Here is a 137,177-nt window from a genome sequence, read left to right as displayed (position 1 = left end):
AATTTCAGCCTCTCCTCTAGATGGCACTATAAACTACTTACTTCACCTTTAAAGAGATTTCCTATACAACTAAAAAATGTCATATTATGAATATTATCGGCCATACGGTTGTAAGCAATGTGTTCCAAACCCCAGGCCTAAATTCATTGTGTCCTTACTTTCACCCTTTGAAAATTATCATTTTTATATATAGCAAGTATGTGAACTATCTTCATAGTCTCCTGCTGAATTAAACTTTCTAATTCCTTTGAAAACCTTACCACAACATGACATCTGTGTCCTTAAACTCAACAAAACCCAGACGTTTTCACTTGAATCATTGTAAGTTCTTTGCTTACCCCATGGAGCCTGATGAGTGGTGAAGTAACTGAATGCTGTTCAAAGATAATGGAAATGGATTAGAAGAAGAAAAAAAGGCCACGACCCAGTTCAGGATTTCATATTGTAATTAAAAAAAAACAAAGTTATATAATAAATTAAATGTGAGACACAATATGCCAAAGCAGCAAAGAAAACAACGGGATCTCTTTTTAAACTCTGTGTACATGTGAGACTCCAAGGTCACTGAAGCCAGTCCATCCAACGTGATGTTAATCCACTTCGGATTTTGTGGGCCACTGATTTCCATCTCCCTTGGTTGTTACCGATAAGCAGATCCTGTTCCATGCATCATAAAGCAAGTCAAGATGGTGCCAGAAAACTCAAGTGTGCATCTAAACTTTGTATACGACTGTGAGGGGACAAAACAAACAAACTACTGGCTTCATTCTCCTTGAACTCCCAAGAGTTCGGTGAATTTCCCCAGAAAACAATCAGCAGCAGCAAAGTCATGACTGTTACATTTCATCCTGTGCCTGCACACATATCAAAACATACATGCACACAAACCACAATCTGTAAACTGAGGAGGTTTTTGCCCACTTGGCAGGGATCTATATTCCCCACTGGTGACCTATATACTGTGTCTGCACACAAGCCAAAAGATCACATGCAGAGAGAGGCTCGGCAACATTGCATCTGCTTGTCCACATAAGAGCATCAAATATATCAAGAGATCATGTTATTTTAAAAGGTGGTTCGGACTTCCGGGCGGAAGGGGAACCACGGGACAGAGTTGACACAGTGGCTAATCTGAGACAATCCACAGACGGTGTCAGGCTTCACAGAGGACAACTGGGAAATCTACATGGATGCACGGATGGTCCAACTTTATAATTCCCTGGAGGGACACAAAGGGGATGGAAAAATTAGGTTACATTAAAAACAAACAATACAGCGAAACTGGTGCAGTCAAGATGTATGATTTACTCACCTGAGGTGTTAGATTCTTGAGAACCCTTTTCAGCTTGGCCTTTTTACGTCCATTTTTTGTCACAATTGTCTCTTCATAAAACTCGTGGGCCAAGTCACCGTCTTCATCAAAGTACAAAGAGCTGCAGCAGAGAGAGACAAACACTTAGCCATTATAATAAATAATCTTCGGATACTGTTAATATATTGATCACTGTTCATTATGTTCACAATATGTGGACTAAAACCTAGATTCTTATCTTATAACTTTATCGTAGGTTCTTTAAAACCATGAAAAAATGGTGTGATTTCAGCTTCACAAATGGGAATATGTTCTGGTGTCAGCAATTGACATTGTTCACCATTTTCAGTCATTTTATGGACTAAACGTATCAACAACTTAATAAATGATGAAAAAACATAGCCCTTGTTCTAAGGCACAATAAGAACATTGCATTATATCACTGTTACAGTGCTGGGAAATTGTTTATTAGAGATTATATGACCCTGGGGTTATCGTTTACCTTCGTCTCGTGAACACAAAAGGGGTTGCACCAGGGAAACTCCGAACTCTTGAAAGCGACTGCTCGTTTCCATCTTTGGTTGGATCGTCCACACTACCTGAGCCAGAAAAAGGCCAAAATCCTTTGGATTTGGAGCCACTACCACCCATCTTCAGCTGCAGCACATTATTTTCTTGGGTCACGTGGCTGCCAGCGGTGCTACAGTGTCACTGTACCAGATGAAATGTCTCCTTAAGAAAAGGAACACATGAAGGCAATATAGTTATTGTTTTCCCCCATTATACATATCACACTGACAAAGTGATAGTTTTCAATTTATATGAAAAAAATTAAAGAATAATATAACAAAAGCACTGTTGTGCAATTAGGCATGAGGCAACTGTCATCATTATCCTGGTCGTAATAAGTATTCAGAAAATTAGCACAAATATCGAGCATCTTAATTAATAGGAAACAGAAGTACTGATTTTACTTAAGGTATAAGAAACAAAATATGTTTTTAAAAAGCAGTGTAATGTTTCAAAAACATTAGTGAAGTAAACATTTTTTTTTAAAAAGGTCCAGGTTGTAAGAATTGGTGACATCTAATGAGACAAACTCCTCCCTTTTCCCCATTCGCGTCAGGGGACTACGGTGGCCTGCGAGGATGCAAACGCAATTTTACAACTCTCTTTCCTCCTCCACTCTCATTCTCTCTTTGTGTCTCTCGTTTCCTCCTTCATCAATGGTTCATGTGGGCAGAACCTTTCTGTAAGTGCATTATAAGCGTGATTATACATTTATGCAAACGTACTTTTGTATAGTATAAAGTGGACATTTGCCAATCAGGGGTCCTGAAATGACTGAACAGACAAGGTTTTCTTCTAATAATAAATTCCAGCAGAGACTGAGAGGTCTTTCATATCAATGTTACAACACCTCCACGCCTTTGATGCTGTGATTCTATTCCTGTAATTGTTTTTCTAATTATACCTTACCTTTGATGACTCAACAGACAAAAAAACTGTGACTTATTGCGGTCCAGTTGGTTTATAATTCAGGAAGACTGCATCCCATGTTCTGTGAATACGGCAATTCAGTGACATGACAACTGTACATGACCACAGCCCTGACACAGTGTGTCCACCCTGCTGTGTCACGCTGTCCAAGGGGTAAAAACTGACGTGAGACGTTTCCAAAACATCCCCGAACAACAGCACTCGAGTCTAGAATGTTCCATAACACCTGAAGGGGGGACGGCTAACTTGGCTCGCTGACCGTTATCGTGTCGCGTGTACATTAGCTCTTGCCATTAGAGAAACACATTTAACCTCTTATTAGCATTAGCCGGGTCAACATGTTTCCACCGGGATTAGAAAATAACGTCCACCGTTCGTTGCAGGATGCTAACACAAGCCGACGTGGAAAAGCAGCATCGACACAGTTGGACACGTACCTGAAAAAGATGTTCGCTCGACGGTGACACTTTGTCTTTGATGAATTTTAAATGTACTGATGAGTCGCTCGATCTGGACGAGACACTACATTACACACACACACACACACACAATCACGGCTGTGCTAGCTGTGTTTATGCTAACACAACGTAACACGTCGCGACTCTACGCTTTTTTTCTTGTCTCTGTTAACGACCACAGGGCGAGCTGTCGCCACCACGTGGACGGGAGGCTAAAGTGGGACTACGGCGAAAAGGCATGATGGGAGTACGCTAATGACGTACGCCAGCGGATTTCATGAATACAGATTTGTCAATAGTGAATACAGTAAGCAGAAAAGTAAAAAGATTGAAATGATCAGTTCAATGGTTTATTTAATTGACCATGGCTATTGATATAAATCAAATCAAATGTCCATTGACTGATATACTGTGTGCTAATAATCAAAAATGTTGTAAAATACAAAATTGTCTCAGTGTTAAACTGTGCACAAACCTATTAAAATACACCATGAGTACAGTGTGGAACATGTTTACATTTTATTGGGTGTTTATTTGACCTCAAACATATAGGTAACAGGTAAACATGTTTAATACTTCTCCAACAGTTTCATTGACAATTTTAACAAGATATTTATGTTTTTTTTAATGGCTTTTAGTGATGTTTTTCAAATATGAAACTCCATGAAATAAAAATATAGAATATAAAGATCAATAAAAGCCTGTGTCCATGTCTCGAGGTGTCACTTTTACACGCGCCTCTTTTACTATTGTGGTCAATGGGAAAATGAGTATCTTATGTTGCAGTACCCAGAGTGGCCACCATCACAAAATTGTCTTCAAGGAGCTCAGAGAGAGCAGTGAGAATGACGTGATGTGACGGGCACGCGCACAGCTGAAGCGGAAACCATCGGACATCGATGACGTCATACTTTTATGATTATGATTTAATTAGCCAGAAAGTTTGTTTCACATGTTAAATTAATTCTCATATGCAAAAAGATGTCCAAATATAACATAAACACCACCATTTTATTCTAAAGGCTCGACAAAATAAAATAAATAAGGGGTGCATTTTTGGGCAGAGGCGGTTTTACAGCTGTCAAAATTTGGATCCTTATTTTCTTTCGTGAGGAAGTTTTTTAGACATTTGAAATCAATTTTCATATGCAAGAAGACACCCAAATATAACATTTATAGCACTTGTGTTTTTATTAGGGCCAGAGCACTCACACAGGGGTGCGAGGACCTATTGTTCTTCTAGGAATTATTTTATTATTATTATTATTATTATTATTATTATTATTATTATTATTATTATCATTATTATTATTATTAAATTAAAAACAAAGGGCACGTCACATAAAAAAGACTGTTGCCTGTTGAAATCACATGATAAATGTCTGTAAAGAGTCAATACGCCAAATAAAATTCAGTTATTCACTTGCCAAAAAGTGACTGTAGCTCCAAACTAGTGAGTAAAAAGGTTGTTTCTTCCCCAGAACGACTCGATTTACTGACTTGGTTCTTTCTACCAGATTAAAGAACCAATACAATTATTAATGGTTCATGTACAACTTCTATGATGAGATTAATGAGACACACAGCAATTGCATACAAATGTACTATAAAGGCCTTAAATACTTTTTTTTTACTACAGATTTGACCAAAAATAGTAATCAATCTAAAAGAAATCCCTGAACTATTATCACCATTTAATAGATTATTAGAATACAAACACTGTTTCACATTTTAACTTCCTCCAGATCCATTACATAGGATTATTAAAGTGCCCACAATTAAAGAGTCTTAAAAAGATAAATGAAACTAACCGTAACATAAAACCACCGCTATAAAATGACCTAACAGAGCAGCATCGTGTTTTTCTTCTTCTTCATAACAGTGATTAAACATGCACAAAAAGTGCCGGTGCATGTAGGTGCTTCTCATTAAATGTAATCCCTGCTTGTTAAATAACCTTTTATCGTGTCGCGTGCAGCGTTCAGAGATCAGGCCGGAGTCGTCATCCTCGCCACGGCCTGCTTCATCCTCTCTCGAGCCAGAGCGTAACGCTTCACAATCTGCCGCACATGCTCTTCTTCCTCGCGCTTTAGGATTCGCAGGAAGTTGCACAGCTCGGGAAAACTAAACGCATCCCACTGCAGAGGAGAGAGCAAGTGTGGATTTAAAAAAAAAAAAAAAAAATCACAGAAATACACTTATACAACAGCTTATCATATAAAAATCTGGCAACTCACGTTGATTTCCCCCGTCTCGTTTTCCTTCAAAACCAGACTCAGGACTTTTTCACTGGGTCCAGCACACAAGCGTAAGTAGAGCGGACATTCGTCGCCAGACATTTTACGCATGTACACTATGGAAAAAAAAAAATACAAATGAAATACTTGTCTTGTTTTGCTGCAGATACACAGTATTCAGACTGTTACCTTGACTTTGTCTCTCAGTGCGTTCAAACAGTGCAAATTTGGCTGGACTGTCCACCACAGTGAACTTGTTGAGCAACGCCTCGATGACGTCCAGTACCCGTGTTTGGGAGCTTATGTGCAGGTGTTTTGCAGCGTCTTTGGGGAGGTAGAAAGACGTCCGCCGCTTTGTCCGTCCCGCCTGGTGATCGCCGTCTTGTGTCGAGCACAAGCTCTGAGCAGACGGGAGGGAGACGGGGCGGACCAACTGGAAATGGACCTTGATGAAGCCTGTGTAGAGCCCGTCTTTACTCTGCAAGGTAGACGGTAGAGTTACGTCATTTACACGTGAAGTGAGAGGATTTCATGCAGAAGCAACAAAGCTTGTAAACTGTTACACTTAGTTATAGTAGACATATTATACCTTATTTCTCCAAGTGAACCAAGTTCCCTGGTGTCCTAATGAACATGTCTGTGACAAAATATCTTAAGGATGAAGCACCACATCAGTTCAATCACTCTGCCAAAACAGCCCTGTTCAGAACGCTCTGTGTTTGAGTGCCTGTCTCTTTAAATATGCAAATGAGACACAGGAAACTACGTCAGCGTCACTGGGGCTAACGGCAGCTAACAGCAGTTAGCATTTGGAAAAGCCATCATTATTGCCGTTATATATAAAATGTAAATCCTCTGAGGCTGGAAGTTTGTGTAGAACTCTGTGCTGCACTGTGCAGACAAGAATACAACACTTTGCGACTTCCGCTCTTCTGTATACTATTGCCCTCGCCTGCACTCTCGCGTTTTTTTTAGGGACAAAGTGGAGCTCCACGAGACAACAATTCCAGGAATGTCTCATTGTGACGTAGCAATGAGTGTGTAACCCAACATCACGTGTTTTATCTCCTGTACTTAGACTGAGGCGGACCACAAAAGCCATCTTTTTTCACTCTTTGGCGAATCATAGGGCCTCCAGAGTCCCAAATACACGTATTAACATGATGATTAAAAAGTTAATTTTGCATAATATGTCCCCTTTAAGTTAACTTTATTTTAATGCTGTCAAACGTTGACGGCGGTTAACATCGTCAACGTGAACGCACGTGAACGCACGACACGTTTCCATGACGACTGGCCAGAAAAAGACGCACGTGACGTCATGTTTACGTGACTCCAGATTGTTAAAGTGAGTCTCTAAAGTAACACTAAACTTAAAAACAGAGGCACAGATACACAGTACACAGGTACGCTGGTTATTTGTAGCTCTGCTCTTTTCGTTTAATAAACAGTCCGCTCCAGTTCCACTGTAGGCGCTAACGGGGCTAAAAGGAGCTAACGCAGCTAACGGAGCTAACTGGTAAAACGGTGCCTGGACTCCGGTGTCGCGGCACAAAAACATGACGTCACACGCGTCTTTTCCCGGTCAGTCATCATGGAAACGTGTTGCACAGCAACTACTTTATTTATTTACTATTGAAATGAACACAATGTGTGCTTTAGAGAAATAAAAATGTATAGAGAAACACAAACTCACCACCATCATGTGGAGATTATTGTTGAGCTGAGCATTATACTCCTTTATCTTCTGCTCAATCGCCCCAACACTGAGCTCCCGTTTAGTGAAATCAGTCCATTCATCCTAAAAAAATGAAAGAAAAGGTTCAGTGAAGGGATGGAGAGAAAGTGAAATAAAGCAAAAAAAAAAAAAAACCTGTTAAAAGGAGGCATGCAGGTTAAATATGAAATACTAATGTGCCACAAGACTCACAGTCGACTCTTTGACCTTGTGAGAGAAAGATGAACATGCAGTAAAACAGACTTCTGTCTCTGAGCCTCTGTCCAGACTGCAGACTGAGTCAACGTAAAAAGTTTCAGGTGAGCAGGTTTTTCTTAGGTTTTCTCTTCCAGTCACTTTCTCAGAACAGGGTCCAAGATCTGCGCGTGTCCCTCATTAATTCCACAGCTTTTTTCCCTCTGAGAAAACTTGACCCTACAAACGCCTCTTTAACCACAGAGTAGCTCCACCCTGACAATAAAACTCCACCCTGACATCTCAAGGTCCAGCCTCCTCCCTCTGAACCGCTTACAGACAGACATTTGTCAGCTTTTACATCTTCAGGATGTATTTGTCAGGGTCCTTAGTGAAGCTTTGCCTTTAGCTCTTTGCAAAATACTAAATAAATGTATATATTTTGAATTGTTTGTTGAGTTGTGGTATAAACAGTGGGCCTCCGTCCGTGTCTGTTATTTTGTAATTTCTCTGTAATAAGGACATCTGCTTGATTGTGAAGTTGTTAAATTGTCCTCTCCCCACAGCTTTCTCCCAGATTACTCTCTGTATAGACACTTTGACAATGAGGAGGTAATAAAAGTCCTATCTTTGAGGACATATGGCACACTGACGCCCAGTGGACAGCAGTGGACAATCTGGTCGCCAGGGTCCATCTGCTTTGACCGGACCGCCCTTCACAATAAGAGTTCCTTCCTTCGTAAATAAATAGCCTGTAAAATGTGTTTGTTTTTTTTTCTTCTTTAAAGGAAGGAAACGGCCAAATGTTGATAAAATCCGGAGCTTTGTTCCTCACCACGTTTGTGTCTGTCTCGACAGCATCGGCAGGGAGATCGTCCAGGTCTGGTGACAAACCTCCATCTGTGCTGCAGTCCAGCTGGATGAACGGTCGGCAGCGGTGGTGGCACGTGTAAGTGCATTCTGGGAGAAAAAAGAGTTATGATTTAAAAAAAAAAAAAGGCTTTGGCCACATAGAAAACACCAGCTTTAAAGGTGCATTATGTAATAAATCATAAAATCCTCCTAATATGTGACAGAGACTCAGGAATAATGTTCATATAAAAAACTGAACTCACCAACAACAACAGTACAGACTAAATATTTGCATTTAAAACAAATATTTTGCAGACTGCAAATCATGTTTATGTTTTGAAATCATGTTTTGGCATGTGGCGCCACCTACCACCGTCTACCAATCATTGCAGTCAGTAGAGTCTCAGCTGCCGAGCAACCACGGGTTGCCAGTTACGTCAGAAATTGAAACCTAAAAGACCTCGGTATTTTGAATTTGAATGTAGTAACTGTTTTTGGCCACATTCTTACATATGGCACCTTTAATATTTTATATTGGTGGTTTTAATTTTTTTCTTTCTTCCGAAAGACAGAATTTTTTAGGAACTAAATGCTGGTGAAATTGGAACACAAATCAGAACTGCTGAAACATGTTAGAAAATAAGGGAAAATGCATAAAAGTTGCGCAAAATGTCTCAGTACTGCCCCCAAAGGAGAAACCAGGTAGGACAAAGCCGAAACTAAGTTGCATCAAATTTCATGAAACCTGGTGGAAACATGCAACAGCCCAAGACGAATAAAAAAGTCTATAGGGACCATGGCCTCAACTCAACAGGAAGTCGACCATTTTGAATTTTTGGCATCTATTGTGGTGATTTTGTTTCGTTACGTTTCGTAAATGAAGAAACTTTTCTGATCGCGTTAATCGTACCAACAGAAAAAAATCACGCCAATTAGTACGTAACGCATCAAATATGAATGGTTTGTAAGTGGTCTCGCAGATTCAAAGGAGCGTGGCCCACAGCAAACATCGGACATTATGGCGAATTTCCACCATTCGCCACCAAACAGGAAGTGAAACTGTAACTTTGCCAAACATTGACCGATCTGTCTGTAACTTCACAAGAGACACAAGAGACCAACCCTGAACACGTCTATATGAATATGACAAATATAACCATATATACGAATATGAACGTCACGAGACAGTGACTCAACCATTTTGAATTAAGCCGCCATTTTGCCACCAAACAGGAAGTGGAACTGTAACTTTGCCATACATTGACCGATCTGTCTGTAACTTCAGGCATGACACAAGAGACCGACCTTGAATAGGTCTACGAAAATGAAAGTCACCCAACAGAGTCAGCCATTTTGAATTTAGCGGCCGTTTTGCCACGAAACAGGAAGTGAAACTTCAACTTTGTCGTACATGGATCGATTTGCTCGAAACTTTACAGGTGAGATCTGAGATCCGATCAGAAATCATCAGCACATGAAAACTAAGCCAAGGACATAGCGCCACCTGCTGGCAGCATGGCGGCTGCGAGGGCACCAACTACTAATAATGTACTCACTGCTGCAGCGTAAACTCTGCTTATAAAGCCCCCAGATGAAATCTCCGCACAGGTCGCACCAGGTGGGATGAGCGTGACTGTAGGGCTGAAAGTCATGACGAGCCACTCCAGTCTCTACCGTCTGAGAGTCAGGCCTCTCGATGCTGACGCTGTCACCAACCAGGCGGACGACGTTCCCGGGAGGAGGAGGAGGCTGCGGCGGCGGCTGGGCGGTGCGAGCTGCAGGAGCAGTCAGCTCGATGGAATCACTCAGACTGAGGTCTTTCAGCTCAATTAGCTCGCATTTAGACATCCTGTCCTTGTTACAGACACTGACATGTCAGGACGAGCACGGATGCGATCGATCGAGCGTTTAGGCGAGAAAGCGCAGCATCTTTTCAATCTGTTCCACTTCCAGTGTTGGCTGTTGTGCAGAGGAAATGGGAGCCACCAAATCTTTAGGAGCTGCAAGAAAGATTGGGATTGAATACAACGTTATGTTTATTACACATATTACACATACACAGGGAACATGCAATATTAATACAAATCTATATTCATGGGCTTAAAACTAACCTCTGTTATTTGATTCAATGATTCACGTGATTATGTTCATATATAGGACAGAAGATAAGAATATAATCCTGAGCAATCCTTGGACAATCCATCCTGATTTTTCTGCACCTGACTTTTTTTTTTTTCTCAACACAAATACCTTATCAGCCAATCACATGACAGCAGCTCAACGCATGACCTGCTTATGTTCAGAAAGTTGGCCTAAATTTAAATTAATGAGAAAATAAAAAATAAAGCACCAGAAACAGGTGAATTTGTGCTTATTAAGATCCCAGAGTGAGTGACCTTTGACCCATGTTGACTGATACATTATGTATTTACATATATATTTTGTCATTACTTTCATTTGTAAAGGTTTGCCTTTAATTCAAAACAATGCATGAGAGTTGTGTCCTTGTCCTTTAGAAAGAATAGAAGTAACCCTAACCCTAACCCATTTTTTTTTTTTTTACTTTAACTTGGGTACTTTTTTAGACTAGAACTTTTACTCATACTTAACCTTTTAAGGTACTAATCAACCATTTGGTCGACCACACTTAAAGTCACTATATCTCATTGAAAAATGCATCAAGTTGAACTCACTAACACTTAATGTGACTTGTTCTGAATGTTGTACTTTATGAATTATGCAATTGACAGTTTGTTAGAGGCCTGTATCTGAAATAGTGTAGGGTCTATTATATATATATATATATATATATATATAGATTGTCGTTATTGTTATCATAAGTAAATAAAATAAAATAATAAAAAAATTTGCAAATAAATAATTTTTCCTTTTTTCTTGCATACCTTAAATCAAGGCTATTCTACTTAAGGCCCTTAAGATCCGGCCCTTGAAGCAATTTGGACCGGCCCGCGGCCCATTAACCCATAAATAATGAATGTATTAAAAAGCCCAAAAAATGTAGCGTTGCCTTTTTCTGGCACTTTGCGATACTTTGCGTCCCTTTTTGGCAAATACTAGTACAGCTGTAATTGTACACAGCCCATGTTTGTACCAGAATATTTTGCACTATGAGCCAACTGCAGCAGTTTCACCTGAATATTATTGGTACTGTTACTTATATTTCTGCAAAAATAGCCTTTTGTGGCCATTGCACCTTAATGTTGTTTATTATTATTATTTTGTAAGAGCCAATTGTGACTGTTCTACCCAAATGTTGTTGGTACTGTAACTGTAACCTTTTTGCACTATACGCAAATTGTCTTGTACCTGAATGTTGGTGGTTTTGTTACTTACCTTTTTAGCGCAAAACTAGCAAATATTTCAATAAATATGTGCTAATTAATGGATATTTTGTATCTATTTGTATCTGTCTACTGTATATGCAACACAAAATAGTAATACAGGGGTGGACTAGCCCTGCTTTAAAGGGACACTGTGTAGTATTTATGGGTTTATATAACCCAAAATCCACTTTTTTTTATACATATTATGTGCTCCTGCATTGTCTAGTCGCTGTATAATAGTTTTTGTTTCATTTTCGTAGTGTTTCAAAAAGTCATGTAAAATAACATGGTCGCGGTCCGTGGTTGCATAGCCACTGTTAGCAGAGAGACGCCATGTTTCTACGGGAGCCTGTAAGGACAAACGCGAGAGAACAAATCAAGCGTCTACGGCCGCGGTAGCTCCGCCCTCTCCCTCGCCTCACGAACCTCATCTGCTGACACGGAGAAAGACGACGAGGACGACATTTGACCCTCTGAGGACACCGTAGCGCGCAGGGAAGGGAGGGGGTGAGCAGAGGAGCAGTTTTTTGTTGTAAATTTCAGCCTCTCCTCTAGATGGCACTATAAACTACTTACTTCACCATTAAGGGTTAAGTAAAATTTCATCAAAACAGTGGTACTTTTACTCAAGTACAATGTTTCAGTACTCTTTCAGTACTACGTTCCACCACCTCTGCAGTACATTAAATACAGTGCAATAGTTTGAACTATTATGAAGTACATGAAACAGGTAATCAAAAATATTTGAAATAATCAAATGAAAACATAAAGTGTCTATACCTCGGCTTTTTAAAAATAGTTTCCCCTCAACTACTAATACTATTATATGGACAGAAAGTCACAGAGAATGTGTCATAACAAAGACGCAGCATCATCATTCAGAATGAACAATTCAGTGCAAAATGAAACTTTTGAGCATGTGAAGCTGCAGCGACACTTGTTAACATGTAAACGCTCTGTGTGAAGACTTGAATGAGAAGTGGGTCACTGAGCACCATGATCACTGAGCACCAGGATCACTGAGCACCATGATCACTGAGCACCATGATCACCATGATAACCACACGGTGCAAACACTGTGTTCCCATCCGCTCATGTTCGAGCAGGGTTTTTTTTTTGTCATTTCCATGAACGCTGACATGGTTTTGGACTTTGCCTCCAGAAAAATAAAAAAAATAAAAAAAGTTAAACTAGTTCCTCTGTAACAGACGACAGCTCCTGTCTCTGTCTCTGTCTGTAACGGGACAGCTCGGGTACAACGAGGTCTGAAACGGGTCGACTTTTAAACAGTGACAGAGACAAACTAATCCGTGGCTCAGATCAGACAAACACACACACACACACACACACACACACACACACACACACACACACACACACACACACACACATCATCTTACCTCCAGTTCATCCGCGACACAAACACTCGTGATGGACTGATGAAGAAGAAGAAGAAGAAGAAGCGACGCTCACGGGACAAGAACACGAAGGATTAATCTAATCCCGTCATGTTATTAAGGCATCCGGACAATCACACGCACACACACACACACACACACAGACAGACACACACACACACACACACAGATGGAGGCACCGCGGGAACAATAATGACGAGAAAAACTACGTCACGTGCACATGGACCGCTTATATTAACTGTATATTACATAAACATGTAGGCTTCACTACGGTGGCCCCTGAGGTGCAAATGACCAACAGAAACACACAACAATTAAAGGCGCCATATGTAAGAATGTGGCCAAAAACAGTTACTACATTCAAATTCAAAATACCGAGGTCTTTTAGGTTTCATTTTTTTCTGACGTAACTGGCAACCCTTGGTTGCTCGGCAGCTGAGACTCTACTGACTGCAATGATTGGTAGACGGCGGTAGGTGGCGCCACATGCCAAAACATGATTTCAAAACATAAACATGATTTGCAGTCTGCAAAATATTTTTTAATGCAAATATTTTGGCTTTATTAAATAATGCACCTTTAATATACCTGTTCTAAATGTTGTACTTTACGGATTATGCAAATTATGCAGGTTTATTATGAACAGACGTCTCAACCGTTTGGTAGAGGCCTGTATCTGAAATACTGTAGGGTCTATTTAAAAAAAAAAAAAAAAATATGTATATATATATATATATATATATATATATATATGTATATGTATATATATATACATATACATATATATATATATTGTCTTATTATATAATATATATATATATATATATACATATATATATATATTGATTGTCGTTATTGTTATCATAAGTAAATAAAATAATTAAAAATGCAGAAATAATTTTCCTTTGCTTTATCTTGGTGCGTATCTTAAAGGGTTAACATCTAATTATGGTTAGAAACGTCAAAAGCGTCCGGGAAAATTAAGTTTTAGCTTAAATAAAGTGGGAAACAATAAGTACTCTATTTTATTACTACTCTACTATATTAGGAGGATTTTATGACCAGTTGCTTTAGATTTATTACATAATGCACCTTTAAGCTCATGCTGTATATTCTGGTTACTTAATCTGTACATTTGAGTCGATTTTTTTATAATCTGAACATAATCTCTCTATATATTTCCCTAATCTATATTCATAGATGTGCATGTTTGTTTTTAATACCCTGACCAACTTATCTGCTGTGACACTGTAAACCAGGGGTCTCAAACTGGCGGCCCGGGGGCCACATGCGGCCCACCAATCGATTACATGTGCCCCCCCCCCCCCCACCACTTAATATCATGTAAAATGACAACATGACCCACAACCTCACCATCTTTTAAACACAGTTGAGGCACAGCTGCCAGCGAGGTGATAGAATATATGTTTGCTAGCAATGTTTATTATAACAGTAATAATAAGACATTTGGTCATAATTATCCCGTTCTTACATGTAGCATATACAATTACATATATAAATACACTTGTTATGGCCCGAGCCACGAATGGAAGCGGCCAAAACGGCGCCTGGCACAAATTTAAATCATAGTTGTCCACATTATTATTTATGTAATTTAGAATAAATGTCTGTTTTTGATATAAATACATTCATTTTGCATCATAAATAGTGTTATTAAGTATACGTGTGATATCATGATGTTCTCTAGACCGCCCCCTCTTGACCACGATAGATGCACATTGGCCCCCAGGTCATTTGAGTTTAAGACCCCTGCTGTAAACTGTGTATACACTCATATTAAATGCCATTTAATTGATACACAAAAGTGTATACTGTAGCTGTTTAAAAACGCCTACAAAGTCGTTACAATATACATATTTGCATAGGACATACTTGTATATACATACAGTTGTACATACACATGAGTACACATGAGTCGCCTCACACACAAATCCCTGTCAGTCGTTGGCCTATATTATGTCACATTCTAGTTCTGCTCACCAGCGTTCACTGTGCACTGCAAAATGGCTGCTGCTTCTGCTTCTGCTCAGTCCACTTCTTTTCAGCATCAATCTGGTGATGAGTGACCTTTGACCTTTACGCTTCACGCGGTCACACCTCGGTCCAGATGCCAGGATAAAGTTCTCATCCCCGCGTCCTGGAGAAGACACGAAACACAGGAAGTTGTGCTGTTATCAGGACATTCCACATACACAATGGTGCAAGTGTATTGTGATCATGTGAAAAAGCTTATCTAAGTGTATGTATTACTTTAAATTTATACATATAATGTCTTTTCTCACCTTGCCAGGACGAGTAATCCCGGTAAAGTAACCCTAACCCTTACCCACATATAAATATATATAATATATATTGTGTTTTATGTTGACACTTAATCAGCGTGGGCTGGTTTAATATTAATTATTGAGTATTTTAAGACATTAAATCAGCTTGTCTGCATTAACATATGGTACGAAAATATTAATATTTGAAGTACACTATTGTTTTTTTTGTATAAATATAAACCTGCAACGTTTAAAAACTGGCTCCTCCCGGAATCTGAATTTTAATTTGGATTACTTTAGGAAATTAATTATTTGTAGTAGTACTACAGCCATGGAATGTGTTTTTAAACCATCCACGTCACGTTGGAGTACAAGAGTCAAGTTGACCGCAAACAAAAAGTGGCTTCCGATAATTTAGGTTTCAAAATAAAGCCAGGAAGAAGTGTGGTTGTGCTCTGGAGTGGGAGTAGATTTGGTAAATGTACGTTTTATTCTGAAAATCCTAACCGGAAGTTTAGTTTTTTAGCCAGGGGGCGAATCAACAATACTGGGTTCGGAAGAGCGGTTATCGTGTGTATATATACATATGTGTATATAAGTATGTGACAGTCGTGTTGCGCACTAAAGTACGAGTTCACTCGCTGTTTTACAACCTGCAGTGTGTTTTTTTAATGAATCGGGGCTTCGAGGAGCGGAAGTCAGTCCTTTTCACCCCACCATCACTTCCGCTTTCGTTTGACTCAGCTGCGAGTTCATTTTTCGGTGACATTCCTCTTTTAAGGATGGTTCAAAACAAGAAAGAGTCCGAGGCTGATGATCAGCGGTTCTACGGCTACACCCGCACAGCCTCCGCTCTGCTCACGCACGTTATCTGCGTCGTCTTCACTGTATTCATCTCACTTCTGTCTCGACCGGGCACCAGTGAGTAACCGCTTGCACGCGCATACACATACACACACACACATTCACGGTTCAATTCTAGGTCATTTCACACTCTGTCACTTGGGCATCAATTATCATAATAATGCCGATAAAATACAGCTTTATGTTTCCGTGTCAGTCCTGATTAATGATGATTTTAACTGTACGAACAAATCATCCTACCTATCGAGACGTCCTGTCGCGTCTTAGTGCGCATGCGTTTGTTCATTTGTTTAGATGACACGCCCATAATTCTTCCCTCCTCTCAATCCAAATACAGGATTGCTTACTCTATTTTTTTTTTTTTTTTTAAAAGACCCTACAGTATTTCAGATACAGGCCTCTACCAAACGGTTGAGACGTCTGTTCATAATAAACCTGCATAATTTGCATAATCCGTAAAGTACAACATTTAGAACAATTGACATTAAAGGTGCATTATGTAATAAATGATAAAATCCTCCTAATATGTCACAGAGACTCAGGAATAATGTTCATATAACAAACTGAACTCACCAACAACAACAGTACAGACAAAATATTTGCATTAAAAACAAATATTTTGCAGACTGCAAATCATGTTTATGTTTTGAAATCAAGTTTTGGCATGTGGCGCCACCTACCGCCGTCTATCAACCATTGCAGTCAGTAGAGTCTCAGCTGCCGAGCAACCACGGGTTGCCAGTTACGTCAGAAAACGAAAACTAAAAGACCTCTGTATTTTGAATTTGCACGTTTTTGGCCACATTCTTACATATGGCACCTTTAAAGTGTAGTCGACCAAATGGTTGAGTAGTACCTTAAAGTTAAGAGTTATAGTTTGGAGTTATTAAACCTTTAACCCCCTCGTCCATCCATCCATATAACAAATTAGAAACATATCAAAGATAGGATTTTATCATTTTAAGAATTTCTCCATTTTATTGCGTGAAAAGCACTTTGTGCTTCAATGTTCAGCTTTATAAATCACGTCCTGATTGATTGACTGATGCTGGTCATGACTCGGTCAGGGTTTATGCCACAAAAGGTCATAATGTATAAAGTATGCTCCTAAACACACTTTAATACACACCTAAACACACATTCACTCCTAAACACACATTAATACACACCTAAACACACATTCACACCCACACACATTCATACACACACAGACACCTAAACACACATTCATATGCATGTACATACACACAGTCATGTCCTCTTTGGTTTTTATTCTAGGTTTGTTTTCCTGGCATCCTTTCTTCATGACACTGGCTGTAAGTTTGAACGTCGTAACCCGTTAATCTTTTACACAATTCTCCCTCGATGAACGAATACGATCAATAATTGACCCATTTGATCATCTTCCCTCCAGTTCTCCTTCTTTATGACCGAAGCCATACTCGTCTTCTCCCCGCACGGCTCGCTCGTCAAAAGTCTTCCACACAAGGTCAAAGGGCGTATTCACTGGGTGCTGCAGTGCCTGTGTGCGTCCTGTGCAGTGCTGGGCCTGGCGTCCATCTTCCTCAACAAGCAACTGAACGGCAAACACCACTTCACGTCGTGGCACGGCCTGCTGGGTCTGCTCACCATGTGCGTGGTCGGGCTACAGTCTCTGGCAGCGCTGCCGCTCATGTACCATTCCCTGGTCAAAGGCTGGTCGCTGGCCAAACTCAAGCGTTACCACGCGGCGTCGGGCCTCGTCACTTACCTGCTCGGCAGCGTCACCGTGCTCCTCGGCCTCTGCTCGGCGTGGTTCACCGCCTCGGTGGGAGGGTACGCCTGGTACCTGTCGGTGCTCTGCCCGGTCGTCAGCGCCGTCATCGTCATGAACCAAGTCACCAGTGCTTACGTGGCAAAGAAGCAGTTTCAGTCCTGACGGAAGTCGCTTTATTGAGACTTGAGAAAAGACAAAAAAAAACAAAAACCTGTGAGGTTTGCCAAAGAGATTTCATTGTTACTATTATTTACTTAAAGAGATACTTCACCGATTTGAATGTGGCTTTGTTTTGCTAGAATAGCAGTAGTATTTTTTAGAAAGTGTGCTTCCCTCCCTCAGTTTTTCACTGAGTTGTAAAAAAATCTGTTTTCTATTTTAAAAATTTGCCCTACTGTGATGCAAAACGTGTCATTTGACTCACAGTAGGGCACATTTGGATAAGGGAAAACAAGTTTTTTACACGCATTTTCTAAAAAATACTACTGATATTCTAGAAATACAAAGCCACATTCAAATCGGTGAAGTATCCCTTTAAATGTCAAACAAGGAGATTCTCTGCAGCTATCACATAATTCCAATAGTCTTTTTTTCTCCTTTGTGCAATAACACATTAACAAGTAAATTGGCAGCTTTTTCCATCCAAAATTCATTTTTGTAAAACTATGTAAAGGGACAAACTGTAAAGTTAGGATGAATTCCAGCTTTCTGACATGATTATTATGACCAATTATGATTCTCAAGCATTTTCATGTGATGGTTGTTGCACTGATGTAGCCACTGAGGCTACTATCTCAGATGTTATGTATGTCGCGTTGCCTGAAGCATTTAAATTAAAATCCATTCGTAAACGGTTCACATCGCAATTTGTGTTTTATTGTTAAAATAACATTGATAACACACAGTCATGTTTGCTTTGCTCTAGGCTGCATGTACGAAATTCTTACTGGATCAGATGTCAATGAGTCAAAGTGAACACATGTCTAAAAAAAAGTAAGAATTACAAAAGAAACCATATATTTTACACAAATAAATACATTTCAGACTTACACTGAAATTAGGGACATAACTGTCAGGTGAGCGAACACCAACGAGGAGTTATAAAAACCATACAAAAAATTAAATATTCCCATTAAACATGAACAATGTATGTAACAGAAAAGGATGGAAAACAGGATTTCGTTCAAGTCCCAAACTGAAATGTCACGCGTTTCCAACGGATGGAGAGACACCGAGTCGGTGTCCTTTAAAAGCATGATTCTCTGTCAACCTTCAAATCTGAAACAAACTGAATCGCAGGTTTCTAAGGCTAAAAAACAAAAAAAAAACTGGAGACGTCTGTGGTGATAAAACTGAAGCATCTAAAACCAGTAACAAATGAAACAAAGTGAACAGTACTCAGACTGTGGGGGCAAACATTTTGTACAAAAATGTGCCTCATATGAAATGACTGGAATGATCCGTCGTCTCCGGTGTTTTTCTAAAAGGCTAACGACTGCTGCATTTAGCCTTTTTTTTTTTTTTTTTTAAATCAACAGAGGAAAACAACCGTTCTAAAACCTACCATCTAAATACCTTGAGGTGTCATCACAACAGGAAAACACAAGGCTACAGAGAACAGCAAAGACCTCGACTCCCTACGTCACACTACAGCATCTACCTACAGTACACTGCACTGCATGTGGGTGAAAAGCTACGGTGTAATGGCACAGTCAGTTTGGTAAGGCCACCACACCACCACACCACCACACCACCACACCACCACCGTCACCGGCACAGTTCGCCCAACGTCACTGGTGGTCGTGGTCCGATTGGATGGTCGATGGGATACGTTGACTGCACAAATGGCAATGGTTTCTACAGTTTAGGTACCACTTGGTTCTTGGAAGTTTCTGAGAATGATCCCGAAGGAAAAAAAAACAACAAAAAACTTAACAGAGCACATGGTTGGAACTCGATAAAGACGCACTACCGTTCAAAAGTTTGGGCTCACTTAGAAATGTCCTTATGCACTTTTTTCAATGAATCTAACATTAAATGAATCATAAATACACTCTATACATTAATGTGGTAAACGACTATTCTAGCTGCAAACATCTGGTTTTTAATGGAATATGTACATAGGTGTATAGAGGCACATTTACACTGTTCTAATGGTACATTGTGTTTGATAATGGTGTTAGAAGACTATTGGATGATTAGAAAACCCTTGAAAACCCTTGTGCAATGATGTTAGCACAGCTGAAAACAGTTTTACTGGTTCTAAAACTCATTTTTTCTAATCTTGTCAATGTCTTGACTATATTTTCTATTCATTTTGCAACTCTTTTGATGAATAAAAGTGTGACTTTTAATGGAAAACACAACACAAATTGTATAGGTGAGCCCAAACTTTTGAACGGTAGCGTATGTCAACAGGTGGTGAGGACACTTTTGTGGATGCCTTGGTAAAAGTTGTTAAGTTTGTGCTCCTTTTAGACATTTCACACACGGTGCTTCTTTTTTTTTTTTTTTTTTTGTCAAAATGCTGAATCTGCCCTAGACTTGTGTTTTGAGTTTGACGTCGACCGTCTTGGGTTAAATGCTCAGTAGTTCTTCGTCGATGGACTTGTAATGAGAAAAGACCTCTTTGTGATATTAAGGCTAAAAAAATGAAGAACACAGTCTGAATCCATGTCCCGGCCTCTGTTATCAAAGGCTAACATGAAAGTACATTCACTTTTGTTTTCTGTTTTTAAAAAAAAAAATTATATAAACTCGAACATAAATTGGTTTGCCCCACCCCCATCCCCCCTCACGTTTGTTACGGAGGGGCGTTTGTTATCGTCATGAGCGTCGCTGCGATATGAAACTTTCTCCCTAGGACCAAAATCTACACACTGCACAGTTTTGACTTGCAATATAAACAATGATTATGACTACTATTTACAAAAATATGGACAGTTATAGTATCACACGTAGTAACATTTCAACAGGGGGATGCCACAATGTCTACCAAATTGCTAAAGACTAAAGTACGTTCTGAAAGCCTAGAATTTCTGTTGTTAAGGATTAGTCTTGGAGGATTTTCTCCAAATATATCGAGTGGCAGATATTAAAAACCTTGTTCTGAAGCCTCTCACTGTGGTTTGTAGCTTTTCAGTTGCGATTCCTACAAAAAAGCGTCTTGTAAAATGAGTCAATTTGTGTAAACGACTGACGACACTCGGTCAAATTTGAATACACTTAAAACGATCATATATCCGGAGAAAATCCAACAATAGCAGTTTCAATTAAGTTATTCCATCTGAATTCTAAAGAGAAAGAAAAATAACTGCACAGTGAGGCCTCGCTTGGAAAAGGAAAAGCCTCTCAGAACTTTAACTGGTCCCCGTTTGACAAAACTCTGGTCTGTTTCTGCTGCTCTTGACGCTCAAGGTGAAGTCCGGAATATTCAGCATTCGGATTTTGTTCCTCTCTGACTTTGTTGTCGAGTCATTACACTAAAACACTCTTACTTGTAGGTAAGAGTTACTCTGTGTGTGTGTGACTTTCAAAGAACTCTTAGTATATTTGTTTGGGATGAATCATGGAGCAATTTTACAGCGTTTGCCAAATTTGATTTGATAAGAGTTTACAAGAGTGACTTGTTTCATTTTTCATCTGGTCAACATTAATCCGTTTACGGCTAACCGTATTAACTGAGTCATGTCAATGTGTAACCATTTCCATCCCTGATGTACTTGTTAAACATGACGACCAGATTGTGTGTGTGTGTGTGTATGTGTGTGTGTGAAGCTGCCTCTCCGTGATCTCTCCAGTCACTACTGTCCCGTCACCTCGATAACATCGTCATCCGAGCTACTTCCGCCGTTCTCGTTACCCTGTTGGATAAGAGCCGCCCCCAATAGGCTGGAGGTGGGATTGTTGTAATGAGAGAGGAAGCCGGGTGTCGTGGAGGTGGAGTTCGGTACAGGAAATCCCCCTGACCCGGACAGGAGAGGGGTGTTGAACATCCTCGGCTCGTTCAGCAGCGACTGACCGTAACTGAGAGGAAAGCCTGACGTGAGCAGCCCCGCCATGTTGGGGTTCATCAAGTACGGAGGCAGAGACCCTGGTGTCAGCGAGGAGGAGGTCGCTGCAGTCGGCGCGGACGACATGGAAACGGGCGTGGAGGCAGAGTGGACGGTGGACAGAGAGGATGAGGAAGAAGCGGGAAGGTGTCCGTTCCCCGTGGTCGACTGTCTCAGAAGGTCCGAGCCCGCGGAGGGGAACATAGTCTGGAGGTCAGCCAGGGTTTGTCCTGGCGTCTGGAGGAATGACGAACCACTGCTGCCGCCCATCAGAAGAGGGTGAGTCATGTGGCCGAGGTTGCTCATGAGGGAGGGAGAGTTCAAACCCACAGGAGGATAACTGAGGCCACCGGCGCCCATGGACAGTCCGGAGTAGCGCGCCCCACTGGAGGAGCGCTTGGCTGCGTTACCCTGGCTTTCCGTCCCTTTGCGCTTGGCGCCGTGCATCTCGAACGCCGAGCTGAGGAGGCCGTCGCCGAGCTGCCCGCCGAGATCGCCGGTCTGACTGTTGTGCGGGCTGCTGCCGTCCTCCCCAGACGGCAGAGCCGACACGACCGGCGGCGATGGCAGTTCGTTCCCCAGGTTAGCGACGGCGGCGGCGGCGTCGGCCGCGGATGAAGCGTAGCGGCCGAATTCTCTGAGTATCTCGGAGCTCAGAGGAGAAGAGGGGCGGTGCTCCGTGTCGGGGGAGCGCTGGTGTTGGTCCACAGGGGAGGAGCAGCCATTACTGACTGGATGGATGAGGGAACCTCGAGTGTCTGTGAAAGGAAAGAATACAGTCGTGGAATTACAGGAGGAACTCCTCTAAGTTTGATTTATGTATGGTTTGAATACAACATCTACAGGAGGAAGCAGGAATACTTAATAGGGGTGGGGAAAAAGAATTGCGATTCTAATCATCCACAATACTGAAGCGATTCATAAACTTTGAAAATAGATTTTTTTTTTTTTTTAAGTTTCAATTTTGAAAAACCACACAAAACCCCAGTTTGTGTTATTTTGTGTACACTTTATTTTGTAACTTCTGGGAGAAAAAGGCAGCTAGCCTAAGCTTTTATTTATGCAAGTTATTTTTTTGTACAGTAAGTACATTTTTATTCATTTTGAATGAATAAATGTTAAAGTCTTAAATTTGCCGTTGTGTGATCAAATCATTGGAATCTTATACACACTGTATTGTTTTGATGGCATAATTTGCCTTAACACACTATGCATTCTATCAGTTTTTGAATCGAGAATTAAGAATCAAATCGTGACCCTAAGAATCGAAATCAAATCGAATCATGAGACACCCACAGATTCACATCCCTAATACTTAATATTAATTCGTACCTCTTGAAGAAGCAGAGCCCCCAACCACTGGTCTACTAATTTTTCCTGATCGAATGGCAAATATTCTTCCATCATTTGTCCTGATGTAGGTGCCTGTGTAGGGGGGAAAAAACATCCAAGTTTTACTAAAATACTCAAAATACTCATTTATAGCGCTGCATTATACCGTCGTTGTCGTCTAATACCTTTGGATCCTCTGATAACATGGATGCTCTCTCCTGCACTAATCCGAGCTTGAACATCTGTTGTGCTGTTGGCTCCTGGGATTACAATATCTGCAGAAACAAAAGAAAACAAAAAAAAATAGCTTTTAATTTCGTCAAAAATAACAAAATAGGGGGTTATTATTGGGGGGGGGGGGTTATACATTACCAGTGGAGGTGACAATCCTCTGCACAGAGACTCCAGCTTTCTGCAGGAAGTTGACGGGCAGACTGCTGACCGAGCTGGAGCCAGCCATGCCCATGCCAACCTGCCGCGGCATCATGGGGATCGGGGTTGACAGAATGGGCCTCACACTCGCCACGGGCTTGTCATCCGGCCTTGCCATGGGACGCCTGCAAATATGAGGATCACACGCATGCCAGACTAATTGGATTGGATTTTGTTTTCAGTCATCAAGCACATTTTTAAGGGATTTCGTGATTTCTGAAAACAAAGGACTGAGTATTTTGTGATAAATTACACACAGTATCTCCGACGAATGTCACCATACTACACTTGGGGAGGAACATTTTAATAGATTACACTAACTTTACACTTTTTTTCCACACACACCAGTTGATAGTGAATTTGACCTCTATATTTAACCATCCTTATTGACCATCCTTATAGCAACCCTCCGGTTTCAAGTCCAATTCCTTTTGGCCATAGGCTGCCTCTAGATATAGTCAGCTATAGCTATAATATTCAATAATTAATAGTAGTGCTGGGCACTTTAACGGCGTCAACGTTAACACGCATGATTACGTGACACCGATTGTTAAAATGAGTCTCTGAAGTAACGTTACGCTTTAAAAACAGAGGCACACATACGCAGTACACAGGTACGGTGGTTATTTGTAGCTCTGCTCTTTTTGTTTAATAAACAGACAGTTCAGTTCGACTGTAAGCGCGCTAATGGCGCTAAACGAGCTAATGGAGCTAACTGGTAAAACGGTGCTTGGACTCCAGTGTCGCGGCACGTAAACATGACGTCACGCGTCTTTTTTCCGGTCAGTTGTCATGGAAATGCGCCATGCGCTAACCTAGTGCCCAACACTAATTAATAGTAATGAAGTAAAGGGTATACGAGATAAAAACAATCAAACATGCAGAGTGAGACCCACCAGCCCCGTTGGTTGAACGCTGGTATGTTTGCGAGCATCTGATCACTGGTTGGATAATAGGGCGCATACGACGGCCGAGAGTACGGCACAGAGGCTCGTTTCTCATCCTCGTAGCTCTTCTTGGCAGCTTTTTTCTCTGCTTTGGTCAGTTTCGACTCCTTCCGGTCCACTAGCAGAGACTCGTGATGGAAAGGTAGCTATTGGAGACAAGGAAAAAGAGATATTTGATGAGACTTTCTGGTCTATTCTCCGTGTTTTTAGTTTAAAAGCTACTTCTGGACGTCCTGGATGCAAAGTGAAAACATAAACGGTAGCAAACTACTTAAAATTGGGTTAGTAACTGAGATATTTTCAGAATATGTCAGAGTAATACCGATAACACAACAGTACCTTGGTGATGAGGTAAGGGTAAAGCTGACAGGCTTGATATATCACGGCCTCAAATTCCTTCAAAGGTCCCAGAGAGACTTTTTCATTGCCGTGCTCCTCCTCCACAAAGTGCAGCAGTGACTCCACTTCCTTACGAGTAAAGTTCAGCACTGGGTTCAAGTCGTCGACGACGCGATCTTTAAACACACACAGTTAAGACGTTATAAATTCATGTAGGTCTTTTCTAAATAGCAAAATTGTTCTGATACATTTATAATCATTACTACGCCGTTGTGCAGGTTTAAAATGCAGCTTAGTCACTTTATCAGTTAATAAAATGCTGGTTATATTCATTAATTAAGGCTTGTTTTTACAGTTGTGAACATTCTGTGGTTCAGAACGGTGTAAAACTTTTATTTATACCTTCCTTTCTCAGACAAATTGCCAAGAAATACATCTTAAATTAAACTCAAAACACAAAAAAATTGTATAGGTGACCCCAAACTTTTGAACGGTAGTGTATATCAAAATAAAAAAAGAATGTTACATATTAAAAAAAAACATCTTACCTGACATGCCCTGTTTGGAGACTTGTCTATCATAGATTTTCTTCTCCAGGGTAAAATCACAGACAAGACGGTAAATGTAGCACGGCTTCTTTTGACCGTAGCGGTAAACTCGACACACGGCCTGGGCGTCGTGACAGGGGTTCCACGAGGCGTCGAAAACGACGACGCGGTTGGCGCCGATTAAATTTACACCCAGGCAGCCCGCTCTGAAAGACACACGGGTAAAAATGAATGACAGCAAAGTGGAGGGGGAAACCATTAAACAGAGAGAGCAAAGATACAGACCTGGTGGAAAGTAGGAAGAGCCACGTGTTGTCGTTCTCCGGGTCGTTAAACTGATTGATTAGTCGTTCTCTTTCTGTGGCCGATGTACTCCCATCCAATCCTGCACACACGCAGACATACATCATCTCTACAAACCAAAAGCTTCTGAATACACTTAAGACGGCAAGATTTAGTACAGGGAGTCATCAAAGGTAAGATAAACTGGAAGATTTATAAGCTTTAAGTGCAATATTTATATTATGTAAGACAATACATAGCTCTTAATAAGTAGGATTTTTTTGGAAAGCACATAGAATATAGACTCAGTAGAGTCAGAGCTTTGCACTTTCTGCTGATTTGCACGGACAGCACAGACTGAAGAACTCACTGTAGTAGTTGAGGTTGCGAACCCAGTTCTGGTTTTGGGAGGCAGACGAAGCGACTTCAGCTGGCATGGGTCTCTTTGACAAGAAGTCCTCAATGACAGACAGCGTGGACAAGCTTTGACTAGTGAGTGAAGCACAAGTGGATAATAGGGTAAGTGAGTTTGTTTTGCTGAGAGGGGCATGTTAAAATCTATTATTCGTGTGTGTTTTTAGTAGTCACAGTACAGTGTGGCTAGCTGAATTTCTGTTAACAAAGAGTAAATAAGTAATAAGACATAGGAGGATTAAAAAATAAAATCCTCAACAGGCTGATTAATCAGCCAAATGACCAAGTCGGTTTTTCCAAGTGCTTCTTTAAGCTGCTTAACGGTGGATTTGTGTTTAATGCAACAGATGATGAACGGGGCTGCTTACCTAAACACCAACATCTTGTCTCTTCTTCTCACACTCTCATCAATTAAATGAAAGAGCAGAACCATCTTAGCGGAATTCTGGAGAAGTCCCGTGTGGTAGTTAGACATTATGTCTTTTGCCTGAGATGAAATACAAACAGTAGTTAGATGTTAAGACATGAAAATCAAACAGGTCTTAAACAAGAATTAATGGACTGCGGTCGTTGCATACCCATTCATATGTAATGACTTGATTGGCTCTTTCTTGCGATGGATTGATCGGCGGCAAGGCGATGTTAACTTTGCTGTTGCTGGAGTCGGCTACTTTGGACTTGAGGCCAGGTGCGGCACAGCGGGGGTTACTTGTGATGTCATCCAGGTCCAGATCCTGCTCATTGGCCTGATTCTCCTTCTGCAGTGCTTCATAAAGGACGTCTGGGTGATTCCAGATCTAAACAAATAAGCAACAGCATAAAAGTTAATAAACAAAGCAAAAAAAAAAAGGCGGTGTTCAAATAGAGTGCTAAAGGTTGACGACGGGAAAGTAGTCACACCTTGCAGCACACACAGAAGGCTTTGAGTGGGTTCAGACCGAGCCAGCCACTGTTTCCCGCTTCCCTGAAGCGCGTCATAAATTCTGTGTACAGCGCTCTCTGAACGGGAGAAAGCCGCACTAAGATGACATGCTCGTCTTTGGTGGGAAGCTGGTCCCGCAGCACATCATGACCTCGCCTGTAACCCAGAAAAAAAACATAGAAAGAAGAGTAAAAATCCAATAGTATGCCTTTGAAAGAATTCTTCTCATTTCTGAAGGACAGCTAACCTCTGGACAAAACCCTCCAGCAGGCTGTGCAGAACGTGGCTGCGGTAGCGCATGAGGCGGACATCTTGAGGCGTACTGTCCACACACTGCCCATTCAGAATAGGCCGCTCAAACATGTTGCTGAACTCCTGCCGTGTGCCCAAAAAGTCAGGCCGAACAAAGTCCACCATGCACCAGTACTCGATGAGGTTGTTCTGAAGCGGGTAACCAGTCAGAACCACTCTTCGCCGAGAGCGGATGTTCTTCAAGGCCTGTGACGTGCTGGCGTGGTAGTTCTTGATGCGATGGCCCTCGTCGCAGATCACCACGTCTGGGCCGGGCCGGGCGATGGCCTTTTCGATACCTGAAAATGACAAAGTGACACGGTAGGAGTGAGTAAAAGAGTCTGTGAACGTAAATTACACACTAAATTTGGGTTACATTCAATACAAGGTCAAATGAGTTCACATAATGCTGATTAAGCCGATGAGCGCTGCAACATTGCGCTAGTAAAGCAGGGCGACTACTAACAGGTTGGAGTATGATTGAAAACAAAAGTTTGATGGGATAAATGCTTCTTCCCTTTGCCTGTTCTGCTGGTGTATAAATACAAATGCTCCCTCAGTCAGGTCTGATAGTATTGCTTGACAGAGCCTCTTTTCAGATGAATGCACCAAATAATGTTCCATTGTTTTTGTTCACAAAGACGGGATAATAACATCAAACATTTACTATATATATATACTGCACTGCAGCTTTAAAGGTATCATTTCGGTGACCTTTCATGAGTTCCTGCTGTCGGTCTTCTTCGTCCAGGTCAATGATGATTGGTCCTACAGGCTTCTTCGATTTCCTTTTCTTGCCCATGACGAAGCTCTTCTTCATGGACAGCAGACGGTACATCTCATAGCCCATGAGTAACACGCCTCCATCTCTGGACCAGTCCTCCACGACCTTAGCTCTGGCCAGTGTTGTTCTGCAGGGCACACCGTGAGTAGGATTAGGACTTTAGATGTATACAACATTAAATACACACACACACAGACACCCTTGTAGACTTCATACTTGTGCTCATCGTTGAGGATATGAACTTTAAAGAAGCGGCCAGTGAGGAGCATAGGGTCGGTGTGCGGGGAGAGGGATTCTTGAGGTGGGAGCCAGAGGTTAAATTCTGTCAGCCAGTTTTGAAGCGTGTTCACCTTGTATGAAACAAAGATTTCAGAGGTTAATTTAAACCCCAACGACTACAATCTATATGCTTGTATTTTAAAACACATTATTACACTGTTCAATTACTCACTGGAACAATGCACAGCACAGTGTGGGCCTCAGTATTCTGTAGAAGAATGTCAATGAAGGAAATGACCTGCAGTGTTTTTCCCAACCCCATGCTGTGTGCAAGGATGCAGCCAAAGCCACTGCTGGTTTTATAACGCTCCAGAGACTCGATGAGGTTATCGTAGAGAAACCGGATTCCCCCGACCTGCAAGACGAAGCGTGCTTGTGAGACGGCAAGCTACACAGTCTGTGTACTTTCTGAGTTCCAGACACAGAATGTGATGCTGCGTTTACCTGGTGGGGTTTGACGGCCCTGGCCAGCTGTGGAGCAAGATAAATGTCTTTTTCCTCGGCGGGGTGATTGATATTAACCAGCAGTTGACCCTGGGCATCGGGCAGGTTCAGAGCGTCGTTGATGTGCGCCCCGCTGCTCTCCTCTGTGTCGTCAGCGTCGTCGTCGGCCGACTCGCTGCTTATCTGCAGGGTGCCCTCGTCCCCAGAACTCAGCTCAATTATGTCTGGGTCAAGAGTGGAGAAACAAACACTGTGTGAGAACTTATTCATTTAATTTTTGAACTTTAATATTTACTGTCCAGGGTGTACCCCGCCTATCGCCCAATGTCTGCTGAGATAGGCACAGCACCCCCAGCGACCCTCTGGTGGAGGATAAAGCGGTAGATAATGGATGGATGGATGGAACTTTAATATTTGTGAATAACTTGGAATTAAAAGTTGCACAACACTATCACCTATCATTTTAAAAAAGTGGAATTGAATTGACTCAAGAGTTGGGTAGCAGAGTGGCGGGGACAGTGAAGTGGATGGAGGATGACGATTTAAGGGTAAGAGAGGGAGTGGCATGATGGATGGGAAAGGTAGCGAATGGCCTTGAATGCAAACAGAAGGATTATGAATTCCAAGGGAGCTTCTGCAGGACGGAAGTGATGTGATGGATGGAGAAGGTGATGATGCGGGCAGCTGAATTCTAGACCAACTTAATTGATTCATTAATTAATATGAATTAATTGTTCAAGACAATGTTTTTAACGAAAATTGATTTCTGTTTAACTTCCGCCAAGGGCTCCACTTAGGCCTTCTTTTATAGATAGTGGTGCAGCACTGCCCCCAGCACTTCCTCAGAGAGACTAACAAAACGGCAGCAAACAGTGAAGAGTTTGTTCCTAAAAAAGGCGCAGTCTCATCGATTGCATGAAACTTTATTTAAATGCAAATGCAACTAAAGGCAAGGCAGGTAAGAAAACACCATAATGCCATAACGCCCAGCCTTACCGTCTCTAATGTCAAGCTCGGGCAATTTGGGCTCCTCTTTTTCATCTTCATCTTCTCCGCTGCTGTCCAAACAGATCACATCCTGCTTACTCAGAAGAGCAGGGACCAAGTGAGATACTTCTCCCAAAATGGAAGCAGTTTCCACTGTTGGAAAGATGGAAAGGGAGAGGGTAAATGTACAAAAAAAAAAAGAAATCAGATTACTGAGAGATAGAACTGAATGCAAAGCTGTTGATTCACAGAGAGAGAAAAATAGTCACCTAATTGAGAGTCTGGGACAGCTGGGGCTAATGTGGGAAAGTCCTTTCTCTGCTGCTCCAGGCGTTTGAGCCTCTCCATCTCTTCCTGTTGAGCGGTCTTCGTCCCAGCCTCCAGCTGGTCCTCTTTCAGCAGCTTTCTGAAAGCACAGGACAAAAAAAAAGTCAGTCAGTCTTCAGTGTAGTGTGTTATTCGATTGACATGTAAACATTTGATTTCATTTCATTTGCTGAATACTTGTACCGCACATTGTCATTGTCGGGATATGCTGCAACCAGAACTCAGACACCGACCGACTATCTGAGAACATGTCTCTGAAAACTGTCGAAGTCTGGGTGATGCTTGACGGAAGCTGCTGTTCCTTCCCATGCCCACCGTTTCTCACTAGAAAATGTTCGCCATGCATATTTTTTTTTTATCTCGGACTATATCAATTGTAGAATTTTCACATCACGTGTAGTACAACAATGTGAATTTATGGCAGAAAATGTAGTTGGGAGGGAATTTCATCTGCCTTTGATATCAAAACAGACAGCGCTCAGATCATAGGGTTGCTTGCAAGAGCAAACCACATAGAGATCAAAGACAGATTATTGCCATTCATTTTCAACTGGGAAATGGTAGAGAAATTAAATATTTCAAAACCCTGCCACGATCGGGTCCTAATTATCAGATGAGAAGCATCGAAAAGCAAATTGACGTACCTGATATTTTTCCTCATGTGTAAAGGCTTAGATGGCTTAGAAGGTTTAGACCCTTTCGAGGACTTGGAGGATTTGGTTAATTTAGAGCCTTTTTGTTTCTTGGGTTTGCTGGATGGTGGTTTGCTCTGGCTCTGTGGGCTGTTTGGAGGCTGAGAGCGAGAGGGCGGTCTGGAGGGCGCGTCGGAGGACGGCCGGGATGCAGGCCGAGACGGAGGCTGAGAGGAGGGTTCTCCAGAGGTAGCTGAGGTGGAGTCCCTGCCATCCTGGGCACTGGTGGGACGATCTTAAGACAAGAGACAGCATTTCAAGCAATTACTTCTGATACATACTTTACATTCACATGTATCGCTGAAGGTAAATGGACTGAGTAAAGACACTCACCAACACTGTCATCTTCATCATCTCCGTCGTTTTCATCCTCGTCGTCCTCCATGTCCTCATTATCCTCTTCCTTTTCCTCCTCATCATCATCGAAATACTCCTCCTCACTGTTAAGGCTGGGCTCGCGGTCACTTTCTGAAAGTGCCTCTTCAGACATGGTGTCTTCCAGGGCTCTCAAAGTATTACCTACACATCTTCATCAGGAGCCCTAACAAACACATCACATATTTTAAATAAAATGGTATCATTTGTTGACAATTTGTTTCACTAGCAATGTGTTTTTGCTAGATTGTTATGACAATTTTCAGAGACCGACTGATTAAGTTAAAGTTTAGTTGAGGAAAGCAATGTCATGAAGAAGCAAAGGAACATGACAAGACAAGGGAGGACAACGCTTTTCAAACCCCAACTGATCATCCCTGCAATGGTTAAATACAACTTGAATGTATGCCAAATTCAATCCTAATCTCACTCAGGAAGGGCTGCACCAATAAAACCCTCTCTCTTTCCAATAGAACATCTGCCCTTTAATCATTAAAACCGTTCAACTGTCCAACTGTTCGCTTGATAGGCTTCAAAATTGGCAGGTGACTTACTAAGAGGGCTAGTGTGTGCGCAGCGCCAACTCTGGCGATTTTTGGATGAAGCAACAAATATACTGCCGTCACATACCTTTGATCTGTATGTAGTAAATTGCACATTTGAATGGACTTTGTTAAAAGAACCACCCCTGTGCAAGGGGTACAGGTGCTGTTTCACTAATAATGTAGAGAAAACTACCTGCTATGTCAACACAGACAAGGCTACGGTGTCATGCTCATATTTACATACTGTGCATCATGTCATTGCTTGATGATTGGACAGTGTAACGTGTGAACAGTTAAAGTAGTTAACCGTTGGTTATAAGCCTTTGAGTAAATATTCTTACAATGAAAGGAACATGGCTTTGTGGGCCTTTGAGGTTATCAAAACCTCTATTTTATTAGATAACAGGTACCTTTGCTAGCTATAACAGAGTGATAGGTAGGTGTACTGGAAAATATCTGGCACCGTTCCTATGTTAAATCTATAAATCTTCATTCACAACATGGAACATCAAGGGAATATTTCTATGTACTGAGAGGCTTGGATATATGGATGGCAATGTAACCTGGAAGTGGAAATAAACGTGCAAACCTTTATGACTCTTCCTTGCCTTGGTGATTGAGGAATTGAAACAAGTCAAGCCTTTGAGTGGCTTTGGAATCTAAGTTTACACTTGCCACTACAACTGTAAATAATGATTACTTTGATCATTGGTTAATCTGTTGATGATTGTCTCCAATAAACCAATTATTAATGGTTTAATTGAGAATCAATTGTTGTTTTTCACTTTGTTTTTTGATTGTTCAGTGTCAGTGGTTGAATGTCATCTCGGTCCTTGATGAAGGATATAAACACTGAGCAGCACTAAACCCAAATTATTGTTAAAAATATTGATTTTTGTGTTTGTCATGTGGTGACACGAAGTGCTCTATTTTCCCCAATGGCCGAGGATGGAGGCAGTTAGCTAGCAGCCCAAAGCTACCTCTGCAGCCAATAGGTTACGTTATTGTTGTCGTTAGTAAACACGAACGACACACAGCTGAAATTACATATTATCTCCTTTTGCTGCCCTATTAAATGCACATGAACACTACCATCTCTAAAGCGGGGTCAACACGCCAACAACATGCTAGCTAATAGCTACTTACACAATGAACGCAATTTCAAACGACGAAACCACGTAATCTTCCCTGTTCATCTGTGGCAGTAAAATATGATGACTGGTTGTAAGTAGAGCTGGAAGAATGACACCAGTTCCCCTGACGAGCCGACTGTTTTTTGACAACCGTCGTAGAAAGATAACAATCTAATTTGTGTGTGAGTGCAACGCTCCACTGCTAATGCTACTGTAAAATACGGCTAGCTAAAACGCGTAATGTAAACCCAAACAAACAGTCGGAGCTCACCTTGAATACTGCGCGCTGTGCCCCTCAATTAACCCGCACTTAACGCGTGCAATGGTCACTCAATTAACAGCTACAGTACGTTTATGTAAATGAACCGATAAACGTTCTAATTTCCAATTTTTTTTTCCAGTGTGACCATGAATTCCTTCCCCCAAGATTTTTCATCTAAGGTTCCGGGATTGAAAAACCTGTCAACCAAGAACACTTCAGCAAGTAATGAAAGGCAATAACAAATAAAATGACTGCTAAAGTAAAATTATTACTGACCAAATTAAATGTTTACAATATATGTTTACATTTATTTAATACATTTCCAATCCACTAGAGTTTTTGAATGAACTACTGCTTCCTATCCAGTATTCCCTTTATTCCAGTTTATTCTCACACTGACATAAGGACCATAAGGATGATAAGGTGATTTTGCAGCATATCGATGGGGGGAAAAGCGTAGAGCTCGTTTGGATTAAAAAGTGAGAAAATGATGAATGATGAAAGACCACCTTTTTTATGTAGTTTAATTTAATATGACATTTTGTTTTATTGGTTGTTCCTGGTCTTATTGTATTATCTCAATATATAAACTCCATATGTGTGTGTGTTGGTTTGTGCTTCATTTACATAATTAATTTTGGTTTTATGACATTTTGCCTGCTCACATTTATGTAACACTGCCAATTATCACACAGGCTAATTATACGGATGTTGTTAAACCCAATTTGAAATATTTCTTCTGTTTGTTGATTGATTAATTAGTTTTTTTTTTTAAGGTTTGTTTACAGGAAGTTACCACTTGGACCCGGACCGTAGGAGCGGCGACACTCGTCGCAGCGTGATGACGCGTTGGTCCGCGCCCACAGTTGTGTCTATTGTGTTTATGTTGAACTCCTCTCAGTTGTCCGTCCCGTGAATGGACGCAGCTTTACCGTCAAACTTTGTTACCTCACTTCGCGACATGGACATGAAAACATCATAAATACCGCTCGTCTGCGCACACATGCAAACATGAACAAAGGCTGGTTGGAGCTCGAGAGCGATCCAGGTGAGTAATGTCGTCAGACAACACACAGCTAACAAACGCTAGCCTGAGTTTAGCATCAGGGGCAGATTTGACTCATTAAAATCAGAACATTGGCGCAATAGTAGATTAAAAACATGGTTCAACAACATGTTTATGTGTAATGTTTTCATGGGATTAACCAAAGAGAAGAGAATAAGTAACCCAGGCTGTCTATTGTTTTTCTAATGGATGTTATGGCTACTTTAACTAGGGCTGCAACTAACAATTATTTTCATAATCGATTAATCTTTCGATTATTATCTTGATTAATTGAGTCGTTTGGTCCATAAATTGATTCTGTTTTAATGATTTATTTGTTATATGGAGCAAAGAAACTGGAAACTATTCACATTTAAGAAGCTGAAAAATCAGAAAACTTGTTTTAATTCTCATAATAATCATTTTATGATTATTATAGACTCCATAAATAATAAAAAGCTTTATAATTTCAGGGCTGTTCACTCTACTCGTGGAAGATTTTGGTGAGTGCCTTTATATGAAGTAACCAAACCTTTGAGTCTTTTGATAAGTAAGATAAATCTAATGTCTCTTTTTGTGTGTTTATTATTATTTTATAGGTGTGAAAGGTGTCCAGGTCGAGGAAATCTATGATCTTCAAAGCAAGTGTCAAAGGTATGCAACTCGCTGTCTGTCAGTTCATGTTCACGTCTGTCGCCACCTCTTGCCGTTCTTTACTTTACGTGGAAAACGTTGATTTTCCAGCCCCGTCTATGGCTTCATCTTCCTGTTCAAGTGGATCGAGGAACGTCGATCCAGGAGGAAAGTTAACACTCTGGTGGACGAGACGTCTGTCATTGATGAGGAAATCGTCAATGATATGTTTTTCGCTCATCAAGTAAGTATATATGTATACGATCACTTTCAAAAATGGCTCCTCTAACTTGTGACGTCTTTGGAATTTCTTGTGTCATTTTAGTTGATACCGAATTCATGCGCCACTCACGCCCTGTTGAGTGTGCTTCTGAACTGCAGCGGTGTTGAGCTCGGCACCACCATTAGTCGCATGAAGGCGTTCACAAAAGGTTTTAGTCCAGAGGTAAGATATTTGTTATAGGCATTCATTCTAGATAAATCCTCACATGCATTGTATTCCATACATTAGTCACAAATTCCTGTAGGAATTGCCTTTTGTTTCTGTGGTTGTAACATATTCATATATAGTGCCTCTACAACAGTCACATCTCTCTTTTGCTTCCTCTCTTCCTCCTCACTCACTGTAATGTTTGCTTTTCAGAGTAAAGGTTACGCAATAGGAAATGCCCCAGAGCTTGCCAGAGCACACAACAGCCATGCCAGGTAAGTCACAGTCACTTCCCTGTTTTTAAAAGTACAGGTTGTCTGGTTATGTGAGCATGTGTTTTGGTCTTCAGGCTTTATGTATGAATTCATCAGGTTTTTAAGCTCTCTTTTTATATTCCTCTGTAGGCCGGAACCAAGGCACCTGCCAGAGAAACAGAACGGAATCAGTGCAGTGCGGACCATGGAAGCGTTCCACTTTGTTAGCTATGTGCCCATCAAAGACCGCCTCTTTGAACTTGATGGACTTAAAGCTTACCCTATTGACCATGGTAAGACTTGGGGCCAATTCCAATTCCTATCTTAACCCTCAAGCTCAACCCTTAATCTTAACTGGCCCTCAAAACCAAGTGTTGAGGGTTATTTTGTCACTTAGAAATGGGACAGCCCTTAAATGCAGATACGTCTTCAGACTGTAGGGGGCAGAATAACGCCAAAGCTGCGTCCAGTCTGTCAACTCCAAAAAAGAAGAAGAAGAAGAACACATTTACGTCACAATTATTTATTAATTATTTTATTTCAGTCAAGTTATTAGGTTGTCAGTAAGTTATAAGATGATACTCATACAAATAATAAAAAGTGTTTGTTATGACTGCATTTTAGGACCTTGGGGGGAGGAGGAGGAATGGACTGACAAAGCTCGGCGAGTTATCATGGAGAGGATTGGACTGGCCACAGCTGGGTGAGTCCTGAAACAGTCTCCGCTCAGGCTCCTGCATGACTGACGTCTTCATGATGCTGATCCGCTCTCTCTCACAGCGAGCCGTACCACGATATCCGCTTCAACCTGATGGCGGTGGTGCCAGACCGCAGGGTGAAGTACGAGTCCAAACTTGAAGTTCTGAAGAGGAATCGACAGACTGTTCTCGAGGGTCTGCAGAAGGTCAGGAACTGCCGGAGGGGTCGACGCGGACAAATCACTATTTCACAGTTATTGCTGATAACGCCAAATACTGATGCTGGCTTTAGTCCACAGCTGTTGTTGAACCTCACTCACACAGTACAGTGTAGGAGCAACGATCGAAGAAAAATCGCCTCGATTGTTTTACGTTGGGACAGCCCAAAATCATACAATGTAGGATGTAAAGCAAGTCTTTTTAGTCATGTCTGTTGATAGTGGAAATAATAATGCTGTAGAATCAGGCTTGAAGCGTTATATTTTTCGTTGATGTTGAATATTTTGTCATGGCGTATATATCAGATGATCCGGCTCACACAGCCAGAACTCGTCCATGACAAGAAGCAGCAGGAGTCCTCGTCTCCCGATGACAACGCCGCAGCGATCAAGAAAGAGACAGACGCAGAGCCGGTCACATCTCAGTCGGCCGATCAGGCTTCTTCAGGTATTTCAGTTGCATTTATTCCTATTGTCTTTCTTTGAATTTTATCCTATAAGTTGTAAGTTGACACATGTAGAAACAATTCTTCTTGTTTTAGATTCAGTGGATGAGTCAGGGGGTCGATCCAAGGACGCTCCTAACCCTTCAGGAAACACCAAGGTCATGGGCAAACCAGCAGCCCCCTCTGGTGGAGGTCCACAGTCGGCCGGCGGTTCCAACACCGCCGGCCAGCGCCTGCCGGCTTTCCTGGACAACCACAACTATGCCAAGTCTCCGATGCAGGTGAGCACTTGAAGGGAAGAATGGAGTACGGTGTATGAATATGAATTTATGTAAAAGTTAACACACAACTGTTTGCGTTACTATAACGTTTGACAGTTACCGAGGAAACACATTTGATTACTTTTTTGCCAGTATGGATTTGAAATGGGTCTTAAATTGTATTCATTATGGTCTTAAAAAAGTCTTAAAAAGTCTTAAATTTGACTTGTTGAAACCTGCAGAGACCCTGTACTAGCAGCTCGCATTAGTGAAATGCACCCGAGCAAGCACACTCTGCATTCTAGTTGAATATTACTAACCCTGGACCCTCTAATTGACAGGAAGAGGAGGATCTCGCTGCTGGAGTTGCTCGTTCTCGCACGCCGGCAACCCCCCAACCGCCGTACTCGGACGATGAAGAGGACTATGAAGACGAGGAGGAAGAAGTAACTGGTTCTGCCAGCACGTCAAGCAGGTTAGTGATATGGTATCGGGGCGTAACTACCTCTGTCAAAGAGGGAATGTTGTCAGTGTCTCAGTATCTGATGAATGAATTTCTCAAGGAATAATGCAGAGAAAATATCTGTTATCAAGTAAAACTCATGTCATATCATTATCTGAATCTGATATAGGAGTGACCTTAACAACTGTAATTGTTTAATTGTTGTTTTTCTGTCAAGATTCAGACGGAAAGCGAGTCTGCGCTCGCGACCGGGTCGAACTGTGACCGGAATGGAAAGCCAGATCGCCCTGAGCGTGTTGGCCGAGAAACTGAAGAAAGAGGCCCAGAGGAAAGACGCCCTAAACACGCCCCTCTCTGTGCGCACCGAGGGCCGCACGGGCGGCATCTGCATCACATCTGCCTCGCAGCCCTCCCCCACGCCCAGCAACGAGAGCACCGACACGGCCTCGGAGATCGGCAGCGCCTTCAACTCGCCGCTGCGCTCGCCCGCGCGATCCCAGGCCGCCACGCGCCCGTCCAGCCCGGTCGCGTCCCACCTGTCTCGCGTGCTGTTCGGTGAAGACGAGATGCTCCGGCTCGACTCCAGACACAACCGCGCCGTACGAGAACTGGGTCCCTCTGTCAGCATAGCCATGTTGCACTTAAAGGAGGACGGAGTCATCTATGCTCTCCCTCCGCCTGGTGAGTGGACATGATCGCTAATGTCGCGCTTGTTAGCGCGCCTGCTGAAGTCAGCGTTTCAGTTTGGAAAATGTTGATCATGTGAAACTGAACATAATGAGGATACAGTAAGGTACGGTGTCTCGCTAATTTTGCTGTTTATTGATTGCGTTATGTATTTTTTTTTTTTTAGCAGATTTGGCCACCGATGGCACAAAGCTGCCGCCGTGTACTCCGGAGAAGATAAAAGAGGAAGAGCAAGCGAGACTGGTGGCAGCAGAGAAGGAAGGAGGAAATGAGGGAGACGCGGGGCCATCTGTGAAGGTTAAGGAAGAGGAGAGCAAAGATGGAGTGGAGGTGAAACCCAGCAAGGAAAAACTCAACGCTACAGAAACGGCTGCAGGCAACAAGCCCCCCGGGGATAAGTACTCCCCAAAAGTAAGTCTAGAAAATCCTCTTCATTATACCCTGGTTTGGTTTCTTTTTACTTTACTCTACCTTCACTATTTTTTTTTTGTCTGTGCTGCCAATTAGGGACACGTTGTATACTGGAATTATACTCTATAATAAGCACCACTTCACCCTTTTCTCTCTCTCTCGCTCTCTCTTGCAGGAACTGCTTGCGCTGCTCAAGTGTGTAGAGGCTGACATCGCCAATTATGAAGTCTATCTAAAGGAAGAAGTGGAAAAGAGAAAGAAATACAAAGTAGGTTTCCGTTGACCCGGAACCTATTAAATGTCCTCCTCGGTGTGATGTGAACGGTATTTTGTGTTTTGATACTCACCCGTTTCTTTTTTTGTACAGATTGACGATCAGAGGAGGACCCATAATTACGACGAGTTCATCTGCACCTTTATTTCAATGCTGGCTCAAGAAGGTAAATGTCAAGTCAACGCTTTTTACATTTTAGCTTTTAAGAGTAGTTCATACATGAGGTTGTTTCAACATGAGTAAACCTCTCTATCCTGAAACAATGTCCATACATTTCAACAATTGGTGAATTGCATGTTTCTGTGTGTGTTTTTTTTTCTGCAGGGATGTTGGCCAGCCTGGTGGAGCAAAACATCTCTGTGCGCCGTCGTCAGGGAGTTAGCATCGGCCGCCTGCACAAACAGAGGAAACCGGACCGCAGGAAACGCTCCCGACCTTACAAAGCCAAACGTCAGTAACGACAAACAATCACAACAACGTCTGCGAGGGACGGAGGGGGGGGAAGACAAAAGCTGCTGCACTCCTCACACAAAGACAGTTGCCTCATCAAATCAACCATATGTGATTTTAAACCCTTTCATGTATATATATATGTACCCTCTATTTTAGATTCCATTTTGTGCCAGTGCCACGTTATTATCGTTTTGTAAATATGCAAAAAAAAAAAGAAAAGTCCTCGACGATGCACCGGAATACTTTTGCTGAAAAGATCTTCTTGAGTCTTGTGGTCAGTACAGTCATTAGAGTCATTTGTGGGAACATGAATTTATCTCTGGTAACGTTTTCTTCTGCCCTCTCCCTCCCTTTTTCATGTTTTCACAGCGCTGATTTGAAGTAGTTTTTGTCGTCCACAACATTTCAGCTGCAGGATATTCAGTGTAGTGTAATTAACTGTACAATATAATAATCCCATTCTTCATAGTTGCTTTGAATGTCAAGAGTTTAGAAGATCTTTTTCACTGAGTCTCTGCTCTGTGTGTGTGTGTGTGTGTTTGTCTCGAGGTCCTGCGAATGGAAAAACAAGCTCTTGTGTTATTTTTGTACCAGATATGGATCTCGGGATGAATGAATATTTACATTGGATGAGTGCAGTTTGTGTGTTTTGTACATATGTATCTGTTCGCTGGGCTCACTTGTACGATGAGCTCAGTTCTTTGTGCTTACCAATTCATGCTAAAAAAAAAGAGAAAAGAAATAAAGTCAGTGAAAGTACCTTTTTCTTACTTTTCTTTTGTGTTTGTTTAAATAAAAACAAAATACACATTAAAAATGTACACATGTACAAAACTAGGAGTTAGATTAGGATGTATAATGTAGAATGAATAAGTGGAATTGAATTCTCGTGCTGACTTCCTCCCTCTATCCAGATTGAGTTAGCATGATTGACAGACTACTGTCAGTGTAGTTTGTCTCTATATGTCAGGGCCTGTGAGATCCACACCTCCCATCCACCGTCAGATGGGATCGGCTCTCGTTACCTGGACGACCCTCAAAGGACAAGCAGTTGAGAATGGATAGATGGGTGAACGTGTTATTGTAGTTGCAGTTAGTGTACACTGAGGAGAGCACTCTTTCAAAGAGGATGTCCTCTCAGCTTTATCTCTAAGAGACTCTTCTGGGGGAGATGACACACACACAGTAGAAAGGAACTTTAACCCTTAGAACACAGAGGTTCCAGCTGCTCTTTTTCCCCATTACTATATTTAAACATACAGTATATACAGAGGCTTTAACAATGTGCAACATAGAGTGTCTTATATCCTTTTTTCAGCAACTATATAAAAAATAGTCCAAATGTTTAAAATCGGATTGAATTTGTGAAATTCGTCGAATACGCCACAGTTCAAAGTTCACTTGGCTCGTTTTTATGAACGAAAAGAAAAGAAAAACACGTTTATTTTGTGACTTCTGCACATTTATCGCTAATTTATATCACTACAAAAAATGTGATATCAAAAAACCCAACACATTTTTTTTAAAAGCCTGATTGTATGACCTATAAACACAGACCCCCAGGATGTCCATATAAGGAGTTGTGTATTATTCCCACAGCAAATTACCATGGGTGCACCTGCGGCACAGATCTGTGCCGCGTGAGCACTAAGGGTTAAGAAATCTAGGATTTCATCTTAGACACTTAAAAAATGTATTTGTGTTTTTATAATAATGCCAAGTTTTCTCCTTTGTAACATGTTACACAATTTATTTAGATAACCATCACTCTTTACGTGTATTTTTGACAAAACATTTCTTAAAAAAATAAAATAATGAAGATCAAAACTTTGTTTTCATGAAAATCACATCAATGTATCAGCTCGGGTGAAAACACCATTTGCCACCCGGCAATGGTGTTCTAGGGTTAAGAACAAACAGTGGAGAACCGGGGAGCTCCCAGTCGTCCCCACTGCGCTCAGAGGGATCTGCGTCTGCTGTTGACTCCAAATAACCCGAGCGCCGCGTGGACGCGCACGCACCACAAACCACTACCAGCTCCCACCCCATTGCGTCAGCGCGTTCCCCTCGCCCTCTCCGTCGTCAGTGCGCGTGCTCCGTGCAGGATGCTGAACTGTAGGTGATGATGGCGGAAGGAGAGCCGCGCTGAGTTTCATCCGAGTTTGTGTAGCACAGCTGTAGAACCGACCGACAACATCGCTCCTCGCCGTCGACACCTTTCGCGATGGGGAACGAGGCGAGCATGGAGGGGGAGGGACAGCCGGGACTGTCCGGCCCCGCCGTCCCCGCAGCGGCAGCGGCGGCGACTCCGGCTTCCATTTCAGCACCACCGGACTCTGGACAGCTCATCAAGCCGAGCAATGGAGCGCCCGCCGGAGGAAGCGCTGGTGCTGAACCCGGCCCCGGGATTAACAGGTAGCCGCACAGCGACGACGCTTCCCCCCGCTAAACGTAGAGAGGAGGGGGGGAAATCAGGGCGGTTACACGGCAGCGTGGCTCGTACCGGACATCTGTGCGATATGGAGCGGTGATATAAGCGTGAAGCGAGTGCGTGGAGAGAGACGGGCTTGAATGGGCGCTTAATTATTTATTTCAATATCCTTGTCAACACCATATACCACCACCACCACCACCCGCGTTTAAAACCCCATATGTATTCTCTCTTTCTCTGGCAGCACCAACATCATAGTCAACGTGAGTTTGGGTCTAATGTAGTCAAATGTAATATATACGCTCACTTTCGTCGTATAGCGCCACGTACAGGCGGTGTGTGGTTCAGTCGGTTCATGGGGGGTGGGGGGGGGGATTTCTACGCCCGTTTTCACGGCGTCTCTCCCGAGTATCATGAATGAAAGAGCGACATTTTTTCTTTTTTTGTTGTTGTTGCTGCTCCATAGTGAGGAACAGCCCGTACTCACACACACAGGAATATTAATGCTTTCCATAGCGTGTGGTGCTGATGATGATTACATTAGAACATGTAGGTGATGCACGAGCTCCTCGTTCAGTCGATTCCATTACAGGCTGATCATTTCCTCAACATGCCTCGACATGAATGCCTGGAAAAGGGGGAAAAAAAGGAAGCCAGTCATTTTTTGAGAAATTACATCATTTTCCCATCATTGCTCATTGGTGAGGAGGAGGCGTCTGTATGACAGCATTGTATAGAATGACTAATACACACACACCTATATATATATATATAATGTATACCAGAGCTGTGTCATCTCTCTGATCACTGTTCAAATCAATATGCTGTCACTGTAGAGTGGGAAATGGTGTTTTTTTCCACCGACTGCACATAAAAACCGGCCGTGACAAATCCATCCTCAGCTCAGACACATTAACACAGTGATAGGAATGAAAATGTGCATTATTTGGACACAATAGGCTGATACAACCAGCCCCTGATTGTGTGTGTGTGTGTGTGTGTGCAATCACATGTAGTAAGTAAGTAGCCTGCAGGTCTACGGTTGCTGTGTGTGTGTGTGTGTGTGTGTGTGTGTGTGTGTGTGTGGGGGCGTGTGAAAGGGGATTACCCTTCCAACAAGATCTGATATTGCCTCAATTACACAGTTCAGCAGTTGTAGACCTGAATGGTTACACACAGAGACACAGCTGCATCTTGATTCTTTTAAAAAATTTTTTTGATGCACCTGTTCACAGTGTCTCTGCCTGTCTTAAGTTTTCACCCCCTCCCTATCGTATCACGATGATGCAGAGTTCTTCAAAGCTAAAACAATTGTAGATGTGTAGGAGCCATATTCCTTTAAAACATCCATTTTCTACCACGTTATCGTCCCTGTGCCGATACCAGCTGACATTGTTGTACACCCTGGACAGATCGGCAGTCCATCGCAGGGACACATAGAGACAAACAACCATCTACTCTCACGCTCTATACCACGGGTGTCAAACTCATATTCACTGAGGGTCACGGGTGATTTCGTCAGCCACAATAAAGCTAGCTTTCACTGCAGCATCGTTTTTGGTTGTGGCTTTTGTGAACACATTCAGCTACGATCGCAGTTTGCCTTTTAATTCTTTGACAATTTGTTGTTTTTCTTGAAGGCTAACTTTGGCAGACTTGGCTCCTTGTTTGGTGTCAAAATGTCGACGTAGATCGTACTCTTTGACGACCGACACCACCTCGTAACACAAAAGACGTACCGGTTTTTCTCCTTGAAGCACAAACATGTATTCGCCTTCCCATCTTTCTTCAAACTGCATCAATCTTTCTCTTCCTGGATATTTTGGGATCATTTGTGGATATTTCATTCGTCGCATGATGCATATAAAATGATACACTGAAAACCAGTGGCGGGATGCCGTCACTTCACGGGTAACACAATCGCCATGCGTTGTGGGAAATGTTGTTTATGGTCAACACACGCCTTAAAGCAGCATAGTCCTCGTGGGCCACATAAAACGATGTGGGGGGCCACATTTGGCCCCCGGGCCTTGAGTTTGAAACATGTGCTCTAGAGTGTCCAATTTAACTAATCCACATATAGCATGTTTTTGGATTGCGGGAGGAAGCCGGAGAACCCACACACACACATGGGGAGAACATGCAACGGGGCTGCAAAGGCAAGAGTGCTAACCGCTAACCGCTAACCACTTCACCAACCGTTTTGCCTTTAAACAAATGAACATTAAACCTAATGTATGACAACAAGGTGACAATAATGGGCCATAAAACGTTATACACATTAAATATCAACCGACAAAGTCTATGACAGAAGTGTTGCTTCCCTGTCTGGTGGAAAAGTATCCACATCGATATGTCTGTCGCCGTCAGTCTGTCCTCGGCTTCCACTCTGCTTTCAGACGTCTATATTTTAATGCATCTCCGCTGCAGATCCCCTGTGTTTGTTCACCTCTGATTGAAAAACATTTGTGAGAGGGGTGCTGAGGCTTTTTAGGTCTGGTAGCGTTCAATATCTGCGCTGCTAAAACGCCAAAACACGACCACGCGGTGCCTGTGGCCCACAAATAGTTTCGTGAATCGCTCCATTGTTATTAGTATCAGTCTCCAATGACGTCATCATTTGGTCTCAATATAAGAATACATTTCTTACACCGTCTTTAACAACGTTTAGCGTTTGTCTGCGTCTTTATTTGAAGAAGAAAAAAACAGCACTTTATCTCTTTATTCTGTATTTTCACAGTGGGGCAGGGTTTGATGCCATGCACCTCATTATTCTTTTATATCTGGATTTCTCTCGGGTATCTGCCCTGAGGTGTCTCATAAAGTGACGTTAGGCCTGAGTGTGTTAACAGACAGACACAGAGAGAGGGAGTGATGGTGAGAAATGAGAGTGTGAGAGAGTATATTTATGATATGGCTGATTGAAATGTTTTCTCTTAAGATTCAGTCTGGCTCTTTCCTTCAAAAACAAACAAAAAACAGAGTGTAAGAAACAATTGGAAGTGTAGCTGGGAGACTTTCATCTTCATTTAATTGAGCTGCAGCATTTTATTTTGTGACTTTGCCTGTTAATATGAATCGGGCATAATATACCGTATATATACACAGTATGTAACTTTATTCATAAGTGGATTCCACGGCTATTTTAGACTCTTATTATATTTTATTCATTGCTGTCAAGTTGGTAAATATGAGCCCTTGAAGACGTGGATGACACAAAATAAGAGCGTCACCTCAGAGTTTTAGTCATTTGCCTGAAATATTTGGGTAACAGTTACAGATTTAAAACAAGATAAAACAAAAATATTCACTACTAAGGTTGAGAACTCAATGATATGTAGGCCTAAAATATAGAACGGTCAAAAATAGAAATAAATTGAAAATAAATTGCAGCCTTTGCAGCCGAGTTGCTAATCTCGCAAATTGCACTTTCGATTTGAAAACGTTTAACCCGCAATAGCTGTTTTCTTCCGTAATCATAAGAGCTTTGAACACTCAGGTTTGTATGGAGCCCCAGACTAAAAAGAAAACCCCTCTAATTTGTAGACACGAAATAAGTACAGCGAGCGCATCATACGTCATGTATGGAGCGCCGTCGTTTGTTGTGTTAAAAACCTGATATAAGAAAAGATATTGCGGTAAATGCAGTATGTTCTATAAGAGCTGCTGTAGCTCAGGGTCTAGAGATTTGACCTCTGACCCTCGCCATAAACAGTCGTGTGGGTGATGATGTGCTGTGGTGATCCCTCATGGGAGCATCAGGACAATGCCACAACACAACACTTTGTTGTTTATCGATCCCTGTTTAGCAAATGAGATCGCGTGTACATATTTGACCAAATGCCAAAAAGAGCGATTCTTTATTCGACGTCTGACGCTGATGTTCGCTTAAGTATAAGGTCCTGTCCCATTTCTCACCCTTAAAATTTACACTTGGTTTGAAGTGCCCTCAACTGTACATTCCCCTCGTTGAGGGAAGTAGCTTCCCTAGGGAATTGGGACACCACTATATGCAAATTAGCGTAGTGAAAGTAACAAACGTGCTAACCTACGTCACATTTTGACAATTCTACCGGTGGAGCATGACACTACTCTCTCAAAGCACTCGGCAAATAGTTGCTAGCTAGCTCGTTAGGGGGTCGTACCTATGTTCCCCGGGTCCTATGTTCCCCGATCGGGGAACATCAGACCTTTTTTTTTAAAAAAAGGGTCCTATGTTCCCCACTTTGTGGAAGCCTGGGGGTTCCAGGGTAAAGGGTAAGGGTTAGGGTTATGGTCCTATGTTCTCCGGGTCCTTTTGGGTGAACAGCCGCGAACATAGGACCCTTTTTTAGAGAAAGGGTTCTATGTTCCCCGGTCACATACAAAGCGGGGAACATAGGACCCGGGGAACATAGATACGGTCCCGCTAGTTAGCTAGTTAACTATCTGCTTTCATAAATTGTCAGTGATATTAGGGTTCAAACGGCCCTCTAGATGTTTATCAAACCAACATTCCAACACATTGAGACATTGTAACGTGTTTATTTGCGAAAATATACTTAACACCAAAAAAGGTTCCTCTGCAGATGTGGCCACCGTCTTTGTTGAAAAAAACCAGCCGGCTCACTGAATTTGCAAAGCATCATGGGTAATTTCATCTTCCACTTCGTCGTAAGCCCACATCAGAGCTCACTACATTTTCAGGGTCAATTATAAGGGCAAAATCAGACTCCCCCTTGCTCCCCCCCTACACTAGAACACGCAAAATCAAAATCAAAATGTGTGTAAATCAAAATCAAAATACGACAAATGCACCCAAACAAACCTACAAGTCCATTAAAAACCCCCGCAGAAATAATGGATGCAGTTATAGGTTCAGACTCGGTGTACAAACAGTACACGTCTTCATTATTAATTTACCTTCAGTTATGAAAGCACTACATACGTTTACTGAAGCCTGTACAAATAATGCAAAAGCTGCTCTCAGTATTTATAACTCCGTGACGGACAATGTTGAATTTTTCGGAGAGAAACTGGCAGTTTAAGCATTGTTGTCTCGGTGTTCAAAAGCTTGTATTGAATGTTCGGTGTACGTGGGCGAGGGCGAGGGGGAGGCTGACTGAAGAGGAGGCTTTGAAAAAAAAAGGATGTAAATTGTGAAAATCTTCGTACGTTTGAGAACGAGACGCGCTGAAGCTGAAATGTGTCCAGTGTGTGTTTCTCTGTGTGTGTGTTTTTGGCACAACGGACACATTGGATGGTGTGTGTGCGTCTCATCTATTACCATCACATTCATATTAACCCTTAGAACACAGAGCTTTTATCCCTTTAAACACACAGTATATACAGAGGTTATAAGAATGGGCAACTGAGCTGCCTTGGCGGAGGTCTGTGCTCTCTGAGTGCTTTTATAGTTTATCGATGCATTTTTTAAAGCCTGAATATGTGACCTGTGAACACACACTTCCAGGATGTCCATATAAGGAGTTGTGTTTTATTCCCACATTATTCGGCAGATTACCATGGGTGCACCTGCGGCACAGATGTGAATACTAAGGGTTAATAAAGGATAATCTTATCTTATCGGAAGCAAGTTGCAGATCTAAGCCTTTAACAAAAACTTAAAGAGTATTTTAATCATCTGGATGAAATCTTTCTCTCAGTAAAAAGACAAAAACAATCGCCTCGTCTCTTTCGGCAAAACGCTAACAACAAAAAATATCAACACGTTATCATAGTTTGTATGAAAACACAGCAGCAGAGGAGGAAGCGTCAGTATAACTCATAAAACGTGTTTATGATGTTAAAATATTCCCTTTGCTCTGTGGAAGATGGAGACTTCAGTTTGACGAGTATTTGAAGCTTTAGACGCGTTACAACAGTCTTCTGGGTTTCTCAAAATTCCTTGGGTATATATTTATATGAAAGTATACGCTCTCTGCTCTCGCTTATTCATGTCTCTAAAGCTAAATGTTGGATATTTCTCAATATATTTTGCCGAGTTTGATGCACGAATGCATGAAAATAACAAAAACAAGGTGCGTGGCATATTCGTCAGACACCGTCACATTCAAATTGAAAAATGTGTTAATTAGCTCTGTATGGTTTCTTTTCAATTTGTGTGAGCGCAGTGCAGAGAAGCTGTTTGTCGCTTGGTTCCTGAAAGCGAGCAAACAAAAATACATTTGTCATTGTTTTTGACTGAAATTACAAAAACATATATCATATTCGGGACTGGGCTTATGTGAAGCACATGAACGCACCAAACCTCTCGTTTCGCTGTTGAGTATCCAGCTGTGACAACATGACAAAATAAATCTGTCCCTCCTGTTGAATAATTAAAGGTTTTTTTCTTCCTGGAAAAAGAACAAAAACAAACTTCAACAAACAACCAAATGCGTTATTTGAACATGTGTGATACATCTGCTCCCTTCAGCTTTGACCTATAAATATGACTAAATGGACAATATCCTATAGATTTGGCTGCAGAGCATCAGTTACACAGTTTCATTTCCACTGAACACATCCATAAATCAATAAGACACATATAGGATTATAAAGGATGCTTATACACAGAGACTGTAGCTACAATTAATACAGGTCTATGTACCAAGGCACATTAACCCTTTAGAGTTCTGTTTTTTATTGTCAAGCCATTTTATTTGTGTTGAATGAATGTAGCTCAAATTTCCCAGAGGATGTTCATTTTTGGTCAGATTTAGAACTAATATTTTATATTTTTATAGCCGTTTTGGGGTAAGGGCACATTTTTTGCCACTAGGAACAAATTTGTCAGTTTTTTAAAAGTCTGACACTGGCAAAAAAACAAACAAAAAAAATTCATCAAAATCAATGTTTCTGCCAATCGTTGACTCATCTCAGGGCCGAATAATGATTACATTATTATTGTTATTTAAAAAAACAAACAAAAAAAAACAGTGGAGTTGTGTAAATATACTGGCCTTTAATGGGTTAAAATCTCAAAATATATAATTCATATTTGATAAGTATACTTCAGGCTGGAGTAGTTTTAAAAGACTTACTCATTTAAAGTGAGGAAAAAATATAGATAATATATTTACAACCGTTTTGTGGAAGGTGACATTTTCTGCCTCGAGGAACAAATTTGGAAGTTTTTTTTTTTAAAAGTCTGACACTGGCAAGAAAACAAAAACAATGCATCAAAATTAATGTTTCTGCCAATCATTGACTCATCTCAGGGCCAAATAATGATTACATTATTATTGTCATTTTTTTATTTAAAACCCCCCCAAAAACAGTGGAATTGTGTAAATATACTGGTCTTTGATGGGTTAAAATCTTGTGTGTTTCAGGTTGAAGTAGTTTTAAAAGACTGACTCATTTAAAGTGGGGTAAAATATTTTTACAGCAGTTTTGATGAAGTTGACATTTTCTGCCTCTAGGAACAAATTAGTCAGTTTTCTTTTTTTTAAAGTCTGACACTGCAAAAACAAACAAACAAACAAACAAAAACAATGCATCAAATCAATATTTCTGCCTATCATTGACGCATCTCAGGGCCTAATAATGATAGCAATCAAATTCTCTTTGAAATGTATTCTCTGGAAATGATGGTGATTTTTGGTCAAGTTGTGTAAACATACTGGTCTTTAATGGGTTAAAATCTCAAAAAATATATTGCATATGTATATTTCAGGCTGAACTAATTTTAAAAGACTGACTCGTTTAAAGTGGGGAACAAATATATAGAATACTTTTTATTATACAGCAGTTTTTGGGAAGGTGACATTTTTCTGCCTCTAGGAACAAATGAGTCAGGATATTAAAGGAACTCTTAATGTTTCTCTGTTCAATTACGTCCAACACTCCTAAAACATACAATATTGGGATTAAGTCAATTGACCAAGAGAGTGAATGGTTGTTTGTCTTTGAGATTGGCCATGAGACTCTCATGTGGAGGATAAAGAGGTGGAAGATGGATGGATGATACTTGTGTTGTGTTATTGTCTCATGAGGACAATGGACAGATTTTGAACATTTACCGTCTTCTACCCGCTGCGTCAACGACCTGTAGCTTTAGTATCGTCCTCAAAAGCCCAGTAAAGTTGCCACCACGTCGCTATAGCTTTTGAATAATGATCTTGGAGTGCACTGTACTGATGGCTTTGGCTCGGTGACCACAGGTGGTTAGTGCATCAGCAGTGACTCACAAATTCCCACAATCTGATTCTCTCTTTCTTCACCTTTCTCTGCTGCTGAGATCATCTCTGCACATGACAGACATGACATCAAGGTCTAAATTGTTATCACAGAGGAAACAAGTCCATTTCCTCCTCTAAAGTATAACATCTGAGAGCGAACAAAGAAAAAACTTTACAACACACTTTTGTTTTCCTCTAAACACACAACGGAAAAGGCTTCAAAGTGAAAACAAAGGAGCACTTCAGAGAAAGTGATAGAGGTGATATAAAATATTCATAAATCTGCCTCTCTGTTGGGCCAACGTTTGGAGTAGTCTGATATTTCCTATCATGAGCTATGATGAGACGTTTTAATGGCTCTAAGAAATGATTTCAAGATATAAACGACTCAACCTTTTGGTCGGTGAGTCTAAGCGACTGATAGACAAAAACTGTGTCAGAGAGCATTAAACGAGGCATTTAAAACAAAAACGCAAAAAGTTAAAGGCACCATATGTAAGAATGTGGTCAAAAACAGTTACTACACTCAAATGAAAAATCCTGAGGTCTTTTAGGTTTGGTTTTCTGATGTAACTGGCAACCCGTAGTTGCTCGGCAGCTGAGGCTTTACTGTTGTTGTTGGTGAATTCAGTTTGTCATATGAACATTACTCCTGAGTCTCTGTGACATATTAGGAGGATTTTATCATTTATTACATAATGCACCTTTAAATGTGACAAGGTCTGCAAACTGGGTCGCTTTAAGAAGAACAGGCAAAGATCCTAAATCCACTGATGTGTCTGTGACATATTTACTGACTCACTGTTCCTCTCGATCATCTGCTCCGTTTGTAATTTGCAGCGTCGTAGAGTAAACGTCACTTAACTTGTCTTATATGGACTCATAGAGGGAGGATCTGCAACAATCTCCAAAGAATGGAACAGTTTGCAAAGATGTCAGTGAAATGTGTCCGTGATTAAGGAACCGCCGTGTCATAATACAGACTTATATTTAGCATTAAAGGTGCATTATGTAATTAATCATAAAATCCTCCTAATATGTCACAGAGACTTCTTACATATGGCGCCTTTATATTTCAGTCCTCAACTTAGAAATAGTAATTAAAAAATAACACGTTTTATGATGAATTAACTTGTAATTTGATCTCCAGTGGGCCGTACCACTAAAATAATAGCATCATAACCAATAAAAAACAAGAATCCCATTCGTTTCCCTTTGTTTTACATTTAATTTAATGTTTTTTACAAAACAAATTATGAACAACACCTGAAATTCGTGAGTAAACGAGTGCAATTTGAACACAATTATGGCAAAGTTTACCATTGACACGTGCACAGATCTCAGTGGATCAATCCAACTTTATTTATAAAGCACAAACAACAATAGCTGAAGCCGAAGAACCTTACATGGTTCTACTTAGAACTTTTATTTCTAAGAGTGTATATGGACATCCTGGGGGTGTGTGGTTATATGTCACATATTCAGGCTTTAAGCTAAATTATGAAGACAAATTCAGTCCAATTTGAAACATTTTGTGTCCTTTTTGCTCAGGTGTGTTTATATAGTTGGTGAAAATTACATTTTTTTCATCACATTGCCAAGGATCTATAATATTTTATTTAATATATTGACCTCTGTGTGTGTTCTCTTTGTCCTCTGTGTTAGACCACCACTGCCAGACCCTGGACCTAAAACAGGAGCCCAGAGTGGTCACGGGACAGGAGACAGGTTAGCCTCCCACGACACGCCACAGCACGCCACACCACAGGGTGGAGAGCAGGGCCAGGGTCACGTGTCCAGGCGGAGCCTGCAGGTGGACGTGGGAAGCAGCAGGACTGGGCGGTCGCCTTCTGTGTCCCCCGACCGAGGCAGTGTCCCCACCTCGCCGTACTCTGTGCCTCAGATTGCGCCCATGCCCAGCAGCAAACTCTGCCCCGTGTGCAAAACCACCGACCTGACGGGCACCGGGGACGACAAGCCCAGCTTCAACACCTGCACACAGTGTCGCTTCATGGTGTGCAACCAGTGTGGATTCAACCCCAACCCTCACCTCACTGAGGTAAGCAGCGCCGCTCGTCCAATATTCACCCGGGAAATGTGCATTTTTCCATTCACTACTGTTCAAAAGTTTGGGGTCACTTAGAAATGTCCTTATTTTTGAAGGAAAATTACTTTTTTTTTCAAAAAATATCACATGAAATGAATCAGAAATACACTCTATACATTGTTAATGTGGTAAACGACTATTCTAGCTGCAAACGTCTGGTTTTTAATGTAATATGTACATAGGTGTATAGAGGCACATTTACACTGTTCTAATGGTACATTGTGTTTGCTAATTGCGTTAGAAGACTATTAATGATTAGAAAACCCTTGAAAAAAATGATTATTTGGAATAAAAATCATTATTTCTAATCTTGTCAATGTCTTGACTATATTTTCTGTTCATTTTGCAACTCTTTTGATGAATAAAAGTGTGACTTTTAATGGAAAACACCATCAAATTATATAGGTGAGCCCAAACTTTTGAACGGTAGTGTATATGGACATAAGGCTTTAAGGCTTTAAAAAAATGCATGTTTTTTTCCGTCTTCTTATGTGTTGTTGATTCAAAGTTATGATTCATTAAATATCACATTTTTTGTTGTGATATAAAGTAGTAATAATTGTGCAGAAGTCACAAAATTAGACGTGTTTTTCTTTCGTTTTTGTTCATAAAAATTAGCCAAGTGAACTTTGAACTGTGACGTATTTCCAAATTTCACAAATTCAATCCCGATTTGAAACATTTTGAGTACTTTTTGCTGAAAATATGTGAAAAAAGTTGATGAGATTGCCTCGGTTGTGTTGAAAAAAAGGATATAAGACCTAACATAACCTCTGTATATACTAATCAAATACCTGCATATCTGCAACATGAGCACATGTAAATATTGATATGATGAGCATCACCTATGTTGTTCAACCCTGGCTTATAAACAGTTCACAGCATCTGCATTCACATGGGAGACAATAACATCCATGCTGCTATAATGGTGAAGGAAAAAAAAAAAAAAAAAAAATCTATTTCCTGTTCAGACATGTTTTTACAAACCGCTCAGAGCCTAAAGGGAAAAGGGAACAATGCACTGAGCAGCTGTGTGATCAACCACATGTTTGTCTTAATTAAACTCATAATAAAATATGGTCAAATAATAAATAATAATTTAACCATTCAAAGTGATTGTGACGCTGATCAGAGTGACAGGAGAAGAGATCTTTAATCCTTCAGGCTCTGTTTCATGTAATTCCCCACAGTGTGGAGCTATATATATATATACATTCAAATACAGTATATACAGTATATACAGTGTGTGTATGTGTGAAGTGTTTGCGACACCGTACAGATGATGTTGCCTCCGACAGCTCGTCAATTTTTCCATTTGCCTCCGTTGTACGACTGTAACACGTCGTCCGCAGAAGGCATTTATTTTGTAGGAGAAAATGATGTGAGTGAATACATTAGTTTACATCTGCAGTGTCTTAATAAAAGATGAAGTACAGGCTCACGCACACTTTTGCATTTTGATGGAAGAGTGTGATTTAGGTGATACACGTTTTGTTTCATTTGTACGGGAGGTAATTACTTTTTAATGTCATTTGTTTTTTTGTTTAGTCTGGGTATTAATGAGTGTTTGCTGTGACTGTGGTTCACAGACTTCACCGTGTAGCGTTTAGCGTGATTTATTGGCAGTAAGTCATTTACTCAATGTTTGTCTATAATTGCTTTAAAATCAAAATTGGATTTTGGTCTTCGCTGCCCAAACTAAATAAGCCGTTCGTGACGCGTTTCTCGTCTCTCTGCTAACAGTGGCTATGCAACCGCGGCCCGCGACCATGTTATTTTACATGACTTTTTGAAACACTACGAAAATGAAACAAAAACTATTATACAGCGACTAGACAATGCAGGAGCACATAATATGTATAAAAAAGTGGATTTTGGGTTATATAAACCCATAAATACTACACAGTGTCCCTTTAAACAAAAATACATCCTTCCATTCTGACAGGAACTCTGTCAAAATCACACCTAGAGCATCAACCCAACAACAACCACATCATCTACACACTCATCACTGTTCACAGGTAGCTGAAAAGGCCTGTTGCCTTCATCGTGAAATGAAAATCGCTCGCCTAATTTGAATTAAGCCACGCTTCACGTTGTTCCCGTGAGTCAAACGCGGCTGTGTCATCCGTCAGGAAGCTTCACATCACCTTCATGTGAGTCATGTTGCAGAATATAGCCGCGATGGCGCGACCCAGCGCAGGTTACCAGAGTCACGACGTGACGAGCAGATAAAAGGTTAAGTTTTTCATCTACGCGGACACACACACACACACACACACACACACACACACACACACACACACACACACACACACACACACACACACACACACACACACACACACACACACACACACACACACACACACACACACACACACACACACACACACACACACACACACACACACACACACCTAAGCAGATTAATGTACATGTGAGTAAAAGTGAACGCTGGAGAGAATGAAGCTGGGGGGGTTGAGAGAAATGTGTTGGATTTGAGTGGAAGCAGGACAATAAAGAACAGATCGTGTCGGGAGCGACTGGACAAGAGGCTCTGAAGGGAAGAGCAGAGGTGAATGGTATGGTGAGCTTGTCAGATGTTGACAGAAAGAGAGAGAGGAAGGGAATGAGAGAGAGAGAGAGAGAGAGAGAGAGAGAGAGAGATGGAGACACAGAGTGAAAACACCTGAAGATTTAACCCTCTAACCTACTTATCATGGATCAGGCCTTTGCCTCCTCGACGCAGCGTATCTAAACGCAGCCACGTCGTCCTCTCTGAAAGTGATGACTGTCATGTTGTTGTTGCACAGTGAGATGATGATAACGCTGAAGACTGCAGTGATGACTGGAATCATAATTACAGCCACGACGAGGACGGACCTCGAGGAAGAGATAGAGATCGTAAAAAAGGGTGGAAGTAAATAGTCCTTTGTAAGCAGGAGGAGGAGAAAGTGTTATATATACACTCTCTTAGAAATAAAAGTGCTAAGTAGAACCATATAAGGTTCTTCGGCTTGTCCTCATAGGAGAACCCTTTTGGAGGGTTCCACCAAGAACCCTTTTAAAACCCTTTATTCAGGAAAGGGGTTTTAAAGGGTTCTCTGGATCAAAACGGTTCTTACTGGAACCATTAGTGTTACCAAGAACCCATGAAAAACCCTTTATTCAGAAGCAGGTAGAACCTCAGCCCTTGTAGAAGAACCCTTATTTGTCAGAGTGTAGTGAGAAAAATGTTAATTAAACTAGAGCTGAAACGATTCATGGATTATTCATCAATGACTAAATTAATCGTCAACTATTTTGATCATCGATAATCGGTTTGAAGCTTTTTTCATGATTAAAACAAGATTTCTGATTGTTTTAGCTTCTTAAATGTGAATATTTTTTTCATTTCTTTGCTCCACATAACAAAGAAATCATTAAAAAGTGAATATTTTTGGTTTATGGACAAAACGAGACGTTGGAGAAAATCGACATTTCCAGGTTCTAGGTTTTCAACATTTTATTCGGACATTTTATGGACCAAACAATTCATCGATTAATCGAGAAAATAATGGACGGATTAATCAATGACGAAGATGATTGTTAGTTGCAACTCTAAATGAAACCACATAACCAATTTATAACAATCGTAAACCACACGTTTGCGCACTTTGCTTCAACGCAGTTACGCGGCGGTTTGTGCTATCGGAAAAATTCCAGCGGTTTCTGAAAGTTGAGAAGTTGCACGTCGCGGTAATTTCACTGGCTCTGTTTCTGGAAACAGAGCCAGTGAAATTACTTAAACAAATGTTCTTTTAAATGTGTTTGATACAGTTCAAATGTCAAATTTAACATGCAAAATCTGGTTTTCGTGGACAACTACAGTGTTTATCTTCATTTTAAACTGTTAATACCCCATTTTAACATGCACTCAATTGTAAATTACTGCCAGATATTGAAATTTATTCTGGAAAAATTCACAAAAAGGACATTTTCTGGCCATTTTATGGTTAAAACAAGTCTAAAAGTCCAGACAGACATTTTGAGCCATAGGTGTTAAAGGGTTAAAAGCTGGTGTTTTATCAAGATACAACTCCTAAAAGAGAATTTTAACATTTTTTATAATAAAATGGGATTTTCTTGCCTTTGTTTAAGTCAAACAATTACATTCATTTATCTCACAGCAAAATCACCTGAAGGTCATTTGTCATTCGTTGCAGCTTCAGTGTCAGGATCTGTTTACAAATCATTCACATGCACGGATTCTCTGTCCCAGATTACAGGGATAATGTGCTAAACATCTCTTCATGAAGGAGGATTTCCCCTCAAATTAGACAAACATGGCGATTAAAGTGTTGATAATCTCTCCGTTTAAAAAAAAAAAAAAAACGATTAAAAGTGGGATCTGCAGCCGGAATGAAAAGCATTGTTTATATTCATTATTTCTCATAAAGACAATCATCGCACGAGTGGAACAAGTTTTTTTTTTTTTTTATTATCGTAACACACTTTAGAGCGACGTTAAACAACCAGACGACGAGGACGGGATGTAAATACTGAGCAACACGTGGGGTTTTATGTGCCACAGTCACTGTCATTCAAGAAGACGGGGCGTATTTGGAGATGTAGGCCCGAGATCTGAGATGTGCAACTAAACACTTTAGCGCTTATATAAACACACACTGTATACATGTGCCATCGTGCCGTCGCGTATGTTAAACCAAGATAAAAGGAGTGACTGCTTGAGTTCAAATGAACAAAAGGAGGCGTTTCATTAAAAACTGTGTGATAAAAGAGGGGAGGAGACAGTCGGAGAAGACGCAAAACAAAAGAAGAGTTTAGAGAGATAAAGCACCACCGATGACGCCACCACCTCCACCCCGACGCCGCTCTGCCACCATCATACATCGGAGCATCTGCTTTATAATTGGTCCAATTTCTATTTATAGATCGTACCCTCCTTCTGTCTGCAATGATGGCCCAGTCCTGAGAAGGAAAGAGAGAGGGAAGGATACAGAGAACGGTGTGTGTTTGGGAAACAGAAGCTTAGAGAGAGAAAAGCTTCACAATCATAAATTAACCATATGAGAGTTTGTACTCATACGCGATGCAACACTGCACTCATGTAGAGCTGCAACACTGAAGAACAGATCATAGAAACGTATCAGAAAAATGATAAAACCTTGCTGTATCAATCCACAGAGGCGGTTCTAGAGTCTGTAGGGGCCCTAAGCAAAAATACCCAGGGGGCCCTTCCTTCCAACCAGTGTTCATCACCATTATGTTATAAATAATCTGACACCAATGAAAAATGTTCTAAATATTTTTTTTTCAAATTTCAAATTTTGTAATTAAAAAGTATGTGAAAATATAAAGAACAATAAAATACTGTAAATAGCTTTTAGAAAACTATATAAGTAAAAAAATACATTAAACTGTAAATAACCAACATTATAAAACAATATAAATATACAATAAAATACTGTAAATAATTGAAAAAAATATATATAAACTGAGTAAAAAAGATTACACTGTAAATAATCCTCTTCATTTTCCAACTTGCAGAATGATAACTTCACACAGGTTAAAGTGAGGTGGGGCCTCTTTAGGGAGGTTTACTACTGACATGTCATTGTTGTTTAAGGGGGACGGAGGCGGCTGCTCACTGCACTTTTCAGTAAAAACAGCCCTCAGGCTGCGAGTGTTGGGGGGGCCCCTATCTGCTCGGGGCCCCAAGCAGTTGCCTGCCTTGCCTGTTCACAAACTGCGCCTCTGTCAATCCATGAAATTCAGCTTCCTTTTCTATGGATATAGCGCTTTAGACCAAAAGAAACACTTTGTCAACCCACAGCTCACTTATGCCGTCTGTGGGTTATCGTGCAGAAGAACCTCGGAGCACATCACCAGCGGGCGTATAGTTCAACATTACTCGTCAAACAGCGCGGCAAACGCCAGAAATACATTAAAACAAGCAAACTATCTGTCTTACAGACTGGTTCACAGCTTGGTGCTCCTGTCAGCGCCTGAGCCGCTGTGTGAGATGCATCAGTTTGTGTGTGTGTGTGTGTGTGTGTGTGTGTGTGTGTGTGTTCTTAAATCTGAAAACTGTGCTCACTCTCACAATCCTGAGAGCAGCACACACTCAGCAGGCCTCTGTGGTAGTTAGCATTAAGGTGTAGCCACAGTGGGGGTTTTATTTGCTCAGTGTGTTTGCAGTGTTTTTATGCTCTGAAAGACGTCGTAGCAGAAGGAAGAAAAAAAAAAGAGTGAACATGATCGCGTCGTATCGTATGATTTCTACATCACTGAGAGCACGGCTCTGTCCAGCTGCACAAATGTGGCCAAGGACAACAGTTTGACAGAGAGGGGACGGCTGTTTGGTTAAGTTATCATCATTACTGCATGAATACAGCATTATGTTCACAGGGTTTATTATCACGTATACTTAAAAGGCCACGAGGAGAGGGGTTTATATTTATATATACTGTATTAGAGCTGCAGCTAAGGATTATTTTCCTAATTGATTAATCTGTCGATTTTTAATGATTTCTTTGTTTTATGGAGCAAAGAAACCAGAAAATATTCACATTTAAGAAGCTGAAACAATCAGAAATCTTATTTTAATCATGAAAAAAGCTTCAAACCATTTATCATCTTTTATCTAAACAAAAGACGTTTCACTTCCACAGAAGCTCGGCTTCTCTGGGAGTCAATGCAACAGTGCACGGGCGCAGACTTTTGCAACTATATGATTTGAGGAACTGTCTGAAAGGTTGAACCAGTGTTTTATTGACAGAAAAAATGGAAGCCATGTACAGGTGATCTTCCCAACTCTCTCCTCTCTGAAATGTCGTGAATGTAAATGTTCACATGGTCTTTTCTTGTGAACACGGTAAACAATCCAGTGGTTGTGATTGTGCCCAGACTGGCGACCAAAACACACTCTTACAAATAAGGGTTCCAAAAGGGTCCTTCTACAAGGGCTGAGGTTCTACCTGCTTCTGAAAAACCCTTTCCCAAAGAAAGGGTTCTTGGTAACACTAATGGTTCCAGTAAGAACCATTTTGATCCAGAGAACCCTTTAAAACACCCTTTGCTGAATAAAGAGTTTTAAAAGGGTTCTTGGTGGAACCTTGTTCCACCTGGAGCCAAAAAGGGTTCTCCTATGAGGACAGGCCTAAGAACCTTATATGGTTCTACATAGTACTTTTAATTCTAAGAGTGCAGAGGCCAAATAACAATGTACAGAGAAGGAAGCGTACAGTGCTTAAAGCTCCCGTAGATCGGAAGTTCCAATTAACGCTGTTTTTTTGGTGTGTATCTGTGTAACATTACCTCATTTATGAAGCTCTACATTTTGGAAACAAACAGTAAACCTCCATAACTCACATACTATCATGTGCAATAGGACAAACTCTATGGGAGCTTTAACACACTTGTTTCATACGAAGACAACGGCGACAACACAGATGCAGGAGTAACTGTGAGCAGGTGAAACTAATTGGGTCAGTGCAGGCGAGTACATATATAGCAGATATACTGCGGAGGAAAAGTACAATACACACAAATAACATTTCAATTTCAAAATACAATAGGGAATAACTTTAGCGTCCAGACATGGAGTCAACCCTGAGAGGCAGATGATAATGACTCCAAATGAATACTGTTATTTTTACATGAGGCAACACTTTCACCACAAACAACTCAATAAGATGATAATATATTTATGTGTTTTTTTCACATTGCTGCTGTCAGGTTTTTTTTTTTTTTTTTTTACCGCCTTTAAGGATAAATCTAGATCTTTTGACTGTAGTCCACAAATAGTTTTGCACCAAACACTGTTTTTTACCCCACTAACAAGCAGCTGATGTGAGTCACTGTGATGGTCAAACGCTGTGACTCATGTTTCAGCCCCTTCCTCCTGCAGAGAAACTGCACTTGTAGTAAATGTTAAAGGCGCCATATGTAAGAATGTGGCCAAAAACGGTTACTACACTCAAATTCAAAATACCGAGGTGTTTTAGGTTTCTTTTTCTGACGTAACTGGCAACCCGTGGTTGCTTGGCAGCTGAGACTCTACTGACTGCAATGATTGGTAGACGGCGATAGGTGGCGCCACACGCCAAAACATGATTTCAAAACATAAACATGATTTGCAGTCTGCAAAATATATATTTTTAATGCAAATATTTAGTCTGTACTGTTGTTGTTGGTGAGTTCAGTTTGTTATATGAACATTATTCCTGAGTCTCTGTGACATATTAGGAGGATTTTATCATTTATTACATAATGCACCTTTAACCACTAAAAATATAAATTTCTCAAAGTTGTTACACCAACAATAACCTGCAAGATATAAGACCACAATATCAGGTGTGTAAATAATACATCAAAGTTGTCAAAAATGTACTTGAGGCAGACTTTAGAGGTCGTCTCAGGTACAGATATTGATTTACCATGAACTTAAAGGTTTAAATTCTTCAGAAGTTTACTTCTGCTTGGACATAGGACCATGCAGGCCACCGTCTGATTTCTCTAACCCTAAATAAATGATACATAAATAAGAAGTACGACACGTGCAGCCATATTAGCGAAGGGATGAGTCTATTAAACCTCAAGGGGACGCTGAATCTCCCTCCTAATCCTCTTAAATTAATTCTAATATTTAGTATCAGACATCTTTAATCCTCATCGTCTAAATTTGCATTACGTGACACGAGAGACTCTTTCAGACGCGGTGAAGTGACGACGAGCTTATTGTACGGATCAGTCGCTCGTACTGGCTTAAGCTTGGCGTGTTAAACTGAGTGGAAGGATAACGTTCACGTTCGTTCGACGCGGAGTCAGAGTGTGATTTACGTAGATTTTTGAATTTATTTATTTCCCCCCCGGAAAAAATCTCTCATGTTAATTCTTAGCTCTCACAAGGCACAGATCTGTGCCGCAGGTGCACCCATGGTAATAATACACAACTCCTTATATGGACATCCTGGGGGTCTGTGTTAATAGGCCACATATTCAGGCTTTAAAAAATATAATTTTTTTGTTTCCTTTTCAGTCGTGATATAAAGTAGCAATAATTGTGCAGAAGTCGCACAATTAGACGTGTTTTTCTTTTCTTTTTGTTCATAAAAACGAGCCAAGTGAACTTTGAACTGTGACGTATTCCCAAAATTTCCCAAATTCAATCCGATTTTAAACATTGAGTACTTTTTTTGCTCAGGTTTGTTTATATAGTTGGCGAAAATGAAACTGTGCTTAAAAAAAGCATATAAGATACTATATTACACATTCTTAGAGCCTCTGTATATACTCTACGTTTAGACATAGTAATGGTATATAGCAATTTCATTTACATTTTCTTCTTCTCGTGTATTGGATTTGGCTACGTTTCTAAGACGTAGACGCTGGTAAATCATGAATTAATTGAAATACTTTTCTGCGTGGAAATGTATTAATATAGTTTATGAGGCCGACAGCTCCCGCCCATCAAAGCTTTGGCAGAGAGAAAACAGCAGTTTTGTCGTGTTTTTGTCTCGACCCAATAAACCACATGTTTACTCTTGGCTTCCTGTCACAGAAAGCAACTAAGACTGTAAAATAAACACATTTTTGCAATGGAAAATATGATTCCACGCCAGTAAAGTATACATTACTGACCTACTGTTATGACCTGGACATCTATTAGATGGTTCTGACCATCTCATATCTCCACAAACATGTCCATACATCGTGGTGAATCAGGCTACAGGCTCGGGCCAAACCTTTTGTCCGTCTGCACTCGACCGAGCCTGATAGAATATTGACCGAACCCGACGTGTTTTCTGTGTTTTTTTTTCTGTTGGAGTCAGACGCAGTTGAGTTGAAGCGTACTCTGACTGTCACGCTGGTGGTTGTGGCGTTAATTTATGGTGATGGGAAAACAGGAAGAGAGCGAAACGAGGGGGGAGAAGAGACAAGTGTGTCTGGGCTATAGATGTGTGTGTGTGTGTGTGTTCTATTGGCGTTTGTGTTACAATGGCAAATGACAAAAGTCATTAGCCTGTTACATCCAGGAAGGAAGCATCTACTAACCCCATGATGAACACACACACACACACAACCACACACACACACACACCTTATGCACGAGTATGATTCACCATTAACGACCAGCGGTTCTTCTTAAATAACTCATGTTGAACTGTAACCACTGATAAGTATTTATGTAATCCATTCATCATGGTTTATTACAAGTTGTCATGGACTAAAAGAGTAACATCCACCGTGGATGCACTCAATAACCCGTGTGCTGCGTTCTGTCTCACTATTATCGCATATATTTTACTCGTTAACTCTTAGAACACAGAGCATTTTTGGCTGCTTTTTTCCAATAATATGTTTAAACATTACAGTTTATACAGAGGATGTAAGAATGTGCAACATAGAGTGTCTTATATCCTGTTTTTCAGCACAACCTAAACAATCTGATAAAAGAAAACTGCAATTTTCACCAACTCTATAAACACACCTGAGCAAAAAGTGCTCAAACTGTTTAAAATGGCTCGTTTTTATGAACAAAAAGAACAGATAAACGTGTCTATTATGTGACTTCTGCACAATTATTGTTGCTTTATATCACTACTAAAAATGTGATGTAAAAAGAGTCATAAACTTTGACTCAACACACACAAAAAAAAAAAAAAAAGCCTGAATTTGTGACCTATAAACACACACCCCCAGGATGTCCATATAAGGAGTTGTGTATTATTCTCACAGCAAATTACCATGGGTGCAACTGCGGCACAGATCTGTGCCGTGTGAGCACTACGGGTTAAACATCTTTTCATTAAATGTTTACAGTGTATTTTTTTATAAAGCGATTTGAATTTACCCCATTTTATTCTTAATTTTACTTGAAAAACTTGGGTATCTGTGCTCTTTTGTCACTTTTCAGACAAAGAAACCATCGTTTGAATGTACGGTTTGACTTTCACACAGAACTGTGTTCACACATCAGGACTTTAAGTGGACAAACAGTGTGAAGTGGGTCAGAAACTTAGCTGCGGAGACACTTAACTGCTGAATTTTGCATGTGCCAAAACATTTTTGCAGAGAGAGAGAGAGAGAGAGAGAGATAGAGAGAACTAAAGGCAAACTAAATCTGGGCCACCGCACATGCTTAATTATGACTGTGTCACACAAGTCCAGACTCACCCTGTTGTCATCTGCTCTGTGAGGTTAAGGACAAACAGGAGTCATCATGTTCGTCCACATGAGCTCAGTGCATTAGAAGCTGATTCGACATTTTTCTTTGTGTGGCGCTTGTTGTGGTGTGGAAGTGAAAATACAGGCGGACTCAAGGCCGAAGCTCTGCTCTGTAGATTTGACGGAGACATCGGGCCAATTCCAATTCCTATCTTAACCCTCAAGCTCAACCCTTAATCTTAACTGTCCCTCAAAACCAAGTGTTGAGGGTTATTTTGTCACTTAGAAATGGGACACCCCTTAAATGCAGATACGTCTTCAGACTGTAGGGGGCAGAATAACGCCAAAGCTGCGTCCAGTCTGTCAACTCCAAAAAAGAAGAAGAAGAAGAAGAAGACATTTACGTCAGGATTATTTATTCTGATCTGTTATTAGGTTGTCAGTTAGTTATAAGATGATACTCATACAAATATTCAGCTGACAGTTACCACACACCACGACTTATTGAAAAGTAAACCACACCGGCCGACTGTTGACAAAAGATGGTCAAATAAAAATAAATGTTACGCAACAATGACGTCAGTAATCCATAATATGGGCCTAAACTAAGATCATTTTTATATCTCTATTAACAAAGAAAATACTTCATTTGTATCGCACTCATTTTGCTTCTTTCGGCGCCATCTTTGTTATGTCAAAACACGCAATGCATTCTGGGTAGCCCTTGCTCCCAAGGGTGGTCTCTGAAAATCTCAATATTGAGGGCGATACAGCCCTTAAACTTAACCCTCAACTTAATTTTTCTGAGAATCAGGACAGAAATTGCACTAGAGGGAGAACATTTTTGAGATTGAGGGTTAAGCAAGGAATTGGAATTCACCCATTGAGTAACATTTCAATTGTTTTTGCTGAATGATTGATCGCGTGAGTTATTTGAAACACGCTCTGACTTTTCAGCTTCTAAAAGTGACTTTTTTTTCTGCTTTATACAACAAAGCAATCACTAAAACATCATCATTTTTAAGGCCTTAAACACACAACTCTCACAAGAACTGCTTCACACAGAGGATGAACACAGACTGACAGAGGTTCTGAAAGGGCAGGTCTATATATATAGAGGAGGAGACAATCAGACACAGGTGGAACACATTAGGCAGGTGAAGGCAATCAAAGGGGCGGGGCAAACTCAGGAGAGCAGGAAGTAAAGACACCACTACTGTGGATGTGGGGTTTAAACCTCCAATTAGCCAGAATGGACGACACCTGGGTCCTAAAAGCAGAAAAAGACAACTTTTTAAAGTCTTGCTTTTACCACGTTACTCTCAGCCGTCATTATTTCGATTAATCACGCAGTGACACGTCAAACTCTCTTGAAAGAAGTTTATATACATCTTCATGTTTTAGGTGCTCTACACTGTTGAGATATGTTTAAAGGTTAAATTCATTAAATCACTTTATTTCCTTCAGCGTTAGCTCGCACTTCAACATAGTTATGGAGTCATTTAAGTGAATCATCAAAGAAAACCCATGAGCAACAGCACAATTACAACTGAGGGAAATCACATCTTGTGGAAGTAAAACTTCAATAAAAAGTCATAACCACACCAGACATAATGTTATTTAAAAAAAAAAAAACTGGCTTTAAAACGCAATAAAATGTGAGTACCTCAAATTCTATCTTAGGTAAAAACAGCCCCTGTAACAAAGCTGAACTTTAGTATTAAAGCACTAGTCCGATGAATTATTGACTGTCAAAAAAATCGGTAACTCTTTTGATGATGGTTAAAAGGTCCCATATTATGAGAAACCAACATTTTAATCATTATATTTGGTCCTATCAGTCGGCAAAGTGTGAAAAAATATGACTCAGTCATGTTTTCGTGGTCCTCCTCAGTCTGAGTACAGGAGATAAAACAAGCGATGTTGACTTCCGCGCTCATTGTGATGTCACTATTCGCTAAATTCCTGGAATTGTTGTCTCGCGGAGATCAGCTTTGTGCAGGCGAGGGCAACGGTATCCTAAAACCGGAAATCCACGAAGTCCGTGAAAAGTTCTATTCTTGGCTCCACAGTGCAGCACAGAGTTCTACACAAACTTCCAGCCTCAGAGGATTTATCTGTCCAGTAGATACATGTTATATATGACGGCAATGTGCCTGCTAGAGCCTGCAAATGATCACTTTTCCAAATGCTAACTGCTGTTAGCTCCCAGTAGCCTCTGTGGCTGATGTCATTTCATGTCCCTTAAGTTACGTTTTACTTGAAAATTCCCTCTAAAAGACCCCGAGCAAAATGAGCCCTCCACATTTATACCTGAGCAACTCCACTTTTGCATTCCTCCAATAGACAAAGAGTATGAAAATCAAGGCGGTGTTTTCACATCTCTTTGTCTACTGTAGGTATCGGGGAGCCGACTCCCTGCGGATGTTGTAGGAAGGTGTTAGTTCAGGCTAGACACAATACACAATACACAATACACTATACACAAAGGACCTGGTATTCTGTACTGGGCAGGTATACTGTGATGGGCAGTTTTAGCTCTGAGTCAGAGAAATTGAATTTACCATTACACTACTAACACAATAATAGAACTGGATTAGAAATAAACGTATGCACCTTGATTGAAATCAGCGTACATTTTAAAAACATACAGTACACATATGTACAGGCATCATCTGTGGAAGAGGAGCAAAGGATGCTTTGCTTTCATTATCTGATCCATATCCAAGTCTCAGTGGGGCTTTACTTCTAAAAGGTTCTATTTTTGGCTCCAAGTTGTTCTTCGTTTTTTCCTCAGCGCTCCAGCTTCCTGTTGGCAAATGCTGAGTTCTCACATGTCACTGGGATCTGGTCCCAGATCATGACCTTTGATGTGCATCATGAACACACACACACACACACACACACACACACACACACACACACACACACACACACACACACACACACACACACACACACACACACACACACACACACACACACACACACACACACGGAGCGGTAATTACATCTACATACAATGCAAAGGCCTGTATTAGTGCCGTAAATATAAATAGATGAAACGGCGAGTCGGAGATGGAGGAAGTGAGTTAGAGGGAGTGATGTGATGAGGGAGTGAGATAAGAGGCAGAAATAAAGATGAGTGAAGGAGAACAAGATGGAGGATTGAAACAGAGAACCTATAGAGGGGGACAGACGACAGAGAGGGATTTTTTCTGCTGATACAGATCAGATTTCACAGAGATCCACATGATTGCCTCATAACAACAGGGACACAGAGAGGAATGAGATATGAGAGATGAGACAGAATGGTGAAATTGATAAATAGCTACTAACCCTCCCCACGGCTGCTTTCTTGGTTTTCCTGTCAGTTTTCTACTTAATGCGATTATGCTAATTCGACTAAATCAACGGCAATAACTATGATCGAAAGAGGAGTTCACGTTTAAGACACTAAAAGTCCTTTATTGGTGCTGCGTGGGTTGAGACAGTGTTGACTTAGGGTGCTTTCAGCGAAACGTTACAATGTAGCAAACAAACGGTTGGGTACGGTTAGCTTTCACATACGCAGAGTTCTAAACGAACCAAAATAGACAGCGAAGGCACCAGAACCGGACTAACCCCCGATTTCCACCGGGCGTGTTACCGCCGCGGAACGTAAGCGCATTGGTCATCGGAGCTAATCGCTGCTACTCTAATCAATGTGAGCATTTCCGGCTTCTTGTGTGAATACGGCTACGCAAAACCGCGCCACTGAGGTTCAAAGGCGCTAACGCGCCCGGTGGAAATCCGGGGTTATCCCGTATCTCATACCCATAATGCATTAAACTAGACCGTTTTGTCCCATTTGGTTTGGTTGCTTTCACACCAGAGGAACCGTACCAAAGTAGGGCGGATAAAGCGGTCTGAGACCACCGCTTCAGGCAGGTCTCAGACCGGTTTATTTGGTGCGCACCAAAGGACTGAGATTACATTCACACCTACGCAAACGAACCCAAACACAGCATTTGGTGCACACCTGCAGCAATTACCTACCAAATGCTGTAGGTGTGAAAGCGCCTGTATTTCAGGGTTCACCTCTGCTCCGGCTCCTCACTTTTCCCTGATTGACAGTGAAAATCATGAACTCATTACTCCTTATAGTGACGACTGGCAGGAGGCCAGACACACGGGTAAGATGCAGCTGAGCCTGTGACTGATGCTGTCAGCAGTGACTTAATGAATGACTGATTTAGAGACACACCGAGCTAGGCTAGGAGGCAAGTGGAGTAAACCTTCCCCTCCCAAAAAAATAGGATATATGAATGAAAACAGCCACAGCGCCAACGTCAAATGCTAAAATATTATAATTATATCTTTATAATGGCAGACTCACACGCTCTAATTACTTTTTGGGTGGTTTGTGGTGAACATTTTGACAGTAGCCAGGTCTGATGCTAGACGGCTAGCAGTTAGCAGTGTCTATCATGGCCAGTTATGTAGCAGCATAGCTAAAGTGATAGTGACACGACGTCTACCTTGTTTGCAACTGTCGGGCACCCTTAGTTTGACAAAAAAAAACAACAACAACATTTGCCTGAGTGTTTTGTCTGAGCTGTGTTTGAGCTAAACACATTTAAATGGGATGTGACTTTGCTGCTGCTGCTGCTCACAGTGCAGCGAGTTGCCAATGTTCAACACTGAAGTGAATGAGAACGTTCACACGAACGAGAGCTTGGAAATTAAGAACAAGTCACGACTTGCCGTTCAATAACGCTTGTGTGTGAACACGAACTTCCTGATTGGTCGAACAGAGGAAACAGAGAGCAGTTAGCTTCAGTCACTGTAAGATCTAAGACGTGGTGTAACGGTCTCAGACAGTGAGCTGTGACTTTCTGAATGAACCAATTGCAATTTTTCCCATCACTTCATTCACTCGTACCCAGTTGTGTGCACAGACCTTTGCAAGGGTGAACATTAAAAGGTCACCTACTGCGATAGGTGTGACAGGCAAATCCAAAGTGCGAACTGGGTCCAAAGTCAAGGGACTGAATATCATGTGGATCTTCATATGGACCTGCACACTACAGTAGAGCTGCAACCAACGAGTATTTTCGCAACCGATTAATCTGTCGATTATTTGTCAGAAAATTTGAAAAAACTCTTGTGACTAGTTTTTGTCCATTGTCCACATGCCACGTGCCATTCAAATAGCAAATAACTGGTTAATAATGAAACGCGATGAAAGCAACTGTGCAGTCACTGGTTATCAAACAATGGCAACATTCAAATGTCAACAGCTTGAGTTCAGCGTCTTGTTGAGCTTAAAAGTCTCGGCACGGTATTGAGGCATTGAGTTTACAATAATAATGTGGCTGACTCTGTAGGTGACTCATACTACTCTTACAGCTGTGACTAAGCGGAGTAAAGGGCAGTGAGCCAAATAGCTTGTCTGAAATGGTGATAACACAGTGTTTAACACAATATACGGGGAATTGCCCTGGACAGTTAAGAACATTACCCAGATAAAATCAAATAGAGATACGAAAGCAGTCAGGGGATATTACGTATGCACAGTTAAGCACACGACTACATCATAGTTATTCACCTTTACAACAGCTAATCATATTTATACTATGTGGAATTCATCGTGTATCCTGTGACAATGACAAAGCAGCAACTGCTTTCTTTTCTTATATTAATGCATATCGACATACCAAAGCAAAGTCCTTGCACAGTATGTATAATACACCCACATGGTATTCACAGTATAGTCAGGAATAATAGACTGTATGAACTGTGTGAATGTGTGCAAGAATCAATCTCCCATGGCCACAGACTTGCAGAGCCATTTGATTTTAGCTCATAAATGAAGCAATCTTTCAGAATTTTCCTCCCTTGCGTTGGCAGCTCACGGAGCAAAAAAAAAAAAAAACCCGCTCTGAAATCAAAAGAAAAATCTCCATGAATCTATCTTTACAGGCTGAAAAGGGAATTTTGACCCAAAGATGTACAAAGGAGAAAAAAGCTGTTGGCGTTCACCTCCCACTGTGCTCTCTCCGTGCCCCCAAACTCCAACATAGCCACAACCCTCAAACAACCTTTTCTCTGATGGCATATACTGTATAATGCATTAAGGCATTACGCAATGACCACAAGTCCGAGACAGCGACTGCACAATAGAGCGGCAGCTGTCAAAGCACCAGGACGCCAATTAACACATATCGCCATGTGCCACCACCACCACCATCACTCAACCTCTCACTGACTGTCACCTCCTTCTCTGAAAGAATGAACAACAAAGGAAATCGGATAAGTAAAAAAAAAAGTCATAAAAGAAAATGAGAGGAGCAGGAGAATCAAGAGAATGGTCGAAGATTTTATGAGAAAGGCAATTTGTTGTGTAATGAGAGAGGAAGTAAGCGCGAGAAAACACACACACACACACACACACACACACACACACACACACACACACACACACACACACACACACACACACACACACACACACACACACACACACACACACACACACACACACACACACACACACACACACACAGGAAGATTCCAAAACCATGATTTATTGAAGAAGTCCATATTTCACCTCATTTGTTTCACATTTATTTCCCACACATTTGTTTGCGGGTAAATGATATTTACTAATAATGTCGGTGCAGATGCTGCGGTGCTTAAATCTTTCTTCTGTGAGATATTTACATCATTCAAAATTGTTCTTTCATTCAATCATTTCTCCAAATTTTCCAATTTTCTCCCCCCATTCATTTGGGCTCAGAGGCTTTCCCAGAATGCATTTTGATGAAGGGTAGAGGAAGACTGTCTGTCACATACGGAGACAATCACACTCATTTTCACTCGCAGACACATTAGCAAAATAGAGTTTTTAGTTCATCTTGCATTGGCCTCTTTTGACAGTGGAAAGCAACTGACTAAAGTTGTATTAAATCATGCTTGTGTCTGTATTATTAAGTGAATATAAAGTTACCATCAGCAGCTAGCATGAGTCTTTTTTTTTTCCTTTTGGGACAATAATGTATATTTGATTTGTTTGATACTCTTACCCCTGTCTTTAAATCCCTCTGTTTCATTCTGAGTAGTGAATTTTAGATGCTGTAACTCATGGTCGTGATTTCATTCTGTTTCCTTCACAGGTGCAAGAGTGGCTATGTCTGAACTGTCAGATGCAGAGGGCGTTAGGGATGGATATGACCACGCCACGCTCCAAAAGTCAGCAACAGATACACTCTCCTTCTCATGCAGCCAAACCAGAACTCAAACCCGATGCTTCGAGTCAACCTACACCCCCAACACAGACTTCTCCTCAGTTACAGCCTCCGGCAGCACAGTCTCACCCGGTTCATGGTCCTCCCAAACAGACTGGTCCCGCTGGCCCTGGTCAGCAACAAGCTAAGTTCCCCCCAGGCGCAGTCCCTCTCCCTGGCATGGCCAAGGCCCCGTCCCAGCCTGATCTATCACGTAACTCTCCTGCCCACCAACCCCAGCAATCCCGCCAGGACCACACTCGCAGTGCGGGGAGTTCCCCTTCACGACAGCCCCCACCTCCAGAGCAGACTTTTGGGAAGTTGTTTGGCTTTGGTGCATCCCTCCTTAACCAAGCCAGCACTCTCATATCTGAGACTACTCAGCCCCAACAACAGCCCCCCAAACCATCCCCCAAACCAGGAGGTCCCCCAGGTCCTGGACCTGGGGCAAGTAAACCCTCAGGACCCCAGCCTGGCCAACAAGGGCCTCGGGCACCTGCTAAGCAACAACAACAACAACAACAGCAAGCTCCTCCAGAGCCACCAAAGCCCAAAGCTTGTTGTCCTCTCTGTAAGACAAACCTCAACATCGGCAACACAGCGGAACCACCAAACTACAACACCTGCACACAGTGCCATTCCCAAGTGTGCAACATGTGTGGATTCAATCCCACTCCACATATAGTTGAGGTAAGACTCCGATTTGATTTGCCTGGCTTTCAGTTGAGCTTACCAAAGTGTTACCCGGTCTGCAACAGGTTGTTGTTATCCAGTCGTAGGTGCCTTAGAGCAGGGTTTCTCACTCCTGGTCCTGGGGAGCCACTGTCCTGCATGTTTAAGATTTAGTTTCCCTGTTCAAACACACCTCATTCAAATGGTCAGCTCGTCAGTAAGCTCTGCCGAAGCCTGGTAACGGCCCATTTATTTGAATCAGGTGTGTTGGAGCAGGGAAACACCTAAAACTAGGGTTCTCCTGAGCAAGGTACCGAACCCCCATTGCTCCCCAGACGCCGCTCAGTGGCTGCACACTGCTCCTAATTCTAGGATGGGTTTGATGGGAGAAGAATTTCCCCAATGGGATTAATAAAGTAAATCTTCTTCAAAACATGCAGGACTGTGGCTCCTCAGGACCAGGAGTGAGAACCCCTGCCTTGGAGTGTAAATTCACAGGTGCATAAATCATGTGTTTGGTTTTAGGTTCTGCCAAATGGGCAACACTGACCTCGGTTTTATCTCGCTGAGGTTCTTTATGATGCTCTTGTTGTATCTTATGTCTTTGGTGGCATTTTTGTTGATGTCAGTGCTTCCCCAAGTGTGTGCTCCAGCGCACTGGTGGGTGTTGGAAGTATTGCAAGTGGGGATCCAAGTCATTGACATATTCTTTGTTCGGGTTGGCCTGGGCAATAATCTATAAAATAACAATATACTCTACCAGGCAAAAGTTTTCACTGGTTCTGTGCATATATTATTATATATATCACAATATAATTTTCCTCAATATCACATTTAATTGCGATTCAATGTTTTGCCTCAGATTTGTGAGTCAAACAAAGATTTGTTTGTGCTCTGGGGTCAATAATGCATCTAAAAACCACAATTAACTGGTTTTCCAGCGTTCACTCAGGAGCAAAACTTAATATTTAATGTGACGTTTTCATCACAATAATTGTTGATATTGACCAAAATGAAATTGATCTATGGCTGCCATATATCAAGCCTAATCTCTCTCTCTGTGTGTGTGTGTGTGGTATAACTGCATTCTTAGTAATGTACAAATCAGAACATGGGGCCTTTCAAAGTTTTGCATAATTTCTTAGGGGCCTCAAACCTCTGAAGTTTGGGAAGCTTTATAGTTTATATCTTATAGGAAATGCCAAACACAAACACATTTTTTTAATTATGCAAAGAACATTTGTACTCAGAAACTAAATTGATATTTTGATTTCTGGGAAATCATTTCTGGGTGCAGTCTGTAAACACACAGCTCGATATAAAGTATGCAGTAAAGACCTGCTCTGTTCTGCTCTGTCAGAGCCTTTTTTTGTAGTTAACACAGTGAAGTTGAGTTCCGTGACTCACCTCATTCATGTGTGCACTTCACCCCTGGAGCGGCACAGAAATATTTGATGAACCTACGGAAATGAAGCCTAATCAAGTCCAATTTAATGCATAATCTTAGTATTGATTTGTCACATCCAGGGGTCAGCCGAGGGTACGGTCCTCTCTTAAGTGCTCCCTTGTCCTTTGTCATGCTGGGAATCTAGTTAGTAAGAACAGAGACTTTGCAGGGACTTCCAGAGTCTGGCAATAAGAGAGTTTAATTATGCAAATCAAGCCCAATTGAATGATAGCAGTAATAACAGGCTTTCTGCAGAGCGCTGGCTTTTTATGCACAAGCCTTGTCTTCCCTGACATCTGGTTGTCACGGGCAGTAGCACAGGCCATTCACAGATTGCTATGGAAACAGAGAGATAATTTGTTTGCGAGATGTCCCACGTCCATGTTTGGCTGCTGAGACGCTGAGAGTCAACCGAAAAAAAACAAAAAACTTGAAGACTGTTGCGTTGTGGGTTTTCCGTGAGATACTCGGCGTCTCGTGAAACTCTGTGCAGCGTAAAGGTGCACAGAGTTTCAAACCTGTGGATATTTTGTTGTGAGCTGACAGGTGGGTGAGAATCATCTGGACACGATGTGAAGCTTTTGTGCTCACAGCTCCTCCACAGCCTGTTTAGCACATTTGTCCTCCTCATTTTCCTCCTCATCTCTGAAAAAATTCTCAGTTCTCTATTCTGTGCTTTTTTTTTTTTCTTTTGCTGGTTGCAGGCAGAATCGAGAACATATCTCGCACTGTTTTCGAGGGTGTGGTAGCAGAGACTGCAGGTGCTAGATTTCTTCTTGCTTGGTCTCTCCACGCGTTCAATAGATCTGAATCTATGCTCATAGGCCAAAAACACTCTGCAGGATATGGTTTGATGTATTCAACAAAAGAAATCACATATCATTATAATTATTATGAAAAAAAACAAACCGAAACACATTGCATCTCATTACTTTCTCAATCTCCTGTCCTGTCTCAACCACTGTGCTCTCACTGGAGATGCAAATTAAAGGAGCGATATTATGCAAAATCAACTTTTTAATCATGTTAAAGGTGCATTATGTAATAAATCTAAAGCAACTGGCCATAAAATCCTCCTAATATGTGACAGAGACTCAGGAATAATGTTCATATAACAAACTGAACTCACCAACAACAACAATACAGACAAAATATTCGCATAAATTTTTTTTTTGCAGACTGCAAATCATGTTTATGTTTTGAAATCAGGTTTTTGGCATGTGGCGCCACCTACCGCCGTCTACCAATCACTGTAGTCAGTAGAGTCTCAGCTGCCGAGCAACCACGGGTTGCCAGTTATGTCAGAAAACAAAACCTAAAAGACCTCGGTATTTTGAATTTGAATGTAGTAACTGTTTTTGGCCACATTCTTATGTGGCACCTTTAATAGTTATATTTGGGACTCTGGAGGCCCTATGAGTCGGCAAAGTGTGAAAAAAGATGACTCACTCATGTTTTTGTGGTCCGCCTCAGTCTAAGTACAGGAGATAAAACACGCGATGTTGACTTACACACAATGAGACATTCCTGGGATTGTTGTCTCTCAGATCTCCGCTTTGTCCCTAAAAAACGCGAGAGTGCAGACAAGGGCAATAGTATACAGAAGAGTGGAAGTCCAGGAAGTGTTCTATTCTTGTCTGCATAGTGCAGCACAGAGTTCTACACAAACGTCCAGCCTCAGAGGATTTACGTGTCCAGTGGACACATTAAATAACGATGGCTTTTACAAATGCTAACTGCTGTTAGCTGCCGTTAGCCTCAGTAACGCTGACGTAGTTTCCTGAGTCTCATTTGCATATTTAAAGAGACAGGCACTCAAACGCGAGCGTTCTGAACAGGGCTGTTTTGGCAGAGTGATTGAACTGATGTGGTGCTTCATCCTTAAGGTGTTTTGACCAAAGCATGTCACAGACATCAATATGTCTACGTTAAGAAATGTTGGTTGGTACTGATGTTTCTAAGCGAATAGAACTCAGACTAATACAAATGTGTCTATTTCCTGTGGCTTCTTTCACTATCACTGACTTTTTGTGGATATTGATAGCAGCAGTGCAGTTTGTATGGAGCGGATCAATAAAGAAATAAACTACGAGGCTCATGTTGAGTTATAATGAAGGTATCTTCAGTTTATAGTTGTCACTTATTTATGTGAATAGTTTATGGACCACAAAACAGAGGCAGTAGAGCTATAGAGCAGAGACTGTGTTAACAGGACAGTAGAAATTGTTGTTTGTATTTTCCTAAAATCAGAACAGGAACACTACATTTACATGGATGTTTTTTGGAACAAGTCATTGGTGGAGAGTTGGAAAAAACTACTTGTGACCTCAGACCTTGTTATGACTTTACCATTTTTATTAAGCATTCAACTGCAATTTTTTTTAATTAACTGAGTGTGAATTCTTGAGTCACGGCAACAGACGCGCTTTGTTAAGCTACAGTGGCCTTTGATCTGCTTATTCAATGTTTTTCAGCTGTGAAAAGAGCCAATTTAATATAATGAAGCCGTCAAACTGCGATGTTCTTTTTCTTCCCGTCAGAGTGGAGTCGCCACAGCGGATCCTCAGCCTCTCATATCGTATCCCGTATCCCTCGTTTTTGACACTGATGAAAAGTCTTCGGTCTTAAAGTTAATCCTTTGCAAACATAAAAAAAAACACAGATCTTGTTTACTATCTATCACATCACACGCAGCACGTGACTCGTAAAGGAAAAACCAGGTGATGGCGTCGCAAACCGCAGAAGCAACGGACCGAAGCGCGTTTGAAATATTCATGAAAAAAAAACATTTTAAGTCATTCTAAGTGACACGGATACATAATTCATCCAAAACAAATTAGGCCGAGCTCGAACACATGAAGCAAAGTCTCACTTTTTAAAAATCTATACAGTTTGTGCCAGTGTGCAAAGAGTGAGTTGAAGGATGGAGAAGGAGATGAGAGGAGAGGAAAGACAGGGCTGATGGATTGAAAAAGGAGGACGAGGAGGAGGAGAGTTAGATCATCAGAGATAATGAGTGAGAGGAACGCCGACTGTTTGTTACGTATCAGAAATATTTCACATCAATTAGTGCTTAAAGTCGTGCGGCTCCGGTTAAATGAGATGTCCTTGTGTTTGCGGGATTGTTTTCCTTCTCCCGAGTTTACGCTCCTTCTCAAGGAGATTAAAACAACCTCGTGTCATCGCCGTCGACTCCCCAGAGTTTGGATGTAAATGGAAGATAAAGTGTTTTCTCTGGAAAACTGTCTGCTCCGTGGCCTGAGTTACCTCACACTGCACGTCAATCACTCCCCTCTTTATGTTTGACTACTGATGCAGGTACAGCCGTGCTGTAGCTCTCTGGCTGTAAAGAGCGGTATAGGTGTGTGTGTGTGTGTGTGTGTGACACGGTACTGTACATTATGTCTCTCAGACTCTCAGTCAGCAGCCAGATCACTGTACCGTTATATTCCCCCCTGCACCATATGTCTGATATTTCATTACCGCAGCTCTGAGGAGCTCTGATCTCACTCTGATATTATGAAATATAGAAATGTGCCCACTGTTTATAATGAGATTTGGATCATAAATGATCACGGGAACCGCAGAGGTAAAGAGAAAATACGCGGGGAGGTGAGTGCGCGTTATAAATAATGTAATGTAATAACTAATGAAATGCGGCGCAGCAGGAGAAGTGTATTTGTATTCCTTATGTCACGTAAGGTCAGCGTTTGCTGATGCCAGAAAATGCACACACACACACACACACACACACACACACACACACACACACACACACACACACACACACACACACACACACACACACACACACACACACACACACTTGTACTTGCTGCATACTGAGGACCGGGTTGCTGAGACAAAGCGAGGACCAGCATTTCCACTTTATAAATCAATTACAAATATCTACTTCATGAATGACATCTACAAAGAACTACTGGTTGCAGTACCACAAACTGTCTGCAGGTGGAGCCCCAGAGCAAAAAGGGCTGGAAAACTTTTTCGATTAAAAAAAAAAAAAATTTAATTTTTGGTCCAAAATTTGACAAACACGCTATACTATACTGTCGTCCAAAATTTGAAAAAATATTTGACAAAAAAAATTGGAACCATAATTTTTGGTCCAAAATTTGACAAAAACATCATACTATACTATGTCGACCAATATTACAACAAAATCTTTGACAAAAAAATGTTTGGTCCAAAATTTTACAAAAGCGTCATGCTATAATATATCATCCAAAATGTGATTTTTTCTTTGACAAATTGAGTATAGCATGTTATAGCAACCTAAGGAAGTGATTTTAATGAAAACAAAGTGAGGACCGGCCAAAATGTCCTCACTCCATAAAACGACGTCACTTTGTTGGTAAAAACCCTCACTGGTCCTCAGTATGTCCCAAGTACAAGCACACACACACACACACACACGCACGCACAGGTCTCTATAATAACGCTGGAATTGCTTCTTTCTTGATGTGGAGTTTCACGTTTTTTTCCCTCAACAATGGACGGAGCGGAGATGACGAGCAGCTGAATGGAAGCACGGGGGTTTGTTGAGGAAGTTATTGTGATTAAAAAAAAAAAAAAAATAGAAAGGTTCTTCCTGTTCATAAGAAGAAGAAGAAGAACAAGAAGAACAAGAACCATGGTGTTTTCACCTCGTAGACACATGACACATTAATTTTTAAGGAAGCGATTTCAATGAAAACAAAGTGAGGACCGGCCAAAATGTCCTCACTCAGTAAAAATGACCTCACTTTGTTGGTTAAAAACTCTCACTGGTCCTCAGTATGCTGCAAGTACAAGCACGCACACACACACACACACACACAGGGAGTGTCACTAAGTACAGAGTTCACTCCATGTCAGAGTGGGCGTGGCTCCGCCTGCTATTTCCTGGTTCCCGCCCCCTCACTCCTGCTGTTTGACAATGGAAGGAGGAGGAGCCGACAGTTGGGGAAGAGGCAGAGCCCACAGGCTCCGCCCACTGCTGCGTTACATGTTGTTTGTTTCACTTCTGAGGAAGAGAAAGTCAGACGTTGGTGAAATGGCAGGAGTTCAGCTGCAGAGAGAAACTCTCTCTTGTTCCATCTGTTTTGATCTTCTGAAGGATCCGGTGACTCTGAGCTGTGGACACAGCTTCTGTATGAACTGTGTTAAAGACCACTGGGACACAGAGGACGTGAAGAGGATCTACAGCTACCCTCAGTGTAGAGAGGCCTTCACACCGAGGCCTGAACTGTTAAAGAGCGTCATGTTAGCAGAGTTAGTGGAGGAGCTGAAGAAGACTGGACTCCACGCTGCTCCTGCTCATCACTGCTATGCTGGAGCTGAAGATGTGGCCTGTGACGTCTGCACTGGCAGGAAACTGAAAGCTGAAAAGTCCTGTTTGGATTGTTTGGCCTCTTACTGTGAGGAACATCTCCAGCCTCATCTTCAATCACCTGCATTTAAGAGACACAAGCTGGTGGAGCCCTCCAAGAACCTCCAGGAGAACATCTGCCCTCTTCATGACGAGGTGAAGAAGATGTTCTGCCGCACTGATCATCAGTGTATCTGTTATCTCTGCTCTGTGGACCAACACAAAGACCACGACACAGTCTCAGCTGCAGCAGAGAGGAAGCAGAAGCAGAGACAACTGGATCTGAGTCAAGAAGAAGTCCAGCAGAGACTCCAGGACATAGACAGAGACGTGAAGGTGCTTCAACAGCAGGAGGAGGACCTCACTGTCTCTGCTGATAAAGCTGTGGACGACACCGACAAGATCTTCACTGAGCTGAGCTCTGAGGTGAAGCAGCAGATCAGATCCAAGCAGCAAACTGAAGTGAGTCGAGTCAGAGACGCTGAGAAGAAGCTTCAGCAGGAGAAGACTGAGCTGAAGAAGAGAGAAGCTGAACTGAAGCAGCTCTCACTCACACACGACCACAACCAGTTTCTCCTCAACTACGGCTCACTGTCAGCACTCAGTCCATCTACACACTCGTCCACCATCAACGTCCGTCCTCTGAGACACTTTGAGGACGTGACAGCAGCTGTGGTGAAGCTCAGAGGACAACTGAAGGACGTCCTGACCCAGACGTGGACAAACATCTCACTGACTGTGGCTGAAGCAGATGTTTTACTGACAGAACCAGGAGCTGAACCAGGACCGAAGACCAGAGCTGAGTTCCTCAGATATTCACAGGAAATCAAACTGGATCCAAACACAGTAAACAAACGTCTGTTTTTATCTGAGGGAAACAGAAAAGTGACATTGATGAATAAAGATCAGTTTTATCCTCGTCACACAGACAGATTCAATGACTATTATCAGGTCCTGAGTAAAGAGAGTCTGAGTGGACGTTGTTACTGTGAGGTGGAGTGGACAGGAGGAGGAGTTAGTGTAGCAGTGACATACAAGAACATCAGAAGATCAGGGAGTTCAGGTGAATCGATTCTTGGATTCAATGACAAATCTTGGTCTTTATATTGTGACCAAAACAGTTGTTATTTTCATCACGACAACAACAGGACTAAAGTCTCAGATGTTGTCGTCTCCAGAGTGGGAGTTTACCTGGACCACAGAGCAGGTCTTCTGTCCTTCTACAGAGTCTCTGACACCATGACTCTGATCCACAGAGTCCACACCACGTTTTCTCAGCCTCTCTATGCTGGAGTCTGGATTTATCCTTCACCTGGATCCACAGCTGAGTTGTGTAAACTCAAATAGTCTGGAGTTCTTTCAGGATCAGTGAGTTAAACTCTGAGTTTAAATCTTTAACTTCTCTGCTCTCAGTGAAACGACGACAATAACAACAACAACAACAACAACAATCTGCTCTTTCCTCTGTTTTATCTTTAGATTCCTCAAATCTCTTAAAACACTTTAAAGACTTTAAAACTGAACAAAGTGATGAAACACAAGTGAACTTTAGCTTCTAGAATCACAAACACACACACACGCACACACACACATTCTTGTACTTGCATACTGAGGACCGTGTAAAAGAGCTGACAAAGTGAGGACCAGCATTTCCACTTTATAAATCAACACAATTACAAATATCTACTTATATATAAAATTTGACCCAAAATGTTTGGTCAAAAATTTTAAAAAAAAATTGATGCAAAATTTTTGGTCCTAAATTTGAAGAAAAAAAATTGGACCCAAAATGTTTGGTCCAAAATTTGACAAAAAAAAGTTATACTGTATACTATGTCGTCCAAAATTAGAATTTTTTTTTTTTTTACAAACAGAGTATAGCATGTTACAGCAACCTCAGGAAGTGATTTCAATGAAAACAAAGTGAGGACCGACCAAAATGTCCTCACTCCGTAAAAATGTCCTCACTTTGTTGGTTAAAAACCCTCACTGGTCCTCAGTATGCCGCAAGAACAAGAACACACACACACACACACACACACACACACACACACACACACACACACACACACACACACACACACACACACACACACACACACACACACATTCTTGTACTTGCTTCATACTGAGGACTGCGTTGCTGACAAAGTGAGGACCAGCATTTCCACTTTATAAATCAACACAATTACAAATATCTACTTCATGAATGACATCTATAAAGAACTACTGGTTGCAGTACCATAACATGTCTGCAGGTAGAGCCCCAGAGCAAAAAAGGCTGGAAAACATAATATTTTTTTTTGGTCCAAAACTGACAAATAAAAAATGTTGGTCCAAAATTTGACAAAGAAAAAATTTGGTCCAAAATTTGACAAAAAAAAAAATTGGTCCAAAATTTGACAAAAAAAATTTTGGTCCAAAATTTGACAAAAGAAATGTTGGTCCAAAATTTGACCAAAAACATTTTGGTCCAAAATTTGACCAAAAACATTTTGGTCCAAAATTTGACCAAAAAAAATTTGGTCGAAAATTAGACAAAAAAAAGAATTGGTACAAAATTTGACAAAAAAAAAAATGGTCCAAAATTTACAAAAAAAAATTGGTCCAACATTTTACAAAAAAAAACAATGGTCCAAAATTTGACAAAAAAAAATTGGTCCAAAATTTGACAAAAAACATTTTGGTCCAAAATTTGACAAAAAAAAATTGGTCCAAAATTTGACAAAAAACATTTTGGTCCAAAATTTGACAAAAAAAATGTTGGTCCAAAATTTGACAAAAAAAATGTTGGTCCAAAATTTGACAAAGAAAGAATTTGGTCCAAAATTTGACAAAAAAAAAGAATTGGTCCAACATTTGACCAAAAAAATTTTGGTCCAAAATTTGACAAAAGAAATGTTGGTCCAAAATTTGACCAAAAACATTTTGGTCCAAATTTTGACCAAAAACATTTTGGTCCAAAACTTGACCAACAAAAATTTGGTCCAAAATTTGACAAAAAAAAAATTGGTCCAAAATTTGACAAAAAAAAAAATGGTCCAAAATTTGACAGAAAAAAAATTGGTCCAAAATTTGACAAAAAACATTTTGGTCCAAAATTTGACCAAAAAAATGTTGGTCCAAATTTTGACCAAAAAAATGTTGGTCCAAAATTTGACAAAAAAAAAATTGGTCCAAAATTTGACAAAAAAAAAATTGGTCCAAAATTTGACAAAAGAAATGTTGGTCCAAAATTTGACCAAAAACATTTTGGTCAGGCTTTGGTCAGGCTTCTTTCTGACAAAGAAAAAAGATTTGGTCCAAAATTTGACAAAAGAAATGTTGGTCCAAAATTTGACGAAAAACATTTTGGTCCAAAATTTGACCAAAAAAAATTTGGTCCAAAATTAGACAAAAAAAAATTTGGTCCAAAATTTGACAAAAAAAAAATGGTCCAAAATTTGACAAAAAAAAATTGGTCCAAAATTTGACAAAAAACATTTTGGTCCAAAATTTGACAAAAAAAAGGTTGGTCCAAAATTTGACAAAAAAAAAATTTGGTCAACAATTTGACAAAAAAAAAATTGGTCCAAAATTTGACAAAAAAAAAATTTGGTCCAAAATTTGACAAAAAAAATTTGACCTCACTTTGTTGGTTAAAAACCCTCACTGGTCCTCAGTATGCCACAAGTACAAGAACACACACACACACGCACACACAGGTGCAAAGTAGTTTTATTACCAGTGTCTGCAGAAGCCGTTTTTGACATTTTATGGTCTCATATGATTTAAATACTTCAACTTAATAAAAAAAAAAATCCTGTTGTTGCTCTTTCGGTACAAAAAGTGTGGTTGGTGTCATATATGTACATATATATATATTTATATCAGAGGTTTATGAAGCCTGACTAATTTAAACTCCACCGTCTGTGGGAGTTTCATACCCGATCGGTTTCATCACTTACACATAAACACGCCGTCTCAGTTGCGCCGTGAGCTCTTTCATCTGCCAGAGTATTAAAGGGTGGATTAGACACACATCAGTTTGATTTGAGCACCTGGTTTATTCTGGCTCTGCTCCCAAGTTATAATTGTTTTTAGTCTGTCAGGAGTGTAGTGTGAGTGTTAAAATAATTTTGCTTTTTTAGCAAATTGCTCTTGCATTTTGTGCGTTATCTATCATGTCATTTTACTGTGCCTACACAGGTTGTCTTAAAGGTCACATAGAGTGGTCCTGTTGCACATATATGTGAGTTATGGAGGTCTACTTACATACATTAACTTGTTTTTATGGTCAAAAACCTCTGAGTTGCTGCAAACGGGCCAATAGAAATCTCTCCTCACTGAAGCTCTCATCAGTCGCGGTGTTTCACACTGAAATCTCCAACCCTAGAAGACAGAACTATGTTGTGATTTGCCAGCCCTACGAGAGCTTTCCCAACTGTCTTGTGATTGGCCAGGTACTTGGAAGTGACGTAATTAGCACGTCAGCTCTCAGAAGCGCAGCTCCCCCCTCTGGAACGGTGGATGCACTGCTACTCATTATCAAAACATTGTTTTAACTATGTTTAAAAATGGCTTCGTCATGACTCCCTGAGTCTGAAACACCTCCACAACGGACGTTCTTCTTCTTCTGCAGTTCAATGTACGCAACCGGATGTACAGGACACAGGACGATCTGCTGTTCACGAGACGGGATCCTTACGTCACCATTGCAGGCTTTTTCAGAGCGCTTGCAGAGCCTGAGAATACAATAAAACTCAGCGTTCTCAGCGGTGGCTGAACTGTTTGTTCTGTTTCCAAACTTTAGGGCTTCATAAACGAGGTAATGGCACAGATACACACCAAAAAAACAATGTTAATTGGAACATTACCGGGAGCTATGGGAGCTTTAAAATATTTTGAGAGGGTCTTAAAAAAGTCTTAAAAAGGTTTTGAAATGAACTTCAGGATACAGGACACAGGTTAACGTAACCCAAACCCTGTAAAGTAAACAATGCAGTTGGAAACTTTGGAATTGCTGATAAACCGTTGTGTAAAGTATAGATGATCCTCTCGAGGGTCCAGTGTGAAACTAATCGTGAGTCTGCAGATCGTAACTCCCCATGCATCTCTGGGAAGTACCGTTAAAAAAGTAGGAAGTCGTCCTCTACAAATGTTCCTTACTCGCTTCCACTGTGATTGCTTTTATTTACCAGCATTAAAAGTGATTAAACCACTTCTTCACGTTGTTTTTTTTCGACCCAAACAAAGAACAGAATGCTTTAAAAAAACATTTCTGCTCCTGGTTGGAACAAGGGCCTTTCTTTTTTTTTGTTTTTTGAGAGCTTTTTAACACAGTGCTTACTTTCACTCAGAAACATCTACCGGGGAGTTTTGAAATAAAATAAACAATTCAAACGAGACGTTAGTCCAAATAAAACAGCATTACAGGGTCATCCATTCAGTACTTCTGCTCACAGTTTCATAAATATGTTTTTCTGAAGGCGAGTTAGTTATAGTAGTTTACTAAACCTATCCACTCCTGTATTGTGGAGGAACAAGGGCCTTTCTGTATTGAGTTTGCATGTGTGCGTGGGTTTTTTCCGGGTTCTCCGGTTTCCTCCCACAGTCCAAAAACATGCAATATGGGGATTAGGTGAATCGGACTCTCTAAATTGGCTGTAGGTGCGATAGTGGATGGTTGTTTGTCTCTATATGGACTGGTGATGGACCCAAAACCCTCATGTGGAGGATAAAGCGGTAAAAGATGGACTGATTTCTCCACAGCTAATGAAATGAATGCAATGTATTTCCACTCAGGGCCTCACAGTGATGGTGAGACACACCTGACGTACACTGAACCTATGTATAAACATGTGGCATTTGAGATATGTGCCATGTTCCTCTCTGCAGGGACACAGTAGTCGCTCTCGTCACAGAGCCGCAGCAGAGACGAACATCATGTCATTGTCATTCCCAAACATGCTGGAAGTGCTTTCTGAAGGTTGGCACCAGCCGCGTCCCTGAGGAGTCTCATCCAAAGCCAGATGGCTCCCGGGCGTCGTGCATCCAAAGCCTGTCGCGCTCAACCTGGCTGCTCCCAATGTGACGATGGGTTTCGCCATCGCCGATCCAAACACCTAGCAAACCTGTTCATACTTATGTATTCCTTGTGTGTGTGTGTGTGTGTGTGCGTGTGCTTGTCTAAGTCATATATATATAGCAGCGTTTCTGATGCACCGGAACGCGGATTCACACGCCCACGTGCATCTTACACATGCTGTCGTACATGTACTGACACCCAGGGAAACACAGCTGAGGACTAACATGTGAGTGGGTCTTGAATATTGGAGCAAAGAAATATTGAATATTACAGTGTTCAGTGTGTTGAATTTACTGTTATTTTATTTACAATATCAACATTAAGTGACACACGGGGGTTTGGTTTCCACGCAAATAACTGACGAGAGATGATATCACGCTCTTGTGAATTTATTTAAAGGGGACATATTATGCAAAAATCTACTTTTTAATAATTATAATACTTATATTTGGGACTCTGGAGGCCTAAAGTGTGAAAAAAGATGAGACTCAGTCATGTTTTTGTGTTCCGCCTCAGTCTAAGTACAGGAGATAAAACACGCGATTGTTTTGTTCAGAGTGATTGAACTGATGTGGTGCTTCATCCTTAAGGTGTTTTGACCAAAGCATGTCACAGACATGTTCATTAGGACACCAGGGAACTAGGTTCCTTTGGAGAAATAGGGTATAATATGTCTACTTTAACTCAGATATGAGTTTACTTGGCTAATGTTTGTGAGGTTTTTTTTGTTCCAGCCCTTTCAAAACACCCACATGCACTCGCATCACAGGCGCCTACACATGTTATTATACTTCACTGTCTTTGTCTCATTTCAAATGTATTATTATGATATTACTGGCTTGTTTCTTACATTATACTTTAGAACGTCACGTGCCAGATACACAGTGTTCTCCTTGACTTGTCTTTAATGTATGAATTGTGGTTGTTTTGTCCTCTTCCACTCTTCATGTTTCATTGCTGCTCTCCATCCATTTTGCATTCCTCTCCTCCTCTTCTGTCTCACTGACTTAGCCGAAGACACGCTTGCTTTTTGACACATTGATTGAATTGGCAATTACTGCTGGTAGAATTACCCGCGGTTGACATTGAAACACGGCTAGTTAGCCCCCTTTGTTTCGGTCTGTGCTCTGTAGATTTACCACTGACAGCATGGTGAGCATTTTAAAAGCCCCATGCTTGCACATAAGACAGAGTATTGATAAGGGGGGGGAGGTGTATAATGCAGACGCGACACAAATAAAAGAGGAGGAAGACGAGTTCTCTGCGGGGTTTTGGGTGGTGTAGGAGCTAATAGTGGAGAGTGCTTGTAATCCATGTTGACAGGATCCTTGAGTCCAGTGCTTAACCCCAACACACCGATGTAAAGATCCACCCACACAAGAGTGTGTGCCACCGGGGAGAGCAAGCCTTGTTAGATGATTAAACTGAGTCCATGCCATTTTGACTTTGTCTGATAAATAAATTAACGTTGTTGAGACCGCGCTGCAACAAATGTCTCCCCCACTATACTGCAGAGTCACTGATTCAATTCAGTGTGTAAACCACGACAGGAAGACGATGTGACGACGAGCGGCGATGACCGCTTCCTGCTAAGATTATGTGGCACCCGGTGGCACAGATGGCTTGCTGGTATGGAGGCTTATGTGCCGCTCACTCTCATCTCTGAGATCTTTTGTATTTGGCAGCAGAGTTCACACTGAGTTGAATATGTTGCATATATATGTTTAGTCCAAACTCCTGGATGTCACGGATGATCTGAGAGATTCAAATGTCAGAACGCTTCTTCTTTTGAGTCCAAACATCAGAGAGTGAGGAAATGTAAGAGGGTGAAGAGAAAAACTGCAGTGAATACTAGGGGTTCACTGATTTTGGTTTTCAGGACTAGATTTTATACTAGTTAATGACTCAGGTCCTCAATATTTGGAACCTTTGTGCATGCGATGTTACAGTCACTCATATCTACTGTCTCTTCCTGCTCTCTATGAGTAAACTGTGATACTGCTGATTCAGCTGAGATTTGAAATACGAGCACGCACAAGAACAAGTGTCTCCCACATTAGTACATGTGCTATGTGTAGTCTTTAATGTTATTTGCATCACAGCTGCACATCATGTCAGACTGTGCTACTTCTGGTGCTCGTGCATGGATTCAAACCCATCTTTGGCACATTTTATTTTCTGTTCTTGTGATTGTTGTGTGTGAGTGACAGCAAGGCTTCAGTGATGATTGGCTATTACTTGTATGACATTTAGCCAAGTCAGAGATTGTTGAGGTTGGGACATCGATCGAAGCAGAGGCTTGAGAGCCAATGGCCCAGAGGTAGTGTTTGGTAATTATTTAAAGGAGACATATTATATGCTATTTCTCCAAGTGTTCTCCTAGTTCCCAGGTGTCCTAATGAACATGTCTGTGACCTGCTTTGGTCAAAACACCTTAAGGATGAAGCACCACATCAGTTCAATCACTGCCAAAACAGCCCTGTTCAGAACAGGGCTGTTTTGAGTGCCTGTCGCTTTTGAGTGCCTGTCTCTTTAAATATGCAAATGAGACACAGGAAATTACGTCAGTGTCACTGAGGCTAACGACAGCTAACTGCAGTTAGCATTTAGAAAAGCCATCATTATATGCCGTCATATATAAAATGTATCCACTGGACACGTAAATCCTCTGATGCTGGAAGTTTGTGTAGAACTCTGTGCTGCACTGTGCAGACAAGAATAGAACACTTCGCAGACTTCCGCTCTTCTGTATACTATTGCCCTCGTCTGCACTTTTTTAGGGAAAAAGCTCCACGAGACAACAATTCAAGTAATTTATCAGTCTGACGTCAGATTGTGTGCAGAAGTCAACATTGCACACTTTATCTCCTTTACTTAGACTGAGGCACAAAAACATGAATGAGTCATCTTTTTCACCCTTTACCGACTCATAGAGCCTCCAGGGTCCCAAATATAAGTATTAAAATGATTAAAAAATGTGTTTTGCATCATCTGTCCCCTAACATGGCCTCCAGGATCATAATTGTTCAACCCCCTAGTGAAGACCACCTTTTTGGGATTGTACTGAATTTGCCATATTCTAATAAGTTTCTGTGCACAAAGTGTACATTTCTCATGTCAGCGAGGTCAACGTCAACCTGCAGCATCATCAGCCCTTTTGATGAATGACACTTTCAGGATCACTGTTAACCATATTGAACCTGAATTACCCCTGCAGTCCTTCCCTGTATGTCTACCCCCTTCTCTGCCCGTGCGTTGTGCTGCTCTTTGAAGCATACAAAGAAACCTCAGCAATGGCTTAATCACCTCTTCAGAACCCATCATCTTCAAGGCCCGGTGGCCATGCTAACAAGCTTAAGTGATGCTCCGGGGGGACCCTGGCAGTGCCGTGTCTATCCTTGCTGTCAGAGCCACAGAGGTGGTCCAGAGTCGTCCTCCTAACTCTGCTACTGGGCCCTTCTGTCTCAACGCATCATAATCGCCTCAGTGGTGACGCCACTCTCTCTCTCTCTCTCTTCCCAATGGCACCTCAGGCATGCACCTACCCTCCAATGCTGGCATTAGGAAAGAAGAAGGAGGTTAGCTCAGCATGCGTGTATGCTTAGAGGCTGCAAACACTAAAAGGCTGGTGACACAAATGTGGCACCGAGGGAGCTCTATAATGAAAGGGAGCCGGAGACTGAGAGACAAAATGAAACAGATAAAGCTCACTGATCGCTCAGATGTTACATTTAACCCCTTGTTAATCCTCTCCGTGCTGCAGCTGTTAGGCAGCAGCGGCGCTGACCCTCACTGACCCTTCGTTAATGAGGGTCTGCATGGGCTCCTGCTCTGAGCAGCAGCACTGGCCACAATGACAATATAAAGATAAACAGTGTGAGGACCATTAGACTCACAGACACAGAGATGCTCCTCCCACTGAAATCCAGTCCTGAAGACTCTGCTATTTGCACTCGGGGGCGAGAACAACTGTTACACGAATAATAATAGTTCCTAAAGGCAGCAGCACTTAGTTACTGTCATTTACCTGCATTCTAATGAACACCTCGCCTCACATCTAAACACCAACAGCTGCTTTGTGTCCAGTATATTTGGGCGATCGTTTCTGAAAGGTTGGATTAGTGTGTGTTATGTCGTCTGATGAATCAGGATAAGCGGGATTTTTGATCTCTGAAATTGTGTTTCATTAACAGTGGTTTTCAACCAAGAATAGAAATGTGTTATCACAATCAGAAACAGGGTTATTGCTATGTATGCTGGAATCTATAGAAGGAATTTGCTGTGGTGAAATTGGTGCCAAAATACCATTTAAAAAAAAAGAAAAATATAAATGACACACTATATGAATTAAATATATTAATATATTGTATATTAAAGGTGCATTATGTAATAAATGATAAAATCCTCCTAATATGTCACAGAGACTCAGGAATAATGTTCATATAACAAACTGAACTCACCAACAACAACAGTACAGACTAAATATTTGCATTAAAAAAAGATATTTTGCAGACTGCAAATCATGTTTATGTTTTGAAATCATGTTTTGGCATGTGGCGCCACCTACCGCCGTCTACCAGTCATTGCAGTCTGTTGAGTCTGAGGCAGGGCCGTTTCTAGCTGTTTGGGGGCCCTATGCGTGATACTATTTGGGGGCCCCTATTTTTTCAAAATTTCGCGTTTCTCTCCAGACGCATAAGTCTGTTTGATGACATTATAATTAGTGTCCTGTTATTCTCATCACTTCAGTGGAAGGTGGGCGGCTGTCAATCATCCTGTCAGACGTAAATTACCACGACAGCCCAAAGGGGATTTTTACCTGATTAACCCACAAACACTTCCTCGGTATTTTGAATTTGAATGTAGTAACCGTTTTTGGCCACATTCTTACATATGGCACCTTTAATTTATTAACTAAATGAATATACACAGATCTGTAGATTTAGGTGTAAATTGAAAAATCAAGGTAAAAAAAAAAAAAAATAAGGTCATAAAATAAGTGCATTATACTGAAATCTGTAAAAATGAGTAAGATAATTTACATAATACAGTTTCTACCACAGCTGGAATACAACAGTCTGCACCCATCACATCGCTGCTCAGCTGTGTTTGTGGGAAACCATTGCACTCACAACTCACCGCACGTTGTGCCGCCGTTTTTTTCTGCCTTCCATTAACGGCTCTAATGGATAAAATGACCACAGCACAAAGAGGTGAAATCAAACATAATTCAAATGGACGCGTCTCTTAAATGGCTCTAATAGCACCTCAGCAGGAGGTGATCAGGTAAAAGCCCTTCATTTGCATTATAAAGACATGTTTTCCAGATGTCTGAGACGTTAATTCCAAGGTGGCAGTCGGTTGTAGCAGCCAGTGGGTTTTTTTTTTTTTTCACTTGAGAGATTTCTGTGATGGTTTTGTCTCTTCACATTGGTTTGTAACAGGAAATTGTTTTGACGATCAGGTGAGACGACCAAATATGGAGTTTCTGGAGTCAGTGATGAGCTATTAAGTTGAAAACCATTATTGAAGACTCAGATCTGAGGAGGACTGAGACGACGCCAAACATGAACGACGAGATGTTGGGAGTTGGGCGTCTTCTGTCATTCTGAACGTGAATCTCAGAGTTATTAGAGTCTTCCTCTGCTCATACCTAGAGTCGACATTGAGGAGGACTTCTACGTCCAGTTATCTGTCCTTTGCCCCAGTTACTGTAGGTTAGGTTCAAAAAAGGTATAACAAGTGACACTGAGGACAAATGATGGGTGCCAGGATTACACAGAGGCCTTTGTGATTGGCCAGGTTCAGCTGATCTATACTGAGTGGTTAGGTCTGTGGTCAGGATTGTAAGCTGCTAAATTTAAAGAAGGCAGAATAATGTTTCTGCTCTCAATTTTTTTTCTCTGTTGTGGAAATTCTCTGCTGCAGACCCAGAGCATAGTGGACTCTCCACATTTATACCTGAGAAACTCCCCTTTCGCATTCCTCCAATAGACAAAAGGTCTTCATTTCCAGGCTGTGTTTTCACACCTCTTTGTCTACTTTAGGTATCAGGGAGCCGACTCCCTGCGGATGTTGTAGGACGGTTATCCTAATTACACAATATACAATACACAAAAGGACCTGGTATTCTGTGCTGGGCAGTTGTAGCTCTGAGACAGAGACATTTCATTTACCATTACATCTCTTACAATAATTGCGTCACATAAATGCTTCCTCAGTCAGTTCTGATAGTATTGCTTGACAGAATCCATCATCAAATACAAGATGTAACAATACAAATATACAAATAATGTGACATTGTTTCTGTTCCAAACAGAAGCAGAATAACAACAACAATCATCACCAAAAGTAACACCTCGCAGCTTTAAGCTTATATTTTTTTTTTAACTGAAAAGTTATAATTTGGACCAAGTACTTGTTGATACAGTTACAGCCCGAGAAACTTGTCTGAAAGACAAATGTTTGTGTTTGCTTGGCCACTCGCTGCAGATTTTGCCTGGCAGGCGAAAGAAAGTCATCTAAAATAAAAGAGGGGAGTCGAGGAAACGGCCTGATTAACTTGTCCTGAGGACAGACATATGTGACATGACACATTTTATTTAGGTTTGGCTGCCAACCACAGTATAAAATATATTTGTCTGGCAGCGGCTTGATTCTCATTTTGGAAAACAGATTTGTGTTCAGAGGTCTGAGGTCTTTTGTTTCCCTCCACTGCCTTTATTATGTTTCCTGGACGAGTTCTGGATAGTGATAATCCTTCCTTATGTTTATGGGAATGAGCAATTATGGTATCTCTGTGTGACGCCGCGAACAACGGCGTTTGTTATTGAATAGCGGTTACATCGGACTTAATCTCACTCATTCGGCCTCTTATTATCTTACTGACATTCAGCCCCGAATGCTTATTAAAACCCACAAAAGTGGAAAAACGGTATGAGTCACATATGTGTCCAGTCAAAGAAGTGGGAAGTGTTGAACGTGAGACTCATCAGGCCTCATTATACCGACTGTGTTAGACGGTGTGACCACACTGCTGCTTTCTAAGCAAAGAACGCAGGGGAATAAACACTGCAATTCATCTCTACCTTTCTGGGAGCACATTATTACAGCTGCATGGGTAATAGGCTGAAAATTACCGCCCCTAAGAGAAGCTTCAGTCGCTCCTTGAAAGCTGTCATAATAGAGTCCTCAAATGAAGTGGGATATTAGACTATCCTCGTGCTCGAGAAGAGATTTCACGTCTTTTGAAGGATGAAGGACGCTGTTCCACTGAATCTCCCTTTGAGATGCTCTCGTGGGTAGTTGTGCTGAAGGTAATGCTTTGTTTGGTAGTTTCGTGGCAAGGCCAGGATGATCGAGAACATCAGTCACGCTTCCCTCATGAAAGATATATATATATATATATATATGTATATTTATAAAAAAATAGCAGAGAAGAATTCTGCATCAAAGAAAAACAGCAATGACACTTATTTTTGAGTAGTGTACTTAACCCTTAGAACACAGAGCATTTTGGCTGCTTTTTTCCATTACTATGTTAAAACATACAGTAAATACAGAGATTATACTGTAAGAATGTGCAACATAGAGTTTTAAGCTCAACTTCAGCAAAAAGTACTCAAAATGTGATTAAAATCCAATTGAATTTGGAAATATGTCACAGTTCAAGGTTCACTTGTTTCGTTTTTGGGCCAATTCCAATTCCTAACTTAACCCTCAACCTTAACTGGCCCTCAAAACCAAGTGTTGAGGGTTATTTTGTCACTTAGAAATGGGACACCCCTTAAATGCAGATATGTCTTCAGACTGTAGGGGGCAGAATAACGCCAAAGCTGCGTCCAACACATTTACATCATCTGTACTTGTCGCTTGTCCACACCGGCCGAATATTGACAAAAGATGGTCAAATAAAAATAAATGTTACGCAACAATGACGTCAGTAATCCATAATATGGGCCTAAACTAAGATCATTTTTATATCTCTATTAACAAAGAAAATACGTATTTGTAGCGTACACGTTTTGCTTCTTTCGGCGCCATCTTTGTTATGTCAAAACACGCAATGCATTCTGGGTAGCCCTTGCTCCCAAAGGTGGTCTTGGAAAATCTCAATATTGAGGGCGATACAGCCCTTAAACTTGACCTCAACTTAATTTTTCTGAGAATCAGGACAGAACTTGCACTAGAGGGAGCATTTTTGAGATTGAGGATTAAGATTGAGGGTTAAGCAAGGAATTGGAATTCACCCTTTATGAACAAAAATAACAGAAAAATGGTCTAATTTTGTGACTTTTGCACAATTAATGTTACTATATATCAATACTAAAATGTGGTGTAAAATTAATAATAACTTTGACTCAACAACACATAAGAAGACACATTTTTTAAAGCCTGAATATGTGACCTATAAACATACCCCCCCAGGATGTCCATATAAGGAGTTGTGTATTATTCCCATGGCAAATTACCATAGGTGCACCTATGAGCACTTAAAGGGTTAAACGAGTCAAAATCTTTCCAACAATGATAAAATCCATAGAAATCTGTATTTTTATTTAAAAGATAAAGGAGCATTTGATGTCTGTCACTCTGTAGAACTGCTGTTTGCCTTCAAGAATCACAATAAATAATTCACTTTCAATGGCTGTAAATGTTCCTCCCGTACTCAGTAAAGTGGAGTCAGCTGTTTGGAGGGTCACAGAAAAACAGCTCATTGTTTTGTAGAGTGTTTGCAACTTGAAACGTGCAGAATACAAAGTGACTTTAGGACGAAGTAAGAGAGGATCAGTCACTTCATCACAAAGTGAAGCCCGTGATCTCACGCTGCTCCACAAAGTCATCAAACGCTGTGTTTATACTTTGATTCTTGCAAATTCTTCTCATACATTGAAACCCAACATCACCATTAAAATACAGTAAATCCTAAGCTTTTTCACCTTTATGTGCATGGGTAAAAATAGAACACCTGCATCAGTTCCCTCATTACAGCCAATACCAACAGACAGAATGAGTAAATAAAGAGCAGAAAACATGACCATGTGCCACGTTGTCCCTGCAGAGACAAAAGACACATGCATTTATCAGGACATGACACACTTTTGTCCTAGCGGAGAAATAAAGAGTCCTTCACACTCACACACACACAAAAAGTGCAGTAGACCACACGTACGTATGTTCTACAGGACAAACCGTACATTGATTAATGAGTTGATTTATTTTTCCCTCTGTGGTCTTCTTAGCAGTCATTCACTGAAATATTTGAAGTTGAATTGAAACACACGAGAAAAATTAACAGCAATAATTAAAAGAAGAAAAGAAGATAATGATGATAATCCTTAAATAAATGACCTCGACACTTTAATATTATCGTGTAAACACTCATTATTTACCACTTTTTTTTCCCTCTTTTTAATCAGCCATTAAGATATCTAATTATTCATTAAATATGAACCATTCGTTTTATTATTGTTTATAGTTTTATACATTAACTTGGAAACTAAATCAATTAAACCCTAGATTTTTTTAAAATTATAATTATTAACTGTTGTATTCATATTTACTGTCCTCTAGACTTCAAAGCTCTAATGTGCTAAAGAGCCAGTACTGTAGCATCACAATAGACCATTAGTTTAAGCTGTTTGTAAAGAAATGTATTGGTTTTTTTAAGTAACTCGAAAATCAGCTCATTTTACATTAAAGGTGCCATATGTAAGAATGTGGCCAAAAACAGTTACTACATTCAAGTTCAAAATACCGAGGTCTTTTAGGTTTTGTTTTCTGACGTAACTGGCAACCCGTGGTTGCTCGACAGCTGAGACTCTACTGACTGCAATGATCGGTAGACATCGGTAGGTGGCGCCACATGCCAAAACATGATTTCAAAACATAAACATGATTTTCAGTCTGCAATATATATTTTTTAATGCAAATATTTTGTCTGTACTGTTGTTGTTGGTGAGTTCAGTTTGTTATATGAACATTATTCCTGAGTCTCTGTGACATATTAGGAGGATTTTATCATTTATTACATAATGCACCTTTAATTTAGAATAACAATATGGTGTTTTTGCACTTTTTTGTGCTTTTAATGTGACTGTGTTTCTTTGAGCCAGTGATCATGTGACTGTTCTACAGAACTACAGTGACCCTGATGCAGAAGGAAGTGTGATATCACTGATCATCTATCAGTGTTCTGTCATTTCATCTTTAATGCACATAACGTTGTCATGACAGTTGTCATGTATGAGTGACTGTGAAGTGAAGTTTTCTCGTGCTCTGGTCAGAGGATGATCCTTCATTTCCTCACTAATCCACACAGGCCTGACCACGTGTGTCTCTCTCCATTGATGGAGTCATGGGGGATTGACCTATATACCTGCTGACTTTTACTGTCACAGCTGTGGTCTCATTTGGCACAGTTTGGCACAGTTTGGCACAGCCCGGCACAGCCTGACACAGCCCTGGCACAGCCTGGCACACTGCTGTGACATGTGCTCACTCATGCTTTCCATTGTGTCTTAAGGCACGACTTAATTCATGAATTGTTAATTGAGTGACAAAGAAGTGACACCAAGACTAATAAGTACTCGGGAAACAGGATTATTTCCTGAAAATGATAAGTTATTATTGAGTTTTATATTAATTTATTGTAATTAAATCCTTTTTGGTACGATGTTAGTTTAACCCATAGAACACAGAGCATTTTGGCTGGTTTTTTTTCCCATTAGTTTGTTGTTTAAACATACAGGGGCTATAATAATATGCAATAAAGAGTGTCTTATATCCTTTTTTCACCAACTATATAAACACACCTGAAATTTGGAAATATGTCACAGTTCAAAGTCCACTTGGTTTTATATCACTACTTTTTAAAAGCCTGAATATGTGACCTATAAACACACACACACACCCAGGATGTCCATATAAGGAGTTGTGTATTATTCTCATGGTAAATTACCAAGGGTGCACCTGCGGCACAGCTCCATGTCGTGCGCACTAAGTCATTTTTAATTATTAAAAGTGCTGCTTTGATGGTACACTCTTAGAAATAAGGGTTCCAAAAGGGTCCTTCTACAAGGGCTGAGGTTCTACCTGGAACCATTTGCTTCTGAAAAACCTTTTCCCGAAGAAAAGGTTTTTCAAGGGTTCTTGGTAACACTAATTTTGATCCAGAGAACCCTTTAAAACCCCTTTCTTTTAGTTTTAAAAGGGTTCTTGGTGGAACCCTCCAAAAGGAGTTCTCCTATGAGGACAAGCCGAAGAACCTTATATGGTTCTACTAAGTACTTTTATTTAAGAGTCTACAGGGGTCCAAGCAGTTAAATACATAGTGTAAATGCTTGAATATCCTCCTTTTGCATGTCTTACATGTCTGTCAATCAAACCCACGGAGAGTTTACGACACACACAAAGTCACAAAGAGCGTCTTTCAGTCGACTCTCAGCGCCGGCTGACTGACATCCTCATTTGAAGAAGCTCGGCGTTTAATTATGCCTGCGATGGAGCAGTGGTGAGCACTATTACACAGATGGCATAATTGCTTGGGTAATAATAAGCAGTAAGAAGGTGCTGATATTGTCTGGCTAAGAGGTAACACTTCATTTGAAGAGGACACCTACAGAGAGCGCCAGTCACGTCTTAACCGCTGTGTTGTGATGTGACGATATTTTTCTCCCCCTTGAGTGTCCCCGGTGGGCACACAAAGAAGACGGCGGCGTTCCACTGATTACCACAAAGACATCAAAACGGATACGCTCTAAAAGATTAGAAGGAGTTTGAGCTGTAAAATTATAATATGCTGCATATTAGTGGTGGGAAAGATAAATGGTCTAAAACAGTGAGTGTTTTCAAACTTTTTATACCAAGCACAACCTGAAACAATACTGAGCTCTCGTAAATCTCATTCAAATAAGTGCCGGGCGCGCTAACGCAATAGCAGCGTCAACGTTCACGCGTTTCCATGACGACAAAAAAATACGGAAAAAGACGCGCGTGGCGTCATGTTTGTGTGACTCCTGATCGTCAAAATGAGTCTCTAAAGTAACGCTAAAGTTTAAAAACAGAGGCACACATACGCAGTACACAGGTACGCTGGTTATTTGTAGCGCTGCTCTTTTCCTTTAATAAACAGACCGCTCCGGTTCCACTGTCGCTAACGGCGCTAACAGAGCTAACTGGTAAACGGTGCCTGGACTCTGGTGTCGCGGCGCGAACACGACGTCCCTTTAACACAGAGTGTATCACAGACGTCACATCTGCACTTTGCATTACCGTAAGAAGAAAACAATCCAACGGTTTCTGAAAACTGAGAAGTTGCGCGTCAAAGACAAAGTGTGGTTATTACGGTAGTTTCACTCACACTGTCACAGTAAGCTGGCCAATCAGCATCTCTGTCACCAGAGAGGAGACAGTTGGAAAAACTGTGTTTTGTGAAATATGTTATACTGTACAAATTTAAAATTTAGACACACAATGTTTTAACATGCAGTAAATGGTAAATAACTGCCAGATGTTGAAAGTTATTCTGGAAAAATGGGCTAAAGCACTTACTCACAGGACATTTTCTAACCCTTAGAGTTAAAATAAGACAAAAAAGAGTCAAGATGTGTCCATCGATATAATCTGTAAGTAATAATTAATGAGTTATAAAATCAAAACATTTTTAGCATATCAACTAATTATTGTCTACTGCTCGCCTCTTCTGCAAATCTAAAATATGAAGTAATTCTTTCTTTGTTTGTCTGCCTCAAAGTACTTCAACACAACTGTGTGCACACAGTGCTCCTGCAGAAATGTGTGAATATAATGATCCTGGCAGCAAACACAGACGCTGTGCTAAACTCATTTATTCGTAGGTTGTTTTGTTGTTGTTCTTGTTGTTCTTGTCGTCGTTTTTCTCCCCATCGCCCATGAAAAAGCTCACTGTCACTGTAGGCGGCAGAAACTGCAGCTGCTAACTCTTCTTTGAGATCTATCTATATCCACAGTATATGTTGCAGCTGACATATTTCCCCACTCACCTTAAGCTCACCCCGTTCACACCTGCTTGGCAGCGCGCCCTAGTGCACGTGGTGGTTAATAATTCACGCTGACCCTCTGCTTCTCTGACCTTCATTTGTTACAAATTAATCATGACCAGCTCAGTCTTATGCCTCATTAATCTCCATTAGATGCTGAACTTGAATAATTATTTACAATGATTGCTGATTACGTTGTGAGTCGTCTTCTTTCGCTCCGGGTTCTTTGTTGTCACTTTAAGGACACGTGTGGGCGACACCTTTGTTGGTGCCGTCGGCTACAATGATGTACATGTAGTCAATCCAATCCAACTTTATTTATAAAGCACAACAACAGCTGAAACAAAGTGCTGTACATCAGAGGTAAATAAATAAAACAAATAAACATGCAAACGTGTGACCTAATACACCAAAGTACAAACGGTAAAATAAATAAACTTGAATGAAAAACTCAATGGTATCAATTGAATTCCAATATCACCTCAACATCCCTCCCACTGTCAAAGTGCATCAGGGCAAATGGATCATTTCCTGAATTTCAAAAATTCATTAAAATTATTCCTTAAGAGGTTTGTGAATATTTTCAACAGATCCTTGTTCAGGGCGATGCCAAATATTATGTTGGTAAATTTCAAGTCATTCTGAGATACTTTTTGCTTTTGAGAAGAAAGTCAGTTCACTGTCAAAGTGCATCAGGACAAATGGATCATTTCCTGAATTTCAAAAATTCATTAAAATTATTCCTTAAGAGTTTTGTGAATATTTTCAACGGATCCTTGTTCAGGCTGATGCCGACTATTATGATGGTAAATTTCAAGTCATTCCGAGATACATATAGATTTGACATTGTGCTGATCCGCTCCAGAGTGAACCTTGAAAGGTGCCTAGTTTATGTCTTGTCCTAAGTTATGGCTGTTAATATATACTGGTTATAAGAATATGTGAGCAATGAAACTTAATGTTGAATGGGTGAATGTCAAAAGTGTAGTGTAAAGCAGCTTAGAGTGATCTTCAAGGATAGAGAAGTGTTATGTAAATACAAACCATTTAATATTTCCATAATGTCATGTCCTTCATCTTATGCTGACATTAAAATCTTAAACTAGTGCTTTCTGAGGAAGAAGAGACACACACACACACACACACACACACACACACACACACACTGGGGGTCACTTTCTCTGAAGACGGTGTGTGTGTTCATGTGTGTGTGTGTGTGTGTGTGTGTGTGTGTGTGTGTCTCCTTTTTCATCACACGCGGCCTCAAAGATCATTGGAGTGTGCCAGAGATTTCTGATGACTGGAGAACTTGTGCTCTGTGAAATACGACCTCCTCCATAGATGTGAAACGACTGTCCTTACTTCTCTGACAATGAACACCTAAAAACACGGTGAAGTATGTGACAGCGTTTTAATGACAGCTGACATTTCCTCACTCACAGCGTGTGGTCGAGTTCCTGCAGAGAAAACACACGGGGGACGAGTTCTCGCTGTGCAGTGACTGACAGTGAGAGGGCAACGCTCAGGTTGTGTGGGATGCAAACAGGATGTGTGTGTGTGTGTGTGTGTGTGTGTGTTAGTGACTGTGTGTGTGTGTGTGTGTGTGTGTGTGTGTGTGTGTGTGTGTGTGTGTGTGTGTGTGTGTGTGTGTGTGTGTGTGTGTGTTAGTGACTGTGTGTGTGTGTTAGTGAGTGTTAGTGAGTGCCATATACAGGGAATCATTGTATTTTAAGACAAAGGCTGGAATTAAATATGCAGCCTACACAAAGTGCAATATTTAGCTTTTTTCTTAAACCTGTGCACAGTTTATTTTCTTTTGTGTGTCTTCATGTTGCTGTGTGGGTGTGAACGCTCCCACAGGACTCTGTGAAATGCATCACTCTCTGGCTCCCTCCATGGGTAGGAAATGATAAAGCCCCCCCCCACACACACACACACACAACAGCAGTTTGGCTCAGCGTGGCCTTCATAGATTTTATGCCCTTTATTTCTTGGTTGGAACAAAACAAGGAGAAGTTTGTGTGTGATTTATGTTAAAGATTCTGAGTTTTGGCAAAGTGACCTTTTGATGACATGAGAGCTGAATACAGAAGCTACAATATGAACATCATAGAACATCATAGCCGTGATCTCTCCCTCAAGACTGTTTTTGTTCCCATTAGTCACCGGATCTCAGAAAATATAATCTCTAAAGTGTCAGCTGGGAGGAAGAATCACTGTTCTACTGGAATTCACAATTTATAAAAAAAAGAAAAAAAAAGTAAATCACTTCATGTTATTCACGTAGGAAACATTAAGACAAATTCTGAGGAGTTATAATCAGGTGGATCAGTAAACTAGGCTCACATGACTACTTGTATGTAATTGTTAAAAAATAAGTAATGACTGGTTAGAGTACACACATGGAATATTTGAATCATTTGAAAAATACTAAAATGCCAAATATTCCAACTTCGTAGATTTAAGTATATATATATATATATATATATATAGAATAGGATATATATATATATATATTTATACTGTTTTTTATGAACAGAAAGTGAAGAAAAAACGTCAGATTTTGCGACTCCTGCACAATTATTTCTACTTTATATCACGACTAAAAATGCAATATAAAATGAAGCATAACTTTGTCTCAAGGAAACACATTTGTCTTTAAAAGCCTGAACATGTGACCTATAACACACTCTTCCACAGGATGTCCATATAAGGAGTTATGTATTATTCCCACAGCAAATTACCAAGGGTGCACCTCCATATTTTAAAAGCAATACATAATGCAATTTCAACTATATTAGCCACAGGTATCTGGAATTGAAAAATATAGTATTTCACATTATGAGTAGATTAGATTGAAATGGTCAACTTTCCCAAATTCATCCTGTGGTCCTGATTGGACCCTCTGAAGGGCCTGATTGGACCCTCTGAAGGGCCAGTTTTAGCCCACGGGCCTTACGTTTGACACCCCTGATATAGATGGTTGTTGACACACCACTTCTCTTTAGTTTTCCGTTCAGTGAAGGTTTGCCTGAAGACAGTCGCCTTTACTTTTAGTACTTTGTAGTTTTTAGGTTGTTCTCTTTTTTTTTTTCCAAAAACACCTCTCACAGCTCTTGAGTTTATCTCCTGCTGAACTCTGTCGTCGCGTTTCATTACACATTCGCAGTTTCTGCCTCTGTTGGATCGTTCCAAGATGAGAGGAAACAGTGAACATGGTGGGATTCTAAACTCTCTACGCAACGTTTCTTCATCAAATGAGTCGGCGCGACGTTCTCGCTGAGCCGTTTTGATTTTTCATTCCCGTCATTTCGAGATACTTTTTGTTTTTGTGAAGAAAGTCAGCTCACTGTCAAAGTGCATCAGGGCAAATGGATCATTTTCTGATTTTCAAAAATTCATTAAAATTATTCCTTAAGAGGTTTGCGAATATTTTCGACAGATCCTTGTTCAGGGCGATGCTGACTATTATGATGGTGAATTTCAAGTCATTCCGAGATACATATATATTTGTATATATGACATATACCTGATGTTGTGTTTTAGTTGTCAGTACAGTTGTTGTTTGTGTCTGGATGATAAACACCCTGCACTTCATGACACTGCTGGTGTTCATCATCACATCATTTGAGGGAATTATTTCCATCCACACTTTGACAGACATTTGACCGGTGCTAGTGCACTTACTACACACACACACACGCACGCACGCACACGCACACACACAAAACACAGAGCCGGCTCACACCCACATTATTGTGTGAGTGATCAGGCCTGTAATGTCTCAACAAGCTCTTCTGAGAATAGGATCAATCTCTCTGACCTTTTCCTCGTGGTAACGTTCTGTGTTCAATCTCTCATTATTTTGACAGTGAAAGAGCAGCTTTTCCAGCCTCAGCTGATGGATCTGCATTAGTCTGACACTCTTTATACATTATAAACACTTGTGGCTCCACCAGGTCTCACTCTTGGCACTGGATCAAATAAATAATAAATAATAGAACTCCTGCTTAACAATACAAGCCTTCTACTCACTATGATTGAGCCTAATAAGAGCTAATTGTGTATGGTGAAATATAACTATTTAATCTTTCGAGGCATAATTTCATAATATTATGACAATAAAAGTCTTATTTTTAATCATTATTTTATTCACAACCACTACCAGACATTTACTCCTCCACAAAAGAGATGATTTCTTATTTGTGAAGCTCAAACCAAAAATATATCTTCACCAAATGCTCAGCGCTCCTCATCTTGATGCAGGTTGATCATTGGAAATTTTGCTTGAATAATGATTATGAATTTATTCTCATGAGATTACAATTTATTCTTATAAGATTACGACTTTATTCTTAAAAGATTACGACAATTTTCAAAAGATTGCGACTTTATTCTCAAGAGATTACGACTTTATTATCGTAAGATTACAATTTATTCTCATAAAATACATTTATTCTCATTAAATTATGATTTAATTCTCAAAAAATTATGACTTTATTCTCAAAAGATTATGACTTTATTCCCAGAAGATAAAAACAACATTGAGAAATGTCTTCAGTTTTGCCTCATACTCGTCATAGAATATTAACTGATAGATTTTTTTAAAAAAGCATAACACAATAAACTGCAAAACAATGTCTTCAAACACACACGCTGTGTAAATCTGAGTGGAGGAGAAATCACTTCTATTGACACTGATGATATCACGTCTGAATGACCTGTAAGAGAACACTGAACATCATGATGGTCTGTGAGTGACGTCAGCCTCTTCATACTGAATGAAATGATTGGTCTTGTTCATTATCATCACACTGAGAGAGGATACACACTCGTTTACCGATGGCTATAAAGGACACGAAGAAGTGTTTTTCTAAATCAACGGCAGACGATTGCTACAATTTGTGCGACACTGAACGTCTTCCTTCAAAGCAGAGGAAGGTTTTTCCTGGATTTGATGCAGCTTTTCTCTCCAGTGTAGTCAGAGGTGGGAAAGTACAGCCCCTCACGACTCACTGTTGCACACACTAAAGCACTCGACATCATCTCTACATCAATAATTTGCTTCTCACAGCTACAGTTTGGCCTCACTCGTCTCTACCTCGTACACCCACGCAGTGTGTGATGCTGATTCAGGAGCAAAGAGTTTGTCAGTGGGTAAAGGTTAGGGCAGTGCCAACATGGCAGAAGGAAACCGGCTCCATGGAGAAACAAATCATTTGGAGCTAATATTTAGTCCTCGTTAGATTCTACAGCCATGAATAGTTAAAGATGCATTATGTGATAAATCTAAAGCAACTGGCCATAAAATCCTCCTAATATGTCACAGACTCTTCCCTCCTCTCAATCCAAATATTGTGGAAAAGATTACTTATTGTTTCCCCACTTTATTTAAGCTAATACTTCATTTTCCCGGACTCTTTTGATGTTTCTAACCATAATTAGATGTTAACCCTTTAAGATACGCACCAAGAAAAAGCAAAGGAAAAAATTATTTTGCAGACTGCAAATCATGTTTATGTTTTGAAATCATGTTTTGGCATGTGGCGCCACCTACCGCCATCTACCAATCATTGCAGTCAGTAGAGTCGCACCTGCCGAGCAACCACGGGTTGCCAGTTATGTCAGAAAACGAAACCTAAAAGACCTCAGTATTTTGAATTTGAATGTAGTAACAGTTTTTGGCCACGTTCTTTTATACATATGGCACCTTTAAAGCAGATTATATTTGGCTTTTAGAAGGTTAAAAGTGAGTTTTAGATAAAGTTAGGGTTAACATATCCTAACCCTAATCCTTTTGGTTCTCAAAGTGCGGCCCGGGGGCCAATGGCGGCCCACAGAAACATTTCTGGCCCCGCAATGAATTACAGTTGATAGTTTTAATCCAGGAGCTACTAAGCTTGTTAAATGTTTATTGGACATTACTGGATACAGACCAATAAGTGTAAACAAAAATACTGGGTATTTACCTGGTTTCTATATGGTGAATTTTAGTGTATTATTGTGTTATAAGCTGGTAATAAGCAGGTAGCTACAGCCCCCAATTACTAGCTATTTACCCAGTAAATATATGGTAACAGAAATGTGTTACTTGGTATTAACCTGTAATTAGAAGGTAAGAACAATGGCCAAAATACTGGGTAATTACACAGTAAATTATACAGCGTTATTATATTAATGCTGATATTACTAAACACTAAACTGTAGAACTGCAATGTGGTCATTAAAGTTATTACAAATTTATTTCTGTTTTTTTTCCTTTGGCGACCCTCAGTCTAATGTTGGGTTCCTAAATTGGCCTCAGGTATCAACACTTTGAGAACCCCTGCTTTAGTACATGTGCTGACAATGCACATGTAGAATGTTAATATTCCTTCTTATATTGTTGCTTTGGGCGTTAGCTACCGACAAACAAACGCAGACATTTCATCTTTTTTGTTGAACGTGAAAGGACCAACACAGATGGTCAGTTCTGAGAACCTGCACCTGTTTATATATAGATGCTCAGTCGAGCACTTGAGAGAGAGATGAAAACAAAAGCGAGTCCGTCTGTTTCAGCATGCTAATGCTTCATCCACACTTCACAGTCTCTGCTGAGACGACAGATTCCTGTAGGATTTGGGCACGTCGAGATGTTTGCTAAAGCCAAGTGTTTGCACAGGCTCTAAAGTTTGTCTACTCTTGTGCTGAAATATCGTGGCTGCCCACACGGCTGCTCAGGCGGCTGCAGCGTTATCCACGGTGAACTGCATATTTTCCACAGTGTTCATGAATCAGATTACATCATTTCTGATGAAGGGAGTTGCATAATTTATCGCTTGTGTTGCATAACAGCTCTAATTGAGTTATTGTGAGGTTTTGTGCATGTATATGCTGTGTTGAAGCAAAGCGGCGACACTGCTCTGTGTTGTTGTAGGAAATTCTATAGATAGAAACACTTCATGGAGGTGTAATTTGGCTCAGACATGTGACTTATCAAAGATCCTCCCTAATCTCCATCTTGTTCCTTTCCGTCTTCCGCTTCTCCTTGGTACCTCATTTTTCCCTTCCACCCCAACCGGTCTAGGCAGATGGCCGCACATCTTTGAGTCCGGTTCTGTCAGAGTTTTCTTTCTGTTTAAAGGCAAATTTTTCCTCTATACTGATGTCTACATTCTTATAAAAGTGCTAAGTAGAACCATATAAGGTTCTTCAGGTTGTCCTCATAGGAGAAACCTTTTTGGCTCCAGGTAGAACCTTTTTATAAAGCTTCCAAGGGTTCCACCAAGAACCCTTTTAAAACCCTTTCTTCGGGAAAGGGTTTTTCAGAAGCAAATGGTTCCAGGTAGAACCTCAGCCCTTGCAGAAGGACACTTTTGGAACCCTTATTTCTAAGAGTGTAGTGTTTGCTCATTATGTGAATGTATTGTGTTTCTCTGCTCTCTATCATGTCTATGTCAGTGCCTGGAGAAAATAAAATTGAATTGAATTGAATTAAACAAAACTTCAGCATAAAGGCAAAGTTGGCTAGCTGGTGATGAAATACCCATTTATATGTCTTTTGCAAATTGTTGATGACTAAACCCATGCTAACATGTTAGTAAATCTGCTTAAAGCTTAAAAAATACTACTCGTGTTGCCACAACCCCAGATTTATACCGTTTTTCCACTAAATAATACCGACTCTACGCGGTTTGGTTGGTTTTCCTTTATAATATAGAACCTCCTCAACGTGGGCGGCGTCATCACGCTTTGTTTTATTCTCGATAAACACACAAACTAGTGACTAGTAACTGAATCATTAGAATCAGTTGATTAAAAGGATTTGTTCAGTACTTCCTCCATGACCATATCACAGAGACTCTACCTGACACAGTCACTGGACTGAAATAATGCGGCAGGGTTTGTGATGCGGATGGTGTTGTTCGCGATCATCTGTTTGTCCTTACAGGCTACGGTAGAAACATGGCGTCTCTCTGCTAACAGTGGCTATGCAACTGCGGCCCGTGACCATGTTATTTTACATGACTTTTTGAAAAACTACTAAAATGAAACAAAAACTATTATACAGCGACTAGACAATGCAGGAGCACATAATATGTATAAAAAAGTGGATTTTGGGTTATATTGTAGTGTAGCAGAAGCCTCTCAAAACGAAAGTAAGTTTGGGCACCAGACAGGACTATTAAAAAGTCGAACCTGTTAATTTTTATAATTTTTAAATATTCATTTTTTTTGGAGATGTTACCCGGTTAGCTTGTCTCTAAGCTACAAAAGATGCCAACATCAAATAAATATACAACCAATCATCATATTTTCATGGAAATTATATTAGAAATAATAACTGAATGAGACCTTAAAAGTCAATACAAAATTAGAAGATAGAATTCAACATTCAATCCATAATTGAATTGGATCATCCACAAACTCAAACAAAATTCAAAATCAACAATCCGAGAAAACAGGAAAAATGTCAAAAATGCTTCTCATTAATAAAGTATTTTCAGTTCAGTTCAGTTCAGTATGAGGAAGACGAGGGGAAACATGACGTATCAGTCAATTCAGAGAGAGAGACGTGATCGGGGGTTAGATATCAGTCATTTCACATCAGTGCCGTTTCAGGGGGATCTGAATTAATTACGGGGGGGAGAGAGAGTGTGTGAGTGTGTGAGAGTGTGTGTGTGTGTGTGTGTGGGTGTGGGTGTGAGAGAGAGTGAGAGGGGGGGGGTTTAAGAGAGGGGGGGAAGCCAGGAGAAACCAGGAGAGTTCCAGAAATGTTGGACTTATCTGCCCTTGGTCGGTGTTGTCCAACTGAGACGTCAGCCACTGTATCCAGGCAGGTTTTTTTAAAGATCCTCACGTCTCCTGCTCCTAAGAACAGCTTGTTCCTCTCGTTTTTAGTTACACACCAAACTGTCTTTCATTTTACTTTTCTTATTTGTCCAAAAACTTCCAAATCTTCTTAATTGGTCAGCACTCCTTCTCCTGCTTTCATTCCAGCTGCATTTGTTTGTTCCCTCCTCCTCCTCAGCCCTCAGGTGTGACCTATTTATCAGTTCCCGCCTCCCTTTACTTCCTGCTCAGGTGAAAAATCTGATTGACCACTCCTTTCCTTGTCCATCCTACCTACTCGTTACACTATAAACCCATCAATACTACACAGTGTCCCTTTAAATGATGAGGTTTCGATGAGAAGGTAGGCGTCAGTTGGCAGCATTCTTCCTTGCGGGAGGAAGTTCTGAGCACTGGAGTCAACAAGAAGCAGAATAATAAGTAAATAACTAAGCATTAGAGGACTGAGATATCTTCTAGGGAGCCGTGATGTTTACCACAGAGACGTCTAACAATCTGACGACAAGAGGCTGGAGAACCAGGAAATAAGAAGAGGCTTGATTACATGCTGAAATGAGCGCAGGGGAAAAAAGAGGAGACGAAGTTGGAGCGTGATATTCGCAATGGTTGGAATGCAACATGTGTTTGCATGTTATGAAGTTTTAAAGTTACACACCACAGCTTTAAAGATATAACATTTCTGCTCCACACAGTGGCCTAGTGGCTAGTACTGTTGCCTCACAGCGAGAAGGGTGGTTCGATATTCTGGAGTATTCGGTACTACTAGTTAGCCAGTGTGTTGAAAACAGACTGTCTCCTACACCCAGAAGATATCCTAAGACTTAAGGGTATATATCATGTGCCGGTCTCTGGGGATCCCTCCTTATCATTTAGAAATCTTGTCTTATCTTAGCACTTTATATCATCCTCACTGATAACTCTTCTTTAGGACACTCTTTGACATTAGTTTTACCGCAGCAGCAACAGTCCCCAAACAACCCCACCGAGCACCGATTGTATTTTCAAGTTGTAACATTAGGTCGACAACAAATGGATTATTTGCAGCCTCCTCTGGCATCTTGACTGTTTGGACTGCCGCAAAGATTTCCTCTGATACAGTCATTACACACCTGCATTGTTTGTATTTATTAGCCGTTCTTGCCTTGCGAGTGTTGTCGAATTCCATCTTCTGCATTTATTCTTCTGAAGTGCGACAACAATAAAAAATGATTAAATGAGCAGACGGTAAATCAGCAATAAAAGTCTTTATGAGGTTATTTGTTTTGTTTTGTTGTACGAGAGTGTGACACAAGTACGATCCCCCTTCAGGCCCAAGGCACGGATGGTTATCAGAGAAATGGAGGGTTGCTTTTTACCCCTAAAACACTATAACGGTTTCTTCTCATTGATCAGAGTCATCGATCTTCTGCACTGACCTGATATCGAATTTGCTTATGTGAACGTCCTGCCTTTGATGGATTGTATGCAAGGTTTAATTAGCATCAGCATCTCTGTATTCATACTTGTAGCTCAGTGACAACGATTGTAAGGGATTGCATTTTGGGGAGTAAAGGTTTGCTATAGGCTCCATAAAAGGTCTAATGGCAGCTGCGCTCGTCTGACTTTATAACAGATGTGTTCATTGGTATTCACACACCACTCTTTCTTTGTGTGCCCTCTTTCACAGAGCTTAATGTTGTCAAATGATTAAGTCTTGAGGAAGAGATCAAAGGCCTTGTTTGGACAGGCCATCAAATATTCAGTTGTTCAGACGGAGTCCTTGACACTCCACGACCATTTATAAAGCAACAGCTCTCTGTTTTAATTTATTTAGATAACAGACCGTTTTACACTCATATCTATCAAAAATAATAGAGCATATAAGTAATAACACAGTGAACACCAAAGTCAAGAATACTTTGTTAACTACATCATATTGCTGCCTATTGGCACCAGTAGTTTTTGAGTTCTGTATTTCCCATTTTGCTGATTATATGAATACTATTACTTAATTGCAGGTATGCTGATTGCTGTTCTATTTGTGTTTGTTTTCAGAGAAAGGAATGGCTCTGCTTGAATTGCCAGACGCAGAGGGCTCTGTCAGGAAGCCTGGGAGATATTCCACCTCCTGCCGCACAGCCCACTGGATCCCCGCGATCACCTGCAGCAGCCAATCTACAACCAACTCAGCAGAAAGGGCCCAATCAACTTTCAGGGCCTAGTCCTGCGAGTCCGCAACAACAGCAGAAACCAGCGGGTCCCCAAGTAAGTGGCCCCCTCTCTTCTGTGAAACAGGCAGGGCCTGCCCCTCAAACCAAGGGGCTTATCCAAGCTTCCCATCAAAATAAAGGTTCTACCCAACCTGCTCCTCAACACAAAAGCTCAAATCTGTCAACTTCCCAAACTAAGGGTCCAACTCAAACCACAGCTCAGAATAAGGGTCCTCAAATGAAGGGTCCTAATCAGTCACATACTCAAAGTAAAGGATCCACTGCTAACCAAGTGAAGGGCCCAGGCCAGGCTAAAGGGAAGGGGTCTACTCAGCCCTCAGTTCAGGCTAAGGGTCCTTCACATCCTTCTGGTGCCAGGGCTTCATCCACCGCTGGTAAAGCTGCACCCAACCATGCCAAGGCGTCCTCCACCCCTACAAAAACTGCGCCTATTCAGTCTAAACCCACAGGTAACAACCAGGCCCGCAAACAGCCACAGACCCAGGAGAAGACTAAAGTTGCATCAAAAGCTCAAAAGGAAGACATCAAGGCCTCACAGAAGAAGGTATTGTCAGAGCCGGCAACTTCGCCCAAGGACATGAAGATAGTTGACGATGCAAAGAAGTCAAGACACCATGAAGTGAGCTACCTGCAACTTCTCGCCTTCACCTGTTACTCTTGATTCGCCTTTTTATTTATTTTTTCGCTTCATTGGAAAAATTGGAACCACTTTTGGAACCAATCATCATCATCATCATCACCCTCATCATTATAGCTATTGTCATTTTAATATTATGTAAAACATCTGAATCTTTTAATTATATTATTTAGTTTTTTACTCTTGATAACTCTTCAGTACATTTGTGGGGGTAAGGGCCAATTCCAATTCCTATCTTAACCCTGAATAATAACCCTCAATCTTAACCCTTAATCTTAACTTGCCCTCAAAACCAAGTGTTGAGGGTTATTTTGTCACTTAGAAATGGGACACCCCTTAAATGCAGATACGTCTTCAGACTGTAGGGGGCAGAATAACGCCAAAGCTGCGTCCAGTCTGTCAACTCCAAAAAAGAAGAAGAAGAAGAACACATTTACGTCAGGATTATTTATTACGATCCACAGACATATTCAGCTGACAGTTACCACACACCACGGCTTATTGAAAAGTAAACCATAGCAAACGATCAATTGTCCGCACTGGCCGACTATTGACAAAAGATCGAAAAAATAAACGTTACGCAACAATGACGTCAGTAATCCATAATATGGGCCTAAACGAAGATAATACAATGGTTTTCATATTTTTTTTATCCGTATTAATAAAGAAAATACTTGTAGCGTACTAGTTTCACTGCTTTCGGTGCTATCTTTGTTATGTGGAAATACGCAATGCATTCTGGGTAGCCCTTGCTCCCAAGGGTGGTCTTGGAAAATCTCAATATTGAGGGTGATACAGCCCTTAAACTTGACCCTCAACTTAATTTGTCTGAGAATCGGGACAGAACTTGCACTAGAGGGAGCACATTTTTGAGATTGAGGGTTAAGCGAGGAATTGGAATTCACCCAATATGTATGTTCATTATTTTTTATATATTTATATATATATATATATAAAATCATCAGTTCGCTCATTCCAAATCGTGTTTTTCTCCCCCGTTCATCCTCTGCATTTCTAAATGTAGTAAGTAGAAGTCACTCAGTGTGAACTTATTACTACTATAGTAATAATTCTTCAAGTGCCATATTTAAAGTGATTTTCAGGGTAATTTTCACATTATATCATTGTTGACACAATCCTCATCCCTGTGATTACCACCACCATCATCACCATCATCATCACCATCATCATCACCATCGTCTCTACACATTCCCCCATTTCTCAGCATTGTTTTGTTTATTTGTATCAAATGCAAGCTTTCGTTAATGTGACACTTTGTGATGATATTTTAAAGCATTCTAAGCATGTTCGTTATTCTTCAGCGGTTCGAAGAATGCAATGGAGAATGCGTCCAAAATGGCGATCAAGCATGTGACCAAATGACATTTGTCTGTAGATTTGTAGATTTGTGTGTCTGTTTGTTTGTATCTTCAGCTGTCTGTTCTATTCACTCTGTTTGTCAGTGTATTTATTCATGTGTGTGTACAAAGCATTAAAAGGTAAACTCAACCCAAATCAATATAAGCTTTAATGTTTAAAAAAATAAATCCAAAATGTAATTATATATATATATATACAAACAAAAAAAATGAATAAAATAATACTCAAATCAGGATTCAGACTATTTATCCTGCTGAAAATTGCACACTTTTAAATAATCTCAAAGTTGAATTAAAACAAATTACATTTGCTTTGTTTCTTGAACTAAAACACAATATATTTGGGTTGATTTTTAACCTAAAGTGTTAATGTATCCAATTTGTTTTCATGTTTTTGTTTATTACAATGTCTATAATATATAATGTCTTAATTCAAGTGACTATTTCATCCATAATAGTTTCAGTACATACATTTTTACTTGTTATTGTCTATGAATGGTCATAAAAATGTCAATGCTTATGACTGATGAAATAGTCAAACACAAGTTTTACAGTAAAGGCTTGTGAAAGACCTTACCATGACACGAAAATATGCCTTTTTAAATGTCTGACCTATTTTTTCCTTTCTCTATCTTTCTTTAGGATTCCAATAAATCAAGTACACAGAGTCTAAGTGACACTGGATACTCTTCGGATGGGATCTCAGGTTCTCTAGGGGAAATTACAGGCCAGATCCGAGAGGAAGGAATCAAGCTGAGTGAAAGAGGTGCTTCCATTCCTTCAGAAATCACCAAGCTGGAGAGCTCAATGAGGCCTCTGTTGGAGTCAAAAACTGCCTCAGACCATAAGCACAGGCCACATTCGCTGTCAGTTGGGCAAGACCGGGAATACAGTCCAGATGATGATGCAGCAAGGGATGAATCAGAAGACGACCTCAGCTGTAAGCTTCGCCATGATTATGTGGAGGACAGCAGTGAAAGCGGCCTCTCACCTTTGCCAATAAGACAAAAGAAGTCGCACAAAGATTTCGCTGACGAAGACTTCATGAGAAAACAAATTATGGAAATGAGTGCCGATGAGGAAGAGCTGGAGGAATATGGAAACCAGAAAACTAAAAAGGGACATAAAACGAGTGGGGATGCAAACAAAGAGAGACGGCGACTCTCTCACCATTCCAATAGTTTTGAGGATGACACCAAGGTATCAGACGCTACATATAAAGCAACTGAAGAGGAAGATGTTGTGATGGCTGGAGGCCTTAGACGCTTTAAGACCATTGAGCTGAATAATACCAACAGCTATAATCGAGAAATAGAGCTTAGTACTGATCATGACCTAAGAGAGCCAGAGCTAGAGATGGAAAGTCTGACTGGTTCTCCAGAGGAGCGGTCCAAAGGAGAATATTCATCCACTATGCCTGCTACCACTCCCAGCTACACTTCTGGAACTTCCCCCACGTCAGTATCATCCATGGAAGATGACAGTGACAGCAGCCCTAGCCGCAGGGCCAGACTAGAAGAGGCAAAGCAACAAAGAAAGGCTCGACATCGTTCCCATGGGCCACTGCTGCCCACTATAGAAGACTCATCTGAGGAGGATGAGCTCAGAGAAGAGGAAGAATTGCTGAGAGAACAAGAACAGATGAGAGATCTGGAGCAGCAGAGGATACGAAGTACTGCTCGAAAAACCAAAAGGGATAAAGAGGAACTACGGGCACAGAGACGCAGGGAAAGATCCAAAACTCCTCCCAGTAATCTCTCACCTATTGAGGATGCATCTCCAACAGAAGAGCTAAGACAGGCTGCAGAGATGGAGGAGCTTCACAGATCATCATGTTCAGAATACTCACCTTCTGTGGACTCTGAGGCAGAGGGCTTTGAAATGATTGGTGGAAAGCTTTACAAATCAGGGAATGAATTTAACCTTCCAACCTTCACATCGCTCTACTCACCTACAGAAAAGACAACAGCGGTGTCGCCATCTGATAAAACACTAAAAAGTGCAGAGGAGGTCTATGAGGAGATGATGAAGAAAGCACAGCTTATGCAGAGGCAAGGACATACAGTAAATCAGCCGAAAGGCGCTTCTCAGCCTGACAGTAAACATCATCTTGACACTGGAACTGCCCTCACACCTGGCTCAAGCCCAACACAGGTTTCTGCACCTTTGTCTTTCTCCACAACAGGATGTGATCCAAGAATCCCAGGAATGCATGCAGCACAGCATCTATCAAAGGAAACACAGAATAGGATGATGACACAGAGTGCCAAAATTGAAGGTGTGGTTGGAGTTGCCACATCAAAACCCCAAGTCAATCAGACTGCCACAACTAGACAGGCTGGTAGCACTGCGTCTGCCAGCAGCAGAGCAAGCACTCAGAGGCCAGCACAGGCAACACCTGAACCTGGAGCATCTTCTCTAACCTCCAAGGTCTTTTCCCTTTTCAAAGGTCCTAGCCCGCCAGTTTCTCCCACCACTTCCCCAGCACAAAGCCCTACACATATGCCACCTGTACGACCACCTGGTGGTAGTGGTAGGCAGCTTCCATCCTTACCCAGTGGTTCCACATCAGCTGCGGCATCCCATGGAGGTCAGGTACCGCAAAGAGCAATGTCACCACGTCTTGCGCGACAGCAATCCTCTCAAGAGTCACCAGTGATGGTAATAACACTTGGCTCTGAAAAAACTAGTCCTGCTAAGCCACTGACTGTTAATTCTTCCACCTCCCCTTTGTCATCACCAACACAGGTTAGTTGTAAAACATTATATAGCTCCCAGCCACCATCTACAAGTTCCCCAACATCACAACATTCTTCTAAACATGCTTCACACATGGTTCAACATTATGAAAATGTAACTGGTGGTATTGGCACAGTGGCCACAACTACACATAGTCGTGGATCAATGGAAAATATATCTCTCTGTAAAATCTCAAATGTTCCAAATGTTATGAATCAGGGCCAAATAAATCTAAGCAGTAATGTTGTGGATTTGAGAGCCCCAATGAGGCCTGCCCCAATCATAATGACAGATCAGGGGATGGACCTAACATCTATTGCCTCTGACACACGAAGGTACTCCATAGGAACAGAGCAGCCATCTGGTCGCCACACAGCAGTGCAACCTCTTATTATGAACCTCAATGCCCAAGAGCAACCTCACATATCTGTATCTACACCAACCACAGTTAGTGTCACAGTTGCAGGATCAACATATATGTCCTCATCCAAGCAGCCAGTAGTGTATGGAGATCCTTTGCTAAACCGTGTGGATCTGGGGCAGGGGGTTGGATCGGCTGTTTGTTTAACACAGAGTAAACCACAGATCAGTGACCCATCTATTCCCAAAATTGATGCCTGTCTGGAGAACCTAGGTATACAACAGCAACAATTGCAGTTACAGCAGCAGAAGCTCCTGCAACAGCAACAACTCCTTGAGCAGCAGCTCCAGCAACACCATCAGCAATCATCTTTTGCTCGTTACAATTTAGCTAATCAGGTCCAGCCACTGCTCATGAAAAAAGACCTTGTAGTGAGCCAGCCAAACACTACCGTGTCTACAGTGACTGCTAGTGCCATACCTAGAGTTTCCCCAATGGCTCCTCCATCTCTGTCTGGGGCACCTGTTTCTAATGTTCCCAATGAAATATATGGAGGAATTGCATTAGAGTTAAAAAACAAGCCTACAGTAATGAACCTGTCATCAGGTAAACCTCATGTTATGATGGTGCAACTTGATGAGAGTAACACATCACACGGGAGCACAGTGACTCAGCTGGTAAAGCAAGAGGAACCTCCCCCCTCTCCACAAATCTTGGATCTCACAGGACAGATCAAACCAGAAAACCAGGTTGCGTGTTGTGATGTTGTTTACAAATTGCCCTTTGCAGGCTCCTGTTCTGGGTCATTCAGCCAGAAGCCTGCTACAGTATCCTCGGATAAAAACCCTAACACTGAAACGCCTCAATCATCCCATCCGCCCCATCCACCAATCTACAACGCCAGCCAACAAAAACAACACCCACCTCAAGTCACACAAGAAGTGAAAGAGGAAAATAAACCTTATCAGCCACCCATAGTCCCCTTTGGAAGGATACAACCCTCAATGTCTGATAATAATCTCCCCTCCATGACTGATGCTGGTCACTACCCAAGCAATGCCCAGGGAGGTCTCGCAGTAGATCTTAGTAGCATGAGTCAGGCTTACGATGGTGGATATCTTGGTGTGGGAGCACAGTATGGATCTTACACAGACTTGCGTCACCAAGGAGATCTTTCTGGCCCCTCATTACCCCTTCGGCGATATGGCTCAATGTCAAATATAAATTCTGACTATGCCTTTACTTCACATGACCAAACAGGATCACATGACCCCAATCTGGCACAGTACAGTGCAACCACTGCCAGAGAGATCAGTCGCATGTGTGCAGCGCTAAACACAGTGGACCACTTCGGGAACCGCTATGGAAATAACCAGGAACTGGTACCATATGGGGCTGGAAGGAATGCACCTTTAGGTAGGCTTAATCTCCAGCAAAGCTTAGCATCAATAAGAGCAAATCTACTGTATGGCCCAGATGGAAGACCAACAGCAAATGGCCAAACCCTAACTAACCTAATAAATGCCAGACAAGCAACTATACGGGCCATGTACCCTGCTGCTATCAGAGGAGGTGATGGCATGATATATTCCACAATAAACACTCCTATAGCATCGACTTTGCCAATTACCACCCAGCCTGCCCCTGTAATGCGCCCTATGCCTAGAGGAATTTACAGACCATACCCTACTGGTGTAACAGCTGTACCACTGGCTAGTCTAACCAGGTTGCCTCAAGTAACTCCAAGGATGCCACTGTCCACACAGGGACAATATTCCTACCCTCCTCCAAGCCAGTATTCTACTTCAGTTTCACCATCAGGGAGTGAGACTGCTCCAAGTAGCTCACACCAGGAAAGTCCAATGTATCTTGGAAAGCCTTTAACATCAGTTGCTCCCCAAACAACCATTCCACCAGCCCAACCTGCAGCACACTTAAGTGCCCAAAAACTACCACCACCTGGAATGCAAACCACAGCAGATCAGCAGACAGACCGTGCTCAATGTGTTATGTCTCTTTCTCAAGCACAAAACCAACCACCAACTGACCAACAAGTGCAGTCTCAAATGCAGCCACAGCAGTTACCTGCTCAAACTGAACCTTTATCTTTGACTCAAACCCAAACTCAAGTTCAGTCCATCAGTCAACCTCAACCATTAGGCCTGCCACAGGGCCAGCCACAAGGGACCTCCCAAGTCACTGCCCTGGCACAGACTTCCACCCTCTCTCCTCCCATGGATGGACAGAAGGTTAAGGAAGATGAGAGATTAAGTCAACAACAAGAGCATATGCTGCAGCTAGAGCGAGAGAGGGTTGAACTGGAGAAATTTAGGCAGCTGCGGCTACAAGAGGAGCTTGAAAGAGACCGTATGGAGCTCCAGCGACACAGAGAAAAAGAGCAATTACTTGTTCAGCGTGAGATTCACGAACTACAGTCAATCAAACAGCAGGTCCTACAGCAACAGCAAGCAGAGCGGGAGACGCAGCTCATTATGCAAAGAGAACAACTGGCCCAGCAAAGAATGCAGCTTGAACAAATCCAGTCTCTTCAGCACCAACTCCAGCAGCAACTGGAGGAGCAGAAAAGGCAAAAGACAGCAGCGGTGGAGGCAGCAGCAGCTGTTGCTGCTGCAGAGGCAGCCGCAGCCTCTGCAGTTGTCGCAGCCGCAGCTACAACCGCCCAGAGTGCTATACAAGGGGTAGTTGTTGGAGGGGCACCTCAAGGGTTCATTATCTGTGACCAGAGCGGTAGAGTAATTCAACAAGATGGCCAGAGTGTTCAATTTTGGCAGGATGGAAAGGTAGTTCAAGCAATGGTGACTGCTCGACCTATTCAGAGTTCTGCCTCTGAAATGTCTTTGAGGACTAGTGACAAACAAGCAGATTCCAAAATGATGAAAAAACAGAATTCCATGCCTCGGCTGAGGGATGGCTCAGAGGACGACTCTGTGAAAAGGATTACCGACAGCTGTGTGCAAACAGATGATGAAGATGGCGAGGACAGATTTATGAACAGGCGAAGGAGAACACGGCGTATTGCAGACTGCAGTGTGCAGACTGATGAGGAGGACCAGGGAGAATGGGATCAGCAACCAGTGAGGCGAAGGCGATCACGCGTATCCAAGCACTCTGAATCCACTGGGGAGACTAAATCAGAGGGGTCATCTAAAGTAGCTTCTTCAAGTATAGCTATTCAGACCACAAATGATTCATCATGCCAGACGGAGCCTGACCAGCTTGGCAGGGTTTCACCTGCAATCCACATAACCATGGCAGAGACCTCCAAGGTTGACCTATTACATTATATAGCTGCTCCTGAGAGGACCCATAAAGGAGAGAGTCTGGCCTGCCAGACAGAGCCAGAGTCTCATTCTCAGGGTGTAGTTGCCCCTCAACTGAGTGTCCCTACCACTATCAGTCCATATTCCACAAGTCTGCATTTAGTAGGTGCAAATACATCAGATCCACCCTCTCCTAGACTCCAAGGTGTTGCTAAGTTTGAGAGGAGGAAGCCAGATCCCCTAGAAATTGGCTACCAGCAACAACAAAGTGAATCTCGCCAGCCCCCCAAGTCTCCCCAGGTGCTATACTCCCCTGTATCCCCGTTGTCTCCTCATCGTATGCTGGAGACAACATTTGCCTCCCAGGAGAAACTCAACAAAGCCCACGTTACACCCCAGCAGAAGGCCTTCACTGCTGAATCACCCCAACGCCACCAGTCTCTACCAAGACCCATAAAAAGTGTGCAGCGTTCCATGTCGGATCCAAAGCCTCTCAGCCCCACATCAGAGGACCCTGCCAAGAACAGGTTCTCACCATATCATCAGCAAGCTCTCTCCAACAGTCAGGTATGAAACTGCACTTTTTCATTATCCGTAACATACCACTTGTGTGAATCTTTTCGAAAAGTATAGTAGAGTAAATATTGAAAAATATATTTCAAAATGTGTCTTTTAGTGGAATATATTTATGTTTAGAAACAAAGTGACCACAAAAAAAGTTTTTGAGGCTCAATTGTGTTTATTTGTATGCAATATTTATTTTTGTTTGTTGGAATATAAATGATATATTTGGAGATAGCAGCTGGTCATGCCAGAAAATATTTTCTCATTGTCCTTATTTCTTTTATCTCCTGCCTTATCCATCCATTTCTATCACCCATACCCCCATTGCCTCTCTCTCTCTCTCTCTCTCTCTCTAGCTTTATGTAATATCCTCTATATCTGGCACTGGCACACCCTTAAGAGTTGCTAGAGGGAGACACAATGTGGAGCAATCCTTATGGTGCTTTGCTATCTTCCTGACTGTTAGCAGCTGGTCAAAATAAATTAATTGCTTTGCACCCAAATGATTCTGCAAACAGAAGATTTTTACACATTTATACCTTTTATCTTAGTATTAGTGTTTCTCACATGGTCTCTTCTGGATGCTTAAAAAAATCACTGTGGATTGACCCAACATTATTACTATTTTGTAAGTATTTTAATTTGTCAGTAGCAGACTATTATAGACCTATTTATTATTTGTAATGCTGTTATATGCATGCCTTAATCCAAGGAGTGAAGGGAAAATTAGTGTCTGAAAATATATTTGAATGAAATTAATGTACTAAATGTACATTTAATGCTGGTACTGCTGATAAAATACATGTATTTGTTCAGTATTTTCTTTCAATTAATTCTTCTCATGGTATTAATGGATTCTACATTTAGAAAATGTTACAGACACTGGTTAGAGATATATTTTCTAGTATTTATCAGTTGTAGTTACAACATTATGAATACTATTTGTTTAGCATAACAACGGGCATGGTTTAATTGAATGCCGAACTGGTTCCCCTTGCAGAATGATTAATAATTAGTAATAGAGGTGCTTTAGGTTGATTTCTGCAAACACTTGGCCACCTAGTATTGTTGACTTAACTGGAATAACATTTTATCAGCAATATAAAATCAATATATATTCAAACTGTTATTTGACATACATAAAGTAGGTACATGGGTCAAATTTGCATATCAGGCTGCATAGCTCTTCACTTATATGTAGGCATGACTAAATTTCCCAACCCTGTGTGAGAGCCCACTATACTGTAATGAGTCTAATTTGCATAAACACATTCTGTTTATAGCTCAGTGTTTGCTGATGTATATCTGGCTCTCTTACCAGATGGCCTCCCTGCAGCAGCAGCAGAACTCTCTGATGAGGAAAATAAAGAGGACTCTCCCCAGCCCCCCTCCAGAGGAATCACCGCACCCCATTGTTACTCCAGCACAAATGTACAGCTCTCCTGGCATGCCACAGAGGGTCCTACCCAGACCCAACCAAGGTGTCACCAAGGCTGGCCTGCTGAGTGAACTGAAAGCTGTGGAACAAGAGTCGTCAAAGCTCCGTAAGCAGCAGGCTGAACTGGAGGAAGAAGAGAAAGAGATTGATGCCAAGCTGCGCTACTTGGAACTAGGCATCACCCAACGTAAGGAGACCATGGTGAAGGAGAGGGAGAGAAGAGAGTTGGCTTATCTGAGATGTATGGGTGATGCTCGTGACTACATGTCAGACAGTGAGCTCAATAATCTCAGGATGGCAGCTGCAACAGGAACCTTTGATGCTAATGGTCTATTGACAAGGCCCAGCACGGCACCACTGAGTCAGTTTACCAATGACTTCAATGTGGCCTCTCAGTATCCCTCAACCTCATCTTATATGTCTTATTCATACCCTCAAAGTCAACCATCAACACAGCAGCCAACCGCTGCTTACCAACAGATAGGATTCCAGCCTCCTCCTTACCCTCCATCTTCAGCTCCCCAGCCAGGGACTTTCCAGCCCCATCCCCCACCAGGCCCTGGCTACCAGAACCAGGGCACATATCCCTCCCGCATGTATCCCCAGTCCTCGTACCAGACAGACCTGGGCATGCAGCAGCATAGTCAGCCGGGCTTTCTTCCGCCTGGTCAGCCCATGCCAGGCCAGAGTCTTCCCTACCCCAACCACAGCTCTTACCAACCTGTCCCCCCCTACCCGCCCCAGGCAGAGATCCTTTCAGTCCATCAAAGACCAAGGCAAACGTCTCTAGCTGACCTCGAGCAAAAACTCCCCACCAATTATGAGGTCATTAGCAACCCAGCAGTGTCAGTAGCAACATCCGCTCCAGATACCAACTTTGGCAATGCAGTTTACAGCAATGCATATGGACAATACCGCCCCCCCGAGCCTGGCCTGACTCACCCTGTAGAAAGTCCTACCTCTGCTTATGCTGCAGATGGTCTCTACACCTCAAACCTGGAGCAGAACATTCCTAGAAACTATGTGATGATTGATGACATCAGTGAGTTGACAAAAGACAACACTAACCAACCCACTGATGCTTTAGGTCATCCTGTAGGACGGTATCGCACTGAGAACGGCCCTGCTCGTGGTGGTTCCTATGGTAGGCCTGAAGATGAGCCTGTAGATTCTTATGGCAGACCTACAGGCCCAGCAGGTTACCAAAGTGCAGTAGACAGCCGGGCCAGCACCACAGTGAGTGGAGGTTCTTCCTATTACTATGATGATTATAAACACACATCACGGAGCACCTCCAGTAGTCACAAACCCACATCCAAGAATCTTGCCCCTGCTGTAGTCTCCTCTAAACGTAGTAAGCACAGGAAGCAAGGAATGGAACAGAAGATTTCTAAATTCTCCCCTATTGAGGAAGCGCGGGATGTGGAGTCGGACCTTGCCTCTTATACAATGACAACATCAACAGGAGGCAGCTGTACAGTGGTGTCCCGATCCAAGAAGCTTCCGGAAGATACTTACGGCATGAAGAAAAATGCATACGACCAGCAGAAATATTATGGCACCAGTCGGGAGGGTCTTGAAGAAGAGGACCGCATGTATAGCTCTGGAAGGTCCAGGTCTACTGGGTATGGTATGGACAAGATTTCCTCAAGAGATGCCACAGGCCACAGGAGTAAATCCTATGAAAGAGATGCAATGGAGCGATCTCAGAGAAGCAATCGTAGTGGAAGGCCTCCAATGCGCAGCCAAAATTCAGAAGAGGAGAGCCCAATCAGTCCAGTTGGAATGCCTGTAGGTATGGAAAGAACCGCTGGTGTAACAGAAGCGCATCAGTATGGATCCAGCCACTCACTGCCAGATGTGCAGGACCACTTCAAGAAGGACCTGCCGAGGAGTCACGTCTATAAACCAGATGACCCTTATCTTGTAGATGACATGCAGTGTGCTGTTTCTGACAGTGAAGGTAACTGGTTCTAAATATTTACTGAATGAAGCTGTTCCTCCGACCTTTTCAGTGTGCTGAAAAGAGACTGCATGCCAAGTGTTTGAGAAGAGCACCATTTTTTTTGCTTTTGTATGGACTGTTTCATTTTATAAATGAAGCCAAATATGCCTGTTTTACCTTTATGTTTTGCATACATGTGTTTTTGGAGAGTCAGGTAATGCTTGTTTTTGTTTTTTTGAAGTTTTTTGTTGATGATGGATTCCTGTGCATGTGCATGGCTCCAGCATGAAGAGCATGTTTTCTCAATTATTTTGCATGGCTTCGATCTACATACCTCTCCTCCAAACAGGTGAAACACTTGACTTATAATGTTTGTTTTGATTTTTTAAAAAAGCCTATCACCTTGGCCAAGAGGAAACCGACTGGTTTGAGAAGCCACGGGAGGGCTGTGGTGATCGCTCACGACATCATGGAAGTGGAGGTCATTCATCCACAGGTAGGCGTAGTAAACACACCTACAATGATTATGACGAACCTCCAGAGGAATACGGTCACCAAGATGAATACAATCAACAACGCCACTCATCCTCGACACCGGCACGGGACCACCGTCACCATGGTGGCACCTCTGGCAGACACGCCTCTTCTCGTCACTCCTCAGAGGATCCTAGGTCCTCCCGATCTTCCAGGGCACACTCCAAAGACCCATCTGTTCGCGCTGACGGCAGAGGCTCCTCATCTGCACATAGAAGAACTGGTCCAGATTCCCGCTCGGCCCAGGGAAGCCCACGGAACTCAGGAGACTTCTCTCGTGATACATCCTCTGGTCATCATCATGGTACTGGAGGAAGGAGCCAGAGACCCCAAGGAGATCGCACAACCTCCAAGAGACAGGATCCGTCTGCGGCAGGAATGAAACCACAGCAACAGCAACAGCAGCCGCCACAGCAACAGCAGCAGCCTCAGCAACAGCAGCAGCCTCAGCAACAGCAGCAGGCCCTTCAGGGTGGTCAGCAGCGGCCAGGTGGTCAGAGCCAATCTGGGAGACATCCAGGCTCTGAACCCCTTAATGGTACCCAACAAGCACAGCAGCAGAGCACACAACAGCAGCAGCACCAACAACAGCAGCAGCAACAACAACAACCACCGCAACAGGGCCAGACCCTTCAGAGCAGCCAGCCAACCTCAACCACTACAGGAGCTGGAGCTGCACAACAGCAGCCCAAACCTGGCCAAACCCAGCCTCAGGGACGCCAGCCAGGAGTCGGGTCTGCAGCTGGACAGATGGCTACCACAGCGGTCAGTAAACATGAGCCTAGTTTCTTCTTTCATTTAAATGTTGCAACATTTGAAAATCCTGTTCAGTGTAATATTTGATAATTGTGTGATAATTATGATGACAAACAACTTCAGTTATTGTCACCTTGTGACAATTGTCAACTTTTGTCTGCAGGCAAAAATGGATGCTCCACCAGCAGCAGCAGCAGCTACAGGAATGAAACCATCGGCAGGAGTTCCGACAGCACCTCAGCCTACCAAAATAGCTACACCTCCTTTAACTGGCATTGGTAAAGTCTCGATTTCACCATTTTCCATAACCTGTACCATGACCACGGAGGAACGACGATACATGTGGGCTGTGTTGATTGTTTTCAGGCTCCAAGGCCGCCCCTGTTGGGATTGGTAGCAAACCTGGAGGTATAGGCGGCACGGCAGCAGGACAGGCACCTGCTGCTGAGGGGGATAATGTCTTGACCAAAATCCTGCAAGGAGGGGCTGCAGAGCAAGCTGGAAAACTGGGCGATGGTACATTCATTAATCTGCATGACTAGCAAATTATACACATTTCAACTTGTAAAATGGATAAAGCTAAAATATAAATAGTGGAATCCCTTTTAATGGGCATTGTTTGAGTGTTGTTGTTGTTTTCTCATTAATCTCTTTGTCCTCCCTCTTTGTTTTTGTAACAGCTTTGTCTGGCCTCGGGAAGAAGTTCACTTCATTTTGGTGAACTGTCTAGAGGGGTAAGTGGATTCGAGTTTTTGGCTCTAGAAAGTTAGAAATAGCTTCAATGTTCGGTCAGTCATTAATGTACAAAACTAACAAACAACTGCACTCTTTTCAGGGTATGCACAGGTGAAATAAGAAGGATTGGTAACTTAGTACTTGAAAAACCTATGGAAAGGCATTAACTCATTTCACATTGTAGAGGAAGGGAAGTTTCGAGTGCATCAGTGAGTATCTCATCAACTTGTCTTTTTGTGCACTATTCAAAAATGTTTGTGACACTTGATGATGGATTAGCTGTTTTGGTGAGCTGGTTATTAGCATAGATTAGCATTGACCGTGTTTGCATGAAGAGAAGGCTCAAGTGAAGTCATGACATGCTGTGGTGGTGGTGGTGGTGTATATTCAGGCTGATCTGCTGCATCTTTCCCTTATACCAATGTACTTGAACAGAACTGGAATCAAATCACGCCTTGTCAGCACTGAATTCCCCAAACATGGACACAAGGATGAAGTGAATTAAACAAGATTGCTTTGTCAGCACGGTGTTAGGAGACCCCGAGCAGTGACCTGAGGAGGTCTGAAAGTAGATGGGTGCCTTGACAGAACCCAAGTCCCAGGATGATGATGATCATGGAGACGTCTGACACCTCAGTGGTATGCAATTCAAACTCCTGACTTTTTTTCCCCATTTTATGTGTTGGTTATTTTGTTTGCTTCAGCATTTTATTTCCTCAGAACACTGTGGAAATGCACAGTCCACCTGAACTGTGTCATGAAGAGGTGAGAGGTTAAAGCCAACAATAGGAGAGGTCAGCTACTTTCTCACCCTATACACTCGCAATAATCTGGGCCAAGCACTCTGGGTTATAATTAGCCTGAGCAGGCTAACTGTGGCATGGCTTCACACACACACACACACACCACCAGCAGGGGCTCAGAATTATGACTCATTGTCAGCGTCACTTCTGACATGGAGGGGGGAAAAATTAACACATTTTGCTCAATGGAGCAGAACTATAGAATGAATAAAGCAAGGTTTGACTTTATCTGTCAAAACACATGCTGTGGTGCTTCCACTTGATGAGGTCGAGATGCTCATTTGATTGAGAGGCTTTTATTGAGCGACTCGGATGTCTTACCTTGACACTGGATTAGTATCGGTTGTCACTCGTCTCTGTGTCTTTATCCAGTGCGAGGATTTGGGGGCGAATGTGTAGATAAACCTGACTCAATGCTGCCTTTGAGTAGCAGGTCAATGAGCTCAGCCTTGTGGATTACTGCTGATACAAGGAAGGGGGGGGGGTGTTGGCATGCAGTCATAAACACAAAGTCTTAGCCTTTGCCAGTGTGTGGTCAGTGCAGAAGACATGTCTTTTAGAATGCTATTAGTACGTCTACATTTATTCCTTTTTGCCTTTTTTTTTAATGATAGTATAGTGGAGAGAGACAGGAAATGGGAGGCAGAGAGATGGGGAATGACACGCAGGAAAGACCTCTTGGTGCAGGATTCGAACCAGGGTCACCTGCAGCAAGGACTACAGCCTCAGCATATGGGGCAGGTGTTCTACCACCTGAGCCAACGCTGCCCCGTCTTCATTTATTCCGTGATGAATTCAGTCATGGGCAGAGCCGGACATTAACGGAGTACAGAACTTAAGTACAATTTTGAGGGATCTGTACTATTTTTGACGTTTCCATGTGTAAATGTAAGCACTGTGGCAGTAGTAAAGCAATATTTAGAAAATGTACTCTTGTATTCTGGATACTCAAGTACTTTTAAAAACAAGTACTTAACTACTTTTACTTAAAAGGATACTTCACCAATTTGAATGTGGCTTTGTATTGCTAGAATAGCAGTAGTATTTTTTAGAAAATGTGCTTCCCTCCCTCAGTTTTTCACTGAGTTGTAAAAAAAATAAAAATCTGTTTTCCATTTTCAAAATGTGCCCTACTGTGATGCAAAACGCGTCATTTGACTCACAGTAGGGCACATTTGGATAAGGGAAAACAGATTATTTTTCAAGTCAGGGAAAAACTGAGGGAGGGAAGCACATTTTCTAAAAAATACTACTGCTATTATAGCAATACAAAGCCACATTCAAATCGGTGAAGTATCCCTTTAAGTAGACATCTGACTGTAGTACTTTTACTTGTTCTTGAGTAAAATTTAGCAAGGGGTATCTGTACTTCTACCGCCTGTGGTCAAGGGACTGGTTCATTTGAGATTGTAAATCAACAATCACTTTATTCCCGCGAGCATTCAAATCTTCACTGTCTCTATTACAGGAGGACAACGGTGGTCAATAATGAGGATGCAGTGGAGTGTGAGGAGGAGGAGGAGGAGGAGGAGGAGGAGGAGGAGGAGGAGGAACGCCAGTCCTGTTTCCCCTTCTTCTCCAGTGAATCTCTCCTGGGAATTGCGTGACAGTAAAAGACGAAGAAGCTGCTGTGTTTAAGGCACCTGGATATTATGGGAGGAATTCAGAGCGTATGGCCGTTGCATGTGTCTTCTTTCAAACAATTCCATCTAGGAGAAGTGTCATAGCGCCCTCTACATGGATTTGAGTTGAACACCACCGACGCCTGAGGGCTGGCAAGGATATTTGATTCTGCGTTGATGCCTTCTGAGCCCTTTTTCGAGCAAAACATAATAGAAACAGATTTCCATAGGTTTTTCCTTGCTCCAAAGATACCAAATCACTGCCCAACGATGACATTGCATAACCCCCCGAGAAAGACGAGGCGTTAACACAACCAACCTGACGACTCCACCACAATCCTCTGGTCTCTACAGTACATTCCAGTTTAGGGAATTTTACCCTTTCTCTGAATGTGTTTCTCTCTTTTTTTTTTGTTTTTGATGTCTACAGAATGATTTTGTGAAAATGTGAACACAAGAATGCACGCACAAATAATGATGATAATAATAATAATAATGAAAAAAAACAAAACTGACTGAGAAAAAAAGAAGCCCATTTTTTTCCACCACCAATAAGATGCCACTCATCATTAGCTGTAGATGTTCAGGAGCGAGGAAACGACTTACCAGTGTGCCCACAAGTGTGAGATTCACACAAATGACAAGACCAAAATCAAAAAAAGTGGTCACGGCTCTTTATTTGCCATCGCAAAGCCATCGTTAGAGTCAGTCCCAGAGCCTTCTGGGACTTTATTCTTGTTATTGTTTGTCTCATGTTTTTTTTTTTTTCTTTTGTAAGTTTTTGCCTGATATTCATTGAATGGAAGAGCCTTATTCAGTATGTTTTACCTGTATACCTCATATGTTTTGAATTGTCCATATCACCATGTATTTCTTTTTACACAACTGTATATTGTATGTACATAAAACAAATCAGAGATCTAATGATGTAAATTTGTCCTTTGTGTATTTATGGAATCACTTTCTGGTGACTTGTTTTTGTTTTTGTTGTTGTTGTTCTATGTTTTTCTTTGGTAAAACTATATTTTTTTTCACTTTGATTTTGAGTTTGGAATCGGTTTTCTTGCATCGGAATAATTTGCTTGTTGATTTTGTTTAAAAAGCAATAGCATGCAGAAAATGGTATATATAGCACAATGGTATGAATATTGTTTTAAAATAGCGATGATGGGGGGAGGGGAAATATCAACCATCACCTTATGTTGATGAATACACTTTTGTCAAGAGGGTTTACAACCACAGTACCATGTCGGGACAACATGTGGACAGGTACACACACACACAGAATACATATGCACACACATACACACATTCATGTACTTGCTGCATACTGAGGACTGGGTGGAAGTGCTGGCAAAGTGAGGACCCAGCATTTCCACTTTATAAATCAACACAATTACAAAAATCTACTTCATAAATGAGATCTACAAAGAACTACTGGGTGCAGTACCATAAAATGTCTGTAGGTGGCAAAAAGTGTGTGAATCCACCAGGGCTGGAAAACAGGTTTTTGTACAAAATTGAGGATCTGTGTTAAAAACAGAGTATAGAATGTTTACAACCTAAGGAAGTGGTTTCATGAAAACAAAGTGAGGACCAGGCCAAAATGTCCTCACTTTGTAAAAATGACCTCACTTTGTCGGTTAAAAACCCTCACTGGTCCTCAGTATGCCCCAAGTACAAGAACACACACACACACAAACACACACACTTTCACACCTTAGTTCAAAGCCAAGGTTTAGTTCCCCACCAAAACAGACCGGTTAACCTCCTGATGATTAATGTGGTCACCGAAAAGATGATCTCAATAACAAAGCTGGGCCCACTGCCTCTGAACAAACACTCACACACACACACACACACACTACACACATTACAGTTATAGGGAAGGATGAAAGCAATTATCTATTTAAATGTTCTATGCAATGACTCATTTTGAAACCTGGAAGTGATTCAGCCTACAACAGTTTATCATTTGTTGTATTCTCCACAACAAATGATGTCGACTACAGTACAATAGTCCTGAAACTGTTTTTACTTTTAGGGGAAGAAAAAAAAATATAATGTCAATATGGATTTGGATATTGATGTATTGATGTATTCACACACCCCTCACACACCCCCACCCCCCACCCCCACATGGGGGGGGGGGGGACTTGTTGCCAAAGGGTAAAACTGTGTAGACTGTTGGTTTTGAATGTCCATCATCATCATCATCACGTTGCTTTTTAAAAAAAAAAAAAAAAGCATGGGTTTGCTTGGCTTAGTGTGGCTGTTTGTAAGCCCTCATTCAGTCAGTGTGTGTGTGTGTGTGTGTGTTTGGCTGACCTGGGCTCCTCAGTGTTTGGCTTGCAGTGACTTGTCTGACGTGCAGCTATTAAACCCTGTAGTACAGACAGTCAGCACTTTTCTCATTAATACGTGTCAATGTACATAAATGGGTGTCAGTATAACCTGTGGGGTCAATGGAATGCTTCTATCAGATATTTCATTGTGGATTAAATAAATAAATAAATAAATAATAATTATAATAAAAAAAAAAAAAGCAGCCAAGCCATTGGAAAGTGCATGATTAGATCATATTATTCTTGGAATCTGTGCCTGAGTTAAAAAAAAAGGAAAAAAAAGTACGGTTTTGAATCACGAGCCAACAAAGAAAATGTTTCAGCCAGTCACTCAAAAATCAGGGGCATGTCATTTGGAAAGCACAAAATGCCTGACCGGTCGCACTTCTCGCTTCTTGATGAAACTATTAAATAAGGAGGGTTGTGTAAAGGTGGTGCGACCCGCCCTCCCCCTCCCCCTCACTGGGATCTGTGTGAAAACAAAGAGGTGGAGGTTGATGTTTGAGGTGCAGACTGACGTAAACTCTGACTGTAAATACTAAATCATTCTTCTGTACAGGTTTTCAGTTTTAACTTTAACTAACGGCTGTCATGTGCATCCTCCCCCTCCAATGCCGGTTTTTGCTGCCAACTTGTGTATAATAAAAAAAAAAAATATTTATTACCACAAAAATGAGGATGATGATGATAAAACTGATGATGATGATGATTATTATTATTATTACTGCATAAGCATAGTGTATGTGGCTGACTCATATTGACTGCAACAGTGGAACAAAACACGTATTCAGAAGCATCCGCTCTGTGTAGAGCATCTATTCCGTATTGTAAAAAAATAAAAAATAAAGACCTCTGTGGCAATTGCAGCGTAAGAACGCCTTTGTCAGAACCACCAGGAGCTCTTTGATTTGATCCATTTATGGGAGAAGGAGAAGAAACTGGGGCAAAAAAATAGAAAAACTAAAAGTCTTTTTTGGAAAAATGTCATTCACTGTTGTAAGTGCAATGGGCAAAGCGTCAGTCATGTATCCATTGTGAAAACCTTGTGTTCTATTCAGTGTATTCCTGTAAACAGATAGAGTAAGAATTTTGGTGCATCATGTCAAGTAATGTGATTAATGAAAAATATTGACCCTGCAATTTCCAAACAGAAAAAAGAATAAAAAGAAAATGCATATATTGTGGTTTATTGTCTTCTATATTCTGGATTAAAAAACCTCAAAAAGCAACAAGACTGTTCAGATAAGACGAGGTTTTACATGCTGCAGCAGTGAGGACCTGCACAGCAGTGAGGACCAGCACAGCAGTGAGGACCTGCACAGCAGTGAGGACCTGCACAGCAGCGTGGGTGGTTGTAAAGTAGGAGCGTTTGCCAATGCAGAGATGAAAGTGTGAGAGAGACACAGATATTACATTCTTATCCTAATATTTAAACTGTCACAGTTGTGATGTTAGACCCAAGTGCAGGACAACTCAGGGGTAAAAGCAGGTAAAAACATCTCTTTAGTGTTTCAAACGAAGGCAGAATTTAGCAAAAAAAAAATTTTTACAAAGATGAAAAAAAACACAGGAATCGTGAGAGAAAAAACAGACAAAGAGGAAACAGAACAGAAGGAAAAGGCCGAGTATTTATTTACACATGAGGAAGGAGGCGACAATGAGACACAGGTGAAACTAATTAGGGCGGAGCTGTTAATCGAAAAAGCTGGGAAGTGACAGGATGAGAGGAAACAGGAAGTGTCAAAATAAAACAGGAAGTCTACAAAAACCCAACAAGGACAGAAACAACAACAACAACAAAACTCCACACAACGCGTCAAACACGTCAAAATAAAAATATTCCAATTGGTATTTATCTGCTGCAACATTTTATCTTAAAATATAGATAAATGAATATTGCTGAGTAAATGATTTTAGACATTTCTGTCATTGTCTAAGAAATAACAACATAGTAAAGATGTTTAGGGATAAATGATGATGATCCACAAAGATTTAAAGGTCTCAGTTTGCTACGTAACAAATGTTTCCTGGATTTTCTATTTCCATTTAAAAGCTCTTTTTAAATACACATTTTTAGTTGAGAGCTGCATATGAAATATATGATTTTAGTTCATAGAAACCTGGTGTTTCCACTGTCTGTTAGAACATACACTGATCTATTCTTGTATCTACTAACATCTCTCTGGATAGAGAGTCCACTTTTATTCCTAACACCAAAACACAGTTGTTCGCTTCACCTATTTGTTTAGAAAATAACAAGAATACTGTATATGTTTTTGTTTGTTGACAGTGAAGTGTGTGAATGCTCTGCTGTCACAGCACAGTCAAAGACTTCTCCTTCAACTAAATTCAGTGTGTTATCAGGTAACAATGATCCAATCAGCAGCTCCTCTTCCACCTCTCATAAGACACCAATGATCACGTCTGCAGATCTTGGCTGCCCCCGTGTGGTTATGTAGAGAACTCAAACCAGAGGAAACCAAAATAATTTACTCAAGACACGTTGGTTTCATATTTTATAAGTAATTTTTCTTTTTTGTGTGCGTTTAAAAAATCAGTTGTTCTCTTTGTTTTTTCCTTTTAATCATGTTAATAATTGCTACATACAAGAGTTCTTGGAGAACGTCAAAGTATTCCGGGACAACAGTACACTCTTAGAAATAAGGGTTCCAAAAGTGGCTGAGGTTCTACCTGGAACCATTTGCTTCTGAAAAAAACTTTCCCGAAGAAAGAGTTTTTCAAGGAACCCTTTAAAACCCCTTTCCTGAATAAAGGGTTTTAAAAGGGTTCTTGATGGAACCCTCCAAAAGTGTTCCAGGTGGAACCTTTATAAAAAGGTTCTACCTGGAGCCAAAAAGGGTTCTCCTACGAGGACACGCTTAAGAACCATATATGGTTCTACTTAGCACTTTTATTTCTGAGTTGGTTGTGACGATTATGAAAAACTTTTGCACTTTCTTACTCATTGTGATTCTGTTCATTCAAAATCGAAGTGAACTGGAGCTTTAAACGATCATATCCTCATACAAACATATTTACATGGAGCTTTAATTTCCATCTAAATGTTTCACTCTGGACTTTTGGTCATGACTCACAAGGTTGAGGGTTTGAGTCTCAGCTCTGCTCGTCTACATGCTGATGTTTCCCATGGACAAAGATACTTAACCTCACATCACATCCCTTGTTTCTAAGTGTTATACACTCTTAGAAATAAAAGTGCTAAGTAGAACCATATATGGTTCTTAAGCTTGTCCTCATAGGAGAACCCTTTCTGGCTCCAGGTAGAACCCTTTTGGAGGGTTCCATCAAGAACCCTTTTAAAACCCTTTATTCAGGAAAGGGGTTTTAAAGGGTTCTCTGGATCAAAATGGTTCTTACTGGAACCATTAGTGTTACCAAGAACCCTTGAGAAACCCTTTCTTCGGGAAAGGGTTATTCAGAAGCAAATGGTTCCAGGTAGAACCTCAACCCTTGTAGAAGAACCCTTATTTGTACGAGTGTAGTGACAGATTCCTTTTGGTTGTTTTTGATGCTTCTGTCTCTCTGAGTACAGCAGAGTGATGAATGATTTGTTGTAATATTGTTCTTACTTATCGCTCACTACAAAGATCTATTTCCTGAAAGGAACGACACATCCTCTTTCTCAGCAATGACCTCAGACAAGAAACAGGAAGTGACTCATCTTTGTAAGTGACAGGAAGTGTCACACAGGTAAAAGGGAGCTGATGAGGCGTGTTATGACTAACTGACTCACCGTATAGCCAAGTGTAATTTAAAAAGAGATATTTCTTTGTGCACCGTGACGCCGTGAGAGTCCAGCAGAGGGCAGAGCCACAACTCTGCGCTGAGACACATCAGGGCCCTTGAGTGCATCACTGACAAATGAATGGGCTGAGAGAGAACTGTGAGCTCAGGGTTTCCTCTCTCATCTGTCACTCATCGTCCAACAGACCACATAATCAATACTCAACCCTTAAAGTAACTATCTTTTTTTCTTCCTCGAGCCTTTATTCTGTCTAAAAGGTTTGGTTTTGGATCATTACTCTTGCAACTCAAAGAGGTCATTGGTTTGATTTCAAGTCATTATTATAGTGTTTCTTAATGAGATTTTCTTTTTACTGACTGATGCACTATAGGACACTATTGTTTTTCTCATGATTGTTTCCTCACGTTTTTTTCCAAACATGAATTATTTATTTATTATGACTCATTATGAAGAACCTTAAAATCAGTGCTAGTAGAGTCATTGTTGTCTCATGTATTGTAAGACTTGGGGTGAATTCCAATTCCTTGCTTATGTTATGGTTTGTACACAAGTGGACCCGGAAGCAGACGGAGACGGTAGGTATATTTCAAAACAAAAGTAACATTTATTAACAATAATGATAAACAAAAAGCGACTTCCAAAACTAAGGGAAGTGAACGTGTGAATGACAGAGAGAGAGAAAAGGAGAGTGCAGCTGCCGCAGGATCAGCGTGGTAGAATGGCGACGTTCCAGGACGGAACAAACTCACAGGTTTCACAGTCAGCAGAGGAGATTCCCAGGAGAACAGGGAAAACCAGAACAACGACCAGTGACTTCTCGGAGGTGCAGGAGACGTGGCGACCTGGAGCGAGGAGAGACGAGTGAGTATCCAGACAGAAGGTAAGTTAAGCGACAGAAGAACTGCATGACGTTTAGCAACTGAATGTGAACAACGATCTGACGCCGGTGACAAGGAACGGCTCCGTTTATAAGTCCTACTGATTGCTGATCAGGAGCAGGTGAGGCGGAGCCGCGCAGGTGTAGACAATCACCGGCGTCTTGAGGGAATGTAGGTCAACCACGCCCCCTGCAGAGAGAGAAGGAGGAAGAGCACACAGCAGCAGTAGACATAATAATAATAAAACTAAATAATATGAAATGTGAGGAAGGTGCAGGTGAGATTGTGACAGCTTAACCCTCAATCTTAACCCTCAATCTCAAAAATGTTCTCCCTCTAGTGCAAGTTCTGTCCAGATTCTCAGAAAAATTAAGTTGAGGGACAAGTTTAAGGACTGTATCGCCCTCAATATTGAGATTTTCAGAGACCAACCTTGGGAGCAAGGGCTACCCAGAATGCATTGCGTGTTTTCACATAACAAAGATGGCGCCAAAAGCAGCAAAATGAGTGCGATACAAATGAAGTATTTTCTTTGTTAATAGAGATATAAAAATGATCTTAGTTTAGGCCCATATTATGGATTACTGACGTCATTGTTGCCTAACATTTATTTTTATTTGACCATCTTTTGTCAATAGTCGGCCGGTGTGGTTTACTTTTCAATAAGTCGTGGTGTGTGGTAACTGTCAGCTGAATATTTGTATGAGTATCATCTTATAACTAACTGACAACCTAATAACTTGACTGACAAACGGATCAGAATAAATAATCCTGACGTAAATGTCTTCTTCTTCTTCTTCTTTTTTGGAGTTGACAGACTGGACGCAGCTTTGGCGTTATTCTGCCCCCTACAGTCTGAAGACGTATCTGCATTTAAGGGGTGTCCCATTTCTAAGTGACAAAATAACCCTCAACACTTGGTTTTGAGGCCAGTTAAGATTAAGGGTTAAGATAGGAATTGGAATTGGCCCTTGGTTCATACTTTCTGAGGTCATGCAAAGCATTTCTGCACAGGCGTGGCTGAGGTTCCATTAACACTGAAATGAGGTCACTGTAGCGTTCAACACATGCATATTCCATTCCATTCCATTCCAGTAGTGGCTATTTCTCACCAAGAGTTCATGTGTGTGTTCTTGAGTTCTTTGAGTAATAGGTTGCACGTGTGTGGTACAAGGTTATAATAGTTAAGGATTTTTTTTGTAGTTGTAGTTGAAGTTTGAGATTTTGCGATTTAAATTTATGCAATTTATTGATATAACGAATATGACAATATACAAAAACAAAAAACCAAAAATGATGCAGCCAAAATCACCGTCATTGTCTAAAAACCACCATGTGCACGTAAACAGAAATATAGGTTTTAGCTCCTACGTTGTTGTTTATAGGTTATGATGCTATTATTTTGGTGGTATGGCCCACTTTAAAGATCATTTGATCTCTATGTGACCCCTGAATTAAAAACGAGTTTGACATAAACCAATGAGAAATCACAATGACACATTTGTAAATCTTTTGTTTTCGCACAGGTTCGACACAGTGGGTTCAATAAGGTAAAGCTTTGGTTGACTTAATGGTGTCAAACATTTCCTATCTTTGCAATAAGCTACTAGCTAAAAACAAAGACACGTGTGATACACCGTATAAATAGACTCAAAACAGACAACAGAATCCTATAATGTCAACATATTGAGACTCTCCTCTACGCTCTTTCATCCTCTTTCATACAAGCAGCACCAAAGTAATTCTGTTTCCTCGAAGCCAACAAGAATTAACTGAATTAGAGATGTGAGTGGAGCAGAGTATTGATGCAGCAAGAAACCACACAACAGGAGGGACATGTGAGGACAAATATGAATATCTACCAATGATATTTCTGATACCTCGCAGATATGATCGCTGAATTCAGCAGCGATGGACCAACTCCCTCTCTACAGACATCAATGGTTCAAATAGACCTGATTATATGGAAGAAACCTGCGTTTTTTCAAACCTTGTTTGAAGCAAATTATTCAGATCAATAAGCAACAGATGGAGCTGTGATCTGTGGCCTCTATCACATCTCTACCAAACACACATTTGACTCTTTATTCACTTTACTGTTTGTTATCTTAGTCATTTAGATGTTGTTTGATTGAATCTTGCAGCTGTTTTTAGTGTTTTTTAGTTGCAGATATCCATCTAACTTCATTGTGACTATCTGAAAGTTAATTCCAGATATCTAAAAAGGACAAAATAGATGTGTTCAATTGAGGATAATTGTCACAATGTGATTGTGTCAGGCAAGTGGTTTTGACAGTGCTTTGTTTATAATAGAATTATGGTTATCTGTGACGTCATTTTTGACTAGTAAAAAATTCAATTAATAATCAATATATATATATATATACATATATATATATATACACACTAACTGTCGGTTTGTCGCGTGAGAATGACGTCACAGACATCTAAAACTACACCACGTCACAGATATCCGTCATTGTAATTCCACATAGTCAAACACTTGAATTAAAACCGGAGATTATAATAATAATAATAATATAAGATAAGATAAATAAATATGAGACATTTACAATTCAGCTGCAGATATTTATTTGATGATAAACACACACACACACACACACACACACACACACACACACACGAATGGATTCAAAAGTTGTTTGAATCCCAGATTATCTGAATCTGTAGTTTTTGGGGCGAGTAAGAATGACGTTGCAGATTATTATGCTGTGTGAGGATTAAACGTTTTAAAAAGTGCTTATATATTATCGCCTCTCATCGCGTCTCCTCCGCCCATAACCTCCATCCTCTCCATCCTCTCCATCCTCTCCATCCTGCCAGCTGCCACTTGCAGTGATGCTGCTCTCTAGTGTGTGGAGGAGGAAGAGGAGGAGGAGGAGGAAGAGGAGGAGGAAGAGGAGAGAGCGTGTCCGCTGCCCAATGACAGCGCAGGATGCTGAGAGAGGCTGATCGGGTGAATGGAGGCGACAGGATGTCGTATACTGAGCTCTGAAGGAGAGGATTTAACATCGATAAAGGTACGTTTTTCTTTCATTTCATCACAAACACACTCTGCTGCTCATCGTGCGAATAATCACACTTGTATCCGCAGAGTGTCCTTATTGCCTTATTTCTAACGCGTGTTAGCGGAGCGACTATGCCGGTTTATCAGCGGGGTTTAGATGTGCGTTTATCAAAAAAACCCTCCTTTATTCTCATCATCATCATCATCATCATCACTGGTGTTCATTGATGACACAGTCAGTCAGTAGATGAACACATCACTTACATCTGCAAGCACCTGTCGAGATGATCGACTAAACGAGTGTGTGTGTGTGTGTGTGTGTGTGTGTGTGTGTGTGTGTGTGTGTGTGTGTGTGTGTGTGTGTGTGTGTGTGCGTGTGCGATGAAGGTTTTTTAAAGGGTTGGACGCGTTCAGGTGGTCAAAGCACGAGTCTTCAGGAGATGAAGAAGGCCTTGAGCTGTCAGTGTGTTTCTCCTCATGTAGCATCAGATGTTGCTCTGCCTAATCACTGAGAAGACTGTGTGTGTGTGTGTGTGTGTGTGTGTGTGTGTGTGTGTGTGTGTGTGTGTGTGTGTGATGAAGATAGACATCAGTGAGAGAGAGAGATCACTGGTTTTTCTAACCCATATAGCGAGGACACATTTCATTTAGTGGACATTTTCCATTTTCTTCATCCAACAAAACGAACAATTAATAATGGAGGCCCTGTAGCAAAGTATAGAGGGAGGTTAAAGAAAGGTAAAGGTTAAAAGGAGGCAGTGATGTAATGTGAAGGCTACCAAGAATAAAAGAAGAAGAAGAAGAAGCTCAGTTGTAGGTAGAATACATGATGAGGAATCACTGCACCGCAGTTGGATAATGACAATATACAATATTAATCTTGGATCACGATTTAAAAAATAAATAAATAAATAAACATCTCTCAGTGCTGCTGGAAAATGTCGTTTAGCTTTGCCAACATACAGTCCTAGTGATTTATTTTGAAGTGCCACAGCCAAGATTCAGTTTTTTCCAGGACTTCTGATATGAGGTTCATATTTTTTAACCCATTGCTATGTTAAAACGTATATATAGCGGCTATAATATACTATGTACAATATACAGAGACGATTCTAGAGTCTGTAGGGGCCCTAAGCAAAGATTCCCAGGGGGCCCTTCCTTCCAAACCAGTGTTCATCACCATTATGTTACAAATAATCTGACACCAACACCAATGAAAAATGTATGAGTTCAAAATATATATTTTTTTTCACAATGAATGAAATAACATGGAAAAACCTTGTATGTAAAAATATAAATGTAAAGAACAATAAAATACTGTAAATTGCTTTTAAAAAACTGCATAAACTTAGTAAATAATAAATACATTACACTGTAAAAAACCCACATTATAAAACAATATAAATATAATGAACTATAAAATACTGTAAATAACTGAAAAAAACATATATAAACTGAGTAAAAAAGATATGCATTACATTACAAATAATCCTCTTCATTTTCCAACTTCACACAGGTTAAAGTGAGGTGGGGCCTCTTTAGGGAGGTTTTTCCTACTGAGATGTCATTGCAAAATCGTCCATTGTTGTTTAAGAGGGACGAGGAGGCGGCTGCTCACTGCACATTTCAGTAAAAACAGCCCTCAGGCTCCGAGTGTTGGGGGGCCCCCTATCGGCTCGGGGGCCCCAAGCAGTTGCCTGCCCTGCCTGTTCACAAGCTGCGCCTCTGACAATAATATTATAGAGTGTCTTATATCCTTTTTTTCAGCACACGCTAAAGGCAATCTGATGAAATGATTATTAACTCTATAAACACACCTGAGCAAAAAGTAATATATATATAAATATAATACGTCACAATTCAAAGTTTGCTTGGCTGATTTTTTTCCATCCAGCCTTTTTCTACTGCTTCATCCTCCACATTTTGAATTTTCGGTAATAATGGCAGCTAACAGGCGCTCAGACCCTGGACAGAACAACAGTCCACATATAGAGACAAACAACCATCT

General features: G+C 41.1%; 7 protein-coding genes across 8 annotated transcripts; 4 read left to right on the top strand and 3 right to left on the bottom strand.

Moving 5' to 3' along the window:
- Positions 1 to 434: 434 nt before the first annotated feature.
- tusc2b (tumor suppressor 2, mitochondrial calcium regulator b) lies at positions 435 to 3,400 on the bottom strand. Its single transcript, XM_083892086.1, has 4 exons — positions 3,250 to 3,400; positions 1,815 to 2,044; positions 1,313 to 1,433; positions 435 to 1,219 (listed from the first exon to the last, which is right to left on the bottom strand). Exons 2-4 carry the CDS (start codon positions 1,961 to 1,963, stop codon positions 1,154 to 1,156), a joined length of 336 nt encoding a protein of 111 aa, XP_083748212.1. The 5' UTR covers positions 1,964 to 2,044; positions 3,250 to 3,400; the 3' UTR covers positions 435 to 1,153.
- Positions 3,401 to 5,258: 1,858 nt separating this feature from the next.
- Positions 5,259 to 10,119, bottom strand: rassf1 (Ras association domain family member 1; the record flags this gene model as incomplete). The annotated part of the gene is made up of 6 exons (XM_083892223.1): positions 5,259 to 5,408; positions 5,508 to 5,623; positions 5,697 to 5,985; positions 7,204 to 7,308; positions 8,255 to 8,379; positions 9,828 to 10,119. The coding sequence occupies 6 exons, from the start codon at positions 10,117 to 10,119 to the stop codon at positions 5,259 to 5,261; spliced, it is 1,077 nt and encodes a 358-aa protein (XP_083748349.1).
- A 5,981-nt stretch (positions 10,120 to 16,100) lies between these two features.
- cyb561d2 (cytochrome b561 family, member D2) lies at positions 16,101 to 18,100 on the top strand (the record flags this gene model as incomplete). The annotated part of the gene is made up of 3 exons (XM_083893004.1): positions 16,101 to 16,239; positions 17,461 to 17,498; positions 17,597 to 18,100. 3 exons carry the CDS (start codon positions 16,101 to 16,103, stop codon positions 18,098 to 18,100), a joined length of 681 nt encoding a protein of 226 aa, XP_083749130.1.
- A 3,641-nt stretch (positions 18,101 to 21,741) lies between these two features.
- rad54l2 (RAD54 like 2) lies at positions 21,742 to 31,500 on the bottom strand (the record flags this gene model as incomplete). The annotated part of the gene is made up of 21 exons (XM_083891887.1): positions 21,742 to 22,748; positions 23,323 to 23,415; positions 23,508 to 23,597; positions 23,695 to 23,879; positions 24,651 to 24,847; positions 25,041 to 25,216; positions 25,589 to 25,794; positions 25,874 to 25,973; positions 26,241 to 26,359; positions 26,653 to 26,771; positions 26,863 to 27,081; positions 27,185 to 27,362; positions 27,454 to 27,796; positions 28,212 to 28,408; positions 28,498 to 28,631; positions 28,733 to 28,915; positions 29,005 to 29,228; positions 30,001 to 30,144; positions 30,261 to 30,397; positions 30,963 to 31,245; positions 31,344 to 31,500. 21 exons carry the CDS (start codon positions 31,498 to 31,500, stop codon positions 21,742 to 21,744), a joined length of 4,491 nt encoding a protein of 1,496 aa, XP_083748013.1.
- A 2,767-nt stretch (positions 31,501 to 34,267) lies between these two features.
- Positions 34,268 to 40,230, top strand: bap1 (BRCA1 associated deubiquitinase 1). 2 transcript variants are annotated; one of them, XM_083892980.1, is made up of 17 exons: positions 34,268 to 34,373; positions 34,844 to 34,873; positions 34,970 to 35,024; positions 35,115 to 35,247; positions 35,329 to 35,448; positions 35,647 to 35,708; positions 35,838 to 35,980; positions 36,312 to 36,390; positions 36,468 to 36,591; positions 36,910 to 37,051; positions 37,146 to 37,330; positions 37,651 to 37,784; positions 37,990 to 38,453; positions 38,629 to 38,870; positions 39,046 to 39,138; positions 39,238 to 39,310; positions 39,469 to 40,230. In XM_083892980.1, exons 1-17 carry the CDS (start codon positions 34,337 to 34,339, stop codon positions 39,600 to 39,602), a joined length of 2,250 nt encoding a protein of 749 aa, XP_083749106.1. In that variant the 5' UTR covers positions 34,268 to 34,336; the 3' UTR covers positions 39,603 to 40,230. The 2 variants fall into 2 exon arrangements, with proteins under 2 accessions (XP_083749106.1, XP_083749105.1); XM_083892979.1 differs by having other exon boundaries at positions 38,626 to 38,870.
- Positions 40,231 to 41,821: 1,591 nt separating this feature from the next.
- bsnb (bassoon (presynaptic cytomatrix protein) b) lies at positions 41,822 to 122,713 on the top strand (the record flags this gene model as incomplete). Its single annotated transcript, XM_083892864.1, has 10 exons — positions 41,822 to 42,012; positions 51,859 to 52,252; positions 70,633 to 71,433; positions 108,183 to 108,977; positions 111,017 to 117,322; positions 118,641 to 120,720; positions 121,097 to 122,001; positions 122,156 to 122,270; positions 122,359 to 122,508; positions 122,673 to 122,713. The coding sequence occupies 10 exons, from the start codon at positions 41,822 to 41,824 to the stop codon at positions 122,711 to 122,713; spliced, it is 11,778 nt and encodes a 3,925-aa protein (XP_083748990.1).
- LOC310929455 (tripartite motif-containing protein 16-like) lies at positions 77,916 to 79,577 on the top strand (the record flags this gene model as incomplete). The annotated part of the gene is made up of 1 exon (XM_083892222.1): positions 77,916 to 79,577. One exon carries the CDS (start codon positions 77,916 to 77,918, stop codon positions 79,575 to 79,577), a length of 1,662 nt encoding a protein of 553 aa, XP_083748348.1.
- Positions 122,714 to 137,177: the final 14,464 nt, after the last annotated feature.

This window comes from Microchirus variegatus (assembly GCF_963457635.1).
Source record: "Microchirus variegatus genome assembly, chromosome: 7".
Classification (NCBI taxonomy): Eukaryota; Metazoa; Chordata; class Actinopteri; order Pleuronectiformes; family Soleidae; genus Microchirus; species Microchirus variegatus.
Note: the sequence above shows the minus strand (reverse complement) of the source record. Positions and strands in the feature narration are given on the sequence as shown.

Excerpts from the sequence above, each read along its gene's own strand:
- tusc2b (XM_083892086.1), bottom strand. The coding sequence starts at position 1,963 with ATGGGTGGTAGTGGCTCCAAATCCAAAGGATTTTGGCCTTTTTCTGGC. Across the intron at positions 1,434-1,814 it reads TTTGTGTTCACGAGACGAAG|CTCTTTGTACTTTGATGAAG; the intron begins GTAAACGATAAC and ends TCTCTGCTGCAG. Across the intron at positions 1,220-1,312 it reads TCAAGAATCTAACACCTCAG|GGAATTATAAAGTTGGACCA; the intron begins GTGAGTAAATCA and ends GTGTCCCTCCAG.
- bap1 (XM_083892979.1), top strand. The coding sequence starts at position 34,337 with ATGAACAAAGGCTGGTTGGAGCTCGAGAGCGATCCAG. Across the intron at positions 35,981-36,311 it reads AGCTTACCCTATTGACCATG|GACCTTGGGGGGAGGAGGAG; the intron begins GTAAGACTTGGG and ends ACTGCATTTTAG. Across the intron at positions 37,052-37,145 it reads GGCCGATCAGGCTTCTTCAG|ATTCAGTGGATGAGTCAGGG; the intron begins GTATTTCAGTTG and ends TTCTTGTTTTAG.